Source organism: Sturnira hondurensis, unplaced genomic scaffold (assembly GCF_014824575.4).
Source record: "Sturnira hondurensis isolate 20B ecotype Veracruz unplaced genomic scaffold, ASM1482457v3 Scaffold0004257, whole genome shotgun sequence".
Lineage (NCBI taxonomy): Eukaryota > Metazoa > Chordata > Mammalia > Chiroptera > Phyllostomidae > Sturnira > Sturnira hondurensis.
The window spans coordinates 2,078,168-2,197,945 of NW_028076888.1; the positions used below are offsets into that span (position 1 = coordinate 2,078,168).

At 44.7% G+C, this 119,778-nt stretch overlaps 3 protein-coding genes across 6 annotated transcripts; 1 reads left to right on the forward strand and 2 right to left on the reverse strand.

The window, feature by feature from the left end:
• Nucleotides 1-8,507: 8,507 nt before the first annotated feature.
• On the reverse strand, nt 8,508-10,176 carry SRARP (steroid receptor associated and regulated protein). Its single transcript, XM_037045318.1, has 2 exons — nt 10,016-10,176; nt 8,508-9,138 (listed from the first exon to the last, which is right to left on the reverse strand). The coding sequence occupies exons 1-2, from the start codon at nt 10,095-10,097 to the stop codon at nt 8,711-8,713; spliced, it is 510 nt and encodes a 169-aa protein (XP_036901213.1). The 5' UTR covers nt 10,098-10,176; the 3' UTR covers nt 8,508-8,710.
• Nucleotides 10,177-13,835: 3,659 nt separating this feature from the next.
• ZBTB17 (zinc finger and BTB domain containing 17) lies at nt 13,836-38,740 on the forward strand. Of its 4 annotated transcripts, XM_037045144.1 has the most exons (16): nt 14,082-14,217; nt 15,293-15,379; nt 32,143-32,349; nt 33,467-33,655; nt 34,274-34,417; nt 34,713-34,838; nt 35,437-35,678; nt 35,765-35,907; nt 35,994-36,294; nt 36,699-36,786; nt 36,875-36,991; nt 37,079-37,199; nt 37,436-37,566; nt 37,886-38,095; nt 38,201-38,290; nt 38,376-38,740. In XM_037045144.1, the coding sequence occupies exons 3-16, from the start codon at nt 32,145-32,147 to the stop codon at nt 38,657-38,659; spliced, it is 2,391 nt and encodes a 796-aa protein (XP_036901039.1). In that variant the 5' UTR covers nt 14,082-14,217; nt 15,293-15,379; nt 32,143-32,144; the 3' UTR covers nt 38,660-38,740. The 4 variants fall into 4 exon arrangements, with proteins under 4 accessions (XP_036901040.1, XP_036901036.1, XP_036901039.1 ...); XM_037045145.1 differs by lacking the exons at nt 14,082-14,217; nt 15,293-15,379 and adding an exon at nt 13,836-13,896 and having other exon boundaries at nt 36,875-36,920; nt 37,176-37,199; XM_037045141.1 differs by lacking the exons at nt 14,082-14,217; nt 15,293-15,379 and adding an exon at nt 13,838-13,896.
• Nucleotides 38,741-41,060: 2,320 nt separating this feature from the next.
• Nucleotides 41,061-118,536, reverse strand: SPEN (spen family transcriptional repressor). Its single transcript, XM_037045140.1, has 15 exons — nt 118,117-118,536; nt 95,152-95,472; nt 91,558-92,034; nt 67,598-67,758; nt 65,527-65,727; nt 61,384-61,535; nt 58,157-58,282; nt 57,622-57,735; nt 55,820-55,933; nt 53,814-53,914; nt 43,703-51,911; nt 42,789-43,301; nt 42,190-42,384; nt 41,718-41,876; nt 41,061-41,265 (listed from the first exon to the last, which is right to left on the reverse strand). The coding sequence occupies exons 1-15, from the start codon at nt 118,197-118,199 to the stop codon at nt 41,134-41,136; spliced, it is 11,058 nt and encodes a 3,685-aa protein (XP_036901035.1). The 5' UTR covers nt 118,200-118,536; the 3' UTR covers nt 41,061-41,133.
• Nucleotides 118,537-119,778: the final 1,242 nt, after the last annotated feature.

Below are 119,778 nucleotides of genomic sequence, written 5' to 3' on the forward strand. Positions count from 1 at the left end.
CCCACACTGAAACAGGAAAAGCTGGCGTCCGGGCTGCCTGTCACCTACCAGATGCAATAGGCAGAGACAGGGGTTGGATCGCTATGGGCGCTTTAATCAGAGATGGTCGGGGATCTGAGAAGACAGTGGGTTTGTTTGAACCCTAACAGACCATCTCACATTCCATGTTAAACCTGACCCTTTTTATGGGGAGAAGGAAAGTGTAGGTAAGGGGATTGGAATTCAGGGGAGAAGTTAATCAGATAAAAGCTGCAGCATTCTCCTTCTGGGCCCCCGGGCAGTGGCCGTCTCCCCCTGGGGCACAGTGGCTCAGCTGCCCCCGTGATTGCTCTCAGTCCTCCTGGGGCCCAAAGGGGGAGCTGCTACCGCCTCCTGGAGTCAGGGTGGGTCGTGCCTTCAGTTCCTGGAACGATCGCTTTTACGTGCATTGATTACTCAGCTTATTAGCTATTGCCCGAAACCAAAATCTTTCCGACGTTTGAATCCCCCATTAACACCACGAGGGGTCCTACCAAGGCAGCCCCATTGCACCCCCCACACATCCTGTACAGGAAAGTGGACTCATACTTCTTTTTTATTTTTTAAAAGATTTTATTTATTTATTTCTAGAGAGGACAAGGGAGTGAGAAAGAGAGGGAGAGAAACCTCAATCTGTGGTTGCCTCTAGGGACCTGGCCCGCAACCCAGGCACGTGCCCTGACTGGGAAACCAGCGCCCCTTTGGTTCACAGCCCAGTGCTCATCCACTGAGCCACACCAGCCAGAGATGGCCTTGTACTTTTTATGGCTCTTGGATGGGCTTAGGCAGGAGGCAGGGGCCGTTGAGAATATGGTCTCCTGCAGAGCTAGAGACCTGGGAGAAGGTCCAGGTCAGGCGGTGTCAGAGACCCTGAGGGGTGCAGAGGACCGAGGGGGCTCCCTCACTTTCAAAGACCTGGCCCAGGGTGAGAGCCCCCTCCTCGAGAAAGCCCTCCAGAGCTACCAGCAGAGTCACAGAGTCGCAGAACCCTAGGCCACATCTTGTCTTCAACAGAAAGTCAGACTCAGATGAAAAGAGCACATTGGTGGGGGGCAGACCCCGGAGCCTCAGCCACGTGCTTGGCCAGCCCTGGTCCCCTGGGGAGTCAGTTCAAACTCCTTACGGGAGACCAAAGCCCAGAGACGGGGAGGCCCTTGCCTAGGGTCACACAGCAAGTCAGTGGTAGAGATGGAATGGAGACCAGACCTCCAGAACCTCAGGCCCGGGCTTCTCTGCCAGAGAAGCACACCCTTCCCTTGCCCTGGGAGGTGAGCCCCCCCACCCACATTGCAACTCCGGGTCCCCACTCCATCCACCCATCCCCCTCTATCTGCCTTGGACCCCAGTTCTGCAATAGCAGAAGAATAAGCCTTAGTTGGCCCTCTTGCTCCCAAGCCTGGCATGGGAAAGGAGCCAAGTAAACGTTTGCAGGATTAAACACAACAACTAATGAGCTTCAGTACAGAGGGGAGGGTCAGCTGTAAACTCTGGAGCCACTCCACGTGGGTTCGAATCTTGGCTCTGCTGCTCCTGAACCGCATGATCTGGAGCGTGTGCCGTCACCTTTCTGGGCCACAGCAAAACGCTAAGAAGCTCTACCCGCTAGGGCTGTTTCGGGCTGCATTTAAAAGCCCTGGCACTGGGCTGAGATGTATGTAGCTCACATGTGCTGCACACAAAATTGCCCAGGGCACTGCATATAGATTTGGACCCCTCCAACCCCAGCTTCACCCTCACCCTCCCTGGACCCAAGGCTGAGACAGGGCTAGAGGGACAGAGAGCTGCCTTGGTACCTGAGGTCTTCTCCTCAGGAGATGCAGGTGAGGGCAGAGCTGAAAGGTTCCCTGGGCCTCCCAGAAGAGCCTGTCTGGGCCCCAGGGGTGGAGGCGGGGAGGACTCATCCAGCAGCCAAGTTCCCTCATCTGTAAACAGAGACCGGGAGCACCCTCTCAGAGCAGCTGGGAGGAACCAGAAAGAGATGTTTTAATGTAAGCTCACTAAGTGCTAAGCTTTTGTTGAAACTGTTGTTTTCTGAACAAGGAAAACCAAAGTACCACCCACACTGGCTCTGCCCCCAAACAAGAGAGGGTCCCCAGGGGTTTAGTGACTGGAGTCAGCTGGATGGGCCACCAAGGCAGCAGTCCATGGGAGTGGAGCTGGGCTGGGGAGCACCTGTTATTTACAGTCAGCACAGCTGGCCTGCTGCTCACTGTCAGCAGCCGGCCAGGTCGGAGCCCCAGGGACTGGACCCAGGGACAACCTTCCAGGGAAATCTGGGGGTCACTAGACTTGGTGGGGGCCCTCTGGGTGCCACCCTGCAGGGCACAAAGCAGGGCTTCTGGCTCCACATAGTTTTTTTTAAAGATAGTATTCCTTGGGATAGTAGGCAATTTTTTTCTTTTTCTTTTTTATTGATTCCAGAGTAAAGGGAAGGGAGGGAGAAAGAGAGGGAGAGAAATATCTATCGGTTGGCTTTCTCCTGCACAAGCCTCAACTGGGGACCAAACCCACAACCCAGGCATGTGCCCTGACCAAGAATCAAACCCACGACCTTTTGGCTTTTGGGGACAACATCCAACCCACTGAGCTGCACCGGTCAGGGTGCCCCACACACTTCTTTTTTTAAATAATTTTTATTGCCCTGGCTGGTGTAGCTCAGTGGATTGAGCGTGGGCCTGCAAACCAGAGGATCGCAGTTCGATTCCCAGTCAGGGCACATGCCTGGGTTGCAGGCCAGTTCCCAGCAGGGGGCACATAATACATTGTGTGTCCCCGGCAGAGGCAACCATACATTGATATTTCTCTCCCTCTCTCCTTCCCTTCCCCTCGAAAGATAAATAAATTAAAAATCTTTAACAAAATAATATTTTTTATTGATTATGCTATTACAGTTGTCCCATTCCCCCTTCATTCCCCTCCTTCCTGCACCCCCCCATTCCCAGCCTTTAGTTCATGTCCATGTGTCATAAGTTCTTTAGCTTCTACATTTCCCACACTACTCTTGCCCTCCCCCTGTCTATTTTCTACCTACCGTCTATGCTACTTATTCTCTGTACCTTCTCCCCACTTCTCCTCCTCCCACTCCCCTGGTGCTACCCCTCCATGTGATCTCCATTTCTGTGGTTCTGTTCCTGCTCTAGTTGTCTGCTTAGTTTGTTTTTGTTTTTGTTTTAGGTGTGGTTGTTAATAATTGTGAGTTTGCTGTCATTTTACTATACATGTTTTTAATCTTCTTTTTCTTAGATAAGTCCCTTTAACATTTCATATAATAAGGGCTTGGTGATGATGAACTCCCTTAATTTGACCTATTCTGAGAAGCACTTTTTCTGTCCTTCCATTCTAAATGAAGGCTTTACTGGATAGAGCAATCTTGGATGTAGGTCTTTGGATTTCGTGACTTGGAATAGTTCTTTCCAGCCCCTTCTTGCCTGCGAGGTCTCTTTTGAGAAATCCGCTGACAGTCTGATGGGTACTCCTTTGTAGGTGACTGTCCCCTTTTCTCTTGTTGCTTCTGGGATTCTCTCCTTCATTTTAATCTTGGGCAATGTAATTATGATGTGCCTTAGTGTGTTCCTCCTTGGATCCAACTTCTTTGGGACTCTATGAGCTCCCTGGACTTCCTGGAAGTCTATTTCCTTTGCCAGATTGGGGAAGTTCTCCTTTATTATTTGTTCAGATAAGTTTTCTACTTGTTGCTCTTCCCCTTCTGGTACCCCTATAATTCAGATGTTGGAATGTCTAAAGATGTCCTGGAGGTTCCTAACCTCTCCTCATTTTTTCGAATTATTTTCTGTTTGGTTGTTTCTTTCTTCCTTCTGGTCCACTCCATTGACTTGAGTTCCAGTTTCCTTCCCATCACTATTGGTTCCCTGTGCATTTTTCTTCATTTCACTTAGCATGGCCTTCATTTTTTCATTTAATTTGCGACCAAAGTCAACCAATTCTGTGAGCATCCTGATCACCAGTGCTTTGAACTGTGCATCTGGTAAGTTGGCTATCTCTTGGTCGCTTAGTTGTATTATTTCTGGAGCTCTGATCTGTTCTTCTGTTTGGGCCATTTTTTGTGTCTTGTCATGCCTGTTACCTAATGAGGGCCAGAGCCTTAGGTGTCAACCTGCCAGGGCGGGTCAACCCAGTCGCTAGGTTGTGATGCTGTATGTGGGGGCGGGGTCTGAGAGGGAGCAATCGCGCTTGCTCTGCTCTCTGTTGGATTTTAGTCCCTTCCACCGCTTCCCCGAAGTGAACCGAGCCTTTCTGATGCTGATTCCAGGGTGGGTGGGCTTGTGTGCGTTCTAGGACCCTCAACCAACTCTCCTGTGAGGCTGGGAGTCTCTCCCTGAGCCTCAACCCCCACAGGGTTTTCACTCGGTGTTTTGAGGCTTTATTTCCCCGAGCTGGGACCCTGGGTTGCAAGGTCTGTCTCACTCTCTGTTTTCCCCTGGTTTATCTGCCTGTGAATGTGGGACTTCGAGGTCAGGCAGCTGCCTTACCCACAGTGCCTTGCTTCACAATCGCCACCTCACTGGGTCTGCTCGTTGCCACCCCGCACCCGGGGTCTGCCAGCCCCCGCCTGCATGCTTGGGGTCCGCCTGCTGCCGTCTTGCACGCCCGGGGTGCCTTGCGCACCCAGTGCCACCGCTTTTTGTGCCATGACCCCTTTCCGCCCGGCTGTCCAACTCCACCCCACCCACCAGTCTGGATGAATGTGTCTATTTTATCTCCTTGGTTGTCCCACTTCCATACACTTCAATCTTCTGTCAGTTCTGGTTGTTATTTTGTTTCTAGATTGCTGTTGTCCTTATTTTGGTTGTGCGAGGAGGCACAGTGTGTCTGCCTAGGCCGGAAGTCCCCCACACAATTCTTGAGCACCTTCTACCCCAGGCACTTTAAGGCACTGGGGACTGCTAACTTAAAAAGTCCTTTCCATGTGACAGGCAACAGGCATTTATTCGAAATGGATAAGAAGAGCTCTCCAGGAAGCATCGATTCAGGCAGAAACCCAAGTAACATTCCGATTCAGAAACAAAGTCAAAACAGACAAAAGGAAAAGAAAAGAAACAAAGACCAGGGGTGTTTATGAGAACGGGGAGAAGAGAGATGACATCAACGGGAGGAAGGCATCTCTATAGGTGCAGATAACACAGTGATGCGGATTCTAAAGAATGGTAGTAATTTTCAGTCTGGTAGTGATAATATCTACTTCCTTGTCTGCAAACAGGTCTTGGGGCCATAAGGCTCCTCTGGACCTGGACCAAAGGTTATTTTCCTCCATTTTAACACCCAAAGCTTTGAGGCCTAAGACGTGCAGGGTAGTTCCTCTGTTGGGACAGCTCCGACTCCATTTTATTTTAAAAATTTTAAACTTAATTTATTTATTTCTAGAAAGAGAGGAAGGGAGACAGAAAGAGAGGGAGAGAACCTTAAGTGGTGCAAGAGATATATCAATCGGTTGCCTCTCGCACGCCCCGACCTGGGGACCTGGCTCGCAACCCAGACATGTGCCCTGACTGGGAATCGAACTAGCAGTCTTTTGGTTCGCAGGCTGGCACTCAGTCCACTGAGCTACGCCAGCCAGAGCCGACTCCATTTTAAAATGACCTATTTTATTTTATTTTATTTTAGACAGGACACAGTCCTGAATGCAGCATAACTGCCAGCCTGGACACACATGCACCTAATTACACTTTCCCTCACTGGTTCAATAAAATCTGTCATTTACAGATTCATTCGTTCCCTCAACAGGTTTTCAGTACGTCCATACGGTATGGTCCGGTTGTTACAACTCTGAGGTCAGATTGCTCCTCTTTTCACTCTGGCTCTGCTACTTACTAGCTCCGTGACCTTGGGCCACTTGCTTAATCTACCACAGGCTCAGTTTCCTCATCTGTAAAATGGGACAACGCCTCCTAGGATTTCGGAGAAGAGACGGCGCTATTTTACTCCACCTGTGCGCCCCACCTCACTGTGGGTCCCATTCACTTGTTCAGTCCCCTAGACACTCCCTAGACACTGTCAGGCCCTAGGTTGGGTCCTTGGAAAGCATTCATTCTTCCCTCATGCACTCACTCAACAAACGTGAAGCGAGCGCCTGCAGCACAGCGTGGGGTCATGATGCTATGACTACAGGTGTGTAGTCACGTGGCCTGGGGTTTGGATTCAGGCTCTGCCTTTTTCTGAATGGGGACCTTGGGCAAATCCCTTCATCTCTCTGTGCCTCAGTTTTCTCATCTGTAAAATGGCAATAAAAATCATACCCACCTCACAGATCTGGAGTGAAAGGAATTAAGGTGGCCTGTGATGCACATGTGAAAAACATCAATTGTCCTTATTCTGGATGAAAGGGCTGTTTGTTAGAATGAAAGTTTGGATACTGAAAACATGACCCCCACTGAGCCGCTGGCCCCAGGGCTCTGGCTGCATGCCCAGCAGGTTCCCACCTTTCCCACTCAGGGAGAGACCAGCGTGTCCTCCAGGCTGGTGAGAGGGTGACACCTGCTGATGAACAGCTAGATGTGCAGCTGCAGGCCTCACCCTTTTCCTTGAGGGTCTCAAACTCCCTATATCCCCTGTCTTTGGGCCTTTCTAGCCCAGTGATTCTTAATGAGGAGAGAAGAGAGGAAGAGACCTAGGTCATCTAGGTTATTCTGTCGCCACCTCTCTAGTTCAAACCATCCCCCACCTTGCATGGACTAACGTGCCGCCTCCTAAGCTTCTGATCCCAGCACAAGAGCTAGAAGAAAAAAATTAGAGGTACGTCAGGTCATGCCACTCTCAGCTCACAATTTCCAATGGTCCCCATCTCAGAATCAAATCTAAAGACCTCGTCGTGGTCTGCAAGGCCTCACACAATGTGGTCCCTGCCACTTCTCTGGCCTGTCTGCTTGTTTCTTGTGTGTGCTTTGCTAGAGAATAAGTGCCTTCGTTGTCGGGCCCCATTCTAGCGTCTAGCCCAGAGCCTGGCACACAGTGGGTGCCAAATAAATACTTGGTGAATAAATGAATGAATACAATAGCCAGCCTGAGTGACTCTGGTCCTTCTTTCTGGAACACTCCCCATCCCTGCCTCCTTGCCTTTGTATGGTTCACTCACTCTTCAGATATAAGCTTAGATGTCACTTCCTACAGGAAGCCCGCCCTGATTTCCTCTCCCAGAGTGGGCTGGGAAGCCTCATCCAGCCCCAACAGGATTCTGTGTGCCCTTATTCTTGTACCAATCAATAGTGACCTTTCTTGCCTTCCCTACAAGGCTGCGAGCTCCTTGAGGACAGGGCTACATCTGTTCTTTCTGAATTCTGTCTGCCTAAAAGTGACCTGACTAGGATGGGAGGCCATTGGCCCTAGGGTTAGGAGCAAGAACTTGAGCACCAGGCTTGCCCAGGTCCTAATCCCAACTGTACCAGTCCATGGGGACTGAAGTGGGTCCCTCAACCTCTATGTTCCTCAGTTCTCTAATCTGTGAAATGGGCACAAAACCAGTGCATCCCCATATTGGCATGAGAAGGACGTTATTTCCCTGGTACAGAGCAAATGGTAGATACATGTTAGCTACTAAAAAGTTTGTAGGAACCTGTTGAAAACGGTCCATTTATTTGAAGAAATAAATGGACAATCAGCAACTTTAATCTGAGAGCCTTGAAGCACTTCCTCAGATGGGTTGACTTAGCGTTTCGCACAGTGCTTTGCGTCCCTTACACCTTCACACACCCTCACACACACCAGTGAGCACACTTCATGCTGGGGAACACTACTGCCCTATGAAGCAGGACCCCCCTTTTTCTGTATTTCTAAGGTGCAGCACAGGCCTGGCATGAAGTAGATGCTCAGTTTGTACTATCTCTTATGTTATTTGTTCAAATACAATACTCCATTCCTTTTGGCAGACTTTCAACGCCCCCCCCCCCAGAGGCTGGTTCCCTTTATTTACTCTCAGATTGCCAGGTCCTTCCTAGGTTCTTGAATTTCCCCATTCTGCGTCTCATGCCCTTTGGTGACCTCCACACTTATATGTCAACCAAGATGACAGCAGACAACGTGTTGCTCCTGCCTGTCATGCTGGGGCGTCCTGACCCCACTTGGTCTGCTCTGCCCCATGGCCCTGCGTGAAGGCGGTTCACAGAGCTTGACTCCTTCTTACCTTTCAGATCATACTTCATCTATTTTTTAAAAGATTATTATTATTTTTTTATTTTTAGAGAGGGAGAAAGATGGAAACATCAATGCATGGTTGCCTCTCACACGCCCCCTACTGGGAACCTGGCCTGCAACCTAGGCATGTGCCTCGACTGGGAATTGAACTGGCGACCCTTGGGTCCCGCAGGCCAGTGCTCAATCCACTGAGCCACACCAGCCAGGGCAGATCATACTTTAATTGCTACCCACTCCGAGAGGCCTTTCCCAACCACCACAACAGAAAAGCTTTTTGCCTCAGTCCTTTTCCACCCCGGCACCACATCCCAGTTTCTGCACAGAGCTCGTTTTGTGACGGTTTGAAATCGTCTTTATTTGTTTGCTTGTTTAAACTTCTTCCCGCCTCTCCCCTGACTCCAGGGATATAAGCTCCGAGAAAGCGGTGGTGTTTTTCCCAGGCATTTTGCAGATCCTGGCAAAGAGGCCGTGGGCCCTGGGAAGGGCAGCCCCTGGACACTTGAGCCTGAGGTGCCAACCCCCTCGTCCCACCGTCAGGTTCTTCCAGTTAATCTGCCTGCCCACAGACACAGGAGGAGAAAGCTTTGAGTGTGTCCATGACCGCTTCCCAAGCCGAAGACCTTGTGGGCACTGTCTTGGAGGGGCTCCCCTTGGCTTCAGGAGGCTCCTGGGACCTCAGTGGGCTGACTGAGGAGAAAGCTGAGGTCACAGTCCCTCTGCGGGGTGGCAGGGTGCCCCTGGCCTGGTCAAGGTGCTCCCCACCCAGGGGAGCCTCCCGAATCAGATGGGACTGGCCATACCCACAGAACAAGATGTAAGTCTTCATTGTAGGGGTGACAAGTCCTGGGTTGGGACTGAGGGCGTGGGGCGGCACCGGGGGAGCTGCCAGCGAGAGCGGTTTCCCACGGACACAGTCGATAACGAAAGTTAAGTGAGCTGTGGAGACGGCCTTTAGAAGGTGGGCTGACTTCCCCCCTAAAAGGAAGGAGAAGATGGAAGGTTTGTGTTAGCACAACAGTCGACATGGTTCTGTTATTAATTCACTCGTTGATTCACTCCACGAGGTTTTACCCGTGTGTAGGTGGACACACACAGGTGGAAACCGTGGAGGCAAAGAGCGTGGACTTCAGCATCAGAGAGACCTGGCTTTAAATCCTGCTTCCCTCTGACTGGCCTCTGCCTCCTCAGGAGCCCCAAGACCCCTGGCTCAGAACCCCTGGTCCTTGCTGCGCACATGCAGGGCCCAGCGTCTTGTCACCGTGCAGGGGTCAGGAGCATTTCCCACAAGCTCCAGGGAGACGCTGCCGCCGCTGGTCCACTGTGAGCAGCGAGGTCCTCAAACAAGAGGAAAGCTTCAGCCCCCTTCAACAGATTAGAAGACTGAGGCTGGATTTAAGCAGACATGAGGGTCCTCAGGGGGCATCATGCTGCTCTCCCCCTCCCCACATGACACCAGAACCTCAGAGAACACCATCAGTTCCCAGTCATTTCTGCCCTGGGGGTCCCTGCTCTGTCCTCCCCACCCCACTCAGAGCCTAGTCCCGGGAGAAGAGCTGATTGGTCGGTTCATCAAGAAAGCAAGTGCCGGAGCAGGTCTCTCTGAATCTAAAGTTGGTGGTGCTCCTAAAAAAGTAACTTTTCGAGTTCCCAGATAATAAACACATCCATTCCCTTAACTACGTGCTCTTCACCACAACACAGGCTCGGGAGGAAGCTTATGTTCTGTTACATTGTTTAAAACAAGAAATAAAAGTGAAGTCGTCCCCTGGCCTGAGCATCCCGGCGGCCCCCAGGGAGGGTAGCTGCCCTCGGCAGCTCCTTCAGGGCAGAGACGTCCTCTGCCATCTCTTACCTGAACTGGTGTCCAGATCTGTCACAAGCCCCACGATTTGGGGGCTGGCACTCTGGTCTCTGAGGTCTTCTGATGAGGCCATGGCTGCTGCCACTGCACCTAGCTTGGTGGAGTGTGGGCAGGAGGAGCAGTTTTGGGCAGCCTGCTTCAGAATGCAGTTCTTTGACCAACGGCCAGATCTTTTGTATTCACAGGATCTGGATCCTGACCGCCTTCCCCTGGGAGCCCCGGGAACTGGCCTGGGGCAATTTGGGGGTGACTTTGATCCACAAGGTTATGTCAACAAAATTGCTGTTGGGTCTTTGGGAGGCAGGCCCTCCACCACACACACCATTTCTTCCAACTCCAGCTGCTTCCTGACCCGGCACAGGTCTCGGAACCTTCTCCTCCAGGCCTCAGTTTCCCCAACCTCAGTCATGTTTGGGTTTGGCTGCACCACCGTTTTGTTTTGTTACATTTTTCCCTCTCCCTAAGACTTTCTGGAATACTACTTATGTAATGCGTTCTTTGTCTGGGGCCCCAAACAAGAAACATTTTTGTCTCATCGTTCTAGATGTTGGGAAGTCCCAGCTGAAGGTGTCTGCAGTTTGTTTTTTGGTGAAGACCTGCTTGCTGGTTCAGAGGTAGTAGGACCAGGAACCTCTTGGAGGTCTCTTTTATAAGGGTTCCCCCCTCATGACCTAATCACCCTCAAAGACCCCCACCGACCTGCTAATACCATCACATTGAGGGTCAGGTTTTAAAGGTGAATTTGGGGAGGGCACAGTGTATAGCATCCTTGAAGTCAAACCAACTGCTTTTACTGGGAAAGAAAAACATTTTAAAAAGAAAACTGATATTGCTTCACTAAATGGAAACAATATGACTACTGTGAATAAGAAGTAACCATGTGTGGTCGAAGAACGCCCCCGAAACGTATCCAGGCCCTAGTCTCCAGAAGGGGACTTTGCAGGGTGATCCAGGGTCTTTTGACTCTGCCACCAACTCCCAGGTGTGTTGTTTTGCTACTCAACCAAGCAATTAACTCAGTTCAGACCCCATCTACCTGGAGATGGTACCTGGAGTTAGTGTCTGACCCCACAGGTTAAGATAAGACTCTGAGCCCTGGCTGGTGTGGCTCAGGGGCTTGCACGCTGGCCCACTAACCAAAGGTCACTGGTGTGATTCCCAATCAGGGCACATGCCTGGGTTGCAGGCCAGGTTCTCCGTTGGAGGCGTGTGAGGGGCAACTGTTTCTCTCTCACACAATGATGGTTCTTTCCCTTTCTGTCTCCTTCCCTTCCCTTCTCTCTAAAAGTAAATAAACAAAATCTTTTTTTTTAATATTTTATTCATATATCTTTAGAAGGGAAGGGAAGGAGAGAGGAAGAGAAACATCAATGTATGGTTGCCTCTCGTGCGTCCCCTGCTGGGAATTGGCCTGCAACCCAGGAATATGCCCTGACTGGGAATCGAACTGTGATTGTCTGGTTCGCAGGCCCGCGTTCAATCCACTGAGCTACATCAGCTAGGGCAACAAAATCTTTTTTAAAAAATTGAAAAGAGAAGAACTCTGTCCTGCCGGACTGCAACCCCACCCCCCATGCAGATGCTGATGGAAAGTCCCGGTTGTCATCGAACTTCTACAGACTAGAGGTTCCCACGACCCCGTCCTTGGGTTCGATTGATTCGCCAGAGCAGTTCACAGAACTCCGAGAAATATTTTGCATATTAGATCACCAGTGTATTATGAAAGGTGACAAATGAGTGAAGAAAACAAGATGAAGTCAGTGTAGCTAGACCCACTGAAAATGGAGGCCGTAGAGTCAAGTTCGCAAAACTCGTTTAGACCACATGGGCTGAGCATGAGGAACAGATTTAATTTCACTTTAATGAGCCTGAGGACTTAAACTTTTGAACTTTTCAGCTGTGCATCAATGCCTGGAAATATATATGAGTCCTACAGAGAGCCCTCTGGAGGAGTCAAGAAAGAGTGTTCTCCTGTCCATACCACCAGACATCCATGTCAGCACAAGAAACGTCCGAACCTGTGGAGAATTTTTATAAAAGTTTATCTGAGCCAAACGGCCCACTGGGGAGCAACATCTCAAATGCTCCTGAGAATTACAGTTTTGCATCTTCGTATATGCAATTGAAAGGGAATGTCAGCAAGATTATGTGAAGGTGGGAGAGGGCAGGGTGGGGTTTGGACTACAGGATAGTTAACACGATTATGGGCTCTCTTAAGGGTGTTTCAGGTTTATTTCAAAGGTGTGTTAACCTTGATGTACAGAAAGTTTATGGCAGGATAAACCTTTTTTTACTAAGAAGTTACAGGCCTGGGGCATGACTACACACCAAAGTGACCTGCCCAGGTGGGAAGTTAAGATCAGATCACCCTGTGAGGTTACTTTCCATAGGTCTCTTTTTTTCATTCACACCCATCATCCAGACCACGGGCATCTGGAAGGTCACCATCTCAGGCCCCATCCAGGGGCCAAGACCACAGGGCTGATTCTTCTTAGGAGTATACTTTCTACTACACGAACTATCAGTTTTTCCCTCTTCTTTGGAACACTCTGGGCATTGCCTAGTTGTGTTTCCTATTTGCAAATCCTTTGAATAAGTCTTTGTTACTGATTTCTAGCCAAAGCTTCCTGATTCTGTCTGACAAGGAACACATCTCAGAACCAGCCAGATGGATGAGATGCACAGGGCAAGGTATGCAGGAGGTGATGAAGAGCTCCCATAATCTCTGAGTATGCCACTGTCCCCAAACCTCCACGTGGTCACAAGCCTGGATACTCTCAAATGACCTTCTTCTGGTTTTTCACGAAGGCTTCATTACAGGGGCCTAGCTGATTAACTTATTGGCATTGGTGATTGACTTCAATCGCCAGCTCTTGATTTTGGCCCTGTGAGACCCTCCCATGTTGGACTTCTGACCAACTAATAATAAGTTCGTGTTGCTTTAAAACTCTAGATATGGTAATGTGTTGCCATAGCAACAGAAAATTGATACAGATCTATCTGTGTCACAGGTGTGAGTCACCTCTATGCAGACTCTGTGCTTGGTTCCTGGGGCATTTTTGGAGTGAGACACCCTTACAGATCTGGAGACTAATGAGGGGTGGTGAGTGGTCTCTGAGGGGAATCAGCACCTCCTTATAATAGAACTTTCTAAGATGAAGTCATTTACATGCTCTTCCGGGAAAGCAGGGTCAGCCTCAGTCGGTGGGAGGAGGGGCTGCTCTCCTTGCTCAGACACTAGTAGCGAGAGTGTTGTCAAAATTAAGGACCATGGAAAATACACGAGATCAAACGTGAAGCAAGGAGAAAGACCACAAACTGTGAGAAAGCAGAGGTCAGTGGCCAGAAGGTGCTGAAAGTTGTTAAGAGGCCACAGCGGGACTGTTCTAATCGGCATATTTTTTTTTTAAGGTACTATCTTTCACCCCCAGGCTAGTCCTGGAAATGCTCTAAACGGGGACAGGGGTAATGGTTGGCTCATAAGACAGAAAAACGTAATCCGGGATCCGGGATCTGCAGTTTTGGAACCACAGCTAAATTCACACCTTTGCTCCACCACTGTTAAAATGCGTGACAGGGGCCGTTCATTTATCCTTTCTGAGCCTGTGTTTTCCCTTCTCCGAAAGGGGGAAGCTAACACTATTTTAAGATTGGTGAGAAGATTTAGTAACACAGTGCCTGGCACAGAGTATGCGCTGAACCCGTAAAAGCTGTTACTGTCATAGCGGACACAGAAAACCGAGGAAAGAGTACAATGAAACAATTCCGCCCTGGCTGGCAAGCGCCGGCCTGTGAACTGCGCCGCAGCAGGTTTGATTCCCCGTCAGGGCACATGCCTGGAAAGCGGGCCAGGTCCCGGGGGTGTGTGGCAGGTAACCTGGTTCTTTCACACGTGTTTGTCTCCCTCTCTTTCACCTTCCCTTCCCCTCTCTCTAGAAATACAATTTAAAAAAACACCTCTAACTGCATAAGTTAACGTTCAACTTCTGGGTAGCTAGGCGCATGCGCCTGTCCGCAGTCCTCGCCTGGCGCGAGCGCTGCGCATACGGCGGAAGTTGCAGCCGGGAAACCGGCGAGGTCGGTTCCGCCCGACTCTGACATGGCGGCGCCCTTTGTCTGCTCTGAAGTGCCGTCCCCGGCCTCCTCGCGGCCGTGATGCACCTCTTTCAGCGGTGGGGTCCGGGACATGGCAGGTGAGGGTCCGCAAGCGCCCGGGGCCGGGGGAGTCCTGGGATCCGGACGGAGGCGGCGGAGGATGGGGCGCGGCGATGTGCCGGGACGGTTGTGTGGGGGAGGGGAGGGAAATGGACTGGGAAGGGAACCCAGACTAAGGGCACCCCGCGGGGCAGGAGGGTGAGGGGCAGCTGGGCGGGGTGCGCCGCTCGGGGGGCGGGTGGGAAGCGGTTGGGAAGTGGTTGGGAGAACCGGCAGTCCTGGCGAGGGAACGGCAAGGGAGCGCGAGTCGCCTCACGGGCTGGGTGACACCCCAGCTGGTAGCATCTCCGCCCCCGCCGACGGGCTGTCACCGCCCCTTGACCCCGCGCGCCGCAGCGGGTGGGCGTTCTGTGGCCGCACCGCGAGGGGGCAGGGTGCAGGGGCAGCTCACATGCGCTGGAAGGGGCAGAGGGCACAGGCCTGCCAGGGCCTACGAGGTTCTGGCAGAGTAGGAGGCCGCCACTTGCCCCTGGGTACAGTCCCATCCACCCATCCATTCATTCATTCCTCAGACGGTGATTCAGCGCCTGATGGTTCTGACGATAGACCGGACGATCGAACACTGACACAGCAGTGAGAAGTCAGCCTGGAGCCAGGCAGCTGGGCTTCCGCCTCTGGGCTTGCTCACTCTGCCCTTAAGCACTTTAGATTCTTCCTGTCAGAGATGAGTTACGATTAAGGGAACAGGCTGTGGTCTGGTCCTTGGGGGACTTTTGAATCTAGTCCTGGAGTTCAAATTTTAGGTTAACAGGAAGTCACTTGAGATTTGCGGATTAGAAAGATTGCTCTGGCTAGGTGAAAAATGTAGTGAAGGGGGTGACCCTGGAGGCCAGTTGGGAATCTGCTAGAATAGTTCAGGTGAGAAATAAGGGTGGCCACAGTAGACCAAAAATGATGCAGTTTAACATTTATTGAGCACTTACTATGTGCCCAGCTCTGTGCTCAGTGCTCTACATTTGCCTGTGTTTGATGGATGAATGAAACAGCAGCTCTTAAGGAAACAGGTACATTTGAGTTCTCATCGTATTTTCCACTTGGGTGTCTTTGATTCAGGTAATGAGTGGGAGGAGGAGAGCCAAGCTGGAGTTTACCCAGACAAACTGTCAGAAAAGAGTAGCCTGGGCTACTTGGAAATCTGAGGTATGTCTGTAATACTCAAGGATGAAACAAATCAGCAGATCAGTTTGTCCTTCTCAAGGCTCAGCATGAGTCAAATCATCCTTTTAAGGTAGATTTTTCTTTAAAGTTATACAAATGACAACATCCTAGTTTAGGGGGAATTATTGACATTACTGTGATTTTACCAACAAAGACCAGACTGAGTTAATCACTGGGCAGCACTCACACCTTGTTTTATTAAGTATTACAATCTTAACAGTCCCAGAATATAGTGGCTGAAACAAAATAGAAACTTAGTCCTTGCCTGGAAGTAAGGAATATTGTCCTGGAAGTGAGCAGTCCAGAGCTGGGAGAGCAGTTGAGTTTGTTTTGTGAAGCGATCCAGGACCAGGGTACCACGAATCATGTGGCTCTCCTTATTCAAACCTCAGCTTCTGTCTCATGGTCTAAACTGGCTGCTTCAGCTCCTGCCATCGTGTGTGCATTTCACTTGGCAGAAAGGGAGAGATGGAGTGGGGAGCACATGCTCATTCCTTTTACGGTTCTAATGTTTAAAGTTACATAGTTTTGTACAGCATGTCCCCAAACGTTAGCATCTGGTGCACAGACAAAGAATGAATCATGATTACTCCAATGCTGCAGGGAAAGCTGGCTGAGAGAACCTGCTTGGTCCCCTGTGTGACTGGATTGCTAACTTTGGGGCTTGGGCCCAGCCTGAAGTTGAGTCCACTGTGTTGGTGTAAGAGGGTTGGGCATGCTTCCCAGGCCTCCATCTCTCCAAGGCAGGCTGGTCTGGCTTGGGCAGGTTTATGTTGCTTGTACCCAGGGAGTCCAGGCTTGTTTACACATTCAGCATTTTCTGTGCCCAGCGTGTCAGACATTGTGCTAGGGATGTGGGCCTGAGTAAGAAACTTGGCCATGTGGATAATCACAGGACGGTGTAGGAAACACCACAGAGATCTGTTTAAAATTGTGCGGTGCGCGGAAGGGTGACGGACGGAATACTCTCCTGGGGTGGTGAAGATTTGGAACAAACACCCTGTCTAGGGTTGATAACTGTACAGGTCCCCTCAGAGGTGACTAAGACTCCGGCGTCAAGTGTGGATCCCTGCTTCACTGCTTAGTGGTGCCGTGTCCTAAGATCCAGTTCCTTCATTGCTGTGCCTCGGTTTCCTCATCTGTGAAATGGGGATAACAGTCTCTTTCTCTCCCAGAAACTGTCTTGAGAATTATGTGAGATCAAGCATGTAATTCACAAGGTCTGATGTGCAGATGTTAATCACCTCCTGCTGCAAGGTGCTGGGTGGTTCGAAGCTGGAGATGGCCGTTGGGATTGCAGTCGAAGAAGACCTAAACCTGTGGGGAGGCCAGGCTGCCGCTGCCCCCTCGAGGCAGGGATTGTCCACATTGTACAAGGACCACTATGTGCCCTCCCTGTCTCCCTCAGGGGTTCCACCAAGCTTTCAAATTAAAGTTGTCGGTTTGTGAATTCTTCCCTTCTGAACTCAAAGACTTCTAGGAGGCCTTCTCTGAGCCCTCCCCAGAGGGGAGGGGCCCCTCCTCTGTGACTTTTTAGTATCCTCATAGTATAACCATAGGTTTCTTTGTCTCCCTGGAGACCCCCAGCATCTTGCATTCAGGGACAGGGTCTGCTTTCTCCTGGCATTCCCACCCTGTAGCTCACTTCCTGGCACATAGCTGGTTCGTAGTGAACGATGGATGCCTGGAAGATCAACCTCGATTGACTAAAGAGGACCTGGCAGTCGGGGCCAGAGAGAGCTCCAGTGTGACGTGAGGCGGGCGTGCTGCTGATGGGGGAGAGAGGAGGGCCTGGCGGTTTCCTTGGTGTCTGGCTGTGACATGGGGTGTGGACGTGGAGAACTGTGACCTAAACTATGAGAGTCTAGGTCAGAAGATCGTTTCTCTGTCTTTCTGTCTTTCCCCAGTAGAGCAGGGTTTCTCAACCTTGACACAGTTGACACTTGGGACTGGGCACGTTTGGGGGGCTGTCCTGTGCACTTTGAGATGCTTAGCATCCCTGGCCAGTAGCACACACGGATGACAGTAGTACCCACCTAACTCCAGCTGTCACAACTGAAAATGTCTCCAGACAGATGCAGACATCTGGGGCAGAGTCACCCCAGCTAAGAACTGCAATCTACGGTACTGGTTAGAAGCGAGAACTGAGACACACCTGGGCTTTTCCTTTTCCTTACGCTTTCTAGATGCATGCCTTTGGCCAGGACGCTCGGACTCTTTAAGCCTCAGTTTCCTCCGATGTGAAAGGAGGGTATTCGCAACCTCGTGCATCCCTGTGTGGGTGGGATTACTGGTGAGGTCGTGCATGTGGCGTGGTGCTTAGCAGTCCCTGACTCCACAGTTGGTCACTCGAGCGTTGTTATATGTCTGTGAGGAGAAGACGACCCTGAAGACGGTCAGGAAAGGAAGGGTGCAGAGCTGAGGAAGGAAGAAAGGGGTTTGATGTGGGAACACATGACCAGGTGGCCTGTCCTCTGCCGGAGTTTCCTGAAGGATGGTGCCTGAGAGGGTGGCACGGAGGCTCTCAGATGTGGGGTCTGGTGGGGTGGCACACTGTTGGGGGTAGACCCCAGAACAGGGAGGGACCCCCAATCTCAGAGGAAGCAAAAAACTCCAACTGCATTATGTGCACAAAGCATATTGTCCCGGGACCGTAATCTACTTCTTCTGCTGGCCGCGACTTTAAAGTGGTTGAACAACAGGGGCCGAAGGGTCAGCCTTTCAGCACCGAGTGGCCCCAGCCTTTGCTGCAGATGTGTAGTGAGTGTCAGCGTTGGTATCTGCCACTCTCTAAGTTCCTCCCTGGTGTCAGTAGCTCAGCAGCCCAAGGGCCAATCAGAGTTGACCTCAAACCACCAAGACATACAGAAAACCAGGGCTTGGGCTCTGGGATTCAAACCAGCTCGTTAGGAGGTCGGAGGGAGATGAGCCTTGAGCTTCAGACGGAGGAAGCCCAGGGCACGGCCAGTACTGAGAGTCGTGCGCGCCCGTCTGAAGAGCAGAGGTTCAGAGGGGCAGCTCCAGCACAGCGGGGACCCGGTCAGGAAACAGGCTCGGTGGGTGCCCTGTGACACCAAAACCGTGTTCAGCTCCTGGGCTTTCAGACGTTTGAAGGTCTGGCAGCAGAACCTGTTCTCCCCACCCCACCCTCCGCACTTCCTGTGCTGGAACTGTTAATCTAAGCAGTCCCTTTCCTGCCCCAAGTGGATGGCTCCACTGCCCAGGGGGAAGCTGTGTCCCCTGAGTCTGGCACCGGGTCGGTGAGCACCTCTCATTCCAGTAGTCTCGAGGCTGACTGGGCCCCTGTCGGGGACTTTCCAGGGTCACCCGTAGTTCAGTCAGCTGCCCAAGTTCACGCTTCAGAACATTGTTTAAAGTCAGAAAGAACATTGTTGAAATTTGTATAAGAAAATTGTGAAACACCGAGTTGATACAAAATATACAGTATGAAGAATAAGATTACAAGTAACAGGCTTGGACCCGCCGCCACCCAGTTTTGGAAAAGGAATGTTACCCCTGCGGGAAGAGCGCCCCTCCCTGATCCTGTCCCCACCCCCACCCCCCAGGTAATCACTGAATTTTGCTTTTGTAATTCTCTTGCCTTTCTTTATAGTTGTACCACATGTTTGTATTGCTAAACAATGTATTGTTTAACTTGGCAGGGCTTTGAACTTGGTGTAATTGTGTTGTTGTTTTCAGTGACTTCAGAGTTTTGCCTAACACTTGTTCTTGAGATTAATCCATGATGCATATAGCTGTATTTCATTTTTTTTCTTGTTTTAAGATTTTGTTCATTTATTTTTAGAGAGAGGAAGGGAGGGAGAAAGAGAGGGAGAGAAACATCAATCAGTTGCTTCTCACATGCCCCCAACTGTGAACCTGACCCAAAATCCAGGCATGTGCTGTGACTGGGAATCGAACCTGGTGACCTTCCAGTTCACAGGCCAGTACTCAGTGCACTGAGCCACACCAGCCAGGGCTGTATTTCATTTTCATGGTTGAACTTATTGATTCTTTCCGTTGCTTATGGACATTTAGTTTGTTTCTAAAATTTTGCCGAGACAGATGGTGCTGCTGTATTAGCGGGACACACGTGTACAGCCTGTCCAGGGTCTGCCCCCAGGTGTGGGACTGAATTACAGGGTGTGCGCCTTTTCATTTTGACCAAATAATACTAAATCATTTCCAAAGTGGTTTCCCTAATTTACATGTCAACTGATAATTTTGTTTGCTTCACCCCCTCCCAACAATAGTATTGTCAGGCTCTATAGGTAGGTTGCCACAGGAACTATTCCAGTTACTGCATTTTGTTGTGTATAATACATACTTTGTTCCCCAAGTTTTTGAGGGAAAAATAAAGGTGCGCATTATACAGGGGTAGTACCTGAAATACCTTGTATCTGTTCTTGTGTTTTGTAATTATTTGTTACATAAAATTTCTTGTACCATAGTATATTCAAAAATAAATGGGCCCTGGCTGGCGTAGCTCAGTGGATTGAGCATGGGCCTGCGAACCAGACAATCGAGGTTCGATTCCCAGTCAGGGCACATGCCTGGGTTGCATGCTGCTTCCTTGCAGGCTAACTACCAGCAGGGGACAAACAAAAAGGCAACTATACATTGATGTTTCTCTCCCTCTCTCCTTTCCCTCTAAAAATAAATAAATAAATACAATCTTAAAAAAAAAGATAAAATTCTATCATAGTACAAAAAACAAATACCTAACTATAAGTAAGTAAATAACTGAATTAAAAAATTAAAAGAGCCCTGGCTGGTGTAGCTCAGTGGATTGAACACAGGCCTGCGAACCACACGATCGTGGTTTGATTCCCAGTCAGGGCACATGCCTGGGTTGCAGGCCACTTCCCAGCAGGGGACTCACAAGAAGCAACCATACATTGATATTTCTCTCCTTCTCTCCTTTTTTTCCCCCTGAAAGTTTGGGCCAAAACCATAGGAGCTCATTATACATGGCAAAATACGGTATTTCCTTCATGCCCTCTGTTGCTGGTGTTCATGCCACAGGCCACCGCCCTATGGAAACAGCGAGTCCACGATTTTTCTAGCCAGTAGCCTCCCGCGTGCACGGTATGGTGAAGCTTATTAGCAAGGCTGGGTTTTCTCTGGCCGTGGTCCTGGTCCAGGGCTCTGGGATTCCTTGCGTCTGCACTGTGGGCTCCGCGGCCATTCACTCACATCCTAACATTAGTTTTTACCCAACCAACGAAGGCACCCACACCTGCTTCATACCGGTAGGCTGCCGTGCAGACGGTGCACCATGTCCTGCTCCTGCTCCTGCTCTCTGGGAGCAGGCCCGGCCATGGTGGAAACGGGACATCTTTTCAGTTTCTGCCGGTCTGGTACTGGACATGCGGGCCTGGGCTTATTTGTAGTTCTCTGATGATGTCTGTCTAGAGTGCAGCCACCTCTTGTATTTCTTCTTTTGTGAATTGCCTGTTCGTTTCCTTGACTTGTTTTTCTGTTGGGAGACTTTCTGTTGATTAATTTTTTTATAATAGTTTGGTAGCATTTTAACTTACCATACAATTTGCCCTTTTAAAGTGCTCAATTCAGCGGCTTTTAGTACATTCACAGAGTTGTGCAACCATCACCGGATCTAATTTCGGAACAGTTTCATCACCCCAAAAGAAACCCACCATCCGTTAGCAGTCGCTCAGTCGCCTCTGTCTCCGCCAGCCCTAGACAGCCACGTTCTGTCTTTATGGATTTGCCTGTTCTGGGCCTCTTGTATAAGTGGAACTGTGTGACTTGTCTTTTGAAACTGACTTTTTTTCACTTAGCATATTATTTTCAAGGTTCATTCATGATGTAGCATGTATCTGCGCCTTTTTATTGTCAAATAATATTCCATTTATGGAGATAGCACATTTTATTTACCCATTCATCAATTCATGAATATTTAGGTTGTTTCTGCCTTTTGACTATTATGAATGATGCTGCTGTGAATATTTATCTGTAATACAAATATGTCTGTAATATTTGTCTTTGGTGTGGATATACTTTGTTGATTTTTTTTGATATTTTATTTATTTATTTTTAGGGAGAGGGGAAGGGAGAAAGGGAAAGAAACATCAATGTATGGTTGCCTCACATGCGCCCCCTACTGGGGACTTGGCCCACAACCCAGGCATGTGCCCCGACTGGGAATGGAACCAGTGACCCTTTGCTTCACAGCCCACACTCAATCCACTGAGCTGCACCAGCCAGGGCTAATTTTAAGAGCCGTCTTTGTATCAGGACTATTAACCCTTATTTACCATTTGGGTTGTGAATATTTCCCCCGAGTTTGTATTTACATTTGGGATGTTGAGAAGACAAGGGTAATAGGAATGAAGCAGAAATTGAGATTTCTGACCAATCTTTCATACACCTAAGAATTAAGTTTGTGTACCCTCCCTTCCCCACTACGGCCCTCTTAGCCCACCCCTTGGGGCCGGCCTGCATATCTTACAGAGCGGTCTTGTGGCGTGGCCAGATTGGCCTCTGTCTCTGTCCCTCTGTCTGTGTCCCCACCTCTGCCTCTCAGGCTGCCTGCCTTAGGACTGCCAACCAGGTAGCACTGGGGGTGGTTTCTGAGTTTCTCACTAAGCTAAGCATGCAAGCTGCCAGCTGAGAAGCCACCAGGGTTGCAAGTACTCCGTGAGAAGGCTCTCGGCAGCTTTGCACATTCATCCTTGCCGCTGGTGGAAGGGATTTGAGGGGTGCAAGAGGTCGGTAGCACTGTTTCTTCAAGGAGGAGTGGAGTTCAAGGCTCTCCTAATCTAATCCCAGGGTTGCTGTCCGAAAACTGTCTTGTGGAGCAGCCCTTAGGCCTGGGCTTGAAGAGACCAGCCGTTTAAAAAAGTCAGTGGATCCCTTGGCTGGTGTGGCTCAGTGGATTGAGCACCAGCCCGCGAACTACAGGGGTTGCCAGTTTGAATCCCTGTCGGGGCACATGCCTGGGTTGCAGGCCAGGTCCCCGGGGGGGGGGGGGGGGGCGTGGTAGGCAACCACTCATTGATGTTCCTCTCCCTCTTTTTCTCCCTCCCTTTCCCTCTCTGAAAATAAATAAATTAAATCTTAAAAATATAAAGAAAGTCAAGGGAAATCGAGACATTGCGTCTTGACCACTCTTTATCTGTGCCTAACGGAGGATTTTGAGGTCCCCCAAAATGGTCCCCTAAAATGTCCTCTTACTCATTTTGTTTTTCCCAGTCAAGTTTCACAAAATATTAACTTGAGTTTAATTCTGTTTGGAATAGTAAATCCACGCTATGATGTTGGCTTATGTGGGTAATATATATTCACATAGAGTTCATCGTTGATGTTCATTCTTGGAAATCTTAATATTTGCAATATTGGGAAAGTTTTAAAAGAAAAAAAAATCTGCCAAGTGCTAGGTAAAATCTTGTTTTTATTGTCGCTGCCATGGTATCTGTTATACTTCAAAGGTGTGCATTTGTAACCTGGCAGTCTTAGTAATCAAATCATTTACTCAACAGTTATTAAATCTTAACACCAGAAGGGACCTCGTAGTCACTAATCCTCGTGAACAAACGCACCGGACAGTCACATAGAGGCACGTGCCACACTGAGGGCAAACTGTAGCCACCTCCAGAGGCTGGTGTTTGGCCGCCTCTTCTTCTGGCTCGGATTGTGGGTTTTAACAAGCGTCGCGGGACAGCTAAGTCCGCTTTTGGAGTGGGGTGTTCTGTCTTCTTTCTCGTGGCTCCTTTAAAATTGTGTTCCTGGAAGAAAAAAGGTGGATTTGCCCCCAAGTATGGTGCGCCTCTGCCTTGTACCCTGGTTACGGTTGAATGGAGTAAGCACTGTAGTCTGTTCGGGTTTTTCTGGTCTTTTTTCAGGTTGAAACTTCGTCTTTGATGGGTGCCTGGATGATTGATGAGATTTTTTACATCTGCTTTTTCGTTTCTTATTTTAAAAAAATGTATTGATTGATTTAGAGAGAGGGAAATAAACAGACGTCAGTTTGTTGTTCCACTTATTCTTGCATTCAAAGGTTGCTTCCTGTATATGCCCTGACTGGAAATTGAACCCCCAACTTTCACTTACGTCCATTTTTATTTTTTAAGATTTTATTTATTTCTTTTTGGAGAGAAGGGAAGGGAGAGAGGGAGAGGAACGTCTATATGTGAGAGAAACATCCATCATCTGCCTCTCGCATGCCCCCAACTGGGGACCTGGCCTGCAGCCCAGCCCTGGGTCCGGACTGGGAATTGAACCGGTGACCTTTTGGTTCCCAGGCTGGCGTGCAGTCCACTGAGCCACACCAGCCAGGGGGACTTACATTCGTTTTTAGAAGATAGGGTGAGGGTTAGAGCATTAGGTTCCCCCTTTCTTTGCTAACTTATTCATAGCGCTAGCACAGGTAAATAGGTGATAATAGTGGTGGCCAATAGCAACTTCATGATGTGGAAACTTGTGTTAGCATCCCCATTTTACAGAAGGGAAGTTGAGGTGCCAGGATGCAAGTACTCCTGCCCGAGGTACTTAACCAGCTTGGCTCCATTCCAGGGCAGAAGTTTTAACTGGGCCCCGGGAGCCAGAAAACCCCCGGAGTCCCGCGGAGCTGGGTGTGAGGCTGTCCCCTGGGAGCCTTCGGCTTCCTCACGGAGTCGGAGGGGTTCCTCTCTGTCTGAAAGACGCACCGGCTGCTCGTCTAGGGGATTTTCAGTTTTGTCCCCTTAAGGAATGTTTGCTCATAAAGTTTTCCCGAGTGACACATTCTTCATGGAAATTACCATAATTTTCCATTTCCCTTATGAGTTTTTCCTGTTGAGAAGGTTTTAGTCACCAAGTCTTGTAGAAAGTGTCTTAAAGGTTTTATGGTAAATAGACAGAGGAGCTGTGACTTTGTGGGTGTTTCTTTTTCTCTTCTTTCCTCCTTCCTTTTATTTCTCAGTTTTAATTTTTATTAAAGATTTTATCATTTATTTTTTATTTTCAGACAGAGGGGAAGGGAGCGAGAAGGAGAGGGAGAGAAACATCATTATGTGGTTGCCTCTGGCACACCCCCTACTGGGGACTTGGCCTGCTTCCCAGGCATGTGCCCCAACTGGGAATCGAACTGGCGACCCCATGGTTCACAGATCAGTGCTCAATCCAGTGAGCCACACCAGCCAGGGCAGTTTTAATTTTTAATAGATAATATTTACAAGTGGTGAAACAAAAGATACAGAAAGGATATATGTGAAAAGTGTGAGTCCTCTCTCCTCTTTCCCTTCCTCCAAAGGGGTCCCCTTACCAGTGTCTTGTGCATCCCTCCAGAGCCATGGGTGTTTTCTTTTACACGTGAGTAGGAGGCAGGAGTTGCCAGCCTGGGTTTATGGTTTCGGACCATCAGCATAGTCCAGCTTCCCTTAGGAAGGCTCAGGATCTAAGTGTTAGGGGACTTTGAGCCACTCCAAGAAGAGGTACTTGAAGCTTTCAGAGGGTGTCACAGTACTTCACAGGAGGGCCACTTGTGCAGCCCTCTTTGGAAAGACCCGCATGTTCTGGGTTCTGGCCACCAGCAACCCCCCCCCCCCAAGGCCAGCTGGGGGTGATGTTGTCCCATTTTTCACATCCGAGGGTCCAGTGCTGTGGGGATCCTAACTGGTTTTTCTGCTCTGAGCGCCCCGTTTCAGTCTGTGCTCCACCTGCCTGCAGCCAGAGTGGCCTTCAGTGGTCAGCCTAACCACAGCCCTCTCTCCCTTGCACCCCAGGCTGGGTTCCCGACTGCTGAGGATGAACGCACGCTGGCCCTGGTGCGGCAGCGTGCCTGTCCCTCCAGCTGCATTGCTTCCCGCTTGCTTTCTCCACTCACTGGTTGTCTCGCAACACTGAGGCGCGCTGTCCCGTTCTGTGCTGTCTCCCATGATGCACACAGTTCTTTGTCGGGCACCCGTGCCCCTTCCCAACTCCGAAGCTGTGCAGAGGAGCCACCTGCATTTCTAGCAAATCAGGAACTCTGAGCAACCGGAAGCCAAGTGGTGTTCCCTTTCACCTGCTTCGGGTTACACAGGGCCCCTGACGTGAGGTGGCCGTGTCAGGTCCAGGCCCGCGGTGGGGCGGGACCGTGGTTTGTGCGATCGGCGTCTCCTTGTGGTGGGCCCGTTGTTCCCTGGCTCCTGCTCCCCGCTGTGTGGTGTTTTGGAAACTGCCTGCAGTCGAGTGCTTGCTAGTAACCTGGGTAATAAATATTTCATGTTAGACAAGTGCCCATTTGACTGTGAGGAGTGGGGCTCTGTGGACCCACTTAGAGCTCAGGGCAGGCGCTCCAGCCCTCACCCGGGATTACCCTTGGGGTTTAACAGAACAGTTGTTCAATATAAAGTGCTTCTCTGACAGAGAGAATGGCTCAGAGTGGTTCTTGCCCGGTGCCCCTCCCTTCACCCCCTCCCTCTCAGAATGTTAATTGGGCTCTGGGATTTTTCCAGATTGCATTTAGAAGGAATAATGGGTTATGATTACAACTTCTTAACAAGGTCAAGTCATCAAATAGTTATTGAGAGCACCCGAGGTGCCTAGCATAAAAGGGTAAGTAGAACTGCCTGGCCCTGGCTGTGGTGGCTCAGTGGATGAGGGCCGGCCCGCGAACTGAAAGGTTGCTGGTTCAGTTCCCAGTCAGGGCACATGCCTGGGTTGTGGGCCAGGTCCCCAGTGGGGGACATGAGAGAGGCAACCAGTCAACCTATCTCTCGCACATTGATGTTTCTCTCTCTCTTTCTCCCTTCCTCCCCCGTCTCGAAAAATAAATAAATAAAATCTTTAAAAAAGAAAGAAAGAGCCCTGGCTGATGTAGCTTGGTGGATTGAGTGTAGGCTGTGAACCAAAGGGTCGCAGTTCCATTCCCAGTCAGGGCATTGGGGGAAAAAAAGAAAGAAAGGAAGAAAGAAAAACTGTCTGATACGGTCTTGGGCCTAAAGACAACAAAAGCCCCACTATAATCTGTATCTTTGCTTCCTGGAAACAGGTTTGTCGAGTGCCCACCGTGTGCCAGACGGGGTTTGGGCCCTTCGTGTTACCTAATATAGTCCGAGGACAGATGTGGGAGGTACTCCCATTGGCCCCATTTTGCCAGGGGAGAAGCTTTTTTCATTGTATTTTTTTTAAGATTTTTGATTTATTTATCTTTAGAGGGGAAGGGAAGGAGAGAAGGAGAGAAACATCAATGTATGGTTGCCTCTCGTGAGTCCCCTGCTGGAAACCGGCCTGCAACCCAGGCATTTGCCCTGACTGGGAATTGAACCCAGATCCTGTGATTCGCAGGCCCGCATTCAATCCACTGAGCTATACCAGCCAGGGCTCACTGTATTTTTTAAAAATTTTTAAAGAATTTATTTGAGCCAAACTAATGACATACCCCAGGGAGCAAGATCTCAAATGCTCCCTGAGAGGAGAAGCCTGCTGGGCACCACCTGCTAGTTCAGTAGGTGGCAGAATTCCGATTCAGGTCCCCCCTGGCCTGTTGTCAGAGGTTCTGCTGCCTCCACAGTCCCGAACGGCCTCTCGAATCCCTACATCTTGGGAGCAGCAGGATGGAAGTTGGTGCCCAGAGCAGCCACGTTCTTAGTTTTTAGGTGATCGGGCCGTGCTATGCGTGATGCTGGGTTGCTTGGCATGTTGAAGGAACTCCATAATGTCATTCCATTGTTTCTGGGGAGCATCTGGGGTTCAGGTTTTGTTGACTTGAGCAGAGTGGGTTTTATGGCGCAAGGAGAACCCCCCTTTTTTTGGTCAGCGTGGTGTTTATGGACCAATGAGGTGGGCGGCCCTCCCCGCTCCAAACCCCACTCCTCACGTGGGAATCGAGGCCTGTGCCTCCCACAGCCCTGGCGACGGGCTGTGAGCACGGTTGGAAACAGCCTGTCTTTGCATGGATTGAATGTGGCACCTGTGCTCACTTCTTTCTTATTAAAAACTTAGATTTTCAAAAATGTCCCCCTACAAAAGTATATGAAATGTACACATTTAGTTTAAATCATCAAAGTACCTTGTATCCAAGTAGAGGAGCAGAACGTTCCCGGCATTCTGATTCTGGCGCCCTTCCTCCCGTCCCGAGAGAACCGTTATCCCAAATGTTGTTCCTTTCTAGGTTCCCGTCTGTATCAGTTCTCTCTTGCTATAAGCAAACCACCTCAAAACTTAGTGGCTTAGACCATCAGGACTTTATTGTTTCTCCCAATTTTGTGGGTTTAACTGGGCAGGCTTTTTGCTCCTTGAGGTGTTGCGGTCACTCCCGTGACAGCGTTCAGCTGGGAGCTGGGCTGCAAGGTCCATCAAAGTGTCTCCTCCCAGAGCCTGGGTGCTGTCAGCAGGAGCGCCTTAGCTCTTCTTCACGAGCCTCTGCACATCGGTGTCTCCTCCGGGGCCCTTCCCTGTGTCCCCCCTCCCAACAGGGGGCCCGGACATTCCCACCGCAGGGCAGCCGGATTCCAAGAGAGCAAAGTAGAGTCTTCCAGACCACTAACGGGCCAGGCCTGGAACTGGCACAATCACTGCGTCCTGTTGGTCAGGGTCGTCACAGGGTCACTCGGATTCCATTGGAAGACCAGAGCCTGTGCAACCCACACTGACAGGGGTGGCAGCCTTGCTGCCAGCTGGCTTCAGGGACTGGGGCCCATGCCCTCCGGGTCCGAACTGCTTAGCCGGGTCTGTTCGAGTCCCACTGCAGGGGGCCCCAGGTCCGTCATTTTCATTTCCAAATGAATTCCTTGTGAGGCAGGCCCGGGCTGTGTGTCCAGCCAGGCTGCTGGTCACCCGGAGAGCGCTCTGGCTCTGGCACCGTGGTCGGTCCCATTAATCAAGGAGAGCAGCTGGGCGGCCGGCGGTGTCGGGGAAGGTGCCTGGCTGCAGTCCGGAGTCTCTAGGAAGGTCACGCCCAGCTCGTGTGGTTTGGGGCTTTCATTTCCTGCATCTGACACGAGGACTTGGGGTTCAGTGGGCTGTGTGGTCTTATCCTGTCTTTTCTGTAGATCCGAGCTTTTCGGGTCTCTCGTGGAAGTAGCTGTAAGTGAGGCCCGCATCTGTCGCCCTTCCAGCGAGATGCAGGAAGGAGGGAAGGACCCCACACTTCCGCCTGAGTGGAGGGCTGGTGGGGACAGCACCTCGGTCACGAGAAGCTGGCTGTTGATCTCACTAGGATGCTTCAGGTGTCCTCCGACCGTGACCCCTCATCGCACGCGTGCCCTGCCTGTGGTGCTGCAGGTCCCACGGTGTAGCCCAGGTGGCGCACGGTTTTCCTGGACCCCTTCCTCTAAGCTTGGCCAGATCCCAGTGCATTCCTGTCGCTGTAGATTTCAAACAGGAGACAGTTGGAGTCTCCTTTGCTGTGATCGTTCTAGAGCATTCCGCACAGCTTTGGAGGTGAGGCACTGCCGAGTTCTAGCTCTGAGGAAAGGACCGAGTCTGCTGGCCCCTCACTGGTTCGGCGCGTCATCCTGGGGAGAGAGGGGGCTGTGTGGGCGTTCCAGCCGGTGGTGGGGGCGAGAGCTGGAAGGCTGCCTGGGGGGGGGGGCCTCTGTGAGCTCCACCAGCCGCACACACGTGCGGTGACTGAATCCAGTAACACTGACAGCAGTTCTGTGGGTGACACCATTTAGAGCTTGGCGAGTCCCCCTCCTCCGCTGTGCTCACATGCCCTGGGGGGCTGATCACAGGCTCGCACTCCTGAGCGTGTGTGAGTGCTGCTTAACTATTTATAGGCTGAGCCTTCTTTTCATTTTTTCCCTTCCTTTTTTTTGGTCCTTTCCTTCCCGTTGGCTTCTTGCTCCTTCCCTTTATCCTCTACCTGTTTTTTCTCTGCCCCTTTTCTTCTTTGATTTTTGTCATAACAGAGGCTCTCAGGAGTGTTTATCTGCCGGAGCAGTTCTGCAAGCTGCCTCAGGGATTCAGTGGCCTCCGGTTTTCTCTGAGGACACCCACATTTGGGGAGTGGCCAGTTGTGGGCAGGCATCTCGCATTGGAAGAGTGTGGTTGGCATTGGGTGGCAAACATTACTCATGGCCCAGCTGCTCTCCTCTGTGTTGGGGTGGGCAGGGGACTGGAGGTGCTGGGCCACCATCCACGCTCTCCCAGGGACCTTTACCAGCCTTCCTCCAAGGCCTCTGAAAATGAGCGCCCCCCGCCCCCGCCCTGCCACCATCTCCACAGTGTGTCCAGCCCCAGGAGAGCTGGGCTTCACTGCCTTTCCCTGGAAGCTCTGGGGTGTGTGGCAGCAGCAGGCTTGTCACAGCCTCGGGCATCCTGCAAGGCCAGTTAATCGCCAGACCTTTGGGCCAGCGGGTTCCTTTCACCCTGTGGGGCCAGGAGTCTGTTCTCACGTCCATCTCCCCAACAAGTCAGATGCTTTCTGGCTCAAGGGTTCTACTTTCAGCAGGCTCCAGCTCACGGGGGCTGGAAACCACTGTACCTCGGGGGGTTCCGCCGATGCTCCCTGCTTGTCTCTGAGCCCAGACTTCCTCCCAGCTCTGTTTTTGGTTTGGCTCCTGGTGAAGCTGGGGGAGCCAGGCCCTCTGGCGGGAGGGAAGGGTTTTGACCTGGCTCGCAAGGGCTCCTTCTGAAGCTGATTGAGCTTTGGGCCCTGGTGAGCCTGCTGGTTCCTCGCTTTCTGCACTTGGGAGGAGTTTCACCTGGGGCTGCTGAGGACCTAGAGTGACTGGTGATTGGGACTCGGGCCACCCATGCACATACCTGCTTGCCCGTGTGGCTTTTTCCACAGCAGAGAGAAGATGCCTCTGGGGATGATTTGGCCCAGGCTTCTCCTTGCCACCTGCCTTTGGTTCCCTCAACACCATGCCTGGTGTATGCTCGCTTCAAATCCCAGGCCTACCTGGGTGTTTAACCCATGGACTGAGCGTTGGTTCTTCTCACGTTCTCCAAAAACCTCTCTCTCTTAGCTTCTCCCTGCTTAGAACCAGAGCAGCCAGGATTCTGTCTTGCAGTCCCTTAGGTCACACACAAATGGGAACTTGCTTTTCTCCAGGGATTGAAGCCCTGGGGAAGGCTGTCCTGTGTCAGTGGTGGCTTTGCTTCAGGGGGGGGCGTCTTGCTGCTGTGCCCTGGATTTGGCTCAGGGGCCGATCCTGCCGCCTGGGACCTTACCTCCTGACTCCAGGGCTGGCTTCTGGCTCTTCCCTCCCTCACGTAGAGCTCTAGCCCCAGGTAGTTATGAAACCACAGAGAGATCCAAGAAGCTGAGCCTCTGTCTATGCGCTTGTAGGAGTGACTGGGACCAAAGGGAAAGGGTGCCCCCGGGTCCCCAGCAGCAGAGCTCTGAGCCCTCAGCTTGGAGGCTGGCCCCCCGAGACACAGGGCCTGTTGCCACTGCCGTGTTTCCCCTTCTTTGATGGAGCCCCACCCACCTGTCGGGTGACTTCCCTCAGCCCAGCAAATACAGAGCCCTACTTTTGAAAAGTTTCCAGACATCACGGATGGGGTGGGCTGGCCTCGCATCTTTCAAAGCTGATCTGTGCTGGGTAAGCCACGTGTGGAGGGCTGGGGTGTGGCTTCCATTGTGGCTCATCACAGCCAGACAACCATACATGGTCACCGCAGCTCCAGGGCTGCGGCACTGTGACTCACCCCCAGGAGGCTGATGTAACAGGGGAACAGTCAGAGCCAGCGAGAGGCTGCTGCAACCTGAGGGCTGGGAGCCCCAAAGTGTTGCCATCCCCTGCCCAGAAATAGCCTGGGGCAGCCCTGAGCAGAGCAGCCTCAGAGAAGAGGGTCCAGGAGCACTGGAAGAGAAGTCACCGCCACTTTGAGACTCTGGGCCAGGACATGACAGCCTGGCCCTGTTGGATCTCTGTAATGAGGTCCCAGAAGTGGGTATTGACTTTCAGTTTGAAATTGGTTCCTTCTTGAAAAGAGGACCTGATCTTAAGACTGACTGGTGTGATGTTGGGGGGAGGCGGGAGGAGAGCGGTTTTCGACACTTAGCCATGGCTTGTGCCGTTCAGCGTGGCTCGGCACCGGGCCACGGAACTTTCTGAGCACTTTTGCTGGAGACAGTCATGGGATTTTCAGGCATTAAGGGAGGTCTTTGGCAGAGAAACTGCGGCCAGGCCTCAGCTCTTGGGGTCAGGGTCAGAGTTCATTCTTTCTCCAGGGACAGCCTGGGGAGGTTTCTGGAGGCAGAGGACTCCCCACCTCGATGCAGTTCCCTGAGCCCAAGAATGAATGAGTGAGAGAGCTGGGCTCCAGGGAACTTGCACGGAACCCTGTGGGTACAGCAGGAAGGGGGCCAATTCCTGAAACTGCGGGAGATGAGAAGTCTGCCTTCCTAGGCGCCTGCTTTACCTCCCGTGACAGAAAGAGAAACAGGTTTTCCTAAAGCCAAGTGTATCCAGTCTGTCCTTTATTCTAAGATCATGTCATAGATTCTTTTTGAAAAAAACGTTAAACTGTGTCGTGTTTTTTGAAATGCTGGCAGTAACCCACGTTTTGTGTTTGTCTTTTGACTTTTTTAACACCATCACCTGGCAAGTCACAAAGGGGGCTGTTTCTTGCTGGCCCGCTGATGCTTTTTGGGTTTCAGAACTTTCCTAGCCAGTACACCCTGGAATCTGGGAGCCGCTGGCTGCGCTCGGCTTGCAGAGTGTGTCGAGGTGTTCGCCCTTCGTGGATGTGTTCAAATTCTCCCCGTCTCCTCACACTTCTCACCCGGGAGTTTTGGGGCTGGGTGTCGAGGCTGCGCGGCGTCCCTCCTGTGTGCTAACACGAAGGCCTTTGGCTCTCCACAGCCATGGATTTTCCCCAGCACAGCCAGCACGTCTTGGAGCAGCTGAACCAGCAGCGGCAGCTGGGGCTTTTGTGTGACTGCACTTTTGTGGTGGACGGTGTCGATTTTAAGGCCCATAAAGCAGTGCTGGCGGCCTGCAGCGAGTACTTCAAGATGCTCTTTGTGGACCAGAAGGATGTGGTGCACCTGGACATCAGTAACGCGGCAGGTACCCCGTTGGGTCCAGGGTCAAGCTTGTTTAGGGCCAGAAGCTCTGACTGGTCCTCACACTCATGTGCCAGGCCCTCCTGACACAGTCCCCGCCCTCCCGGGAGCAGCACCTGCCTCCCACACAGGGCCCATGAGAGTGTGGGGACCGAGTTCCTGCCGCATTTCGGGGCCTATTTAGGTCGGGAGCGGGTGGGGAGGTGGGGAACTGGCAGGAAGGGCCCACCATAAGCTCCAGGCCGAAGTGAACACAGGACAAGCTCAGCGGGAGGGACAGAGCAGCAGGTGGGCTCTGAGTCCCAAACCCCTTCCAGTGCTAACCAAGACGAGGATGGCAGGGGTAGGGACTGGGAAGGGGGCCAGGGAGGCAGGCCTTGGGATTGAGAAAGAAACCGGTCATAGATTCGGGCTCCTGACCCAGAATGGCGTGATACACTGTGCGAAGTTCAGGGCAAGGTCATGTTCCCCTATTTTATAGGTGCGGAAACTGAGACCCAGAGAGGTCAGCTGACTGGCCTGGAGGTCAGTGAGAGAGTTTGTGGCCGAGCCCCGATGAAAGCCAGTGCTGACACACTCCGGTTGGAGTGTCCGCTGGTGGTGAAGGGTCACGGCTGGGTAGTGTGTCCAGGGTGGGTGTTCATGCTGTCTGTCCTTCACACGGGGCAGGCATTCACACCTTCTGTCTTCCGTACAGAGTGGCATTCACACCCTCTGCCCTCCATTTAACCCTCTGTTCTCAGGGCAGTGTGGGCTTTTCCACCCTCTGTCCCCCACGTAGAGCGAACATTTACACCCTCCATCTTCTGAGTAGGGCAGGCGGTCACACTCTCTGTCCTCCACGTAGGGCGAGTGTCACCCCCTCTTCTGTGTAGGGTGGGCATCCATGCGCTATGCCCTCCGTGGGTGAACCTCTGTTTGGAGGCTATGGTCTGGGCCGCGAGTCCCCCGATGCCCACCCTTCTGCCAGCACAGGAGATGGGGAGGTGGTGGCCCGCCACCTTGCTTTTCCCAATCCCTGGACCGTGTTGCCGAGCGGAGCAGCTGGGCAGGCTGCTGGTGCCAGGCCGTGAGGCAGGTCCGTGAGGCAAGTCCGTGATGGCTGTCTGTGTCCTCGGCAGGCCTGGGGCAGGTGCTGGAATTCATGTACACGGCCAAGCTGAGCCTGAGCTCTGAGAACGTGGACGATGTGCTGGCTGTGGCCAGCTTCCTGCACATGCAGGACATCATCACGGCCTGCCACGCCCTCAAGTCACTCACTGAGCCGGCTGCCAGCCCTGGGGACAATGCGGAGGCCTTGGCCATGGAAGGTAAGAGCATTGACAGGTTTTCCCGAGCAGGTGGCTTTTGATGGGGGCTCTGCCTCTGACTCTGTCACCTCTCTGGGTCTCAGTTTCCTCTTCTGGCCTTGCCTGCGTTGTGGGGTGCTGGTAAGGATTAGCCACAGTGAAGCCTGAGAGAGGCCTACCCCTTCCCCTCTTTTCTCCAGCTTCCCCTTGTGCTCTGCTGCCAAGAACCGGGTGGTAGGCCTCGAGCCAGGCCTCTTTGCACACGGTCCGCTCCCCCTGTGCTTTCCTCCCCTGGGCCGTTCCTCGGTCCCCTGTGGCGCCCTTTCAGAGACCCCGCCCCCTCCTTGTGAGCACTGACCTCTGATCAGCACTGGTATTTCATGGGAGGGCTCGGTCTTCTCAGCCAGTCTGTGAGCCTCCCAGAAGCAGCAGTCACGGCAGTGGTATTCCCGGGCTGGCTGGCAGCCTGGTACAGACTGTGTCCTGTGAACAATTTCTTGAATGAACAAACCAAGAAGCCACTACTGAGCTGTACCCCCAGGGAGGATCTGGAGGAGCTAGCGAGTCCTGGGCAACCTGTCCCCTCTGAATGGTGGGCACTTGATGGGAAACGGCAGGTCTGCCCTGTTCCATCTCCAGGAGAGGACAGGAGAGCCAAAGACAAGAAGGCTGCCGCCGCCGCCGCTCTGAGTGAGCCAGACCCCGCAGGAAGCAGTCCATCTGCGGGCCCAGGCAGGGAACCCAAAGAGGAGCGTGGTGGTCAGGCCGAGAGTGCGGCCAGTGGTGAGTTGTGATGCCGAGGCCGCCTGTTCCCGCATCTCCCTGGGCCCCAGCACGGGGAGGGGCTTCCTCGGGTGGCTCCTGGGGCTTGAGTTCAGGTTACCCAGAAGGGACCCACTGTGGTGGTGGGGTGTCTGTTCCAGACAGCAGAGGCACAGCAGCCCGAGTTTAAATCTGCTGGCCTCCAACCCCACTCCCTAAGCCACAGACACTACCAGGGCCCTGGTCCAGGAAGGGCCATCTGGCCCCCGGACAGAGTCTCAGTCCAGCCTCCAGTGTCCCCACCCCTCCACCCCAGGTGCAGAGCAGACGGAGAAGGCCGATGCCCCCCGGGAGCCACCGCCAGTAGAGCCCAAGCCTGACCCCACCAGTGGCATGGCTGCTGCTGAGGCCGAGGCTGTCTTGTCAGAGAGCTTGGAGCAAGGTACTGCCGCCCAGCCGGGCCCCTCGCTCACCCGTCCCCCTCTCATGCACCCCTCCAGGTCCCTCTCCTTCTACCTGCAGCTAATCCCACTTCAGCTTTTGGGCTGACATCTCTTCTCATCCTTGAACCTGGACATCGGTTTCTTGGTTGTGCACCCTAGCCGTGCTTCCTGTTAGCACAGAAGTGATGCAGCGCTGGCGTTCTGCCCGGTGCTGGGCACCGCAGGGGCTGTGCAGCCCATGGCTCCCCTCAGCGTTTGTTGGCTGACGGCGCCGTTCCTGCGGTGCCCGGGACCCCTGTGCAGTGAGGCCTGCCTGCCTGCCTCCATCCTCCAAGCAGCAAATGTCCCTGGTCAACCGCTTCCCTGCTGTTGCCCTGGCCAGTGCAGGGGCCATTAATTGGTGGTGCCCAGACACTGCCAGGCTCTGCTAGGTGCCCATGCATAAAGAAGGGCATGTGTGGAGATAGGACAGCCCCAGGCCTGACGTGGCTGGGTGCCAGGTTGTCCTCCTGTCATCTCTCTGACTCTCGAGTTCACATTCCTTTTGGAGGCCCCTCTGCCCTCCCGGTGCCTCAGTGCCTGCTCTCCTCGTCGCAGAAATGCAGGTGGAGCCGGCCAGGAAAGGAGAAGAGGAGCAAGAGGAGGAGGATACCGTGTCTGCTGCGGTCAAGGAGGAGGGGCCGCAGCTGGACAAGGGGGATGCCCCTGAGGAGAGCGAGGAGTCAGCCAGCACAGACTCAGGCCAGGAGCTGGGCGTAGAGACCCGGGGCGTGCGCCTGGGCACCTACGGCGACCGCACCGAGTCCAAGGCCTACGGTTCCGTCATCCACAAATGCGAGGTGTGGCCATGGGTGGCGCTGCGCGGCCTGCCCAGCCCCATCTTCCCAGCCAGCAGCCCCTCACGCCAGCTTCTCATGCCCTGCAGGACTGTGGGAAAGAGTTCACGCACACGGGGAACTTCAAGCGTCACATCCGCATCCACACCGGCGAGAAGCCCTTCTCCTGCCGGGAGTGCAGCAAGGCCTTCTCCGACCCAGCTGCCTGCAAGGCCCATGAGAAGACACACAGGTGTGGTGCCCCGGCCCACCCCTCGTTCCCACTGGCCTGGCCCTGGTAGGACCCCAGCGACCCCTCCTCTCCCATCTGACCACCAGCCCACTGAAGCCATACGGCTGCGAGGAGTGTGGCAAGAGCTACCGGCTCATCAGCCTGCTGAACCTGCACAAGAAGCGGCACTCGGGCGAGGCGCGCTACCGCTGCGAGGACTGCGGTAAGCTCTTCACCACGTCCGGCAACCTCAAGCGGCACCAGCTGGTGCACAGTGGTGAGAAGCCCTACCAGTGCGACTACTGTGGCCGTTCCTTCTCCGACCCCACTTCCAAGATGCGCCACCTGGAGACTCACGACACCGACAAGGAGCACAAGTGCCCTCACTGCGACAAGAAGTTCAACCAGGTGTCGGGGTACCACCCAGAAGTGTCCACACCCTGCACACAGAGGGGGGGCCCCTGGGCCGAGGGAGCTCCTGCCTCAGGCCATGGCCCTCGAGGACAGAGGCTTAGTGGGACAAGTCGGTGGCTAAGTAGGATATGACCCTCCCCTGGGACGGAGCTCTGCATAGGAAAGTGGGAAGGCAGGTGAAGTCAGGGTAGGATTCAGACGGGAAGGAAGTGGGGTGGGGGTGGCTTCCTTCTCACTGCTGGGACCCGAATCCTTCTGTTGGCCTTGAGCAAGGATGGGTGGAGTCAACCACAGGCCCTGGGAGGACCCAGAATCACTTGTTCCCTGGCAGAGGGGTTGCTGAGGGGGCCCAAGGCCACGTTGTGTGGGATGGCCCTTCTGACCCCTGCCTGGCACAGGTGGGGAACCTGAAGGCCCACCTGAAGATACACATTGCGGATGGGCCCCTCAAGTGCCGAGAATGTGGGAAGCAGTTCACCACCTCAGGTAGGGCCAGGCTGCCTAGCTGCCCCTCTCCCTCCGCTCCTCAGCCCCCTCGGGGTGCCCCACGCCAGGCCCTCTGTCGTTTCCACAGGGAACCTGAAGCGGCACCTTCGGATCCACAGTGGGGAGAAGCCCTACGTGTGCATCCACTGCCAGCGGCAGTTTGCCGACCCCGGTGCCCTGCAGCGGCACGTCCGCATCCACACGGGTGCGTGAGCAGGCCCAGCAGTGGGAGCCGGGAGGGCACACGGGGAGGAGGAGAAACAGGCGCTAACACCTCTTGCCCCGTCCCCAGGCGAGAAGCCGTGCCAGTGCGTGATGTGCGGCAAAGCCTTCACCCAGGCCAGCTCCCTCATCGCCCACGTGCGCCAGCACACCGGGGAGAAGCCCTACGTCTGCGAGCGCTGCGGCAAGAGGTCCTGCCCCTCCCGTCCCACCCAGGCCCAGGGTGCTGCAGGGTCCCCACACTCTGCATGGTGAAGGGGTTCAGAAAGCAAACTAAGGCTCAGTTCCAAGCCGACTGCTGTCCAAGCCCAGGTGTAGGTCCAGGGATCCCCTCCGATGTAGAATGAGAGGCAGGAGGCCCAGCCCAGCTCTCCTGGACCTGGGCTTGGGCAGTTCAGAGTAAGCCCCTTTCTCTGCGGCCCTGCAGATTCGTCCAGTCCAGCCAGCTGGCCAATCACATCCGCCACCATGACAACATCCGCCCCCACAAGTGTAGCGTGTGCAGCAAGGCCTTCGTGAATGTGGGAGACCTGTCCAAGCACATCATCATCCACACTGGTGAGTGTGTGCCCACCTGCCTGTCTGGACTGTCTCACGCCCTGCTCTTAGGGGTGGTGGGAAGGGTGGGACCCCCAGATTGCAGCCTTGGGTGCTGGCACTTGCAACAGGTGGTTTTGAAGGTAGTTCAATTCAAATGAGGACCCCATTTTCTTATAGTTCCAGAAGGTGCAGGGGCCACTGGAAGCTTCTGTGCAGCTCTGGTGTCTGCCCCAGAGCACTTGCTACTGGAAAAGACAGGGCTTCTGGGGAAGCTGGAGGCCACTGAGGTCCTCCCCCCTCCCCCAATGGCAGGAGAGAACCTTGCCTCCCCCCCCAGGAGAGAAGCCTTACCTGTGTGACAAGTGCGGTCGTGGCTTCAACCGGGTGGACAACCTTCGTTCCCATGTGAAGACTGTGCACCAGGGCAAGGCAGGCATCAAAATCCTGGAGCCAGAGGAGGGTGGTGAGGTCAGCGTAGTCACTGTTGATGACATGGTTACGTTGGCCACCGAGGCGCTGGCGGCAACAGCCGTCACTCAGCTCACAGGTGCGGGCCATGGGCAGCAGAGGGTGGTTACAGGCAGCTTGCCTCTGGGGTGACAGTGAAGGGGCAGGTGTCTTTGGCCTTAGGCCCTGCTGATTCTGCCCACAGTGGTACCAGTGGGGGCGGCTGTGACCGCTGACGAGACTGAAGTTCTTAAAGCCGAGATCAGCAAAGCTGTGAAGCAAGTGCAGGAAGAAGGTGAGAAGGGCTGGCTGCCCAGGGTGTGGAAGCTGGTGGGCCCAGGGGTCCTTCCCATCCTGACTGTGACCCCCACTCCCCACAGACCCCAACACCCATATCCTCTATGCCTGCGACTCTTGTGGGGACAAGTTCTTGGATGCCAACAGCCTGGCCCAGCACGTGCGGATCCACACAGCACAGGCACTGGTCATGTTCCAGACAGATGCGGACTTCTACCAGCAATATGGGCCAGGCAGCACGTGGCCAGCCGGGCAGGTGTTGCAGGCTGGGGAACTGGTCTTCCGCCCTCGGGACGGGGCTGATGGCCAGCCCGCTCTGGCAGAGACACCCCCCACAGCCCCAGAATGTCCGCCGCCTGCCGAGTGAGCAGGCATCCCTCCTCTTGACTGTTTATTTAAGGATGGGTGGCCCCGTTCACTAGAGAGAATAAATTTGATTATTTTCTAATGCTGCCTACAGCTCCCTGTAGGGGTGGGGTGGGGAGCTGGCAGCTATGGCTGATGCTACAAAGGGCTGCTCCACCCAGGGCCCACACCTGCAGAGACCTGCTTTTTGGGAAAGCCAGGCTGTCTCTTCTGCGGAGTGGGACTGGAGCCCTGGGGCCTGTCTAGAAGCAAGTGGGCTGTTTTGCCCAAATCGGGGTGCAGGTAGCATTCCCAAGCCAGAGTGTGGCTCCATGTGCCCCCCCATCCCCACGCAGTCACCTCTTTGGAGGCTTCTCACCTGTTCACCTTAAGGATCCCACCTACCCTCTCTGTCATGGAACTCAGGTGCGACTCAGCTTCCCTTTCTGCCTGGGGGTTAAGAGCTGGCCCAGTGGGGGCTGGCCACACTACTTACCAGGATCCAGGGAACCCCAGAGCCCAGCTCAGGGCCATTCAGCCAGAGCAGCAAGATAGGCAGAGGGAACCAGGCCCAACAGGCCATGGGCCAGGTTCTGCTGGGTTTGGAGAAGCGGGAGGGCTCCACGCATACTTTATGGTAATCCTGGCCCAAGGATCATGGCCAAGTCAGTGCTGTCTTTTAGGAATGTATACTTGCCCTTGAATCAGTGGAGTCTGTCCCACCAGGTGAGGGTCTGGAGGCATAATGAGCAGCCAGGAGCTTTGATGAGGAGGCGGGGAACACAGCACTGCCTACACTAGGAGGAGCCGGGAAACGAGATGTCTCTGCTCCTTTTCCACACAGTTCGCTCCCAGCAGCTGTAATCTCTTACTCAGAGGTGGCAGCTACATCAAAAGTGTAGGTGTTTGGAAGAGCCCCATGGATATTGGCGAGATCACCAACTCTGTGGCCCTTCCCATCCCTGCCCAATTCCTCAGCTTATAGTACTTCCAGCTGCAGGGGAAGCCTGGCCCAGTGCCCCATCCTCCTGTCGGGACCACCACCCTGCCAGGCTGTGCCACCACCACCGCAGGGCTGGCCTGCACGACACCCGGAGGAGGAAGGGTAAGGAGCCAACAGCAAAGATGTTTGAGTTTGCACGGGGGTGGTTTTACCTGTAGTGCCTTCCACGTTATCCAGGAACCAACCAGAACCTTGAAGTGTCGCCAGTATTTTCACCACCACAGCATTGAAAAATGGTTCACATTCAGTCTGTGATGAAGATCTCTTTTGTATGAGATAAAAATGATCCTTGGGAGGATTAAGTGGCAGAAAGGGAATAGGTCCTCTACACAGACTGGAAGAAAGCAAAAGTGGGACTAGAGCTAGCTAGACCCATAAGCCAAAAACACATGGTTCTCCACCCAAGTGACAATCACATCCACACTTGACATGTTTTGTATTTTTTAATAAAGTTTGTAATCCAATGGACACACAAAACAAAACTGCGCTGAGAAAAACAGTTTCATAAATTAAAAAGTGTTAGGAAGTTGTGGGAGAGGTCAAGGTCACATAGGAAGTGGGAAGCCGGTCTTTTTGTTGTGTGTGTGTGTGTGTGTGTGTGTGTGTGTGTGTGTGTGTGACACTTCCAGATAGCGGGAGCAGGGCCCGTGCTGTAACGAAGCGCACTTATACAAATGAGTGACAATACAAAGTCTGAGTATGAAAATAAGATTTTCTCTGAAAACACATTTTTGGCACAGATTAAAAAAAAATGTATGTCAGGGGAATCTGATTTTTAAGTCAGTATTATATATATTTATATATATTATATATTTATATATACATACATCCCAAGTTCTGCACATCCCACCAAGACAGAAAATCCTTCAGTTTGCTCTTTGTCAACTGTAAGCTGTACATCCTGGGCGAATCAAAGACGGTGGTGGCAGAATTAAGAAAGGTGACAGCCAAATGAGCAAGGGGAAGAGAGGGTGTAGGGACAAAACCACCCAATGAAATGTTCCTTGACCCCAAGGTTTCGGCAGAAGTTTGAGTCCTGCATTCGAGTCCCGGCGTGCGCTAACGTGCTCCAGGACGTCCAGAGCGCCACAGCCTGTCTTCACGATGCGAAAATCCAAGTCACTAATTTAGTGCAAAGGCAGTTCCATTTTCTTGTTTGTTAAAAACAAAAAAAAGTTCCACTGCCCTGTTTCTTTTCTCCAAAAAGAGGAGAGAGAAACCCAGCCCCAAGGTGTCTGTGAGTCCATCGGCTGGTGGTCTGTCCTTGGGCTAAATGTCATGTAAACATACACAGTAGCAGCACCACTGCCCAGAGCAGTCTGCCCGCCCGGCTCAGGCGGGCCGGCAGGAGGGCAAGGCTGGCCATCTGGCAGTGGAGCCTGTCCCCTTCGGCGGCTTCTTCCACTTGGCTGGGTTGTCCTGTGTTTTGTTTTGTTTTTTTTGCTGCAGTGTCTTGGGAAAATACACTGAGTGGTGACTGACCAATCAGTGGCTCACACAGAGGCAATGACAATCATGAGGTGAGGAGAAATGTTGGAGATGCTGGCGAGAAGGTCAGGGGCCAGACGGGACAGGTGACTTTCAGAGAACTCGCAGGGCGGGAAGATCTGCAGCACATAGGCAGGCTGGAGAAGGGAGAGAGGGGAGAGTTGGAGTCCCCGGCCTTCACGTCACCCACCCCACTGCCATTCTTCCTTTAAACATTTCCAACTTGAGGCCCAATGCAGACAGCCAGGTTGAGTCAGTTCCTAACCAGCTGATGTCCCCGTGACTTTGCCCACCAAAAGAAAACTACATGTCAGAAAACTAAAATGAACTTCCTGTGCACCTCTTCTGTATCATTAAGCTACAGAAAAACCTGTCATCTCAGCTGTCCCTGGACTGTCTCCAGGATGAGCAATGGTGGCCCCACCCACACACTCTGCTTGTTCCCTCCACCCAGAATGCCCTGTGCCCACCTCCCGAGGAACTCTTGAACTGCTCTAGCTAGCACTGGAGACCCATGCCACCAGTCTAGTCAGACTGACCAGCCCCACCTGTGTGCACACTGAGAAAGGACACTGGGCATGAGGCTGACCTGATTAGAGCCGGGGTTGGGGACATTGATGATCCCCGCAGCCTGCTTGGCCTGCAGATAGGTGATGAAGGCAGCCTTGAGGGACTCGGTCTGGCTCACGACATCCTCTTGGTCACGTCCACAAGGCAGAGCCAGCAGCAGACAGTAATCTGTCTCCACCTAGGACAGAAGGAGCTGTCAGCGATCAAATGCTTCCTCAAAACACAGAAGCCTATCCAACCCAGGGGACTTGGCCTGTACGTCCAGAAAAGCCCCCAAAGCCCACCTTCATGTTTGTTAAATGGGGGGAAAAAAGCCTTGTTTTACATCTAGAGGCATTTCACACCCCCAAAGGAGACAACCTGTCCTCTGTCGTCCACTCTAAGAATGCCATTGCTGTATCCCATGACAAGCCAGGAAGACAGGCAGCTGGGGGCCACCCACACCTTACATCCCTGGGGTGGGGCAGCTGCTCACCTGGGCCTTGACTTACCGTCATCCTTCGGGCAACCCCTTCTAGCTGTGAGACCTCCAGCCGCATCCTCTGGGCAATCCTCAGAGGAGGGCCTCCTTCAGAGAGGGGCAGAGACCGATGGGCCAGGACGTTGTTGCCAGAGATAAAGTGGAGCTGCACAGCAGCCGTGTCATTCTTGAGGGCCAGGAGGCCCTGCCACACGATGGGATACTTCTGTTGGGGTGGGGTGGGGGGACAAACAGCAAGTGAGCTCATGGCTGGAGAGCAGAGCCATGCTGGGCATGGCCCCAGGCAGTAGCTTGCTGGGCTAAGTCAACTGGTGATCTTAGGACATTTTGTTTTACTTTACTTTTTTAAGATTTTATTTATTTACCTTTATAGGGGAAGGGAAGGAAAGAGGGAGAGAAATATCAGTGTATGGTTGCCTCTCATGCATCCCCTGCTGGGAACTGGCCTGCAACCCAGGCATGTGCCCTGACTGGGAACTGAACCTCAGTTGTTTGGTTTGTAGGCCCGTGCCAAATCCACTTAGCCACATCAGCCAGGGCTGATCTTAGGGCATTTTAACACAGCACAAAGCTTGGAGGGGAGTAGTAGGGAACCCCTCCCAGGCTTACCTTCAGAAGCTGGACCATATCCACAGGCCTCTGGGAAGTCAAGTGTGGAGAACAATCTGGTTTGGGGGAGGGTTGGGCTTCAGTGTGCAGCAGAGCCAGTCCCGGAGGGGTGCTAGGGCCTGAGGTTGTGGAGACAAACAACGGCTGCTTCGGGGCAGCCTGAGCAGGGAGGGGGCCCGGGAGGTCAGGCTTGGTGGAGACAGATACAGGGGAAGGATAGGAGATCTGGCTTGTTTCTGCCTGGGTCCTCTGAACCTGGACATGAGGTTCAGTTGGTCTATTTGCAGGTATGGTTGGGAGGCGAGGCTGCTCTACTCCTGTCTGGGTCCCCTTCGCCTCCTGGGAGACCTGAGGCATCTTGCTGCTTGGTGGCTGGCCTGGCTGGCTAAGCTGTGAGGGCTGGCAGGGCTGCGTAGGCTGGACAGACTGTGTGGACTGCACAGGCTGCTGCGCAGGCTGTGTAGATTGCACAGGCTGAGTGGATTGCAAGGGCTCACCCTCAGGAGGAGTACCCTGGAGTTGGATGAGAAGAGAAAGAGACAGAGTCAGAGCCTGTAACGCACAACCCCTGGCCCCAAACCTACTGGCCTGGGCCGCAGGTAGGGTCAGGGGCAAGCATCTCCTTTCAGCTAGGGCCATGGAAGGGGCTTCAATCTGCTGGTGATGCTCTTGGGCATTCAGGATTGAAGATTCTGGTTAAGAGGTGGTAACCTGTTCCCTCCCTCTTCACCCAGACAAGCAGAAGACACTGTCCCTAGTCTCCTTCCTGTCCCTAGTCTCGCTGCTGTGATCTGATCCTTTTAGCCTGAAATTCAGGAAGCTTCTCTTTAAACACACACAGAGTGACGTACTTTAGGAAACACAGTGGCACCTAAATCACTGTTTGCACCGGAAGGCTAATTGGTGATCCTCACCTGAGTAGAAGCAGCCTTGGTTCGGGAAGGCAGGCCAACAGAGGTGGTGGCAGGAAACTGAGCGTGTGTGAGCTGAGCCGGGCCATGGTAGGTACGGATGTCCCCGTATCTGTACTCCTGAAACAGCTCCCCACTGGAGTGTACTATCTGTACCCCGTGGGTCACCACCACAGGCGGGCTCAGAGGCAAGCCCTGGAGCTGGTTGCTGGGGGTGACAGTGAGGATTCGGGCCTCGCTGTGAGGGGCAGGGGCAGGGGCAGGGACGGCTTTGGCATCTGTTGTCTTGGCACCTTCTTTCCCTGGCTGCTGAGGCACCTTGCTAGGTGGTGGTACCTTCACCACGCCATCTGCTGCCCGGGGCTGCTCGCTGACTGCTGTCACATGAGGATGCACCATGATCCTCACATCCCGAGGAACAGTGTATGGGTGCAGTCGGTACTCAGACTGCATGACCAGCACTTCCGACTGCACAGGGGCTGTGGCTCGAGCAACAGGGAGGTGATAATGAACTTCTTCCTCTGGAGGGTGCTGGGAGGCCAGGGCAGAGACACCAGCTGTGGCTGGCTGGGGTGTGCCTGCCCGCTGTGGGGCCCTAACCTCTATTTGCTGGGGCTGCAGGGGAGCCCGAGGAGAGTGAAGTGTCTCTGGCCGGATGCTATAGGTGATGCTGGGCAGCGTGGGTGTGTTCATTCTCACTTCACCCTGGGACAAGTGGCCAAGGGACACAGTCTGGGTGATGCTGTGGGGTGGCATGATGACAGACTGCTCTGGGTGTATGCTGGAGATGAACTGAGGCACAGGAATGCCTGCAGCCAGCATGACCGTGGCATTGGTGGAGAGCGCGGTGGATGTGGTGCTGCTGGGATGGCATGCCCTTGGGAATGGAGACGGAGCAGGCCCACTGGGTCGAGGAGAATGTGCATCTGGCTTTGTCACTGCCAAATGGGAGACATTTCGATCTGTTGGGGTGCTGGGCCCCGCAGTGACGTGGTTTACTTCTGCAGGTAGTTTGCTGGGCAGAGCAGGTGGGTGGTGAGGAGTGAGAGCAGACCCCAGGTTAGCTGGCTGAAGAACCTTGGTCTCTATTTTGAGGGTGACAGGGTCAGCAAGCTTTTTATTAGTAGTGACTATGCTTGGGGCGAGAACCAACTGGTTGTGAACGAGCACTGGCGGTGTGTTTATGCCCTGGGTGAGAACCTTCACTGTGCCACCCTGGGTGACAGGTGTGGACACAGAGAGGTGAATGGGCTCAGGCTTCTCCAAGGAAGGACGGTCGGCCTTAACAGATGAAATCACTGGAGATGCATTATATGTCTGGGCAGTTAGCACCAGAGTAGAATGGGTGGCCACATTCGCATAGCCTGAAGGAGCTTGAGGGCCTTTGGGCGGTGGCTGTGATGGTGTGACAGCATCGGGTTTGACCTGCGACTTGGACACCGACTGCTGAAATTCAATGTCCATGGCACTTGCTGGCGGGATCTGGCTAATCTTGGCGCTGATCCTTTGTGGGCCTTCAGTCTTCTGCCCTGAATAGCTCAGGAGCACAACCCCTTCGGAAGTGTTCACACGCAGCCCAGCTCCAGAGCCCGAGTCTGCCGGACGCTCGTCAATCACAGACATAGACCCTGGGTGAAACCGACTGTTTTCGTTCGTGCTCGATCTCTGCTTGCACTTTGCTGGTGGTGCAATCACTGCACCTGCCACAGTCACTGCACCTGTTGTTGTGGCAGTCACGCCACCTGATGCAGCAGTTGCCGAACCTGCTGTGACCGTCACTGCACCCGCTGCAGTGCTCCCTGCACCCGCTGCAGGGCTCGCTGCACCCGCAGCGGCGTTCACCACACCTGTGGCAGCGTTCACGGTGCCCACAGTGGCATTCACCGGAGTGGTGAGAACGTTCACTGGCCCCGTGAGAACATTCACTGGCCCCTTCAGGACGTTGACAGGGCCAGCAGGAGTGTTCACCAAACCTTTCAGTGTCGTCACTGAGCCCTTCACAGGCCCTTTCAGGGCATTCACTGGGCCAGTCAATGCATTCACTGGGACCAAGGAGACATTCACCAGACCAGTCAGGGCGCTCACCAGGCCAGTCAGGGTTTGAGGAGCTGGTTTTGCCAGAGTTATCTTTTGTGAATTCTCCAAATCAATGCTGACAGGCATGCGACTAATAACAGAAGTAATTTTGGGAGCAATGACTGGAGCCACCTTTTCTTTATCAGTGGCCACTGGAACCTCTGAGGCCTGTGTGTCAGAGACATTAGTTACTGGAGCTGCTGGTTTTTCTTCTACGAGAGACTTTTTAGATTCAACTGGAGGGGGTGGTGTCTCATGCAGACAAGGGGCAGCACTTACAGGCTCTGCAATGGCAGCTGTGACACTCGTGGAAGTGATGCCTGTGGCAGACACGTATTTGGGGTCCATGAGAATCTTTCTCAGTGTACTGGAGCTAGTGTCAATGTCAGAGGCTTTTGTGTCTGGGGGAAGAGCTGGAGATGGAGTGGACTGAGCCCGAGGTTCCTCCTGCCTTGTGATCCACTCTGTCACCTTAGTAGGAGAACTCTGGTGCAAGATCCCCGCAGAGGCTATAGGGGGTGGAAGCTTTGCTGCAGTTACAGAAGGAATTGTGGGGGTAGGTATGCTTGCATCACTGGGTGGGGTCACTGGATCACTTTCAATGATGGAATGCACCTTGAATCTTGCTTGGGACTCATTATCCACCAGTGCTGGCTGCGAAGGAGGGGGAGGGTCTGGAAGTGCAGTCATCTTGGTTGGAGTTTTTTCTTCAACGCAGCTTTCTTCGGATAAATTTTCCCCGGAGGGAATCTCGCTCGAGTCAGAGGCATGTGGTTCTGGAGGAATGGCCTGCAGATTCTCATTCTGCTTTTCTTCCTGTGGAGTTTCTGAGGGTTGTACCACTGTTGCTTCATTTGTAGCAGGACTATTACTGCTTTGAACTTGGTTGGCTTTTGAGACAGGAGCCTCTACAGTAGCCCTCTCTGCAGTAGCCGTTTTCTTGTTTGCATTCCGTTTGCGGCGTGATCGAGTTGTTTTCTGGCGCCCTTTGTCTTTCCGAGGGAGAGCAACTTCGGCTTCTTTTAATCCCTTGGTTTCCAGGACTGGGTGGGAGGTTTCGCTGCTGTTCCCTCCAGCTTCCTTGGTATCTGCTAGGCCTGCTGAGGGGTTAGGGGCACTGACTGCTGGCCCAGAAGATTCTGTAGTAGCCTCAGTCTCCAAGATGCCAGACACGGCCTCATCAGTCTCAGGCTCCATTCTCACCTCAGGGGACTGCTGCTCTTGAGAATGGGTCTGCAGGTCTGTCTGAGATTCTGCAGGGTAAGGTGGAGGTGCTGGGAAGTTTTCTGGCTCCCCAGAAATATCATTGATGATAGAGCCAATCGCTGCAGCCAGTTCTGTTTCACTTGCTTGGTGTGCAGGCTTGTCCCTGTCCTCTGCAGAGAGGCCCTCCGGTGCATCTGTACCTGCCGCCTTGAAAGCCGCAGAGGCGGAGGTTTCAGTGAGCTTTGCAATGTTCTCCACAGCCTGCTCCAGCTCCATCTGCTTGGCTAACTGATTTGCTTCTGGGGACAGCTTAGAAGCAGACAGATCTTCCTTCTCTGGCTCCTTGTCTGGGTCAGCTGGATTACTGTCTACCTGAGAGGACAGAGCCTCCGTTGGGGGACTCCCGCTCTTCTCGGGGGACACTGCCCCAACCCCCGCTTCCTTTTCCACGGCCAGTTCTGCAGGGCCTGCAGCCACAGTGGGACTGACAGCGGCATCCGTGGCTTTCAGATTTGCAGACTTGTCCACTGCTGACCTAGTGTTTCGAGATCTTCCTCTTTTTGACTTGGAGTTTTTTTCTGGGGCTGGTTTTTTCTCTACCACTTCAACTGGGGTGGTTTCGAGTGTATTTTTGTCTGTGCCGATTTCTTTTCTGTCCCGTTTCTGTTCACTTCCTGCTTCTTCTTTATCAGTCTTAGATTTTGTGTTATTTTCTTTCACATTTACTTGGGGACTCACCTCAGTGGTGGCCTCAGGACGTTCAGCATCAACTTTCGGCTCATTTTTTCCCTTTCTCCCTTGTGGGCCACCAGCACCAACGGATTTTTGGGACCGTGGGGATCTCCATCCCTCAGCTGGTTTAGGTGTCTCAACTGGTTCTTTTGCCTCAGTCTCATCATCCTCTTCAGCTCGACGACGCGTTTTTGGAGGCCTTCCCCTCCTAGGGGTAGTGGGGACCACCACAGCCTCCTGAAGCTCCCGCTCCAACCTCTTTCTGGTCACTCTCGGTTGCTCCATAGGCTCCTTGATTGGAGAGCGGCTTTCGTGGTCACCCATCGTTGCATAGACGCTCCTTACATTCCGGCGCCTCGTTCGGCTGAGGGGCAAACTTGGCTCAGGGTGTTCGGTGTCCGTGGTTGAGTTTTTAGAGGCAGTCCTTGTAATCTTCTCAGCCTCCATCTTCAACTCTAAGAGCTTCTGGGCTTCTCCCCGAGGAGAATTGGACCGCCTGAGTTTTTCCCGGTCTATCCTCTCACTCTTCCTCGTGACGGGCTTTTCCACGATACTTGCGGCAGCTGCCAGAATTGGAGTCTTGGAACGTTTACTTTTGTTTGGCTTTTTATCTTTTGTAGGAACTGGTGGATCAACCTCTACATCTTCGGAAGCTTGAGGCTGAACCTCAGGAACTTCGGCTTTCTGATTTGCAAGGGGCTCAACACTAGCAGCTGAGTCTGGCTTTTCCACTTTTGGCTCATCAGCTTCCTTAGGCTTCTGAGTCGGTTTTGAAAGTAGTTGGGTATTGTCAGGTTCTGGGTCTCCACTGGTCTCTACGTGGGAAAATGAGGCCCCAGGAGTTGGAGGCTTGGCATCTAGATAAGGCAGCTGGTCAACTGATGAACTTTCTCCAACAACTAACGGAGTCCCGGCAGCATCCTTCTCCGTGTCCCCTCCTGGGGGCAAGTCTGCTTGCTCAGGTTGTTCCACAACAGGAACTAGTTCAGAAGCAGGTTTTGCTTCTTCTGAAATGGAGGCTGGCTCAGTAGTTTTCTCTTCCATCACCAAAGGCACCTCTCCTGTTTTATCACCCACTGTCTTCTCCACTGATGTGGACGCCAACTCTGGAGCTACAACAGTGCCACAAGGAGGCCCAATGGAAGATGGGGTTTTCAGTTCTGGCTCTTTACTTTCAGAGGTGGATTCCGGGGTCTTGGGATGATCCTCCATATCTTCCTGTTTCTCGAGTTCTTTAGGTTTTTGGTCTTTTTCTTTTTCTTTCTGTTGCATTCGTGTGAGTTCCATAAATCTGCTATGGAAAAGAACTACTGGCTCTTGAATCAAATCAGTTGTGCTGTTCACGCCATCAGACGTCTGCCTCCCGTATAACCTACCAGAAACGAAGTCAGGTTCCTCATCTTTTCTCTCTAGGTGCTGCAGGCGCTTGGAATCTTGTTCAAAGATTGAGCTGTGTAAAAAACGAGAGGCAAATAATTCTTGCCTTTCCTGTTCTTCTTCTTTGTGATCATCTTTTTTATCATCTATTTTTCCTTCTGAATCAGTCCGAATTTTCTTCTTTTTCATGTACCAGGACGGAATAGGTCTTGGAGCAGAGTCAACTTTTTCTTTATCTTTGTTGTTGCGAAAATTAGCAAATCGAGAGTCCCAATCGAGAAAAGACCAATTTTCTTCTCGAGATGAAGAGAGGGATTTAGCTCTTTCGAGCAAAGCCTTTGTATCCGGGGTGATTGTCTTATCCAATGCAAAAGAATAAAACTTGTTCCTTTCTAAAGAACTGGAGAGCCTTTCATCTCGTTCACGTAATTTATCTTCTCTGTCCCTCAATAAAAAAGATAACCGAGAACTTTCATATAATGCAGATGCTCTGGGTGAGTGGGATTTATGCTCACCATCTTCATCAGAATCAGAAGGTACCTCGCCAGGTTCCAAGTCACGTACAGACCGTTTTCGAAGGCTGTCTCTCTTAATTATGCTGTTTGGGAAACTCACATCAAATCTGCTGGCATCCTGCTTAATTTGAGAGTCCCATCGATTTAGTTCATCTTCAGAATTCAAGACAGATAGCTTTATTTTGGCCATGTCTGCCATCTGTTCTCTCTTGCTGGAATCATAAGGATTAAATTTTAAGGATTCTTCTCTGACTGTTACATTAGAAAAGGGGAGACCCTTTTCATCTACTTTAGGGGACCCTTTTACTGGCATTAGCCTAGGAGAGCCTATGAGATCCTCCTCCTCGTGGAAGGAGCCATGACGGATATTGGGAGAACAGCCAGCCCTTTCAGAATCTTCACTGATTTGGCGTGAACTTCTGTAATTCCTCTCTCTCTTGGTGCAGATATCAAAATCAACATGATCCATCCTTTTCTTTTTGCTGGGAGGAGAGTCATCAGTGACATCTTGAGGGGGTTTACCTACCTCATGAACAAGACTACGTCTTTCATAGTCATCTACATCTTTTTTAGGGCTGCCAAACTTCTCAGACTTGGCTATTTCCATCTCCATCTGCTGTTTTCTACGACTCTGCTCCATTTGTTTTCGGTAACTCTGCGTGTGATCAATATCAATGCCAATTTTTTCTTCAGTATTTACTGCATGTGGTTTCTCTTGGCCTGATTTACATTCAAGTGCTTCATCACGAAGACTGCAATAATTTTTCCTAGTATCTTCCCTCTCTGGTCCTTGATCATCTAATAGCTGTAGCTGTTTGGGCTGTGGTTTTGACGGTGTGGGTTTTTTTGATTGGATTTCTTGATTTTCCACAGATTCACCTGCTGTTTCTCCCAGCCTTGCTTGTAAGTCTGAGATGGGCCTTGGGCCAGTCCCAACAGAAATACTGGCAAGCTCCTGACAGTCTTTGGGGCTGGGAACAGCATTAAGTCTGTCTAGTTTGATCTTTTTAGAATCTCTTTTAAGAATTTCTTTCCTCACAGGCTTTCTTTCAGACTCTCCTTCTCTTAGCAGAATGACATCTCTAGATGATACATCAGCCTGCTTTTTTAAAAGCACCCGAGCATCTTCCATCTCTGGACTACTTTTCTTGACTTCGGATTTTTGCCTTTCTGCTTTCAAATTGGAATCTGCAAAACGTCTTTTCCTTGCTTCCAGCTTTTCCAGATCCACAGCACTGACCCCATCAGCAGACTGCTCTGGTTTTAGGTGCTTCCTGGGTTTGGGCCTGCCTTCCTTATCTACCACTTCAATGTGGCTGGAAAGTGCCTTTTCCTTTGACACTTTCATTCTAACAGATTCCAGTTTAGACAAGTCAGATTTTGCAGGCTCTGTGTGAGAGACCTGAAGTTTCTGATCTAGGGCAGAAGACTTAACAGTGTCATTATCGAGCTTGGCTTTCAGCTTTTCCAAAGCAGTATGGTCAATCACTTTCCCCTCTTTTTCTTTCACTCGAGTCAAAACCACACAAGGCATGAGTTCTAAGCGGTTTTTTGCCATTCCTTCTTTGTCGGCTTTCTCTCTGTTCAATTTATTAGAACTCCTTGATTTTTCAGGACTCTGTTCTCTTTCATTTTCTTGGTCTGTTTCTGAAGACTGAGAACTAGGGGAATGAACTTTTCCTTTTCGTTTCTGCTTGTCAGTTTTGTCCTTTTCCACTTTCTCCTTCCTTATTAAGCGTCTCTCTCTTTCTATTCTCTCAGGATCAAAAGTTCTTTCTTTATCTGTCTTTTCATTTTTTGTATAGCGTTCCAAACGAGATTTATCAAGTTTATCGTATCTTGGAGGGGAAAGTGAGCTACAGCTGCCACTCCGGTCTGAGGACCGGCTATAAATCCTCCTCTCAGAATCACTTGGCAATCTCTCTGATTGGGAAGGAGATGTTCCAGGACTCTGTGGGCGTCGCAAGTGCACGGGACTCTGACTGCGTTCAATCGGCCTCCTCTCATGGTCTCTGTCTCGGTCAGAGTCAAATCGTTCGCGTTCTCTTTCTCGTTCCCGTTGCCTGTAACTGTATTCCCGAATATCTTGTTCATAAGGATCACTTCTATAATCCCTGTATTCCCGAGGATCATCATAATATCGAGATTCATAATAGTCTCCTTGATAAGTTTCCCATTCTGAGTAAAATTCTCTCCCTCGAGCTGGATAGTCCCGTCTGGAATCATCGCCATATGTGCCTGGAGTACGAACATTCTCATAGTATGTGCGATCTTGGCTATAGTCATAAGAACCTCTTCGTTCCTCTCTGCCAAAAAACAAACAACAAATACTTAAGTTCTTTTGTTTGTCATTTATATAGCAAATCATACATGTAAGATTACAAAGTCCTGCTTCTAAAAATCTTTGCCATTGTTTAGTCATTAGTTAGATCTGTACTAAAATTAATTTCACTTTCTCATTTTACTTTTTAACATGGCTCCAAGAAAACTTAAAATCACATATGTGGCTTGTATTATATTTCTATTGGGTAGCAGTAGTTCAACCCCTTTTGTTCTTTTAGTGCTGGGTATTGTGACTTATAATAAGCACTAGTATCAGAGAGCATCACATCCCCACCTTTCTAAATCTTTTGTAATGATCCTTTTCCCAAAAGATATTCTTACCACAACTTGGGGAACAAATACACTGTGTTCTGGACATAGTATCTGAGGGAATAAGTAAAATGCTACTTAAACTTTAAGCCCTTAGGCAAGTGGGCCATCACCTGCATTTCTGAGCTGAACTATCACTAGAGGTAAAGCATTTTTTACTAACTACTAGTGAAAAACCATCAAGGTTGAGCTTTCGGGAATTTGGCTGTGGGGGACATTTTTCATTTAAAAACCTTCCAAGTTGGCCCCGGCTGGTGTAGCTCAGTGGATTGAGCATGGGCCTGCAAACCAAAAGATTGCAGTTCGATTCCCAGTCAGGGCACATGCCTGGGTTGCAGGCCAGTTCCCAGCGGAGGACACATGAAAGGCAACCATATGTTGATGTTTCTCTCCCTCTCTCCTTCCTTTCCCCTTTAAAGATAAATAAATAAATAAATTTTAAATAAATAAATAAAAACCTTCCAAGTTGTTCAATGACCACTGTACCATATTCTACATGGAAATGAGTCAAAGAAATATATATATGTTCTATGATTTAAACAATAATGAAGAGGCAAGAAGAGGCAGTAAAAAGGCAATGCATTCAACAGGTTTCTGGCAACCCAATCAGGATTTGGCTCACCCTTGTCACAGAGCCTTTTTATACGTGAACTTGGATGTCTAAAGGCATGTCTCACACACAGCCTTTTGTCTAACACACGTGTATAGGAGAGCTAGTGGTAACAATTCAGAGGACTTCATCTCACAGGCTTGTTTGGACAAACAGCTTGATCATGTATATGGATGACAGTTTCTAATTTGAAATGTGATGAACTACTGAAAAATCTGATGACATTTTGTTAGAATGTTTTAATATTCAGTCTAAAAAGAAATGGTCAATTTGGGGTCAGTTGTAAGCTAGCAGAAATAGCCTAGCCTAAGTTAACACAAATAGCCTAATTCAGACTATGAAATCTTAAATGATTCTGAACTATATTCATTCTTAAAAGAAGAGAAAAAGTATCAAATACTACATACCATGACTCATTGAAAAAATTAACAAGGGGAAATAAGGTTTACTTTTTACATTGCTAAAGTTAGTAATTTATGTTTTGGCTTACTCACAAATTAAGAGATTTCAGTTTAAAGCAAAAATCTTGATAGTCTTTTGAAAGTCTGTTTTCTTAAAAAAATTAACTGTATAAGCATATGCTTGTTGACAACCAGATGTTGTCATTACTAAATATATACAGCATTTAATAGTTTATAATGTATTTTAACATGTTATTATATTTAATTTAAAACTGTACAGCAGGATGATTTGTATATATAATGTGGCAAAACAGTAACTTTTTCAAACTGCAGTGGTCAGTGAGAAATGTAGATAGGTTACCCCAACTCCTGTGAGCCATGTGAAAACTGGATTCATAAAAATAAACCTGTGTTTCTGATGGAAGGGAAGAGTTTTGTGGAGTACAAGCAGAAATAAGGGATGAAAAATGAAATTTAATAATATTTCAATTTTATGTATTAGAGATGTTCAAAACAAGTTATGCTGACAACTTTAAAACACACACCTTCTTTCCATTAGCAGTTCATAGAAGTCTCTGATATCCTGACCAGATTTTTCCATACAGTGATAAAATGCCAGCTGGCTTTCCCGATTTGCAAAATCCACCTTAAAAAAAAATAGATGTGTGACGCAAGTTTCAAATTTAAATAATGAAAAATGTTACCAAACTTAAAAATTCTTCCCAAAATAGACCTCTGGATAAATTTCAAGCAAGAACGATTTTCCTCAATTAAGTGAAATAGCCCTCATAACTGAAACAGTATTTTGTTAATCTGAAATCTCTCTCAAATTCTATACAAATCTTGATAGAGAATTACAAAGTTCTAGAACCCAATCCTGAAGGATTGAGAAAAGCAAAAATGGAAAACTGAAATGATACCTAGGCAGGACTCTAGGTTGTCAATTAAATAATCAAACCTGACTACTAAATCCAGCAATCTGTTGCACATAAATTTTCTGGAACCATAGTTAGAACATAAAATAAAACATGAAAGAACATTGAAACTTTACTCACAGCTGGGCCTCAGAGTTATTACTAAGAAGCATACTGTACCCATCATTTATCAATTATTTTTTTCCTCTATCAATATCTTATCTTGAAAGGACTTATTTCAATCTAACCACCACAGTTAAATTTATAAATTCCACCCTGAGGGCCCTGGCTGGTGTAGCTCAGTGGATAGAGCGCGGGCCTGCGAACCACACGATCACAGTTCGATTCCCAGTCAGGGCACATGCCTGGGTTGCAGGCCAGTTCCCTGCAGGCCAACTCCCAACAGGGGATGCACTAAAGGCAACCATACATTGATGTTTCTCTCCCTCTCTCCTTCCCCTCTAAAGATAAATAAATAAATTTTTAAAAAAATTTCCACCCTGGCTTGTGTAGCTCAGTGGATTGAACACAGGCCTGTGAACCAAAAGATCACGATTTGATTCCCATTCAGGGCACACGCCTGGGTTGTAGGCCAGTTCCCAGCAGGGGACGCATAAGAAACAACAATACATTAGTATTTCTCTCCCTCTCTCCTTCCCTTGTTCTCTAAAGATAAATAAATAAAATCTTTTAAAAATGTTTATAAATTCCCTCAAGCTACCACAAACAGTGTTTAAACAAAAACACCAAAGTATCATGTTTTCAGTGTTCACCCACTCTTTAGGAGGAGGAAAGAAGACGAAGAGAGGACCATATAGGAGGCTGGACTGACTGATACTTCAAGCTCTTGGGTGTACAGATGCCCACAGGTGACTGTGGGCCACCCTGCACCAAAAGTATACATATGCGTGAGCATCAGGTACCCAGGACACAGAGAAGCACAATTTCTTGAATGAGATGCTTTTTAGAAAATGTTCCTAAAACATCAGCCTAATAGTTTAAAAGATTCTGTGCTCTCAGGTAGTCAAGTATAAAAATTGTAATATCTTCCTTAAAAACTGAGGTCAGTCCTGACCAGATGGCTCAGTTGGTTGCAGCATTGTCTTGTACACCAGGAGGTTACAGTTTAATTCCTGGTCAGGGCACATACTTAAATTGCAGGTTCAACCCCTGATCAGGGCGTGCAGGGAGGCAGGCAACCAATCAATGTTTCTCTCTCTCTGAAATCTAATAGAAACAGCCCTGGCTGGTGTGGCTCAGTGGTTGAGCGCTGGCCTGTGAATCAAAGGGTCACCAATTTGATCCCCAGTCTAGGGCACACGCCTGGGTTGCAGAACAGGTCCTTCCCTGGTAGTGGGCATGCGAGAGGCAACCACACTTTGATGTTTCTCTCCCTTTCTTTCTCTCTCCCTTCCCCTTTCTAAAAAATAAAATAAATAAAATCTTTAAAAATAAACAAATAAAATGTAATATCCACAGGCGAGGATTTAAAAAAACAACAAAAAACAAAAACTGAGGTCATACGATGCATATCATGTAAACCACTCTGCTTCTGGTCACCTACAAAGTGCCAGTAATTAAGAGGGCAGATCTGAATACGATTTTGTTTTGCTTCTCTTTAAAGTCCTTCTGCACACCTTAATTTTATTCCCACCGATTTTCCTCCCCTTGGTCTCTTTTACAGCTGTTTGTGCATATTCAATTTCATTGTAGATAATCAGGGCCATGCCTTTTAAGCGGTCAAACACCACCTGTAAAAACCAAACAAACAAACAAAAAGAGCCTCAGCCACTAAACTTAAGTGTCAGTATCAACAAAATCCTAAGTTACAAAGACACTGCAAGAAAAAATATACTTACATTTTATTCTAGAAAAAATTCCTGGCTTTCACTGATGATGCATATTGTAGTGAAAACACTAAATGTGTAGGGACTGTTTAGAATAGTGGCCATTGTGTCTTTAGGTATACTATGCCCTTATTTTGTTTTTCTGTATTTTACTTTTGTTTTTCACGTGGACCGAATATCGTACTATATAGTAAATCGTCACTTAACGTCATGACTTTATTCAAAATGACATATAATGAAACCAAACTTACCATAGACTAATTGCTTATAAGCAAAGTAAGTTCTGTTCCTAGGGCATCTAATCAACCATGTTACTGAAATGACACTGAACAAAACAATGTTATTTAAGCCCTGGCTGGTATCACTCAGTGGACCGAGTGCCTGCCTATGAACCAAAAGATCAGCGGTTTCGTTCCTAGTCAGGACGCACACGCCTGGGTTGCAGGTCAGGTCCCCAGTTACAGGTGTGTGAGAGGCAACCAACTGATGTCTCTCTCTCGCACATAGATATCTCTCCCTCTTTTTCTCTCTCCCTTCCCCTTTGTCTAAAAATAAATAAAGTCTTTTTTTAAAAAGCCCTGGCTTGATGTGACTCAGTGGATTGAGCACCCTTCTGCGAACCAAAGAGTTGCCAGTTCAATTCCCAGTCAGGGCATATGCCTGGGTTGTGGGCCAGGTCCCTGGTGGGGGATGTGCAAGAAGCAACCACACATTGTTTTTTCTCCCTCTCTCTTTCCTCTCTCCCTTCCCCTCCCCTCTATTTACAAATAAGTAAAAGATGAAACAAAACAATAAAAAATAATGTTATTTGAGGACAGGCTCTATTTAAGTAAGCATTCTTTTAGTTTTGTCTCAAATAAGGTAATATCCTTGTCAGAGAGACAAAAATGTAAAAAGTACTGAATCAACAAAAAATTTTAGTGATGCTGAGTCGTAAGTAGCACTACCACCTTAAAGCTGTTGGATTTTTATTTACACTAGCACTTTTAACATGTATTTCTCCAGATAACAAAAGTTACATATAAAGAAATATCAAAATTATGCAACAGGTCCACTACCAAATAAATCTGTTATCATAAAGTTAAAGCTTTATCTTTAATTTTCATAACAGAATGGGGCCCAGAGACCCTTTTCCTGTTATGTTTGTGGGTGTTTTACATACATACACAATGTATTACATTGATTAGATGAATATTCTGTTGTGTGAATGCCCCTTTAAAAAAACATCCTTTTTAAAAACTGGAGGCTAATTCCGTATCAGTGTGAACATGGACACTTATTAAGTAGAGTATCTGATTCTGATGTGAGATAAAATTATAAAAATCTCTAAGAAACGTCCTCATTAACAGTATTATGCATATTAGTTTCAAAATTAATCATCTTGGCTGGTTCAAAATATTCATGTCATAAGCTAATAATATAGATGAGATGCAAATGCCCTTCTAGGTCAAAGTTTGGAAAAGGTCATTTTAATGTATGACTTGTTAAAGAAAAGAAAAGGCAGGCACTAGAAATAGGGACTGAAAGGGCAGAATACCAAGAAAAGGCAGTCAAAGGCAGCTTTAAACCATACACCAAAACTTCCCACCTACCTTTATCACAGGCCCGTATCGGCAGAAATGTCGTGTTAAGTACTGATCCGACACATTTGCAGAAAGCCCGTCTAACCACACACAGTTTGTAGGCATGCTCTTTCCAAAACCCAGCTGATCATAAAAGGCGAAATTTTTATTAGTAAAGTCACCAATTATTCAACTACAGAATTCTTTTTTAAAAAAATTATCTTATTGTTGTTCAAGTACAGTTGTCTGCATTTACCCGCCCCGCCCCCCCTCATGGCCAACTACATAATTCTGAGGAAACCTATCATCCACAGAAATCTTGTCAAACCAACACTTCAAGTGGGAGACATTTGGTCAAATCAAGTGAAAATTTGCAAAAAGGTAATCCTGCTTGGATTAGCAAATCTTAATTTGTCAGATAACAAGCAAGAGGATACAGAAGAGTATCTCTTTTGGGGTTATCTAGGTGTACTACTAAAACTTTAAGGAAAGTTTAAGGACATATGGAAAAAACTTGGAATCTTTAAAGTTGTAACAGTACAATAACTTATGCAAATTTCTTTACCTTGAGGCGATTATTTCCAAGGTACTCCCCGTCCATCTTCTTAATAGCCTTACAAACACTAGCAATATCACAGTACTGCAAGAACGCGTACTGAGGAACTCCATTTGCCTTCTTTATGTCAATATCCTGGAAAGGCCAATAGATACCATTTAGTGATACCAGAAATAATCAGCAATTTATTTTCATCAAGAATATAAATCAGAATAAACCAAGTCCCTATGAGGTATATATTTCTCAAGTCATTTTCCCCCAAATCATTTTCTTAGTTAAAATTGTATATCTTAATAAAACTAAATAGTCTAAAAAACTATACAGTACAGCATTTGTAATTACTTACCAGGAAATCCTTATGTGCAGCTCTCTGTAGAAGAGCAACTACACTACAACCCAAAATCTGCAATTTAAAATCCAGAATACACCTATCATAAGAGAAATTTATGATAATAAAGAAAAGGCAGCCTAATCCATAAAAACCTAAAACAGAATTCCCTTCTGCAGTATCCAAATGACTTACCCAAAACAGGCCATTTAAACTAAAATATCTGAGGACGGTAAGAATGATAAAGAAATCACGTTTGCAAAAAGTTACTTAAAATATGTAACCCTAAACTAGATGACTCACTCTATCAGTATATCTCAGTGAATCAAGCCTGGTGATTAATAAATATGATGATAATCTCTCACATCCGGTATGAATGGATATATAAGTACATAAACTACTTTGTAAAAATGCATCAGAACACCATCCCAGGACTAAAGAAAAACTATAAAGGAATGCCACTATCTCTTTGGGATGTTCAAAACCTGCAAGTCACACCTGACTCTTGGTCCTGTCTAGTTAGAAGGGGGACCTAGCTTACACAGGAGAACGGTCCAGAGACCACTCGTGCCTAAACACTAACCCACCTGGGCCATTTACTGCAGAGTATCGTGGTTACCTAAGCTTCCTTAAGAGTCATAAGCCAATAATCAAAACCTGAAACAGCAAACTGAATGATGCATTTAAAAGCTGTTTGATGGGTCCTTTAAAAAGCAATAATTCATACTCAAAATTGTTGTAAGTAATGGTAAATAAACATTCACTTTAATTTTCACTATTATGTAGAATGCAACAACCCAGGATAACTCTACTGAAGAGAAACAGTCTCCAAGAATATTGTTGAGTAGACTCGCTAATTAGGTTCTGGTTATAGCATAATCTGTTATTGAAAAAGCAGCAAACCATTTTCCCAAAGTCTGTGTTTCATTAAAATAGTGACAACCATGGGCAACTGCAAACACGATGACATTATGATTTCCAAACAGAATACTGATGTGCCCACCTCACTCAGAAGCATAGCTCTCAAATACAGTAACTATTGTTAGCAACCCTGGTGATGAAAACGTATGTACCCAAGTGCCCAAATACAACTTTTTATACTCCTCCAAAATTTAAAGTAGCAGCTACATCTGAATGAAAGTATACTGAAAATTTTATCAAGTCATAGACTCACGAACGCCAAACAGAACATTAATTAATAACATGGAGACAGAAGGAGACTTGACTTGGGGTGGCGAACACACAATACAGAGTACAGATGATACGTTGTGGAATTGTGCACCTAAAACCTGTATAACTTTGTTAACTAGTACGGCCCAATAAGGTCAACAAAATTTTTTAAAATTAACTAATAGATCGTTTTCCAGAGACAGAAAAAGCTTAAGTCCAAACAGGAATGTGGACTCCAAGTCACTCACCCAGGTGAGCAGCAGAGCTACAATGAGAGTACCTACTATGCTCATAAAAAAATAGAACTTTAAAAAAAATCAAAACACTCAGTGATTGAGCGCTGGCCTGCGAACCACACGATCGTGGTTCGATTCCCAGTCAGGGCACATGCCTGGGTTGCAGGCCACTTCTCGGTTCCTGGCAGGGGACGCACGAGAGGCAACCATACATTGATATTTCTCTCTCTCTCTCTCTCTCTCTCTCTCTCTCTCTCTCTCTCTCTCTCCCTCCCTCCCTCCCTCCCTCCCCCTCTAAGATAAATAAATAAAAATCTTTAAAAAAATCAAAACAATTGAAAAAAAAGTAAATAAATGTTTTGCTGGTTTATTTCTCTAAATATATACTTTCTCTTTATTTTTACGTTCTGTCAACCACTTTTATCTCTTGCCCCTAGCTCCTGTGGGGTGAGGTAAAGTCAGTCACAAGCACAAATACTGTTTTATTCATAAGACTAGATTATGTCATTTAAAAATAATAAAGATCTTTGCTTAAAGCATTCGTGTATAACAGCGATTTTCAATCACTGCTGCAAAAGGATATATACACATCTGAAAGATTAATAGCTATTCCTAGCCAAAACATTTTTAAACTCTCCAAGTACAAATATGCTAGAGCCATTTATTTACTGTTATTAATATAAAGAAAGTCTAGAAAAGAAAGAAGTAACTTTCCTATTTTTTCAAGCACAAGACAAAACAATTTACCCCAAGGGTAGAAAGCTGCAACCAAACTATTTTCACTATAAACTGCCTCAAGTTTTGCGTCACAGGGAACAGAAAAATCCTTTCTACTCCTAAATCTAAGTATGACTTGCATAATATAAAAAGTGATTCTAATTAAAATTTCAAAACAGAACTGAGCTTCCAGCATGAGATCCACATTCTAGAAATCCCCAAGGTACTTTCTGGTGAGCACTGTGGTAACACAATAATCATACACTAATCTGCCGCTTTTTTCTTAAAAACATGTTTTCTCTTCTGGATTTCCCTTTCAATCCACAGGACTACAGATGGCATTGAAACAAGAAAAATGGAGAGGAAAATATATATGTAAACAAAATAAATATAAATATATATTTTCCACAAATACTCTCTAATGGGTTCTGCTAGATCAAGAGTAAAAACACATAGGGCAAATCAGAAAAGCATTCATTACACCATCTAAATGTCATATTTCCAAATATAATCTGTACTCTGCTTTGTCTTATAACAAAGATCTAAAACTGTTTTTTAAAAGATTTTATTTATTTATCTTTAGAGGGGAAGGGAAGGAGAGAGGGAGAGAAATATCAATGTGTGGTTGCCTCCTGTGAGTCCCCCGCTGGGAACTGGCCCACAACCCAGGCATGTGCCCTGACTGGGAATCGAATCGCGATCCTCAGGGTCGCAGGCCCGCACTCAATCCACTGAGCCACACCAGCCAGGGCTAAAACTGTTTTTAATTGTGAAAATTAACATACCACAATTTCGCCAAAGCGCTGGAAGATGTTACGTAGGTCATGGTAAGTAGTGGTTTTTTCGAGGTTGCCAATAAAGAGGGTTCTTGTTGCTTTGGGGTGAAATTCATCTATCCTTTCATCCAAAGGGCGAAATTCATTTTCACTTTCTGTTTCTGTAAGTGGGATGGGCAAAATAAAGACAGAAGACAATGTTTTCATGCGTACTTACATACCATGGGGATAATCTACATTTAAGAAAGAAAACCTCTGAAACATTTGGCTTGCACACTCATACAATCTGAAACATTATACACTTTCAGAAATATATGCCTCTTGTTTACTCCAAAGCAGAAGAGGAATACAAAGGCTAAGAAACTTATCCCTAAAAGCATGGGAAAATAACACTTTGATTTTTAAAATGGAAAAGTGGACTAAATTTCAACCTGATAAATTGCCTTGTTTTTTAAATAATCACCAACACAGAAATAGATTTTAAACCCCAGTAAAAATGGCAATCATTTTAGCCTAATCTTAGGTTCCAAAATTGGGTATCAGGCTCTCAATGTGTAGTATAAAAACTATATACGAAACTCAGCTAAAAAACAGTTCAGCTTCATTATTTTACTTTCAACTTAAAAAAAAAAGATTTTTATTTATTTATTTTTAGAGAGAGGGGAAGGGAGACAGAGAGGGAGAGAAACATCACTGTGTGAGAGAGACATGGACCAGCTGCCTCTCCCACACCCCCAACAGGGGACCTGGCCCCTGGCATGTGCCCTGACTGGGAATCCAACTGGTGAACACGTTGGCACTCAATCCACAGCCACACCAGCCGGGGCTAAATACAGCAATTTTTAAAGACGAGAATAAAAACTGACTGAAGTGACACTTATGAAGCATCTCATTTTGGCGTTGCACAGACCCCAATGACAACCAGAAAAAGACTAAATGACTCAAGGTTTATAATGCAGCCTTTATGTTTCCCTTTTTACTGTAAAACACAGCCATCCAAAAAGCTAGTATTAATCAGCTTGACTGAAACCAAGTGTTTCAGTGAGTCACTGAACCTTACTGATGGTATCAACAACACTGGCATTAAAACGGTACAACCTCTGAGTTGTCGAGTGAACTCAGCCAGAATACATCTCACTCCTGATTCTAGTTTGACAGCTCTAATGGTAGCTCAACTTAATCCGGTAACAGTGTTATCAAAGAGCACATACTTTCACAGAGTTAGGGGGACCCAGAAACTGCCAGCAGCTGACACACACACCTGTCTCTACACTGTCATCATAATATCACAGGGGTATGTCTCATTTCAAGCTTGACTTGGTCTTCTTAAAACTATCTAATAGAGGGCACACGTTTAGGAAGACTTCATTTTAAAGGGGAGAAAAAAATTAAAAAGAAAAAATAAATTGAGACACATCTTGAGGTTTGAGGTTTGTACTCCAAAAGTCAAAATCAGCAGGATAAAGCATGATTTGCAACCACTAAAATCTGTAATGGCTTCATTTCCACTGAATAACTCAGGGATTTTAAACTTCATCACCAATTTAATTCCTACAGGTCATTGAAAAAGCTCTTTTAAGCTCTCCTGTAATCTCATGTGTAGGGGACTGTAATCCTGTGCACAGGAGTGAGAAGCACAATCTCACAAGCCACCAGGGGACTAACTGCAGAGTTGGGTTTCTTGGACTTGGATCTTTCTAATTCCAACGGGTCCTTGCCCTAAGGAGGCAATCAGCTCCATGCATTTCAATAGAAAACATCTATGACAAACCATCCAACGGCATATAGTTCCAACCAAGTTTCTACACTCAAATTCGATTGCTTTCAAACATCCCATTACACAGGAGTTTCATGTTGTCCCATCTTGAAGTTACCTTCAACTTTCCTATGCTTGAACCAACCAAACGTCTCAAAATCTTCAATATTAGGAGGTTAAAACCCAATTAAGCCCTGGCTGGTGTAGCTCAGTGGACTGAGCAAGGGCCTGCGAACCACATGATCACGGTTCGATTCCCAGTCAGGGCACATGCCTGGGTTGCAGGCCAGTTCCCAGCGGGGGACACACAGGAGGCAACCACACATTGATATTTCTCTCCTTCTCTCTTTCCCTTCCCCTCTAAAGATAAATAAATAAAATATTTTTAAAAAACCAATTAAGTACTGGGTTTTAGGTAAAATACTTTATTACAGTAAAAATCTTGAGCTAGCCCTACTACTTGGAGATCAAGTGGGTCGATAGAGGGTCACCTATTGACAATGCCCCTAAATTAGATCCTCACTCCTTAGTAATATATATATGACTCTAAAACTTACATAGATTATAATACTCTAAATATTTCTCAAGTCAGTTCCTCAAGAACATATGACATTCTAAATACAACCCCAAACTGTTAAATAAGAACTGCTCTTAGTCCGGTATAACTTAGGGCAGTACATCTCAAACCCAGCAGAGAGGGGGGAACATGAAAGACATAACCTGTAATTCCTTTGAAAAGATAACATTCTTTTGAATTCCTGTGCTCATCACCAAATTATGCACATTTTACAGTATTCACTCTAACACCTCTATGACCCCAGCTTTTTTTTTTAAGACAGAGAAGAAAGAGAGGGTGAGAAACATCAATGCATGTCTCAGACTCAGTATTTATGACTCTGGGGTCCCATGCGGCCAACTGGCACCTCCACTATCCCCTTCAGCTCCTCCTGGTCTCTTAGTGGTGGGTAAGGAGAATACTAGATGGAGGGGTCATCTCCTTTGTCACAGCTCCTCTTCCATGTACCACCGATTTGTAACTAAAAAGGGCTCAGCCAAAGCATTATCTGAAGAGAAATGTAATTTAAACCTTTGGAGACACAAATCATAGATACCAAGTCAGTAATACTGCGCAGAATCAGAATCTCCAGGTTCCAAAAGGAATGCTGTGGACAGCTCTCACTCCTTATGGGGATGACCTGGAGTCTTGCTCGAGGCTGATTTTTAAACATTTAGCATCATATTATGTTACAAACATTCCTCCATGTTAATAGAATCATTAATACACATAATTTTAGTGGTTAAAAAAAAACATCAGTGCATGAAACATCGATCAGTTGCCTCTTGCACGTGCCCCAGCCAGGTCTGCAACCCAGACACGCAACCTGACTGGGAATCTTTCGCTCTGTGGGAAGACCCCCAGCCAACTGAGCCACACCAGTCAGGGCTCTGTAACTATTTTAATACACAAATAACATTTATACATTCTTATCAGGGAAATTCTATTTCTTCCTCTTAATTGTCAAATAAAACGAACATTCCAAGAAAATGAGCTATGTTTACTGTACAAATTCTACTCAAAGCCTTAGTCTTAAAGTTTAATTGTCTCAGTTACATAACGGAACTGTATAATTTTAACATTTCTTTTCTATCCTCTAAAAATTTATTCACAAGTTCCCTTAAATTAGGGGTTCCCAAACTTGAGCATGCAAATGCTAAACCAGTACTTGGGGGGGGGGGGCGGGGGCGGGGCTGGGGGTGGTAAAAGAACCTGCATTCTAAACAAGCACTGCTGGTGATTCTAAACAGGAGAAACACTGCCCCAAGCTATGCCTGAGAAGAATTCCTGCCTTACAATAGGCAGGTTCAAGTTAATAAAATGTCCCCTTGAAATGTGCAATGGGTCACACTCAGAAGAGTTAGTCCTGCTTCTTTGTCACTATCATTAAGGTTACGAAAGCTAGAATAACAGATCCAATTTGTACTGGGCATAACACAAATAAAACTGGTTTAACTGGTCCCTCAAATCCATATGCCAAGTAGTTTATTTTCAGACTCAATTCAGGATAATTCTGTTGTCATTCTCCTAGGAACTACCTCCTTATCGCAATTTAACCCTTTTGGGAAGGCAGGATTCAACAAGGGGCTATACTCTACACCATTGGGCCTCATGTTAAGAATCAGCATTTCTCCCTTATGAGAGAAACAGGACAATTTTTTTTGCCCATCCTAACCAAAACAATGTTGTATAAGCTGGACAATAAATGTAACCATTTTTTAAAATTGAAAGTACTGGAAGTATGTCCATAAATAAAGCTGGAATAGTGTCCACTTTGACAATACGATGTTGCCCTTCGTAGGCTGTAAAGTCACTAAAACTCAGCATCCTTGTCACTTACCTGGCCCTATCCATGCTGTCACTTCAATCTGCATGCCGAAGAAAAGTTTTCCTTTTGAGGCAGTCAATGCTTTTTCTTGGTCCTCTTGCTGCCGAAAGAATACCAGACCATACCTCTCCTCTGAAGCTCCATGTATCTGCACTGAAGTCACCTTTCCAAATTTCTTAAATTCATGGAAAAGGCCATCTTTAAGGCTTGTATCTAAATCCCCAAATAAAAACAAGTTGCTTATTTTTCTAATTTAGTTACAACTCAATAAACTACTAAGCATTAGCGTAACTCTCCTTAGCATTAAAGCATCATGTTTTCAAATAAAATACCTCTAAAAAGCATTTTGGATATTACCGTACAATTCTGAAATAAACAGTGTTAGAAAATATATTGATTTTTTTTTAAAGAATCTGAGTATAGTGTAAGGGGAGTTCATTTTGCTACTCCTACTTATGGCTATGTTTAAAACTTTCATAATAAAAACTTTGTATACATGAAAACATAAGAATTTTAAAGACTTTAGAAGGAAAGCTGCACTTCCATCTCTCCACACATCATGTCAAGGACAAAAGTCTGTGGGAAGTGGCAGGCAACACCCTGAACAGCTCTGAGGCCTTTTATAGATGAATCATATCATCTGGAAGTGGGGATGGGGGTGGGGGTCCTGTGTTAATTTGCTTCATTATAAAAATTAAAATCACATAGAACAACAAGCCAATTTTCCCTGTCCATTCCTAAATTACCAACTAACCTAAAGCAAAAGGTGATCAATATTTGTGTCTCAATGTGTCTATTCACAAACCTGGTATGTAGATTTTATAGAATCATTAATAAATCATTTAATAAATCATTTAATAAATCACTGAAATGTACTTAGCTAAGAAATAGTTTGGTCTTTTTTGGGTTGACCATATGTATGCTGTTTACATACTAATATGCATCATTTAGGAATAACAGCATTTATACCCAATTGCCAATTAAAAATAATCAGGAGTAAAGAAAAGTCAGCTTTTCAATAGACTTTCCTCTTATTTCATGATTTTCCTCATTCAAATTCTTTTTTTTTAAAGATTTTATTTATTTATCTTTAGAGGAGAAGGGAAAGAGAGAGGGAGAGAAATATCAATGTATGGTTGCCTCTCATGCTTCCGCTGCCGGGAACCGGGAACTGGCCTGCAACCCAGGCATGTGCCCTGACTGGGAATCGAACCGCGATCGTGTAGTTCGATTCCACTGAGCTACACCAGCCAGGGCTCCTCATTCAAATTCTTAATATTTTTAAATGAGTTTCTTATAATTTTATGTCCAAAGTTATTTCATATAACATAGAACTCCAGAGCAATGTAATAAATCCAACTGAAAATAAGCCCTGGCTGGTGTAGCTCAGTGGATTGAGCACGGGCCTGCGAACCAGAGGATCGTGGTTCGATTCCCAGTCAGGGCACATACCCGGGTTGCAGGCCGGTTCCCTGCAGGCCAACTCCCAGCAGGGGACGCACGAAAGGCAACCATACATTGATGTTTCTCTTCCTCTCTCCTTCCCCTCTAAAGATAAATAAATTAATTAAAAAAAAAAAAAGATTTGTGCATTGTATGGTAACAGTGCTGTGAGTGATCGAGTGTATCAAAAGTGACTTGCAAAATTAAAAAAAATAAATAAATCCAACTGAAAATAATATTTCTACAATTTCATCATACCAGATTTCCCCTAATATTGAAATATTTAATCTACCAAGCATATTTATTCAAAGATAAACCACCCTTCCTGTATAAAACATGTGCCATACAATCTTTGTGGGTATATGCACATGCATACACTCACAATATACATGTATATATGTGTATGCATATGTGCATAATATATATGCATATGTATATGACAACTACAAATAAAATAACATGCAAATCTATATACACAACAACCTAGATACCACACTGAGTTAAAAACCCCTTGCTTTTTCTTACATGGTATTAAGTATTAACGGACCACAAAAACAAAGCCTGCTGTCACTACCAAGCACAGAATCCAAGCTGCCCCTCTCACTTCCCAACAGCAGCAGAGAAGAAGGTACAGCGTTACCTGTAGAGCGCACTGGAAGATTCTGAACCTTGATCCCAAAACTTTTACGGGGCTCCTCTTTTTCCAGGGAAGAAAGCAACTGGGCAGTGGGTGCAGGGACTGCTGCGGACTGAACTGACCGGGCCGGAGAATCGTCACTTGAAGTGCTGCTGGACTCGGTGCTGTGGAGGGGCAAAAGCAACTTGAGTGAAAGGACAAAACCAAACAAACCTGTAGCATACAAAAACTTCTTAGAATCAACAAGTGGCAATGATTAAAAAGGTCTAAATTTGAGGTCTCAGATTTCAGGACGCCCTACCTTCTCCACATCTATTTCATACTGTGCACCTTCAGGGAGAGCAGAAGGCAGCAAATAGCGGCCTGAGAATGTGGACGCAAAAGTAACGATCTTTTACTAACACATGCCTCCTAAAAACAAAGATATTCATTCCATGCTAAATGTGAATAACTTTTACCAATTAAAATAAGACTAATAAACACAATTCACTTAAAGGTAATAACAACACAATAGCAGATATATGGGTTTTCTGATTCAGAAAGAAATTCAAATCTTAGCTCAGATGTACAAACATGAATTCTTGGACAAGTCATTTAACCTCTTACTGAAGGCTCAGCTTACACATCGGTAAAACAGAAATAACAAAGAGTATCTATCCCATAGGGTTAAGAACTAAATAAAACCCCCCACAGTTTCCAAGTTTGGAATATGCCAGCATTCAATAAATGAGGCACCAGTGCTGTGTTATATTATTACTACCACCACCTTGTGGGTAAATAAATTTTTAGGAAAACATAAATCCAAAATAATTTCCCTTTTTAACATTTCCGAAGGTGTAATAATAGTAGTTTAGGGTCTTAGTGAATAATGTGGGAGATGAGAGTCAATGGAAGTGAACTGATTTAATGCTCTTCAGTTTAATACAATCCTCAGATGGGGAGGCAGGTGAAAGACAAGGAGAAAATATTGCCAACATGGTCCGATTAAAAAAGAGATATTAAAACAAGCTTTTTATGCCTCAGAACTAAGTGAGAAATATAAAATTCTCTTCAGTACTAGATGTATAAAGTTGCTGTTTTAAGTTCTTTTACAGACCTCTCAAATAGATTAATAAAAAGCTATATACAGGATCTGCTATTTTACAGAATAGCAGATTGTAGTAGCAGGGGGGTCCTGTAATTTCCCCCTGAAATTCTGGTTCGTGCCCACACCGTCCCTGCTGCGGTAGGCCCCCCGCCACTGTACACCTCCCGGAGGTTAAGCACACTCACTAGAGGAAAGGCCTGACAGTTTCGTCCTTTAAGCTAAGACTGCAGCTCTCACACCCAGCCCAATAAATATCCAACCCTAGGATCTGAGACAGATTTGCTGTTGCTTTCTTTAAAAAATAAAGAAATAAATGCTGTAAGAAAACAGGGTGTTATACCTTAGAATTCACACAGCATTTTTATTTAGTTTTCACCTGCTACCACACACACACAAGAAAAACTTCATGAGGTTATCAGAGAGTTACACAGTTTGAAACATGGGGAAACAAACCTACACCAGTGAGCAAAAAAGATACGTGAGCTACAAAATACAAACTACTAGGGATAAAAGCCACCCAAGAGAATATGACTACAGTATAGAATGTGATATGACTTATTAACTTAATTCCAATGAGTAAATAACCATTAACGAAAACACTTTAGTTACGATACTACCAAAATTTCTTAGCAATAGTGGGTAAAGAAGTAAACAAATATGGTCAAGAGAAGAATTTCTGGCTTTTGATACGGTTGATGAAGCAACAAAAACAAAGTTCTGTGTAAGTCTATTACAAAAATGGAGGAAGGCGATCAATCAATGATAACAATGATCTAAAAGTGCAAAATAGTCACAGAAATTAGGTTTGTCAATGTCATCACAATCTTGGGACACTCCCTGCTACCACACTGCTACCAAACAAGATGTAAAATTTAACTGGCAGAATTATCTGCTGAACAATTTGAAGATATAACTTCAAGGGGGAAAGGTTTTAAAATAAAATTTTAAATGGTAAATTATACAACTTGTGAGTTAACTAAGCTGCAATATACATTTCTAAGATAGCCTATTAAATGTACCAGGGATTTTAAGATCCTAAATTAACATGAGGGCACAAATTTAGACCCGCAAATACTTTTCAGTCCTATTAAACTAACAGAAAGCCCAAATGTGCCCATTTTATTTTATTTTTTAAAATATTTTATTTATTTATTTTCAGAGAGAGGGGAATGGAAGGAGAGAGGGAGGGAAATATCAATGTGTGGTTGCCTCTCATGTGTCCCCGACTGGGAACTGGCCTGCAATCCAGGCATGTGCCCTGACTGGGAATCGAACCGTGATCCTTTGCTTCACAGGCCCGCGCTCAATCCACTGAGCTACACCAGCCAGGGCCCATTTTATTTTTTTAACTTCTTATTTTCATATTCACTAAAGAATCACACAGCTCATCAAAGCATGTGATCTATGGTACTTAGTTGTTTCTTGAAAGCCAAAACAGTTAATCAGAAGGTATTCCAATATAAATTTATTAACACAGTGATGATGTGTTATCAACTAACAGTTTTAAGAAAGCAGACTTTACATTTACCTGACCACATCAGTATTATATCTTCAACATCAACTAAAAGTTCTAAATCATAAAGAACTTGAAAGAAATACAACTTAAAAGAATCTAGTTATACTTTCCCCTAAGCACATAAAACAATTAAGGCTGAAATTACTTCTTGTATCTACTTATTTTTAATTAGGATCACTAAAATGTGTATCTGATTAAAATTTCCATAATAAAAAGAGAATAAGCAAGTGGTTGCATAACAATTCTTGATAATCAAACAGATTATGGGATGCCAGGATTCTCTTAAGCACAATTACAGTGTCAATCAACTATTCCTGTTCCTACAGCCATTTTATGCACAGAACTACAGTGAGCATCTGACTCAACATTGAACACGTCAAGACACTGGGTGTACTATTTAAGGTGACTCAGGATAAAATCTGTTCACATACAAGAGTAATAATAGCCAATGACTGGCTTCTACATCTGTATTCCTATATTATATGCAAGCATTTGATTACCCTAAATATGTATTTACACTGTTTTTTTTTAACTGGGAGATTAAAAAGCAATTAACCAAATTAAGTAGAGAAAAAAATCTGGCATAAATGGATTTTTTTTAGGTAGCAATTAAAGCAACCAGAAAACTTCGCAATTAAAACAGGTAAGAGAGCCCATTTGTTTAGAAAAGATATATAATCTCAAGTGACAATTTGCTAATAACCTCTCTTCTCTTCCCATCAGATGGCTAATAATTGTTTTCTCTCTACATAATCAATATGTAAGTTTGAGTCAAGAGGGAAAAGATGCAAAAAACACAGATTTTCCATCAGGCTTATGCAAATCAAAATGTGCCAACTGTCCCCGATGCTTCCCTCAAATGAGCGGGGTGGGAAATCACATAATTTCCCAATGCACGCATCACCACACCAGACAAGAATCTCTGTATATCCAGTTTTTTACAGGCCCAAATTTTCAAGACAATCCTATCTTTTCAGTGCAGCGGTTCTCTAAATATGGTCTGAGGACCTGTGCAGGGTCCCCGAGGTCTTTTTAGGGGTTCTGTGAGGTCCTTCCTATCTCAATTACATATCTGTGTGACGTCAAATTTTTTTCATAGACTTCATACACACACACACACACAAACACACAAAAGTATAATATCGGTTTAAATACAGAAGTAGTTCTAAAAATCTAGATCTTATTAAAAATTAGACATTAAAGAGATTTGCAAAATAAGGTAAAATAATGCCACTCATCTATTTGTTTTTTAAAAATATTATAGCATACTAGCTGAAGATCTAAAATTAAAATTGACTAGGGAGGTTCCTCCCCAAAAGCAGACAACATCTTTAAGTGGAAAGTTCTCCCAAAATGAAAACTGACCTTCATCTCAGTATTAAACATTTACGCATTTTACCTTTCACTACTGGCTTTTTCTCCCTGTTAATCCATAGGCAGATAATGCTCCTTAACTCTGGTAACTCTCATTAAATCTACCATTAAGGCCATAACTAGAGCCAAAATCCCTAGAATTGTTTGCCAAGGTGGTTTTAAATAATACCGTTGCTTTAGATTACTTATTGGCTGAACAAACAGTAAGTCTGGGCCGTAAGCAAATAGCTTCTCCTACTGTGCCTGAATCAACACCTTTGGTATTGTAGCAAATACAAGGAATTAGTGAACAGGCTAAAACAGGTTGATGCTCCTTTAGGCACATTTTTGATTTACTTGAACCAATTGGTTTGGTTCACAGGGAACCCTGACTGAAGAGCACACTTCTGTCCCTCGGTATTATCCAACTGACGGTCACCACCATAGTCTGCCTCCCTAATGGCTATATCCTCTCAAGGGTTTTAAATTTGTGTTTGCAGCCATCAGCAGTACATCACATGGTCTCACGGTGCTGGGAGAAACAGAAACAAGATGAACGACAAGATGAACAGCAAAAGCAGTTCTTCCAGGGACATGACATCGTAACCCGTGAGTGTCATGACAAGACAAAGACTTCAAGAACTTAACCAATGATGACCAAGAGAGGCACTAACACCAATTTTTAATTAATCTTTCATGTATGAGAGGATGATCAAAAGGGGGAGTTCTTAAACTAATTAAACAAGGAATCCATTAGACTGATGTGCTTCTAATAACTTAGCGGCCTATGTGAGCAAACCAAAACCTAGGTGAGTAAAATGCCTCATGGTTAAGAAATCAGTCCTGGCTAGTATGGCTCACTGGACTGAGCCCTGGCCTGCGAACCATGCCTTGGGTGCAGGCCAGGTTCCTGGCTGAGGGCCTGTGAGAGGCAACCTACAAGATGTTTCTCCCCCTTCCTTTCCCTCTAAAAAATAATTAAATAAAATATTTAAAATAAATGGTACGTGATCACCCTGGCTGGTGTGGCTCAGTGGACTGAGTGCCAGTCTGTGAACCAAAGGGTTGTTGGTTTGATTCCCAGTCAGGGCACATGCCTGGGTTTGGGGCCAGGTCCCCAGTGCAGGGCACACCATAGGCAACCACACATTGATGTTTCCCTTTCTCTCCCTAAAAATAAAGTCTTTTAAATAAATAAATAAATAATAAAATAAAATAAATGGTACAAGATAAAGGAAAATCCTTTCTGTAAAAAAAAAAAAAAGAAATCAAGCCTAAGAACAGCCAATCACAAATACCTTATTAGGACTTTCCAAATAAGGCAGCAGCTTACATTCTAACCAATCAAGTAATTTTCTTGCTTTGCTTCTGCTTTTTCTCTGTCTTTTCCCTAGCTCCTGTTGATAGAGCACTCCTCACCACTTCTGGTTTGGTACTGACCAATTCAAATTAATTTTTGCTCAAATAAGCTATTAAAAATTTTTAAAGAGTCATGTCAAATGAATTAAATAAAATTTTCAAATTAAAACTTTTGATTTCTTGGCAAATGTCAATAGATATTACCTAAAATAAATAAAAGCTCAATAATTTAAGAAAGTAAAACTGTCCTGAGCCAGAAAGTTAAAAAACAAAAACAAAAAATTAGAGTTTAGTAGACAGCCTGATATGATTCCAATTCCATTCTCAATTTTGCCACTTCTGATGTAACCAAGTCTCTGTATTTTATTAAAAAATGAAGAAGGAAATACTACATCAGAGGCTCTCAATGGGGACAATTTTGCTCCTCATGGGACATTCTGGCTGTCACAACTCTAAGTGGGGATGAGGCTTAGTGCTGTCTAGTGAACTGCAGCCAGGGACGCTGCTAAACATCCTATAATGTACAAGACAGTCCCCACAACAAAGAATTATCTGGCCTCAAATATCAATAGTGCCAAAGTTGAGGCCTACATTATTTCTTTGACTGCTTTCCCTTTTTGAAAACCCAACATGCTAATTTTAGGCTGCAATTCAAACATGGGATCCTTAAAATGACTTGTTCTTCCTTATTAGTAATATATCACTTTATAAAAATATTTGAATGCCAAAACTCACAGGAAAAAATGAAGAAAAAAGATCAACTTGTGAAAATTATCCTCAAGAGGAAGCTGGGATCCGAAACACTCTGATGTCACTCAATTTTGGAAAACATGACAAAAAAGAAAACACTAAATAACTTCTTACAATATGTGCTTTGCTATGTCGATCACAGGGCCAAAGTACTTGTGAACAAAACTTTTATAATTTAAACAAATGATGGGTGAAATGTACAGTAATGCTATCCATATTCTTAGTAAGGTTTACATCAATGAAAACTATTCCATTCACATTAAAATAGTTCTTTGCATAATAGCTTTCTTTACCCTCAACCTAGGGATTTAAGGTGGCAGTTTAGTTATCACAAATTTTTCCTTACCAAAATACCATGTTCAGAAGAAATTAGTAAAACTTCTATTTTACATAAAGAGTTTAATGCATTTCTTTTTTGTTTTATAACTTCAAGACACTTTAAGTTTACCTTAAAAAAACGGTAATATATCCCTGGCTGGATGGTTCAGTTGGTTGGAGCATCATCCCATACCCCAAAAGGCTGTGGATTTTAATTACCAGTCAGGGCAAGTGTCTAGGTTGTGGGTTTGATCCTAAGTCAAATCCAGGTCTGGGCACATGCTAGAGGCAACTGATCAATGTTTCTCTCTCACATCACTGCTTCTCTTTCTTTCTCTCCTTTCCTCTCTAAGATCAATAAACATATCCTTGGGTGATAATTTTTTAAAATGACATATGCATCAATAGCAAAAAAATCACAACCAGATGCAAAAATGGGCACCTTTGAACTTGAACATTTCTCCAAAGAAAATATACAAATAGTGAAAAAGCACATAAAAAGATGTGCAACATAATTGTTAGGGAAACTCAAATCAAAACCACAACGAGATACCATTTCACACTCAGGATGGCTATTCTAAAAAAAAAAAAAAAAAAAACCAGAATATAACAAGTATTGGCAAGGATGTAAAGAAATTGGATTTTGCCCTGGCTAGTGTTGGCTTAGTGGACTGAGTGCTGGAGTCCCCGGTTCAATTCCCAGTCAGGGCACATGCCTGGGTTGCAGGCCAGGTCCCCAGTAGTGGGTATATGAGAGGCGATCTCACATTAATGTTTCTCTTCCTTTCTCCCCCCCCTTCCTCTCTCTCTAAAAATAAATATTTTTTAAAGATTTTATTTATTTATTTTTAGAGGGGAAGGGAAGGAGAGAAGGAGAGAAATATCAATGTATGGTTGCCTCTCGTGAGTCCCCTGCTGGGAACTGGCCTGCAACCCAGGCATGTGCCCTGACTGGGAATCGAACCTCGATCGTGTGGTTCACAGGCCCGCGCTCAATTAAAATATTTTTTAAAAAAAATTGGATTCCTTGGGCACTGCTGGCAGAAAGGTAAAATGGAAACAGCATGGCAATTCCTCAAAAAATCAGAAGTACTTATGATTCAGTAATTCCACTTCTGAGTACATAACCAAAGGGACCTGAATAGACAGCTGTACACCAACATCCATAGCAAGTGTAATAGCCAAATGGTGGAAGAAATCCAAGCATCCATTAACGGATGACTGCATAAACAAAATGCAGTATCGACATACAGTGGAATGTTATTCAGCCTTTAAACATAGAAGGAAATTCTGACATAGGTCACAACTTTGATGAATTTTGAGACCATTATGCTAAATTAAGTAAGCCCATCACAAAAGGACAAATAACTATATGAGGTAACTAGAGTAGTCAAATCATAGAGACAGAGAGTTGAACGGTGTCTGCCAGAGGCTGGGAAAGAGAAGGGAGAGTTGTTTCACGATTACAGTGTCAGTATGGAAAGATGAAAAGGTTCTGGAGACAGATGGTGGTAATGGTTACACAATAATGTGAATGTAATTAAAGTCACTGAATTGGACACTCAAAAATTGATTAAAATGGTAAACTGTATGTTATTTTAACACACACAAAGACGATTTAAGAAGTAAAATATAAAGTGAGTGATTCTTCTCTTTGTTCTTAGAAAAAAGGTAAGAGATTCCAAAGCACTCAGTGCAAAAGGCTGTATCTGCTGCTCTCTGTCAGTGAGGCTCTGCTGAATCAAGGGGTCTCCTGCCCGGTTTATCCAGGTCAAGGTCCTCAGAAATAAGTCAGCTCTAACTGCTGATTCTCCAACCAGTGCAAAGGAAACGGAAAAGCACCACTGGACTCTACTATATAAAAATGACAAAAAAGGCTCTTTAGAGCAAGAGTTCATGAAAGGTGTCTCAAGTTTGGTATACTTACTGAGAAAAACTGTACTGATATATCAAAGAGCAAAAATAAATTTTTTATTATAGAACAAATATCTTAACTTCCAGTATTTTGTTTTGGCCCACAGATTTCTTCTATCATTAGACACTACAAAGACTTCTAATGGGAAAAGGTCTGATTTAAAAAGAAAAAAGATGACAACTGCCTGACCAGTGTGGCTCAGTTGGTTAGGCATTTTCCCACAAAGCGAAAGTTCACCAGTTCAATTCACAGTCAAGCACCTGCCTGGGTTGTGGGTTTGGTCTCCCGTCAGGGCATATTTGAGAGGCAACCAACTGCTTTCTCTCTCACTTCAATGTTTTTCTCCCTCTCTTCAAACAAACAAACAAACAAATATTTTTAAAAGATTAACTGAATTAACTAAAAGAGAAAAGTTGTCTCTTAATAGACAAAGGTTGACAAAGAAAAAGAATCATGATCTACGAGCTTTAATTTTTCTTTTTACCATCTCGTTTTAATGCTGACATAAAAAAATAATTTATTTCCTAAGAATTTCTAAGCACAGAAAATTTAGACCTTAAAAAAAAGAAAAGAAAATCTAGACCTCAGAAGTTCACTTTTCTTGAATTTGAGCATTTATAATTATTAAGCATTTCTAAGCCTTAGCCAGGTACTGGCTCTACTTTGATAGGTAGATAAGATTGCGAGAAAAACAGGTTTAGTGTTCATGGTCACTAAAGTGGTGGTAAATTCTAACACAAAAATTAAAATAATTGGTTCTATTTCTCTTCCTATTCTGAAGTCCAATAATTTACACAACTGAGAAAAAAATTATTAAAGATTATTTTTAATGAGTACCTTGACAGAAATAACCATTGAAAATTGAGCTGAGCCCCGGCTGGTGTGGCTCAGTGGACTGAGCGCCGGCCTGTGAACCAGAAGGTCACTGGTTTGATTCCCTGTCAGGGCACGTTCCTGGGTTGTGGGCCAGGTCCCCATCTGGGGGCAAACAAGAGAAAACCAATTGATGTTTGTCTCCCTCTCTTTTTCCCCACCCTTCTCTTCTCTCTAAAAATAAAATATTTTTTAAAATTTGAGCTTAAATATGCTATATGAGGTTAACCTGCTCACAGAAGATTAAGTACAAGTAATTCTTTGGAATGCAATTATAGAGGTTGTTAATTTTTTAAGATCTGATTTATTTACTTACTTACTTATTTATTTATTTATAGAGAGTAGGGAAGGGAGGAAGAAAGAGAGGGGGAGAAACATCAATCAGTTGCCCCTCACATACCCCCAACTGGAGACCTGGCCTGCAACCCAGCCATGTGCCCCCACCAGGAATCGAACTGGGGACCTTTTAGTCTGTGGGATGATGCCCAACCCAATGAACCACACCAGTCAATGTTTTTAAGCTTGTCTCTGTCTTTGAGTGGTGTTAAATAAAAGAAATAAGAAAACAGTTAGCCCTGGCTGGTGTAGCTCAGTGGATTGAGCACGGGCCTGCGAACCACACGATGGCGGTTCGATTCCCAGTCAGGGCACATGCCTGTGCAGGCCAGTTCCCAGCAGGGAACTCACGAGAGGCAACCATACATTGATATTTCTCTCCTTCTCTCCTTCCCTTCCCCTTTAAAGGATAAATAAATAAAATCTTAAAAAAAAAAAGCCTTACAATTTTCAGCATTAAAAAATGCAATTTGGTGGTTTTGAAACCTATTGTTCTCATAACAGTAGCAAAAAAAAGGAAAGTGGCTATGCTCTTGCTAATCTATTACTAAGAAATATGAGGCCTATTTTCTGGTGAAATTTGTGGAGCCCTAAGATTCCCTAGTTAGCTTTAAGAATGGTAAGATGATGAACTATCATAGACCTAGTCACAAAGTGTTTATCATTTTATGTTCAGGTTTTGGGGGGCAAATATACGACAGATTCTGGTATAGATAGATTTGCTGAGTACAAAATTCTTAGTAAAAAATTCAAAGTGAAAAAATCATTTTTCTACATATTTTTGCTGTGTTCAAAAGAACCTTGGCCCACAGAGTCATTACATTCTTAGCAATTACTTAAAACTCAGGAAACCTGTTACTCAAAGCAAAAAGCATCAAACATGCCTGATCCCTGAAAGTAACAAGCAGACACGTCTGCCTAAGGAACGAACAACCCTGCTGCGTGGCAGCACAGCCTTCAGAACACCCCGGGATGCCTCACTCAAGGGACACACTAAGGAGAAAACTGTCGATTATTACACCATGAGATTTTCTCTCTCTCTCAACTGGACAAGTATGCAAAATCATACCTATACTTCTTATATAAACAACTGTTTCAAATGGCATAAACCAAGAAGGCATACAAATCAAGGGAAAATGTGCTATTTATTCCAAATGGTTACATACAACTACTCAGCCATCACCAAACCCACAAGTAAATTTGAACGTTGGGGTTTGCTTTTTTCCAATTTAACTTTGGTGCTGATTTATCTCCTTCTCATCCAGAATAAAAAGTTTTCTATCTTCCACTTACAAACTCTCTATTAAGGATTTGCAGACCCAAGAGGTTTAACGTCAATGAACTCCCTACCAGGAAGTCTAAAGCCATCTACTATTTAGTGAACTTGTTTATTAATGACTTCAAATTACTAAGGAACTGCAGCCTAAAATCCTCCTGCTTAATAAACAACTCCTCTGCAGTTCCTGCCAGAGGAAACAAACAAAAAGCTACAGTCCAAATGGCTCTAACCATCAAGATACAGAACATTCATGAGGCTAGTCTGACCCTCCACCACTGACAATTAACATTCAAGAATCATAGAAGTCCCCCATTCGGATTATAGAAATTATGTCTAGAAGCCAGGTGTCTATTAAATGTTTATCTTATTCTAATTACAACATCAGAATCTGAGTCTATGTTATTACACACATGTTAAACCTCCATCAAAAGTACTGGTTATCACTTAGAAATTACCTTCATAAGGGTTTTTTTTTATTTTAAAAAATTACTCTAAAATAATTTTTTTCTTAGGGATTGAATTAATTTATTTAAGGGTTTAGAGATTAAAGTTTTGAACGACTAAGACATTCCCTTGGCCACTCTGGAAACCAACATGCATTTTAGCTTAATACCAAATAAAGATGGAATCTGGAGGTTGTTCAGTCTATATCTTAGGCTTAGGAGTCCCAAAGAATCTTTTCCATTAATCCAGAATTTCAAAGAGAAGAGTCTTGAGAATTAATAAAAATAACAGATTCTAGTCTTCTTTATACTAAATTAACAACACTGAAATACATGTACAAATTACTTCATGACATCCTATCTTGATAGAGCTTGGTTCTAGAACAGTGCATGCTGTCCAAGAGAAATTTAATAGAAACCAAACTGTAATTAAAAAATTTTAAATAGCCACACTTTAACAAGTAAAAAAAAAAAAGTAAATTTTACTGTTTTTATTAAATGTAATATGCTAAAAAATACAGGGTCTGGCAAAATAACGCCCTGTTTTAATTATAAAATCTTTTATTACAAAATCAAACATGTAATTCTGTAACATAACAATATCACATTCAAACACATCATATAAAATTTTAAGTGCAATGTTCAAATTAAAACTATAAATTATTATACCCACATTATTACCATAACAACCACACTCAAGCAGGCCTTACTTCTGCTGGACCCTGTATTTCAACATGTAGCCAACATAAAATATTTTTGCTGCATCTTCAAAATTCAGTATATTTTTAAAAACAGTTCTACTGAAATATAATTTCACACCATAAAATTGACTCATTTAAGAGTACACAGCCCTGGCTGGTGTGGCTCAGTGGACTGAGCGCAGGCCTGCAAAGCAAGGGATCACAGTTTGACTCCCAGTCAGGACACATGCCTGGGTGCAGGCCAGTTCCCAGTGGGGGATGCACGAGAGGCAATCATACATTGATGTTTCTCTCCTTCTCTCGTTCCCTTCCCCTCTAAAGATAAATAAAATCTTTTTTAAAAAAGTATACAATTGATTGTAGTATATTCGTGGAGTTACACAATCATCACCATAATGTAACTTTAGTACATCCACATCACCCCAGAAAGAAAAACCTCAAACCTATCAGCAGTCACCACTCCCCATTCTCTTCCAGACACAGCCCTAGACAACCAGTAATCTACTCTCTGTCTCTATAAATGTACCTGTTATAGAGAGTCATATAAATAGAATCATATAATATGCAGACTTCTGTACTGACTTTTTTTTACTTAGCATGTTTTTTTAAAGATGTGATTTATTCATTTTCAGAGACAGGGAAGCGGGGAGAAAGAGAAACATCGAGTGGTTGCCTCTTGGATGTGCCCTGACTGGGAATCAAACCACCAAACTTTCGCTCAGAAAGACGATGCCCAACCCACTGAGCCACACCAATCAGAGCAAACTTAGCATGTTTTTGAGGTTCATCCCTATTATAAAATGGGTCTGTACTGGTACACAAACTAGCCAAGTTTCCAGTGCTTGATTAGCCACATGTGGCTAGTGCATTCAGGACCTTAGTTCTAGAACCCAAAAGCTCCCCAATAAACATGCATATCTTCCTTTAAATAACAGACCAGGTTAAAGCCACTACAATGCTTAAAGAGATGCCATCTACACCCTAGCCAGGCAGCTCAGATGGTTGGAGTGTTGTCCTGTGCACAGAAAGGTTGCAGGTTCAATTCCCAGTCCAGGCATGCACAGGAGGCAACTGGTTAGTTTCTCTCTCTTCCTCTCTCTAAAATCAATTTTTTAAAATGTCACTTACAGCCCTGGCTGGTGTGGCTCAGTGGATTGAGTGCCAGTCTGTGAACCAAAGGGTCACTGGTTTGATTCCCAGTTGGGGTACATGCCTGAGCTTCAGGCCAGGTCCCAGGTAGAGGGGCACATGAAAGGCAACCACGCACTGATGTTTCTCTCCCTCTCCTTCTCCCTTCCCTTCTCTCTAAAATATAAGTAAGTAAAATCTTTAAGAAAAATGTCATTTATGAGAGAAGTAATATTTTAGAGGTTGACCATATTTAAAAATAGTGGTTATAGTATACATAAAAACCATTATGAAAACTAATGTCAAGGTGTTTCTGAACAAAGTTACATATATTTCTCATTATACTGTAATTCCAGTCAGCTCTAACGAGTCAGCAAAATGACTCCTACAAGCATAAATTTCCACTTCAAAAGTACAGAAGAGTCCTGGCTAGTGTGCCTCAGTGGACTGAGCACCAGCCTGTGAAGTGAAAGGTCGCTGGTTCAACTCCCAGCCAGGGCACATGCCTGGGTTGTGGGCCAAGTCCCTGGGTAGGGGTGTGTGAGAGGCAATCAATTAATGTTTTTCTTGCACATCAATGTTTCTCTCTTGCTTTTTCCCTCCCCTTCCCTCTCTCAAAAAATACATAAGATCTTAAAGAAAAAGTACAGAAGAATTAACAACAAAAAAATTGAAACGTATTTCCATGATACTTATATGTTAAACTTTAAAAACTATCTTTGCTGATAATTTAAAAACCAAACAAAAAGCTCACCATCCAAAGTTAAAAAAAGAATTTTAGCCCTGGCTGGTGTAGCTCAGTGGATTGAGCCTGGGCCTGCGAACCAGAGGATCGCGGTTCGATTCCCAGTCAGGGCACATGCCTGGGTTGCAGTCCAGTTCCCGGCAGGGGACACACGATACATTGTATGTCCTCAGCAGAGGCAACCATACATTGATATTTCTCTCCCTCCTCCTTCCCTTCCCCTCTAAAGATAAATAAAATATTTAAAAAAAAAAGAATTTTAATTTAATGTCATTAAGGAAAATGCAAATGGCCCTGGCTGGTGTAGCTCAGTGGATTGAGCACGAGCCAGGGAACCACACGATCTCGGTCGATTCCCAGTCAGGGCACATGCCTGGGTTGCGGGCCAGTTCCCAGCAGGGGACTCAAGAGAGGCAACCATACACTTATGTGTCTCTCCTTCTCTCCTTCCTTTCCTCTCTAAAGATAAATAAATAAAATCTTAAAAAAAAAAAAGAAAAACACAAATAGTTATTAGCTAAGCCAAATTCTAAATATGTCCAACCCTATTTTATTGAGCTATACATAATGTTCCCTACCTAATTCTAAGAATATATTTTACTACCCTCATCTTAGTGTATTATGTCTAATGTCTTTTACATCAAGAAAAGTTTATTAGACATTATGTCTAATGTCTTTTACATCAAGAGCCCTGGATGGTGTGGCTCAGTAGATTGAGCGCAGGCCTGCAAACCAGGGGATTGCGGGCTTTGATTCCTGGTCAGGGCACCTGCCTGGGTTGTGGGCTGGGTCCCCAGTGGGGGGCATGCGAGAGACAACTGCACGCTGATGTTTCTCTCCCTTTCTTTCTCCCTCCCTTCCCCTCTGTCTAAAAATAAGTAAAATCTTTTAAAAAGAGAAAAAAAAGAAAAGTTTTTAGAGTATGACTCTGAGATTCTTAGGAAAAACCAACTGGTTAATTTTAAAATACATTTCACTTACTATTTTGTCTACCTGGAAAGACAAAGTTCACTTATCATACAAAATGATTTTAGAAAGATGTTCTACTGAGATAACTTTAAAAAACTGCTAGCACTAGTAAGCTCTAGTAGCATACAATTTAATGAATGACTAATAATTTAAGTAAATCAATTACCAGATGGTGCTCTTTCCATTTCTCACAGGAGAGGCGATCACAAAACTACCCTTTGTAGAATAAAGGCAACCACACTAAGGATTTGTACTCTAAGAGACATATTTAAAATTTAAAAATTAAGGGAGAGTACCTGTCATAAAAGTTTGGCTAATTCTGAGCTTCAGAAAATACTAACGTTTAATTTATTTTAAAATGAGCCCTGGCTGGTGTGGCTCAGTGGATTGAGTGACAGCCTGTGAACTGAAAGGTCACTCGTTCAATTCCTGGTGAGGGACATATACTTGGGTTGCAGGCCAGGTCCCCCAGTTTGGGGCATTCAAGAGGCAAGCAATTGTTTCTCTTGCACATTTATGTTTCTCTCCCTCTCTTTTTCCTTCTCTTCCTCTTTCTAAAAATAAATAAATAAAATCTTAAAAAATAAAATGAGAATACCACATTTTCCTTTATTTCTGTGCATGGATGATCCCTTGTCTAGGACAAAATTAAATTATAACATGATTTCTAAGAATGACCAAAGAAAGTCTCCAAGTAAAAACCCAAAAAGGATAAAGAAGAACAACATTACCCAAACTGCTGAGTCAACTTTTACCTCAAGTAAAAAATACTACATAGGTTTCAATCTCATTCCGAAAGTTTAAAATATAAGTGAGGCTATGGGAACTTTCCTGTTCTATATAAACCTGGCGTCCTGAAAGACAAAAGATAAATGTACTCTTTTACTTGTGGCTTTAATATTTCTTCATGACTTCTGAGTGTTCTTACCAGGAATTAAGGCCATGTTTAATCACTTAACTCCCTTATCTCTCAAAGAGGCAAACTGAGAAAGAGGCTCTTCATGCACAAAGTAGCACAACACTAAAAATTTGTAATTGAAGCACAGTACTGTTGTTTTTAAAAATTGTCACTCAAAGCCCTGGCTGGTATAGCTCAGTGGATTGAGCACAAGCTGTGAACCGAAGGGTCGTTGGTTCAATTCCCAGTCAGGGCACATGCCTGGGTTGCAGGCCAGGTCCCCGGTGGGGGTGTGTGAGAGGCAGCCACAGATTGATGTTTCTCTCCCTCTCTTTCTCCTCTTCCCCTCTCTCTAAAAATAAATCAGTAAAATATTTAAAAAATTTGTCACCCAAAGATAGGTTTTTACTGATTTGAAAGAGAAAGGAGGATGGAAAGAGAGAGATACATTGATGTGAGAGAGAAGCATCCACCTGTTGCCTACCGTATGCACCCCAACTGGGGATCAGACCCACCTTGCTATGTGCCCCGACCAGGAATCAAACCGAAACCTTTTGATGGAAGGGGGTTGATGCTCTAACCAACTGAACCATATGGCCAGGGCGAGGTTTTTGCTTGTTTTGTTTGTTTGTTTTCAAGAGTTTGCTTCCAAGACAAATGAAATTTGGCATAGCATTTTTGTTTTAAAATTTGTTATTTAAAATTTAAAATTTGTTATTCACTTAATCTGAATTACTTTTTGTTAATTTATGAATTGACATTTCAAAAAGTTACATCAGGATTTAATTAAAATTCACAAGATCCCAGGTCACAACTTTAAATCAATTTTCATACCTTTCACCTATCAATCAAATGAAAATAAACTCCAACAGGACCCAAGTGTAAAGAACAAGAAGGGTATGAGAGAGACAGTTCTTTACTTCAAACAGACTAACTTAACTGCAATAAAAACAAAGTTCCTGGGGAACTTTGGTAATTAATAAAATAAAATTTTAGTCAAATTCTTTATTACCCAATGCAGCCCATGTTGTGATGCACCCAACCAGCTGTATGGCAAAAGCTGTTTTTCAAATATTAGGTGCTGAGGGCAAAAGACAAAAAGGTGTTAAGGGAGTAATAATGGAAAGAGGTACTGAAAATGAGAATTCAGAGCCGTGGCTGGTGTAGCTCAGTGGATTGAGAGAGGGCCTGTGAACGAGACGATCGCGGTTCGATTCCCAGTCAGGGCACATGCTTGGGTTGCAGGCCAGTTTCCAGCAGGGGCCAGTTCCCTGCAGGGGATGCACGAGAAGCAACCATACATTGACGTTTCCTTCCTCTCTCCTTCCCTTCCCCTCCCATCTAAATAAATAAAATATTAAAAAAAGAAAGAAAATGAGAATTCACATCAGCTTCTAGTCTTCAGTTCCTTACTGTGCCTGAAATGCCTCCTAGGAACAAACCCGGTTAACTGGCAGCCACTTCCAGCTGCTCCTCCCTGTAGCCTGCCCAGTCACAGCGCAGAAGCCCAGGCAAAAACTCTGGCAGAATAAGCAAGCCTCTGGGAGGTGGCAAGCAGCCAATTCAAACTGGATGATTCCAGTTTAGGCTGGTTTGAGTCACAAATAAGCAGTTCCTAGCTTTCCCCACAATATTTAGACACACTAGCTGCCCAGGCAGCATACAATGAGCTCTCCTCATTTGCTTTCAGAGCTAAGTCCACCTTGTTCTCATTTCCCTAGCAGCGGAGGATCTTAAATGAAAGCAGAGTTCCTAACAGAGAGTAAATATGGGTGAGCCCAGCACTTGTTTCCAAAACTGACTACCTATTACATATAACCCTAACACTGACAGCACTTATACCTCTAGAAAGCCTCACTGAAATGCTGTCATATTTGACCAAAAAAAAAAAAGGAAAACCAGAAAGGAAATTGATCTATTTTCAGACTTCTGAAGTTAAGCCCACCACAGCAATTAGAAGCAAACACTTCTATTTTCCATATTTAGAACAAAAGTTTGTCTGGCTAATATGACCCCAAAGGACAGAAGGTTGTATATAGCTTATTGCCCAATAACAAACTATACAGCAGCCTAGAAAGGAATGTGTTTTAAAAATGTGGGTTCTAAGCCCTGGCTGGTGTAGCTCAGTGGATTAAGCACAGGCCTGTGAACCAGAGGATCGTGGTTCGATTCCCAGTCAGGGCACATGCCTGGGTTGCAGGCCAGTTCCTTGCAGGCCAACTCCCAGCAGGGGACGCACGAAAGGCAACCATACATTGATGTTTCTCTCCCTCTCTCCTTCCCCTCTAAAGATAAATTAATAAAATCTTTTAAAAAAATGTGGGTTCTTCAAACAATCTCTGCAGTTTGCCTGCTACTCCTGATAGGAATGGAAAAATATTACTAATAAAATTTAAAATATATGTGTACATATTTTAATATTTGGTGTCCTTCTCTCTAAAGCATGCTGTTGAACAGTTATTCCATGCTCCTGGACAGGACCAAAACTGCATTGAGGGAATGAGCAAATGCTTATTTAGGGGGACAGAAACAGTAAAAATAAGTTATTCAAAGGGAGGTAAAACTTACTGTGTATTTTAAATCTAATAGTTTTCTCTAGGATTGCATATACACTAATAGGATGCCTGTTGTTTTCTTTTTTCCATCAACTCTCTCCGTCTGAGTAGGTAACTTTTAAAAAACTTAGGTACCAATATTTCAAGGAAAGAAAGTTGTTATTCATATAGTCAATAAATCATCAGTTGGCTTTTCCTGAATTTTGCCACAAATAGGAGTTGCAAATTTCAAGATAAAAACTTCATTTAGTAGCCGGAAAGGTTCAGAACAATGAATACATTTTATTCATAATGCTGACTTTCAGTAAGACATTCTTTTTCAAGTTTCAGACAATTTCAACTATCTAAAAATAAAACTGAGGCAGTACAAAATAAACAGGCAGAGAATGGCTGTAAAATTAAAAAATAAATCAGCTATTACATGGTATTTTACTTAGGTTTAAAATAAGTGCAGATATTTTCATTTTAAATGAAAATGAGGGACAAAAGATAAAGAAACATGCCTCCTAAGAATCCCTCCTATTCTTGACTGTGACTTCTTAAAGGCTTAAGTAGACCTTTACTGTTCCTCCTTGAGAGTCCTCCGAATGCTCCCCAAAGACTTCACTTGTTATCCCCCCAAATCAATAAACATCTAATCATTGATTCTCACATTTTAGTTTGCTTAATTTATGTTTTCAATGGTCTCTGAGCACAGGTATCCCCTTTACATACTCAGAGTACCAAAAAAATCCCATTTCAGCTTAAGTGATTCATCTCAAACTGCCAGGTATAAACAGTAGCAAAGTGGGAAAAGATTGGTATTATGTAATAAAACCAATTTAATTAATTTCTACTTTCACTTCAATCCTATGTAGCTACAAACAGAAGAGCCAGGAGGAAAAAAAGTCATGGTTTCTGACCACCAATTTCCCAAATATGGTTTATTTTCACTTACGTAATTTTTTCTGACATTAAGAGCCATGATTTTAGTTGTATGACTTTCTTCTGATTAAAAACAAATACAAACTTTGTCCTCACAAAATCTATCTAATGAGGAAGCACAGTGCAATAAAATTTTATCTCCAACTGAATCCAGAAATTATCTGCCTATTCATTATTATAAATCACTGTTGATGATAAAAGTTCAAACAAATGTGTTTTTATTAAGCAGTGCATCAATCACCAAAAAACCCACTAATTAATTCAATTAATTCAATTAATTATTAATTCATTTAACATGTTAAGAAACTTTTACTTCACATATGTAAACTCTGTTGCTGTCTGACAGTTTCATAGCAAATTATATAGCCAGTTAATAAAATAAGCATTCCCCCCTGGCTGCTGTGGTTCAGTGGACTGAATGCCAACCTATAAACCAGAGGGTCGCTGGTTCAATTCCCAGCCAGGGCACATGCCTGGGTTGCAGGCCACATCCCCATTGGGGGCATGCAAGAGGCAACCAATAGATGCTTCTCATTCACACATCAATGTTTCTCTCCCTCTCTCTAAAAAATAAAAAAATTAAAAACTACTTTGAGATACTAGGAAAGTTTATGAATTAATTTAACTTCAACAAATTCTTCAGTTCCATCAGCCTGTATTTTTTAAAAAATCCTTACAACATGATTTGGGGGAGGAGGGAAATCCAATGATAGAAAACTACAGAAATAAAGTAAAGTGAACTTCAACTAAAGGCTTTTAAAATAAATGCTTTTGTGAAATTTATATATTCAAATTTTTCTGTTGAAAGGAAAACTGACTCCCTAAATGACCATGACAGAGAGAGAGAGACATATAGCAGTACAGGACTGCATATCTAAAGTTTACACCATGAGCCCTGGCTAGTGTGGCTCAGTGGATTGAGTGCGGGCCTGAGAAGCAAAGGATCACGGTTGATTCCCAGTTGGGGCACAAGCCTGGGTTGCAGGCCAGTTCCTGGCAGAAAACGCACGAGAGGCAACCATACATTGATATTTCTCTCCTTCTCTCCTCCCCTTTCCCTCTAAAGATAAATAAATAAAATATTTTTTTAAAAAGCTTTAAAGTTTACACCATGAATCCCCAGTTCTCACTAGTCAAATACTGTGAATAGTTTTGCAGAAACAGTAGGTGTACCATTTATAAGGACTTCACAACTAGATTGCCATTAATCCCATGTTTACTCATTTGAAATGCACTGCTAGGATTCTTTTCATCAAAGCTGTAACAATTAAGGGAGGTGGAGGGTGATTAAATTACCAGTCAGTCATGCAGAGAGAACAGAAACTTGTTTCTATAGTCAAAACCAAGCCATATATTGTCTACTATAACATGTTAATTTCAGCACAATTTACGATAGCCAAGAGTTGGAAGCAACCTAGATGCCCATCGGTAAATGACTGGATCAAAAAGCTATGGTACATTTACACAATGGAATTCTATGCTGCAGAAAGGAAGGAGGAGCTCCTACCCTTTGCAACATCATGGATGGAACTGGAAAGCATTATGCTGAGCGAAATAAGCCAGGTGGTGAAAGACAAATACCATATGATATCACCGTTAGCGGGAATCTAAACAACAAAACAAACAAGCAAGCAAAATATGACCAAAGACACTGAAATACAGAACAGGCTCACAGGGACCAGAGGGGAGAGGGGAGAGAATCACAGGGGAAAGGGGGAAGGACTCACATGAACAAGTATAAAGGACACATGGACAATAACTAAGGATGAGGGGCTGGAAATGGGAGGGAGGTGGGGAGCACTAGGGGGTGGGGCAGGGCTGGGAATATAAGACAGAAAACTGTACTTGAACAAGAATTAAATAAAAATAAAAATTTTAAAAAATGTTAATTTTAAGTATTTTTAAAGGACTTAGAATGTCACAGTTTCACAATCATAAAGTTTTAAAGATTATGAAAGTACCTTATTATTTCCAAAAGGATACTGAACATTCTGAATCTATGTGACATCTCAAAATATTATGCTTCAAAATCAATATAATCATAGAGGAAAAGAGGACATCTGATAAAATGGAGGTTGAACCCAGGGATAATGGACATGCCCTGAACACCAGAGGATGTTTATTTCTGTGCACTTGCTTCAATCACAATATAATGGCCAAATCTTTTAGCTATTAACATCAATCCTGCTTTCTCCTTCCTGTTAATTTAACTTCCTATTAAGAATTCTATTTCAGTATTTCAACTGTTTGCTGAACATGTACTCTAAAGACAGACAATATATGGGCTCTGCAGTGAGCAAAGGAATGCCTGGTCCTGTTGGTGGTTACAGGACAGTATGGAAAAGCCCATCATTCAAGTTTATCCTGCTTTTCCTAAGTCAACATAATTGGATTCTTAATACAATGTCTCTCCCAGAGGCCAAGTTTTCCTTCTCCAAGCTACTGAAATAGGCTCCTAACCAGAATCTCTGTTTTTCCTATTCTAAGTCACCAGATGCCTTTCATAAAGCACAGATCTCCACAAACTTATCTCCCTTCTCAAAATCCCTCAACAGCTCATTTGTGCATAAAGAATAAAACTCAAAATCATTAGTGTGGTTAAGTCATCCTAAATTATCTACTATTCTCAAGACATTCTTCCACCCACTTACATCTCTTCAATTTGTTTCTTCCACCCACTATGTTCCCTTGTCTACCTAAAACTCCTTTCTTTTTGTTAAAAGTTCTACATATCCTTCATAGCTCTACATCATAAAAACTTCCAGACCTAAGTGTAAACCAGGCAGCTGACAGAAGAGGAAATACCCTCTATATGATTGTAACGTAGTCCCTATGTAGATTTTGTAAGCTCATCCTGTCTTTGCCTTTGCAGCAGTTACCTTTCTGACTGCAAGAGTCATACAACTATTCTTTCGTACAGGCACATCCAACTCATCATATCACTTCTGGGTTCCAACTTTTGAGCCTACAATGCTAAGGACCAAATCCCAAAACACTGTAATTTCCCCAAGTACAATGCCATCCTGAAGGCTATGTATGTTTTTCCTCTAACTTCAACACCTCCATAATCATTTAGCTTGTCAGTATGTTTTGATCCAATGGAATGCAGTGGCATCCCTTTAATGAGGTAGATTTGGGGAAAATGACTAAAACTAAGTATCTTAGATAATTCTATGTAGAAGAAAATGGGGCATAACAAGATTTTATTTATAATCACTTTTATAGAGTTCAAATGAAGTTTGTCAATCATTATCTCAACAATACACAAAATGAAATCAAGAGAAGTTAAGGGTTTCTCATCTATGTCACAGAGCCACAAAGCTAGAGCCAGAACCTTAACTCTCCTGATTTCCTCAACTAAGTGCTTCCTTCATTATATGTTACATATTTGAAAATGTTTTAATTATATCTGGATATACACCTGTATAAAATGTTTTCATTTATTGTTTTGAATTAGAACATTTAGGAGGCCTGAAAGGAGTCAATCATCAATTACATGATCATCTACTTTTCTTAAAGTAACTCTAAGCAGGCAATATTAAGAGAAATATTAATCTGGGCACTTTTATAAGGTCAAATTATTTGTATCCTATAAAATACACATCATTTAAAACTAGGATATATAGAATTTGCAGGTTGAATAAGAGTAACTGAAATGGGAAACCTCAAAGACTATTAACATCTTAAGCAGTAATAATAATAGCAATTATGAAAGACAGCATTTACTTAACATATATAGGTATCAAGCTAAGCACTTTACACACATTTTTTTCATTTTGATCTTCACAGTAACTTTTTAGAGCACAGTTCTTGTAAAAGATGAGAAAGCTGAGGCCTAGGCAGCTTAAATAACTTGTCCAAGATTATAACAGTCATATACTATACCATTTACCCAGATCTGTGATTTCAAATCCAGTATACCTAATCTCTAAGCTATTTCCTGTTAAGATTACCTATATTATTTCCCATCTTTAAAATAAAATGCCTTTGTAAAAAAATTCCCAACTAATGAAATAAGCTTACTCAGCCATAGTTAACAGCCAAGTAACAACCTGTATTTAAAGAAAGCTTTTCTAGCCCTGGCTGGTGTATTGTAGCTCAGTGGATTGAGCACGGGCCTATGAAGCAAAGGGTCACTGGTTTGATTCCCAGTCAGGGCACATGCCTGGGTTGCAGGCCAGGTCCCCAGTGAGGGACACATGAGAGGTCACCACACATTGATGTTTCTCTCCCACTCTTTCTCCTTCCCTTCCCCTCTCTCTAAAAATAAATAAATATTTTTAAAAAAATAAAGAAAGCTTTTCTACTTGAATTTATAAATTAGCTATAGCCCCGATGTTAAAATTAGTTAAAAATGTATCCTTAAGTTGATTTAGTCACTGATAATAAATGTGTCAATAATATTACTTTGCCAAAACACTTTTAACAAAACACTTATTACAAATTTTGAACCAGAATTAACAGTAGTATTATACACCTAGAAAATTAACAACTTAAAAGAAATACCACATTTTCAGTGGCACAAAATCTGCTTCACACAGCTAAAGTCACCAATTTTCTTCCTGTTTAACAATTTTAATATTTAGCATCTGGAGGATAAAACAGTATTTGCAAATCATCACTTAGCCTTGGGTACTTTACAGAATAGTTAATTCAATCACCACACACTAACCAGTTTCTTCACTCATTATATACATGATCCAAGATTACTCTTAAAAATATTACTATGCTAAAAATCATTAGCACTGACCATCAAGAATTTACAACCATTTATTCAACAGCTTGTCTGTTATAACAAAAGGCTGTGAACCTACCTGTCACTGCTGGTACTACTGCTGCTGCTGAGCGAATCGCTACTGGAGGATCTACTCCTAGAGCCGCTGCCACTAGGGGACCTGGTGGGTCTGGACGCTTGGCTAGCCAGTCTCTGAGGAGACTGATTTCTAGACTGGGATGAATGTGGTGACCGACTCCTGCTGTGCTGGTAATTCCGCTCTGGCCTTCTGCCTCGTACCTCCCGGGTTATATCATCCCTGTAGATATCCCTGTGTACCACACTGGGCAGTGAAAACTGCTCCCGAGCCCTAGGTTCGTATCGGGGGTCGTGAGCATCAAAACGGTTTGGACTTCGACTCCGAGAAGAATAATAGAGCCCATGTTGTAAAGTCCGCTCGCGAGGATCTCTATAGTAATCCTGATCGTAATGTCTTGTCCGATCAAATCCTCCCGTCCCCCGTTCATGGTGTCCATAGGCACTATGTTCATAAGCACGCTCCCTGTTATCTGAAGCCCTGCATTTTAGGAAGGGGAAAAATATTTAATCAATCAGAAAAGGGCAGGCAAAACTAAAAGCAAGTCATGCACACATTCGCCTCGGCAATGTCTGTCTCTGCAACTAACTGATCATCTTCTAAACAGCATTAACCTACTTACTGAGCAAACGCTAACAACTTTAACATTTTACTCGACTCCAAAACTTACTTTCACAGCCGGGCAATCAATGTTTTAATTGTATATTGGGCTTTCATGACTAGTGTTCTGCAAGTCACTTTTTATTAGGCATTTTGTGGTTTATATACAGAAATGTGCATAAGCCATCTCTTCATTTTTTAATTTAATGGAATAAGAAGAGACTATCATTTCAATATGGAAGTTTTCTATACTTTCATCTTATTAAAATATATACAAAGCTTTTATTTACTTTGCAAATTTATTTTAGACAAAATTGCCACGATACATTTTTACATAGTCATGAAAACCCTATAACGAGTATGCCCCACCTGTAGGAGGGCATTTTTCAAAGAAGTCCAGAAAAAAACTTTACATGTAACTTTTTCTCATTAACTTTTGACTTCTTTGAGTAATCCTAAAAATTACTAGGTTGTGTAAATTGCTGTGCCCAAACAATCACATTTAATAATAATAAAAATGGAATCTTAAAAAAAAAACCCTTAGGATATCAAAATATGGGGTCGCCACAGGCTATTTTACGGTAAATTTAACTAATTAAAGAATAAAGGTTATTTTATCTCCTTGTGCTATCAAATTCCATGTAATTTTTTAAATGCCTATTCCTAAGAAATTTTATTAAATTTTTTAAAAAGCCTATTCCATGATTGTTTATTACTCTATGTACTTAATGATTACAGGAAATATGCTGACTTAGCATTTAACTATCCTCAAGTTGCCTATGATGAAATTATACAACTTTGGGAACTGTACGAGTCTCTAAGGTTGCTACTAGCAATGGTTTAACTTTCATTTTTTTCCATAGGACGTAACCTGTCAACCTAATAGTACAAAAATTGCTGCATGTACAATTACATACATGCAATTAAGTGTTAGTATTTACAACTAAGTCAAATCCTACAAAGAATCTTATTTTCTCTACTTTTGTAGGAAACCAGAACTCATTTCCTGAGTCCCTAAAAAATCATTACTTGAATTTCAACTTATGGTTAATTTTCTTCTCAACATTATCTTTGGAACTCTTCTATCAAAAGAGATTAAAAAATTATGAAAGACATAGAGGAATTAGAATCTCTCCAATAAAGAATATCTGGCAGAAATCTTACAATACTATGTCCCCAACATATGCCTAGATTCCAAACCTCTCCCCTAATCTTCATTTTCACCCACCATTTCACTTAGTGGCAAACGTACCTTCTTGTGCTGTTTTTGTTTTTTGCAGCTATTATAAAAAGCAACTGGCATGACAAAAAATTTCAATAATAATCTTTCCTACTTAAATATATTAAATTACTTTCTCCTTTTTTATTCACTACATTTATGGAATTTGAATAGATATTTTGATGTCTAAAAAACAAGGTTTCCTTGAAACTTAAGAGAAAATTTCATAATTCTATTAGCACCCTATCAAATATTAATCAGTGAAAACTCTTACTAATGACATAACAGAAGCAATAGGCAATAATAGTTCTAGGAGAATTATTACTACAACTTTAAAAATATGCAAAGTTCTTATTCATTAAGAAGATACAGAAGGCAGGCACAAGAGCTAGCAAAGCTGAAATCTAATAGCTATTCTTTGATTCATCTATTAGTACTAAATACTTCTAAAGTTAGTGGGAAAAAAGAGAGTTTGACGTGGGTTAGGAGAGGGGCTAATATACACAGGTCAGGACATACCAACCTTTTCCAAGTGTGGAAACACGACCTATAATCCCAATTAAATCTAGGGAGAGAATTGTGAACATAACTTCCCCAATTTTGGCCCCTCTTATGGGGGTAATCCACCTTCTTAATGGGCAAGGGTGTCAAATGATATTTAGATGAACCACAGGGAAAAAAAAATCTTAGTGATCAGATAAAATAATTCCACTGGAAGCAAGTAGTCCCAGACAAACTGTAACTCTCAAACCCCCAGACTTCTTTCTTGAGATAGTAGGCAATTATAAATTGATCCACATTCATAAAAACTTCCAGCCCTAAGTATGAATCAGGCAGCTGACAGAAGAGGAAACAGCCTCTATGATTCCGCCAAATGAGGAAGGCACAATCGCTTGCCACAAAGTTCACCTTTGTAGCCATCCAGAACAGTCCATTTTGATTGCTGTATCCACAACTGATCATCACCATGAGTTCAAAGCTAAAGTACCTTTAATTGGGCAGCAACTTGCTTAAGAAAGGAGATAGTAATCCTCTTCTCCTGGGCTAATGGAATCTTGACTGCGTGACATCCCATACATTCCAGAAATTAGAAAAGAATGGCTATATTCCAGATTTAGGAACGTTCATCACCTCAAATTTCCCCCATTCCATCAGGAAGTGTAATTCCAACATGGAAACGGTGTAGATCCAAAATGGAAAAATCAAACACTGCCTTCATTCTTCTTCCTCCAAGTATACATTTCCAGGTTAAAGTATTGTTTGTAGAATCCAAGGGGTTGAATTACGGTCTGCTAGGTTTTATGGTGACAATCCATTTGTACAATTCATTTGTATACTTCATATAATGAAAATTGAGCAGCAGATAATAACTTCTAAAAGAATCTGTAGGCTCTAATATTCCAGAAATATTCCACATAGTATAACCACAAAATCTGTAGCCAAATAGCTCCATCAGGTAAAAGGGATATATCCAACATCATCCAAGAGAAGAAATAATTAATTCTAGAAGACAGGTAACTCCAAAAATGATGCTGCCATATAAAATCTTCCACCACTTTTTATCTCAGGAGTAGATATCCAACCAGCTGCAGGAAATATCCTCTACGATTCCACAAGATACCAGCCACTGGGATAGAAATCACTTCCGTTTCCAACCCAAAATAGGAAACATTGAGAATGCCCAAAACTTTAAATCCATCTGGGGCCCCTATATATGAGTTTCTGTTTCTCACCATATCAAATACAAAATACCTGCCTACAGAAACCTTGGAACTTACCCATCAAGTCTCCGCTCATAACGTCCTTCTCGTGCATGAAGTGATGGTGGGGGGCCATAAGCAGGCCCTCCACCACCTCCTCTGAACCCAGAAACCTCTCTACTACGAGATGTTATGGAAACTGTATCATCCAATCCCCGAGCAGCACTTGGAATGGTGCCTGGTTCATTATAATCCGTGCGTAGGTCTCTCTCTCCCATTTTGTTAACTGAGTTGTGAGCTTTCTGCGCACTCTTGATGTCCACAAAATCCACAAAGGCGGCCACTCCTCCTTCAGATCCCCTTTTAGGGAGAATTTTGACACTTTCCACGCGGCCATATCTGGAAAAAATAAAGCCAACATTATTGTTGCACATCAATAATTTCCCAAAAGTAGTTTTTCAAACTTTGTTTCTTATTTTTAGACATTTACATTATATATGTATGGGGGAAGGGTTACACATTGACACTTGGCTTTTACACTCACATTTTTCTTTTTTTCAAAGATTTTATTTATTTATTTTTAGAGAGGACAAAGGAGGGAGTAATAAAGAGAAACATCAATTGGTAGCCCCCAACTGGGGACCTGGCCCTCAACCCAGGCATGAGCCCTTCCCTGTAACAGAACCAGCAACCCTTTGGTGTGCAAGCTGGTGTTCAATCCACTAAGCCACACAGGCAGGGCTGATTTTTTACTATTTAACTTCCTTTTCCAAGGGGGGGAAAAACTGCTAAAATTTGCAATTTAAGTATAATTAAAATTGTTTTTCTTTCTTTTTTTAATCTATTTTTAAAAGATTTTGTTTATTTACTTTTAGAGAGAAGGGAAGGGAGGGAGAAAGAAAGGAACAGAAACATCACTGTGTGGCTGCTTCTCATGAACCCCCAACTGGGGACCTAGCCTGCAACCCAGTCATGTGCCCTGACTGGGGATCAAACCAGCGACACTTTGGTTCATAGGCTGGCTCTCAATCCACTAAGCCACACCAGCCAAGGCTAAAACTGTTTTCATGTTAAGTTAATAAATCTAAGAAAATCTTTTGATAAACCGTATGTTCTCACTTTTACTAAAAAAAAAACTGTTCAATATGTACGTTAAAAAAATGTTAGGGCACTTTTTAATTTTGAAGCATGTATGTAACTAGGATGGAATAAAAGAATTCATGAAAATTCCACAGATTTAAGGAGGAGTTAATGTACTTGCGATTTGGCCTTTTAGAAAGATAGGCACGGTGCTGTTGAAACACGGCACTCTTATTTCCTGACAACTGAAGGTCACAGTTTCACACTCCCCCCAGAAGAAGCTGACAACATTATCAGAGAGCACAAATTTTCTTTTTATATCCACTAGTATAGTTTAAGTCATTACCTCTCACAGAGGACACACAGTCATAAAATCCAATTTCAAAAGGCAACTGAACTAGAAGAACAAAATTATTTGGTATAAATAAATTGATGAAAGGATCTTTTTAACTTCAGGAAGAAAATGACAGAAACTGAAATAGTTCTTTCCATACAGACATTAAAAAATACCTTCCAGTTTATCTGACAAAGGACTTGTATCTAGAATACAAGAAATCTTACAACCCAACATATTTTTTTTAAACAGGCAAAACACTTCACCAAAGACACACAGACAGATGGCAGAAAAGCACAGGAAAGATGCTCAAAATCATTAGCTATTAGAAAAATGCAAATCAAAAACAAGATGACATAACACTTCACACCTACTAGGATGACTAGTATTTAAAGAAAAAAGAAAACAAAGAAAAGAACAAGTGTTGGCAAGGATGTGGAGAAATTTGAAACCTTATATATAGCTGGCAAAACTGTAAAATGGTACAGCTGCTGTGGAAAAGTTTGGCATTTGCTCAAAAAGTTAAGCGCAGAATTAACATGTGACTCAACAATTCTAATTGTAGGCATAAACCCAAAAGAAATGAAAACTGGGGCTCAAACACATATGTGTAACACCATGCTCACTGCAGCATTATTCACAACTGCCAAAAGATGTAGATGCCAAGTGTCCATCAACAGACGAATAGATAAACAAAATGTGGTGTATACATACTACAATGGAATATTATATCAAGACATAAAAAGAAATGAAGTTTTGATACATGCTGCAACATGGATAAGGCTTGAAAACATCATACTAAATTTTTTTTTAAATTTTATTTATTTATCTTTAGAGAGGAAGGAAAAGAGAGGAGAGAAATATCAATGTATGGTTGCCTCTCATGAGTCCCCTAGGGGGAACTGGCCTGCAACCCAGGCATGTGCCCTGACTGGGAATCGAACCGCGATCGTGTGGTTCGCAGGCCCGCGCTCAATCCACTGAGCTACCACCAGCCAGGGCAACATCATACTAAATTTTAAAAAGCAGGACACAAAAGGACAGTTTATGATTTCACTTATGAAAGTTATCTAGAACAGGCAAATTTGCAAAGACAGTAAGTAGAATATAGGTTTTACCAGGGGCTCAGGGTAGGAAGAAATGAGGAGTTACTGCATAATGGGCAGAGTTTCTGCACAAAAGGAAAAACATTCTAGGAACAGACAGTAATGATGGTTACATAAACATTGTGAATGTACTTAATGCCAATGAGTTCTACACTTAAAATGGTTAAAATAAATTTTATACTATGTACATTTTACCACATATATACATACAAGGCTTATCACTAAATCCAAGGTTATGTAGATTTTTCTTCTATTAAAAAAAGAACCCTACCCTGGCTGTTGTGGCTCAGTGGATAGAGCACAGGCCTGTGAACCAAAATGTTGTCAGTTTGATTTCCAGTCAGGGCATATGTCTGGGTTGTGGGCCAGGTTCCCAGATGGGGGCGTATGAGAGGCACAGATAAATGTTTCTCTCACACACATTGATGTTTCTCTCCCTTTCTCCCTCCCTTCCCCTCTGATAAATAAATAAGTAAAATCTCTGAACATAAAAAGTTTTTTAAAAAAGTAACACAAAGCTAGCCCTGGCTGGTGTAGCTCAGTGGATTGAGCACAGACCTGTGAACCACACGATCGAGGTGCGATTCCCAGTCAGGGCACATGCCTGGGTTGCAGGCCAGTTCTCAGCAGGGGACCCATGAGAGGCAACCACACATTGATATTTCTCTCCTTCTCTCCTTCCCTTTCCCTCTAAAGATAAATGAATAAAATCTTTTTTAAAAAAAAGTAACATAAAGCTAAGAAATTGTGCTTGTTTGCTACAAGCTTCAGTATATAACAATCTAATAGGTCTACCTTCAAAAACACAATAAAAATACTAAATTGTTTTCTGCTGGGCCAAAAATCTTTACCATCAAAAATATAAATTGATCAAAATACACTGTATGGTATTCTTCTACACTGTAAAAAGAGAATTTAGAAATTACATAAAATAATATAATACAGTTTGCTGAAATGTCTGGTCTCCTTCCAACATTTGACAATTTATGTAATAAGTACTGGCCATCGAATAGCAACTCCTTAAAGAATATAATTTCAGTGTGTTAATGGCTTCCAATTTTATATTTGAGAACAATGTGATATAGTGGAGGAAAGCATGTGAGCATGAGAAAAGAGACTAAGGTTCTGATCCTGACTCAACTATAAATTATATGGTTTTTATATTCTAGACACTTGATGAATATCAAGGACCAAAACAATGATCCCTAGTCTCACAGAATTTATTTACAATTTCTTTAAAGATTTTATTTATTTTTAGAGAAAGGGGAAAGGAGGATAAAAGAGAGAAAGAGAAGCATTGTTGTGTGAGAGATACATCAATTGGCTGCCTCTTGCATGCCCCCAGCTGGAGACCTGGCCCCCAAACCCAGGCATGTGTCCTAACCAGAAATCGAACTGACTACCTTTAGGTTCATAGGCCTGTGCTCAATCTAACAAGCCATATCAGCCAGGGCTTTTTACAATTAAAAACAAATTTTTTTAGACAAAGAGGAAGGGTGGAGGTGGGGGGTTACTGTTCCACTTATTGATGCATTCATTGGTTGCTTCCTGTACATGCCCCAACTGGAGATTGAACCCACAACCTTGGTGTGTGATGCTCCAACCAACTGAGCCACCTGATAGGTAAAAAGAAAATTCCTCCTATTCTACACTGTTTCCATCAACCCAGGAAAATCACTCCATAATTTCCAAAGCAACGCTAATTACATAAAGCTAAAGATCATTAAGTATGCTAAAACCCAATGAATTCTCTCAATACCCTTTCTTTTCATAAGGCACTGGCATTCAACCATTACTAGCTGGGTTATAAGTAAGAATTCGGTAATTTTAATCCTAGCTTCTGCAACTGACCCTACTAATAAGCAATAGCAAATAATAGTCACACATTTAGTTGTCATACATTCCCTTCTAGTAAAGAATCTTCCAGTCATTCCTGAAATATAATAGGTCCACTCCACTGATGAGATAATACATTCAAATTCTGCAGCTAGTCCCTGCTTTGCCCCATTAACTCCTAGAGTTTAAAAGATCACATCTGAGTCTTTCATGATTACTGCTCTATTTCCAGGTGAAGTTACCTCTTCTAAATATCAACATTGTCCTACTATTCCAGACAGAGATAGAGGATTGTAAACAGCCTCTTAAAAGAGGCATGCAATTAAACTAGACACCCACTTTCCAAAAACCACCCATTTAATCAAACTACCAATGGCTTTGTGTATTTCCCACATTTCTAACCATAGCCAAGCCGTTCCTTATTAAAAAGCAAATGATTGCACCGGATTGAGAACCAAAGAGTCACTGGTTCGATTACCAGTCAGGGCACATGCCTGGGTTATTGGCCAGGTCCCCGGTATGGGGCACAGGAGAGGCAACCACACACTGATGTTTCTCTTCCTCCCTTCCCTTCTCTAAAAATAAACAAACAATATCTTAAAATAAATAAATAAAAAGCAAATGTACAATAAGTATGGATAGACAGAAAGTGAAGCCCTAGAGGAGCTGCTCAGTTGGTTGGAGTGTCGTCCTGTACAGCAAAAGGTTGCAGGTTGATCCCCAGTAGCCGCGTGCACTAGAGGCAACTGGGAGAAAACTGACCAATGTTTCACTCTACCTTTCTCCCTATCTCTCCACCACTCTCGAAAATCAATGAACGTATCAATCCTCAAGTGAGAATTTAAATGATTTTTTTTTTTAAACAAAGAAAGAAAGACAGTGAAGAGCAGCCCTGTCTGGCGTAGCTCAGTGGATTGAGCGCGGCGGGCCTGAGAACCAAAGGGTTGCGTGGTTCGATTCCCATTCAGGGCACATGCCTGAGTTGCAGGCCAGTTCTGAGTATGGGGCACATGAGAGGCAACCATACATTGATGTTTCTCTCCTTCTCTCCTTCCCTTCCTTTCTAATGATAAATAAATAAAATCTTTAAAAAAAAAGAAATTACTAATGTATAAATTAACCTTAATTTTATTTTTTATGCCAGTTACTGGAAACACTTCATGTTTGGTAAAAGGTGGAATCAAATACTTACATTGCTAAACTCCCCACAATTTGGACATAACCAAATAAGATGGTGATATTTGTATTAGTCATATGCCTCAATACAACTGTCAAAATGTCAAAAACAAATGTAAAACTTCAATTTTAACAATTATCTAGAACAGTTTCAACATTTTTCACCTGACAGCACACACAAACTAATTACTAAAATTCTGCAGCAGACTAAAAAAGATTTTTCGCCAACCTGACAAAAAAATAGGTATAATTTTGATTCATTCACACTGGGTGGTTATTGTGTTAGCTGCTGTCATTTTTTAATTTGACAACCTAAGGGGAAAGAGGTCAATGCCCCTGACTAAATAAGTCAGATATTGCATGCTTTAAAAAATTCTTGAGGAAACTGGTTGAAAATCACTGATCCAGAATGGCAAAGATAAACACAAAATTTAAAGTGTTAGCATGAAAACGATAAATTTAAAGTTAATGGTTTAATTCTATCCAAAGACAAATACCAAAAATTGATACAAACCCACAGAAAACGGGGGGGGGGGAGGGATCTGCAAATTATATAATAAGGAACTCTTACAACCCAGCAATGAAAAAGACATAATGCGATTTTAAAATGAGTGAAGTATGCAAAAGCTTATTTCTCCAAAGAAGATATACAAACAGCTAATAAGCCTATGAAAATTTGCTCAACAACTTGTCTTTAGGGAAACACAAACCAAAACCATAATGAGATTCCACTTTTACATCCACTAGGATATCTAAAATAAAAAAGACAGTAAGTGATGATGAGGATAAGGAAAAATCTAAACCCCATACACTGCTGGTGAGATTGTAAAGTGGTGTAGTCACTTTGGAAAACAGTTAAGCAGCTCCTCAAAATGTTAAACTTAGAACTACCTTATAACCTAGCAACTCCAACTCCTGGATATATTATTACCCAAGAGAAGTAGAAATGTATGTCCACATAAAAACAGGTAACAAAATGTTCATACTAGCCAAATGTTCCACTATATATTATTCATAATAGCCAAAACTGGAAACAATCAAAACATCCAACAACTGGTTAATGAATTTTAAAACATGGTATGTCCATATAGTGGAATTGTTCAGCAATTTTTAAAAATGAAGTTCTAATACATACTATAGAACATGGATGAAAACATTATGCTAAGTGAAAGCAGTCAGTCATATATTGTATAATTCCCTAAGAATTTAAGGTTTGAAAGAGGCAAATTCACAGAAAAGGAAGTAAATTACTGGCTGCTAAAGGCTGGGGAAAAGGGAGAAAGGAGAGCTAAGGAGTGTGGAGTGTCATTCTGCAGTACTGAAAATGTTCCAGAATTAGTGGTGATGGTTGCAAAACTCTGTGAATACACTAAAAACACCTGAATTGTACACTTTAAAAGGACAAATTTTATGCCATGTAAATTATATTTCAATAAAAGGGTTATTAAAAGAAAAGGAAAAAACAGTGCATGTCACTGCCCTTTAGTACAAAACATTTTATATCTATCCTGGCTGGTGTGGCTCAGTGGATTGAACATGGGTTGCTGGTTCAATTCCCAGTCGGGGCACATGCCTGGGTTGTGGACCAGGCCCCCAGTTAGGAAGTGTGGAAGGCAACCACACACTGATGTTTCTCTTCCTCTCTCTTTCTCTAAAAATAAGTAAATAAAATCTTTTTTTAAAAAGATTTTATATCTCCTTTAGTCATAAGCATCTACAGCATCTCAATATAAATCAACCATATGTCACATTTCTGCAACTGGGCACATTTGGAAGACATTTTTCTATTCCAAGCATGCCTGACTGGGACTAAGCCACTCATGACAGCCAAAATCTACATCTTTATTTCATGGTAATACAGAATTTTTTCAAAAAATCTATCATGAAATAAATTTATGTATAAAGTGGATTTATAAACCACCCCTCTTCATTCTATCTTTTAACTAAGTACAAATAATTCCTAAAGATGACAAAAAAGAGCTAAAGCCAGCAAAAGGCAGTCAACTGCAGAGCCCTAGTCTCATTTTAGAAAAAGCTAATACCCTGAGGTGTTTTCTGTGAAAGGGATGGGGGGTGGCATTACAGGAAAGGGTTATGCCCACTTCTCCGACCCCTACAATGTGTGTATCAGGTGAATGCAGACTCAGGAGTCTAAGAAAGACTCCTAGTAGGAGGTAAAATCCCTAAGACCACATAAAAATTAGAGCTCCTAAATAGCAAAACACAAAGGACAAATGGGGGAAAATTAAATGATTTCCAAAATATGCAAACAGTTCTCACAAAACACAGGAGACAGAGGCTAAACAAAAAACAAGCAAAATCACTGAATAGGAATTCTTTTTTTTTAAATATTTTATTTATTTATCTTTAGAGGGGAAGGGAAGGAGAGAGGGAGAGAAATATCAACGTATGGTTGCCTCTGCTGAGGACACACAATGTATCGTGTGTCCCCTGCCGGGAACTGGCCTGCAACCCAGGCATGTGCCCGGACTGGGAACTGAACCGCGATCCTCTGGTTCGCAGGCCCATGCTCAATCCACTGAGCTAAACCAGCCAGGGCTTTGAATAGGAATTCTTAAGAAATACTGACATACTCGCAAATGGTAAACACTAAAAAACTGCTCAATTACAGTTAAACTGTTGAAAACCTAAATTTTAAAAAAAGGTACCACATAACACAAAACCTAAACTTTAATAATATCCATTTAATAATAATTAGCCAGAGTATAAGAAAACAGGCACTTTCACAATACAGTATGCAGGAGTAATATAAATTAGAGACATCTCTTAGAAAGACAATGTTAACTGTCACTAGTAAGAACTGAGAACACATCCTTAGAAATTTCAGTTATAGGAATTTATCATGTGTGTATAATTACACATATCTGTGAACAGTGTACACGAATGCTTACTACAGCACTGCTTATAACAGTAAAACAACAAAGCAAGTGCCATTCCACTTTTGACTGCTCTAAGTACCTAGTATAAGTAGAATCATACACAATTTGTCCTTCTGGGACTGCCTTATTTCATTTAGCATAATGTCTTCAAGATTCATCCATGTTGTACCATATGTCAGAATTTCCTTTCTACGGCTGAATAATACTCCATTGTGTGTACTCTATTTATCATACACCTAATAAGGACATTCTGTGCATCCATTTATGGGTCACGGACAGTAGGGTTGCTTCCATCTTTTGGCTATTGTGAATAATGCTGCTACGGAACATAACTGATTTTTTTATGGTAAAAAAGCTACTTAGCTGAAGACACAACCTGAGAACAGGAACTGCTTTTCCCATCAAACCAGGAACTGTCTTTCTCTATCACGAGACAACAGAGAGAACTCATTTCTTTAGACTTCTAACTATCCATGCCCGACAGAAAATAACCTAATAAAGGTGGACTCTAATTGTATTGAGAACTGTTATCCTGCATTATTAAGGCTAAGTAATGAGACTCAACTTCATATATGTCTCTATCAGACTCCATGTAGCTATTTCCTTTGAACCATCAGCTGACCTTTAAAATGGGTTTTAACTTTAACAGAATTTAAAGTCTTGCCCTGGCTGGTGTGGTTCAGTGGCCTGAGTGCCAGCCTACGAACCAAAGGGTCACCAGTTCAATTCCCAGTCAGGGCATATGCCTGGGTTACAGGCCAGGTGCCCAGTAGGTGGCATGCGAGAGGCAACCACACATTGATATTTCTCTCCCTCTCTTCCTTCCTCCCTTCTCCTCTCTCTAAAAATAAATAAATAAAATCTTTTTTAAAAGTTGGGCCCACCAATATAACTGAAGTTAATATGCGTTATGACATTTAATTCTAACTATGGATATGCTTGAAATTCATTTCATTGAAAGAATTCAAGTCGACTAAAAGGAACAACCTTAAATCTAAAGATTCCATGATTTCTAGGATGAAACAGGGGAAAGAGAAAGAATGTAAAAACAGAAAAAACTACCCATGATAAAAGCAGTAGTCCTAGCCATGTAAATGTACAATAAGGAAAAGGGGGAGGGTGTCACAGGACACAGCCTCTTTTGCATTTTCTAGTCTTCAAGTTTTTAGTAATTTTAACTTTTTCACCTCAACCTTTGTATGTCAAAGCTAAAATTAGTACTTAAATATGCTGTTAGCATTCTATTCTTAACCTAAGAATTTGTCTAAGCCACTGGTGCTTAACATTTTTATGCCACAGACTACTACGACAGTCCGGTGAACCCTACAAACCCCTTGTCGGAATAAAATAAAATGCATTTTTATTCCTTGTCGGAATAAAATAAAATGCATGGAATTACAAAGAAAACCAATTGACAATATTGACAATTATCAAAATACTTAAAAATAGGTCCACTTATTAGCTTACAAGAAACACTGAATGCAAAAGGCAATGTTGATACATACCACAGGACAAGAGTATCATCAGCAAAACACATACTACAAGAAACTCCATAGAACAAACTGGTTTCCAAAAAATTAAGTTGTAAGGAGAGAGATTAAAGCCTATACATTAAAAACGTCTAGACCCAAGCTGGTGCACCTCAGTGGGTTGAGCGCAGGCCTGGGAACCAAAGGGTCTCGTTAGGGCACATGCCTGGGTTGTGGGCCAGGTCCCCAGTATGGGGTGTGCAAGAGGCAACCACACACTGATGTTTCTTTCTCTCTCTTTCTCTCCTTTCCCCACTCTCTAAAAGTAAATAAATAAAATATTTTTTAAGTCCCAATGTCCTTCAATAAATAAGAAAACACATTGTGGCATCCTTACTGCTGCTGCTTACAAGGATACCTGCCTGCACTTCCTTCTCTCTTTTTTCTTAATTTTTTTAGAGGGAGAGAAACATAGATGTGAGAGAAAAACATGGATCAGTTCACTCTCATATACCCCCCTGCCTGGGGACCAAACCCACAACCCAAGTATGTGCCCTGACTGGGAGTCAAACCCACAACATTTCTTTGAATTATTGGGCGATGCTCCAAATGAGCCACACCAGCCAGGACCTGCCTACATTTCCTACAATTTAACAAATTCTATCTTAAAATAGGTACATTTCACTGAATGCAAATTATACCTCAATAAAGAAATTTAAAATATATCGCAATTAATATCTGTGTATCTTATTTAGAGCGTGAGTTTTAAAAGAAAAGATTCTTACAACAATTACAAACTTGAATAATGACTGGGTATTTGAAGTAGGGATACACCACAGTATTATACATCTGTAAACAGTGCTTCTCATCTAATTTATGAATGAAATAAGATGTCTGGGCTCTACTTCAAAATAATACACAAACTATATAAAACTCCAACATTCTGGGGGCTGTGTCAAGGGATAAGGGTCTTAATTCATCAAGGAACCCCTTGGGTGGGGGCCAAGAGTAATGTAGAAGGAGGAGAAAAACAAAAGTTGAGTATAGTTACTATGGAAAACAGTATGGAAGCTTCTCAAAAAGTTAGAAATTGAACTAATATATGATTTAACAATGCCACTTCTGAGTATCCAAACAAAACAAAAATACTACTTCAAAAAAATACATGCATTCCATGTTCCCTCATTGCAGCATTATTTACAATAGCTAAGACATGAAAACAACCTAAGTGTTTCTCTACTACTGAGGAATGGATAAAGATGTGATATATAGTGGAATACTATCAGCCATAAAAAGAAGGAAATCTTGCCATTTGTCAACACATGAATGGACCTTGAGGGCATTTATGTGTTCACTAAGTAAAATACGCTAACTGAAATAAGTCAGACAGAGAAAAACAAATATATGATCTCACTTATATGTGAAATCTAAAAAAAAAAAAAACAAGATCGGAGACAAGAGTGGGAGAAAGGGGGTTAAAAGATACAAACTTCCATTTACACAATAAACAAGTCATGGGGCTGTAATGTACAGCATGATGACTATAGTTAATAATACTGTATTGTGCCCTGGATGGTGTAGCTCAGTGGATTGAGCACTGGCCTTCAAACCAAAGGGTCGCCACTACGATTCCCAGTCAGAGCACATGCCTGAGTTGCGGGCCAGGCCCCCAGTATGGGGTGTACAAGAGGCAACCACACAATGTTTCTCTCCCTCTCTTTCTCCTTTTCCCCCACTCTCTAAAAGTCAGTAAATAAAATCTTTAAAAAAATACTGTATTGTATATCTGAAAGTTGCTGAAAGTAAATCTTAAAAAGTATCCTTAACAAGAAAAAAATTGGGGGGTACTTCATAGGTGGAAACACTGTGCCTTCTCCCACAACCAAGTTTGAATACAACAAAGGTTTGGAGAAACAAAGACACAACCAAAGGACAGAAAATTGAATTATACGGAAGTCCGACTACATCTAACAGTTCAACGGGGACGGTAAGAGGGGCGGAGCCAGCAGCGAGCTGGGTCGGGCAGGACAGGTCCCCCGACCCAGGCGCGCAGGCAGCTGGAACCAGTTGGGGTACAGGGCAGACTGACCACGGTCGCACATTCGCACACAGTGAGACGGACCACACAGGCCCCAGGGAGCGAGGGCTGACGGCGGAGGCACACTCGAGTGCAGTGGGACGAAACTCGTGGGCCCGGTGACGGCAGCAGCTGCGGCACCGGTGAGGGCCGAGGTGGTAGGCAGCAGACAGGACGCCATAGTCCCTCTCTGACCCCGCCCCCATATACAGCGTCACAACCCAGCGACCTAGTTGCCCTGCGCTAGTGAACACCTTAGGGCTCCGATCCTGCTACGTAACAGGCACGAACAGCCCAAAAGATGGTGCAAGAACTCAAAGTCCTAGAGCCAATAACTCTAAGCGGCCGAGAAATTGCCAGCCTCTCAGAAGCACAATTCAAGACACTATTTATCAGGATGCTCACAGAACTGGTAGATTATAGTCACAAATTAGAGGAACATAGTCACAAATTAGAGGAACATATGAAGGCTAAACTAATTGAAATGAAGGGAGATGTCCAGGAAACCAATAGCGATGGAAAGGGAACTGGGACTCAAATCAATGGAATGGACCAGAAGGAAGAACAAAACATCCAACCAGAAAGGAATGAAGAAGTCAAAATTCAAACAAATGAAGAGAGGCTTAGGAACCTCCAAGACATCTTTAAACGTTCCAACATCCGGATTATAGGGGTACCAGAAGGGGTAAAGAAACAGCCACCAGTGGAAAACTTATTTGAACAAATAATAAAGGAGAACTTCCCCAGTCTGGCAAAGGAAATAGACTTCCAGGAAATCCAGGAAGCTCAGAGAGTGCCAAAGAAGTTGGACCCAAGAAGGAACACACCAAGGCACATCATAATTACATTAGCCAAGACTAAAATGAAGGAGAGAATCCTAGAAGCAGCAAGAGATAAGGGGACAGTCACCTACAAAGGAGTACCCATCAGACTGTCAGCGGATTTCTCAAAAGAGACCTTACAGGCAAGAAGGGGCTGGAAAGAAGTATTCCAAGTCATGAAATCCAAAGACCTACAGCCAAGATTGCTTTATCCAGCAAAACTTTCATTTAGAATGGAAGGACAGATAAAGTGCTTCTCAGATAAGGTCAAGTTCAAGGAGTTCATCATCACCATCACCCTTATTATATGAAATGCTAAAGGGACTTATCTAAGAAAAAGAAGATAAAAATATGAACAGTGAAAGAACAGCAAACTCACACTTATTAACCACACCTAAAACAAAAGCAAACCAAGAGGACAGCTAGATCAGGAGTGGAACCAAAGAAATGAAGAACACATAGAGGGTTAGCAACAGGGGAGTGGGAGGAGGAGAAGGGGGGAGAAGGTACAGAAAATAGCATAGAGAGTAGGTAGAAAATAGACAGGGGGGAGGGCAAGAATAGTGGGGGAAATATAGAATCTAAAGAACTTGAGACACGTGATTATAAACTAAGGGGGGGAGAATGGTGGGGGAGGGAGTGTGCGTGGGGGGGGAAGGGAATGAAGGGGGGAATAGAACAACTGTAATGGTATAATCAATAAAATATATTTTAAAAAAAGAAAAAATTTTTTGTAACTATCTACGATGATGGATGTTTAACTAGACTTTTTGTGGCAATCACTCTGCAATGTATATAAATACCAAGTCATTACAACTGAAGCTAATATACTGTTACATGTGAATTATAACTCAACATAAAAGATAAATTTTTAAAAAGAAAAGAAGTAAGTTTGAGCTCAATAAGGTTTTGAAGAAGGTAGAGCCAGGGCAAAATTTTGCTGAAATACCACACAAAGTGACTGAAATCCAAATAAATGGAGCAATAATGATTCCTAATATTTTTAAAAGATTTTATTTATTTATCTTTACAGGGGAAGGGAATGAGAGAGGGAGAGAAATATCAATGTATGGTTGCGTCTGGTGTGTCCCCTGCCGGGAACTGGCCTGCAACCCAGGCATGTGCCCTGACTGGGAATCAAACCGCGATCATTTGGTTCACAGGCCTGCGCTCAATCCACTGAGCTACACCAGCCAGGGCTTGATTCCTAATATTATTCCTAAGAAACAAACTCCCTTCTCACTACCCCTCTTCTATGTGACTCAGCATATAATAAAGCTCACAATAACCCAGTAATTAAGCTCACATCACAAGAAGCAGTGGTAGAAGTACAACCAAAATTCAAATTTTAAGAGGGAGGTAGCTCTAATTTGCTTAAAAATGGTACCAGAGGCAGGTGATCATTCATCCAAAAGCCATCTCCTATGAAAGAAAAAATTAAAGCAAATCACTTCTAGTCCCACCTTTTCTTTCCTTGCCTGCTCCTCCCCCCAAATGTTGGTTTCCAAATAAGAGTAGTCACCAGGAAGAGGATTAAATACAGAAGCAGCAAGAGCAATGTGTTCAGAGGCAGCAGAGGTGGAGGAGGTGAAGTAGCTGGGATTTTAGTCACATTGAGAACATAACTGATAGGGCAAATGCATAAATACACTGAGCATAATGGGAGTCAGGATTCTAAATCTGAGGGGATTTACGAACATAGAAATGGGAAAGTTATAGTCTTCAGTGTATTGAAACATGTAAACCCAGAGTTTTGTAACGTGATATAGAAGTATACCTATCGTGTATATATGTTTACACATGTGCACACATACATCATCTTAGCTCTGTAGCAATGTGTAAAACTGAGCACCCAGATTTTGATTTGTGACGACCACCCTACACTAAAAGTAGCCAGGACCTCTTAGAGAAACTGCTCACTCCAGGACTGGGGAGAGGAAAGCACAAAATGAGCCTTTGTTGTGCCATAAATATAAAGAAATGCTTGAAGAATGATGACACCTCAAAAGGGCACAGTAGCCAGTTTGAAGTTCCCTCCCACTGATTAAATCCAGGATGATTTACATGTCAAAATAAATAAGGGTTGGACTAAAGCCCACTGAAAAAAACAGAAATCATGAGATTTCTTACCTACAGTAGAATAAATGTAGAAGGAATCACAATAAAAGACAATCATTGGGCCCTGGCTGGTGTGGCTCAGTGGATTGAGCGCAGGCCTGTGAACCAAAGGATCGAGGTTCGATTCCCAGTCAGGGCACATGCCTGGGTTGCAGACCAGTTCCCAGTGTGGGACGCATGAGAGACAACCATACATTGATGTTTCTCTCCCTCTCTCCTTCCCTTCCCCTCTAAAGATAAATAAATAAAATCTTTTAAAAAATTCTTTGGTACAAAAAAAAGACAATCATTTGTCAGTAATAGATAAATCAGACAAGAGCTATCAATGGATACTAAAGCTGGTGGGTATAGGCTTGATGTTAGAAGAGACTACCAGCATAATATTAAAATGTCTTCCCATAAAATGCTAATAAAATCAAAGGGGAAAATGGTAAATACGCTAACTTGACTAAGTAATCAAAGTTAACATCACCTGTAGCAGTATATATGAGTATTATATATATCAGGTGATGTATGTACCACCTGATGTATATATACTGTTTACATCCTTATATAATCCTCTGAGATGGGCAGAGTCACTTCTGTGGTATTCCTTCCAAGAATGCATGACCTGATCTGGTCATGAGGTAATGCTAGTCAGACACAGGTGGAGAGTCATCCTGCAGAATGAAACAGGATTGAGTGTTGGCCTGTGAAACGCAAGGTCACTGGTTCAATTCCCAGTCAAGGCACATGCCTGGGTTGCATCCCAGGTTCACAGTTGGGATGTCAAGAGGCAGCCAACTGATCTCTCTCGTACACATTGATGTTTCTCTCTCTTTCTCCCTCCCTTCCCAGATAAGTAAATAAAATCTTTCTTAAAATATAAAAGATAAAAACTAAAAAAAAAAACCTACTCTCTCTAAGACTGTCAGGTACAGCCCTGGCCAGTGTGCCTCAGCTGAGCAAGGACCTGCCGGCTGCATCCCCAGTCAGGGAACATGCCGGAGCTACTGGCCTGCTCCCTGGCTGGGGTGTGCGAGAGGCAGCCGCCCAACGTTTCTCTCACACATGGATGTTTCTCTCCCTTTCTCCCTTCCCTTCTCTCGAAAAATAAATAAATAATACCTTTAAAAAAAAGAGACTCTATCGGCAGAGATGGGAGGGAGGTGGGGAGCACTGGGGGGGGGCAGGGCTGGGAATACAAGAAAACTGTACTTGAACAAGAGTTAAATAAAAAAATAAAAATAATAAAAAAGAGACTCTATCAGGCACATACATGAAAATTAGGGTAAGAATAACAAATTGTTCCAGACTGATGAAAAAAGACAACCAAAGGCAACACATGGTACTGGCTGGGATCCTAGACCAAAAAGGAAAAAGGAGATTGTTGGAATGGCTGGCATCATCTGAATGGGGCCTATGGATCGGGTAGTAGTCTTATGCCAACGCTGATTCTCTGCCTGGGAAGACTGTGTCATGCAATGCAGGAAATGGCCCTTGTTTGGGGGAGGTATACGCTAGAAATTTCAAGGAAAAAGGTAAGATAGTAATGGAGCAAATGTGACAGAATGTTAACAATGGGGGATTTGGGTGAAGGGGATGTGGGGATTCTCTGTACTGTTTCTGAACTATTTGAAAGTTAATATTAAATGGGAAAAAAGCGCAGGAAGGAGAGAAGTGAATCTAGGTGTGATGAGGTCATCTTTCTGGTGTAGCAAATGCCATCTTTTCAAGGAGGCCTTCCTCATCACCCCTACTCCCATTGCTCTCTATCCCCTCCTGTATTATTTTTTTTCTCACAATGCAGGATCAGCCATGGCTAATGGTTGATGGGGTTGATGCTGTGTGAGATTCATTAATCATTTTTCTACATCTGTGAACTCTCCAAAGCATAACTTTTAAAAATATATCTATAACACATATCAGTCATACAGTAGTATATATATACATGTACATCTTCATTAATGCAATAAACAAAAGTATCTAGCAGCAGGTCTAATAGTTACTGTAACTTCCAAGTTGTGATGAGCACAAACAAGATCTACAACTGCAATGTGAAATATGAAAATACAACTGGATCAGTGTTGATAGAGAAATCACAGGTACATGATACTGCCTTTTTGGAGAGAGAGATATCAAGGGAAATATCAATGAGCAACATTGATTGGCTGTTTTCCGGACCTGGGACCAAACCTGCAACCCAAGCATGTGTCATGACCAGGAATTGAACTGGCGACCTTTGGTTTGAGGGATGAAGCTCAACCAAATGAGCCACACCTGCAGACAGGGGCGTACTACTTATAATTAAAGGAAATACTAAATTCTGATAACATGTCAGTGAAAATAATGATATAATACTTTCCTATCCAAGTTTAAGTACCTCTTCCTAAATTCTGGTCTAAATGGTAATAGTTTTCATTGCAGATTCTAACATCTTTTGATGTCATAAAGTAATAAACTTTTTATCTTTATTTTAATCCAAGGAGACTTTTTTAAAAGATTTCTTTTATTTTTAAATCCTTTTTATTTTTTTAATTTAATTTATTTATCTTTAGAAGGGAAGGGAAGGAGAGAAATATCAATGTATGGTTGCTTCTCGTGCGTCCCCTGCAGGGAACTGGCCTGCAACCCAGGCATGTGTCCTGACTGGGAATCAAACTGCAATCTTTTGGTTCACAGGCCTGCGCTCAATCCACTGAGCTACACCAGCCAGGGCTAATCCAAGGAGATTTCAAATAATCCTGAATGTTAAAGAGCCTTTACTGAAGATAGCATAACTTTTAAAAATAGATGGTTGAAACAAAAAAAAATCTACCACCTACCAATTTATTGATTCATAAAAGACACAAGTCACTGTAAGCCAAATGTAGTTTTATAAAATATATTTTTTATTTTGTATATTTATTTTTAGAGAAAAGGAGGGAAAAACAGAGGGAGAGAAACATCAATGTCTTGTTGCCTCTTGCATGCCCCCGAAGGAGGACCTGGCCCACAACCCAGGCATGTGCCCTGACTGGGAATAGAACCAGCAACCCTCTGTTTTGTAGGCCGGCACTCAATCCACTGAGCCACACGATCCAGGGCCCAAAATATTTTTAAGAATAATATAAATGTCCTAGTTTTTAAAGCAAAGGAATAAAATGATGGGGTGAAGGCTTTTTAAAAATAAGAGTCAATTTTAAGAATCAAAGAAACAACCCTGGCTGGTATCACTCAGTTGATTGGGGCATCATCCCTTACACCAAAAGGCTGCAGGTTTGATTCACAGCCAGGGCACACACCGAGGTTGGGAATTCAATACCCAGTAGGGGCACCTATGAGAGGCAACCAACCAATGTTTCTCTCCCTGTCCTTCTCCCTGAAAAATAAACAAACAAACAAATTTTTAAAAAGGTAAAAGAAGAGAAATATAGTCTCCAATTAAATATGCGAGTTTTCATAAAACATTTCAATTTTTTTTTTTTTTTTTGCTCTGGCTAGTGTGCCTCGGTGGATTAAGCACTAACCTGAGAACCAAAGGGTTGCCAGTTCAATTCCCAGTCAGGGCCTATGCCTGGGTTGTCTGCCAGGTCCCCAGTTGGGGGCGCATGAGAAGCAGCCACACATTGATGTTTCCCAATCTTTCTCCCTCCCTTTCTCTAAAAAGAAAATAAAATCTTTTTTCTATTCCAATTTCTTTTATTTATTTCTCTTTAGAGGGGAAGGGAAGGAGAGAGGGAGAGAAATAGCAACGTATGGTTGCTTCTTGTGAGTCCCCTGATGGGAACTGGCCTGCAACCCATGCATGTGCCCTGACTGGGAATCGAACCGCGATCGTGTGGTTCGCAGGCCCGCGCTCAATCCACTGAGCTACACCAGTCAGGGCCAATTTTTTTTAATTTAGGAAAAATTTCAAACTATGGGGAAAGTGAAACTTGGAATACTTGGAAGAACTTTCACATTACCACTATCTTTACAATTTCTAAATAAATATTCTCTAAGTACTAATGCTCACAAGGTTAAAAATGTCTCATAATCAAGCCTGAACTCGTTTCATACGCATACCAACACCACAGTGCTTAAACAACCAAGATCTTCACTAAAAGTAGGTAGCTGGGAAAAGGCGGCCTCTACACGAACCAAACACCACTGTCCTTCCTGGCACTGTGCCCTAGGTTTTCCTCCAATCTACCTGCTGGAGGCATTCTACTCAGGAAATAAAGTAACATTTCAAGCATTCTGTATTAATTTTTAAAACTATTTTTCAAGATAACTCTGATATTCTTACTTTATTTAAAATGTACAAAAAGCCTGCCATAAAAACTTTGAAAATTGTAACATTGAAAACCAGAGGTTTCAAAGCACAGAAACTGGCTGGGGTCAAAAGAAGCAATATAGCAATGATATAGGCTACTGTGAGTCAATTTTGTTTAAGTCTAAAAATATTTCTGGTTATAAGTATATAAGGACAAGAAGACTCTTCCATAGTATTTTATATTGTGCCCCAGAAGTAAAGATATCCAAATACAAGTAACACCTAACATATATTCCAGTTATTTCAACTCGGGAAAACCACCGTGATAAGATATTGAAAATAAAAAAAAACATTTTTTAAATGGATCTCATTCATTAACAAAATTTTTACACAGGCTGCTTGCTACCCTGCTCAACCTCTACACAATCTTTAACCTATTCTCTAAACTGGGAAATGGATGGGAAAAACGTAAATATGTGATAAACTTAAAATCTAAAAATAAGATATAGACAATTTTATATTCTTTAAAGGGTTTTCTATTCATTTGTTCAGTCTAATTCAGGGAGTCGCCTCTGCACACACCTCTCCCTCTTACAACTACAAGACAGCAAGCAATTGTTGTATAACTCCTCCCTTCCCCCCTTCAACCCAGCTAACATACAAAGGAAAGGACTTTCTCTATTGTGCAAATCCAGTCCCTGAAACGGATCTTTGTTAACTAAAATCTGATTCAGAAATAGTCATTTTATTTTTTTCAACCACCAAACATGAAAGCTGTAAAGAAAATAAACACAGTGAGATATATTCTTATTTTAAAAAGGTAAAGGCAAATTTTGAAAATGCTCTGATTGTATTTTAAAGGTTTGGTCTTGCTCTGGCACACAGGGAAAAAGCCAAATCAGCATCATTTCCTTCATATTTTCTACCAAAAACAAAGATCAGGACATAAATAATTTTAAAAATGGTTCTGACCCGCCCCCCCCCCAACCCCCAACCCCAAAATGTTGCCCCTGCTCCCAAAGCTGTCCGGTTTAACCTTTTTTTTTGTCTTAACCCAAACACAACACAAAAGTCTAATCATTATTATGAGAATATTCATTTTGAAATGTCTTTTAAATAATGTATTCCCATTGTACACCTCTTAAACCTGTAAAACACTTATTAGTTAATGCTGTAATCAACTAGGGAAAAGGATAAAAGGAGGCAATTCAACCTCAGCTTTAATTTACATATTGCATGTTTGTATTTATCACTCGAATTTCTAGAACACACCAGAAATGAATATCCTTAAATTTTCTTGCAGAGCTACAATTCGGGTACAACTACATTTTTTATCCCTTTCATTTAAATTACTCAGATTTAGTTTCCCTCCAGGTAACGTTCCACGTTTTACAAGACATTTTCTACAACAGAGATAAAAAGCCTGTGAATTCCTCCAAACAAGGTCCATTTAGCTCCACAGCTGGATCAGCAAAAACATCTCTTGTATATGTTTAAGGATAAACAAGAAACCAGAAACAGAGATTACCTGTTGGGGGTGGAGGTGGGAAGGGGAGGTTGGGAACTGGAAATGCCGGTGTCTGGGGTTACACTCTTTAAACCCATAAGAATGTCCTATCTACTCAAAAATCTAAGTAAATTCGTCTAAGATTTTTTTCAAGTCTCTTTCAAAATAAGGGAGTTTCAGGGACACAAGGTCTTAGTTTTAAAATTAGTTGCTTTTATAAGTAGCATCTGCTATAGCTCTGTAAAAGGTAAAATACTCCTTTAAATGCAGTCCTGAGCACTGTGCCAGCTAAGCCCTCCTTAACACAGGAACGTTCCACCAGACCGCAGCTTTTCAAGGCAGCTCGCATCCCCTGCCCCCTCCTCCCTCTGTGCATTCTGAGATCTGCTCTGCTGATTCCCACATAAAGTGGGTCCTGGCCGCCATTTTAGAAAGTCATTCACACAAGCCGCAGCACCATCCAGTAACAACCCTCCAAAACCCCCTTGGACGACTTCCTCTTTCCTCTCCCTAAGACCTCATATGGCAGAGGGGTCACACTCCCCGCGATAGACATGCACTGTCTATAGAATCTGCATAATGCGAAATGACATGTCTGGCCACAGAAGACTGAGGAGCAAAGGGAAGGCTGCAATGCACGTGTTTGCACGTCGATGCATACAAATTTCCCAGGCAGAGACAACGTCTACAAGGAGCTAAAGCAGCCACATCTAAGCTTATTTTTCTGCCAAAACAATGAAGGGGACGGCGAGAGGAGCAGCAGCTCCAGGTGAAGTTCCCATCTGCCTCTCAACTGAGCGGGAGGTCTACCCTTTCTCACTCCGGACAGAGGCGAGCTTTCGCTCGCGGCCTTCCCCTTGCCTGGTTTCCCAGAACAGCGTAGTAAACACCCGGAGAGTCCCTGGAAGCGCGCCTCCCCCAGTCCTGCCGAGGACAGCAGGTTATGAATGGCCTCACTATTCCCGGCTCCTTTTCACACGCGGACACGCGCAGACGCGCGCTCCAGAGCTGAAGAAGATTTAATACCCCAGTAACAGCAACCACCAACAGAATCAATGATCCTCCATCTAAAAGAAAGCGGAGCTCCGCTGCCGCTGCTTCCATTCCCTCCAGGAGGCTGCTCAGCAAGCGACGCAATGTATTTTTCCCATGGTGACTCACTAATAAGGGCTCTTCATAATTTCCTTCCCTGACAAGATAGAGAAATAAGGAGTAAAACAAACTCAAAACCTTGCAGGGTCTTGAATGTTGGAATAACCAGTAATTTTGGAGGACAATCACAGATATGCTAAAGTCCTCAATTCGCACCAGGTGTATGTAAATCGTCATTTTCATTACTTTATACAGAAGACTGTTATGGTACACATACCATATGGTACACATGCATTTCACAAAGAGAGCAAGCGCTAAAATACTACCGAACAAGAACCTATCCCAACGTTTCTTAGACAAAAAAGGAAAAGGAAGAAAGGGAAAGAAATAGACCTAGGAAGTTATTTCTTTTTTAAACCACGTCTGCTGACTCTAAAAGGCTTGCATTTTCCCTAACCATTGATTAGAGAACTCCGGGTGGGAGGGAAGCACCGTTCCTTCAAAAGCGGCTCTTCGGTGGCAGCGCCAGCGCGGCCCCGGAACCCAGGAGCCCGGGCCTGGGGGCGCTGCGAGGCGGGGACCTGGCCACGGGAGGCGGACTGCCCTGCCACCGCACGCGTCAGTCCCCAGCAGCCTCCGCATCCAGCGACCCCAGGGGCTGAAGGAAGGGAAGCGAAAGAACCGAAACAGGCGCGCCAACTAATTTTCACTCACCATCCTCTACCCAACCCCGCAAAACAAAAACTGTGCGTTATATACCCTCCGTGAGAGGTCCTTCGATCCTAAGGGTCTTCCCAGTTTCGGGATGTTCCGACGCTACCTACCACGACTTTTATTTTTGTATAACCTGTCCTTTCGCACAAAAGCCTCTCCAGGTCAGACATTTCCGCGCGGCCGCAGGGTGAGGAGCGGGAGTTGCTGCGGAACTCCGGAGTTGGCCGTGACGGGCTGGCGGGGCAGGGCTCCGGTCGCGGCCCGGCCGCTCGGAGCACAGGCAGCGGCTCGCAAGGACGCCGCCCCAACGCCGCCTCGCCAGTGCGAGGGCACCTTCCCGGCGCGGGGTTCGCGGAGGCCGAGCAACAGCCTCCTCCTTATTGGGAAGTGCGAGGGCAGCAGCCGCGCCCGCTCCGCCGAGGCCCGACGCAACGACGCGGGCAGAGAGACGACCAGGCATCCGCGCGCCCCCCGTACCCGTCGGTGGTTCTAGCCCGGGTCCCCTCGCCAGTTCCGTGCACGAGGAGGGTCCCGCAACGGGCCAGAGTGGGCAGCGGGGATCGAGGAGAGCGCGGCCCGGGGCCTCGTGTCACTCACCGTTTGAAATGCTCGATGATCTTCTCTTCCCGCACATTCTCCGGTAAGTTGCCCACCCAGAGGTGCCTGGTTTCCCGGACCATGCTGGGCGGTGTGCCGGCGACCGCTGGTGCGGGTTCTCCCTCGCCGGCTTCGTGCGAGCCCGTCAGCGCTGGGAGGCGGGCGCCGAGGCGGCGGCGGCGGCGGCTGCGGCGGTGGCGTCGGCAGCGGCGGCGGCTCCTCCGGCTCCCCCCCGTGCAGATACCATCCCTCTCCCCCAGGTTCTGACTCTCCGGGCTCGCAGCTCCGCTCTGCCGCCACCACACACCCGAAGCCGACCCTCGCGCTCCGGCGGCGCATGCGCCCGGGAGGTGGCGGGAGGGGGAGCAGGGAGGAGGGGCGAGGGGGATCCGGGCGGCAGCGACTACGACCGAGCTGGCGCTGTGGCAGCCGGACGCTTCCCACCGGCGCGCGCGCAGCCCGCCTCTTTACCGCGGGCGCGCGCGCGCCCGCCCTCCCGCGGAGGCCGAGACGCCTAGTCCCTCTCAGACGGCGCGCAGGCGTGCGGGGGAGGGAAGAGCGCTCGCGCGCTCGGTCCCGATGCGCTAGCGCGCAGGCGCGGGGGGAGGCGGCGGCCGGGGCGGGCGCTGAGTCAGTCTCGCAGCCGGCGGGGTGCCTGCAGAAGCTGGGTGCCTTTCAGCCCCTTGAGCGGGGATCCCCGATGCCGGGCTAGGGGAAGAAAAGAGAAAGGGAGTTGGTTTTGACACTAGTGGGTATCAAAGCGGCCGCAAAGCCCTCCAAAGAGAGGCAAGACACTTTCCCCTCGCGCACCCTTTGGCCAGCTCCGGGCGGTTTCCGGGCACTTGGATCCCCGCCGGCTTGGGAAAGTGTCAGAACAAGGCCGCCCTTTTCACCGCCCAGTTGAGCAACGACGGCTTCAGAAACCCATCCCTCCCAAGAGTCATTAGCTTATAACGTTAAGCAACTTTATTTTATATAGGATCTTGCGAAACTTTTTGCAAGATCTTCTTGTTGATCATTACGGTATACTAGGAATAAAACTGAAATGAAATGGTTACATGTTTTGTATTGTTCACCTCAGGATTTTACTATAATTCAACATTTAAACAGTAAGGGCTTTTAAAGCCTACACCGGAACTTTTATGTAAAGGCTAGTTTACAAAACCCTGGGGGAAACCCAAAAAATTAAGACAACTGTATTGTGTCCAGAAAAGAGGAATTGTTTAGAACACTAAGCAACTCAATTTTTTTTTATAAATAAAATAGAGGTGTAACTCACATCAATTTTTCCAGCATTTGGTTTAATACTTTATACTGTACTTAATAAATGATCTCAGCAGGTCTGATCAGTTCATATCATCTTTCTTTCATCCTCAGAACCTTCAGAAGGCTAAGCAAGCTCACAATTTACACAGTTGTAATAATTACAGTACAAGATGTGGTATAACCTTATCCATAAAAATGTTTTGGAATTTTGACAAATTACTTCTAAAAATTCTATATTCTGAGCCAAGTAACTTAACTAGTTTGTTTCCGATGCTATAATCCTGGCTTATATTTACATGACCTATTTTGACACACTTTTTTTTCAAAGGCTTTGGAAACTTTAGTAAGAACAGAAAGAGGTCTAGAAAAGTTAGAAACAAATGGCACCACTACAAT

Excerpts from the sequence above, each read along its gene's own strand:
- SRARP (XM_037045318.1), bottom strand. The coding sequence starts at position 10,097 with ATGGCCTCATCAGAAGACCTCAGAGACCAGAGTGCCAGCCCCCAAATC. Across the intron at positions 9,139-10,015 it reads AGATCTGGACACCAGTTCAG|GGGGGAAGTCAGCCCACCTT; the intron begins GTAAGAGATGGC and ends CCTTCCTTTTAG.
- ZBTB17 (XM_037045141.1), top strand. The coding sequence starts at position 13,857 with ATGCCTGGAAAGCGGGCCAGGTCCCGGGGGTGTGTGGCAG. Across the intron at positions 32,350-33,466 it reads GGACATCAGTAACGCGGCAG|GCCTGGGGCAGGTGCTGGAA; the intron begins GTACCCCGTTGG and ends TGTCCTCGGCAG. Across the intron at positions 38,096-38,200 it reads AGCCGTCACTCAGCTCACAG|TGGTACCAGTGGGGGCGGCT; the intron begins GTGCGGGCCATG and ends TTCTGCCCACAG.
- SPEN (XM_037045140.1), bottom strand. The coding sequence starts at position 118,199 with ATGGTCCGGGAAACCAGGCACCTCTGGGTGGGCAACTTACCGGAGAAT. Across the intron at positions 58,283-61,383 it reads AGCGCTTTGGCGAAATTGTG|GATATTGACATAAAGAAGGC; the intron begins GTATGTTAATTT and ends TGGCCTTTCCAG. Across the intron at positions 41,266-41,717 it reads CCAACCCCGGCTCTAATCAG|CCTGCCTATGTGCTGCAGAT; the intron begins GTCAGCCTCATG and ends TCCCTTCTCCAG.